Source organism: Ixodes scapularis, unplaced genomic scaffold (assembly GCF_016920785.2).
Source record: "Ixodes scapularis isolate PalLabHiFi unplaced genomic scaffold, ASM1692078v2 PGA_scaffold0__279_contigs__length_252992795, whole genome shotgun sequence".
Classification (NCBI taxonomy): Eukaryota; Metazoa; Arthropoda; class Arachnida; order Ixodida; family Ixodidae; genus Ixodes; species Ixodes scapularis.
In genome coordinates this window covers 153,071,180-153,215,358 of record NW_024609835.1, presented here as the reverse complement: position 1 = coordinate 153,215,358, position 144,179 = coordinate 153,071,180, and the positions used below count along the sequence as shown (strand labels likewise).

At 48.5% G+C, this 144,179-nt stretch overlaps 1 protein-coding gene and 2 pseudogenes across 1 annotated transcript; 2 read left to right on the top strand and 1 right to left on the bottom strand.

Moving 5' to 3' along the window:
• The first annotated feature begins 27,838 nt into the window (after positions 1 to 27,838).
• LOC115331445 lies at positions 27,839 to 30,340 on the top strand (annotated as a pseudogene).
• A 24,184-nt stretch (positions 30,341 to 54,524) lies between these two features.
• On the top strand, positions 54,525 to 121,361 carry LOC8041583 (MKI67 FHA domain-interacting nucleolar phosphoprotein-like). The gene is made up of 5 exons (XM_029987943.4): positions 54,525 to 54,696; positions 54,826 to 54,957; positions 56,716 to 56,824; positions 71,796 to 72,007; positions 121,076 to 121,361. Exons 1-5 carry the CDS (start codon positions 54,652 to 54,654, stop codon positions 121,343 to 121,345), a joined length of 768 nt encoding a protein of 255 aa, XP_029843803.2. The 5' UTR covers positions 54,525 to 54,651; the 3' UTR covers positions 121,346 to 121,361.
• Positions 121,362 to 132,695: 11,334 nt separating this feature from the next.
• On the bottom strand, positions 132,696 to 133,173 carry LOC115316917 (annotated as a pseudogene).
• Positions 133,174 to 144,179: the final 11,006 nt, after the last annotated feature.

The window sequence follows — 144,179 nt, the reverse complement described above, 5'->3', positions numbered from 1 at the left end:
TTTATTTTTCTTGCACTATTTAGACACAATTACGCGTTATAAACGTGTTTTGATGCATTTAAATCTCGTTAAGAATACTAATGCACTTTCTGAAACAGTTTATTTCCAAAAAAAACGATCGATTTCAAACCAGAACCAAGTGTTCGGCGTCATCATCACCGGCACGAGGTATCACGTGAAAATTTTGCGTCCCTGATTGGATGCAGCCGCTTCAAACGCATTCGAACTGCTCCGAGTTGCTTGCTTATTTCGAGCCGGACCCGATCTCAGCAATTCGTATCGATCTAGGGAAAGCTAGAGAACAACCCGCCATTAACACCAAAATTGCTGAGAAAGATGCTCGATCTGAAGGGGTCCTCACGCCCTCACCGCCTTTACGCACTCATGGCCCTCACCACCTCATGCACTCACCGCCCTCACGGCCCTCACGGCCCTCACGCCTCTCATGCCACTCACTGCCCTCACGCACTCATGGCCCTCACACCCCTCACGCACTCACCGCCCTCACACCACTCACGCACTCATGGCCCTCACGCCACTCACCGCCCCCACGCCCCTCACGCACTCATGGCACTCATACTCCTTACCGCCCTCACCGCCCTCATGGCCCTCATGGCCCTCACGGCCCTCGCGGCCCTCACCGCCCTCACGGCCCTCACCGCCCTCACAGCCCTCACGGCCCTCACCGCCCTCACAGCCCTCACGGCCCTCACTCGCCCTCACACTCATGAATTTTCCTGGTTCAGAAACTCACTCACCCTCACCTCACCTGTGAAGATGAGGGTGAGTGAGGGTGAGTGAGGGCCCTCATGAGTGAGGTTTGCCGAGGTATGACTGCCACGTATGAAACAATCTGCCCTAGGTTGCTTGGACCTCGGATTGATTCGGATACCGCTAGGATAAAATTTAAGGCGACGTTTTTGTGCTCTCGTTGACAATCGGAATCTTCGAGGTCTGCAGTGAAGCGTGTGCAATACATTTGGATACACAGTTTAGCGACGGAAATTGTGTGAGTCGTGCTTGGCAGTGTGCAATCGAAGTGCCGCTTCGTTCAAATGACCGAAGGCTCACTTTGGTTGTGCGGCGCACGGGAGAGCTTCCTTGAAGCTGGTAGTTCCCGTGCCGTGCTAAATGATGCTGTGCCGCTTGCCAAATTGTTCCGGCGTAGACGTGCACTTTAACGGAGCACAGGTGTGTGGCGCACCGAAGAGCTGCCTTCAAGCTGGTAGTTCCTGTGCCATGCTTTAGGTGATGCTGTGCTGCTTCCTAAATTGTTCTGGCGTAGACGTGCGCTTTCACGGGGCACAGGTGGTCTATCGCACGTTTCTTCGACACAAAAGTTTCATCAACACTCGTTACGCGAATTTCCAGCTGTATGGACCTTTCAGTGCGCGTGTTACCTACCCAGTCCACCCGTTCACGCCGCTTTGCGACGACAGTCTGCAGCGGCTCATTACGAGAAAAGTGGTTTCACATCCATTTCGGTTCAGTTCTTCCACGGCAGTTGCCAAACCCCGAAGGAGAGGATTTATTTGAACAGAATGCCACTAATGCAATGCAGCTTCTTCAGTGGTCAGGATTGACTCACCTCTGTCAGTTTTGTTATCGTAATAGGTGGGAACAGCGCAGGAAAAACCGACGAAGGACGAGTAGAAGAAGTGCACAGCCGCAGTTTTGTTATATTGTCCCGGATGCTTGCTCCAGTCTTATCTTCTATCAATTCGTAGTATTGAGTAAAGTTCCAGCCCATGCTCAGCTGTCATCGTATGTTCTGGTGGAGGTGCTGGGTACTTTAGCCATAGCCCTACACTCTGTGTGCACCCTGGTGGCTCCTCAGCCGAGTTGCCCGATAACGGGACACGGGTGGCGGACTATCCCACGCATTAAACCACCGGCGAGCGGTAAACCAAGTCCTGTTCCGAGCCCGGCAGAAAAACCGCAAGACGCGCGTCTACCACAAGAACGAACCTCGGAAATGCCCCACAAAGAACCTGAAATCCCAGCCAGTCGCGGCTACCAGCAAGAACCACCGGAATTCGGTCTTTTGTCAGAAAAGTGAAGCTGACTTATCCCCTTGTTACACGGGCGCACTTCACTGCAGTTACGCTAAGCCACAGTTAGCGCACAATACTTGCGGACAACATTCTGCGGCTATGCAGTTAAAGCTATGGGCGAACGTGCACTTGAGCATCTTGAGCACACATCGAAGCAGTGCACGCGCGCTCTTCACTTTTTCTGAAATAGCTGTCCGAGAGTACAGTGCGATAACTGTGGTGCCATGTAACAGCAGTTAAAGCCGAGTTAACCACAGTTAAGTGTGCTCGTGTAACAGGGGTATAAGCCAACAATGACAAACCTGTAGCAGCGAACCGCGTCCGCTCCCACCATTGTTTGCATGGCCGTAGCACCTCATACTCCGACGCCCTTTCACGCAAGGTGTATACGAAGACGTCGAGGGCTGGATTGAACAATATGACCGTGTCGCCCGCCACAGTGGGTGGAAAGACAACCAGCTCTTGCAGAACCTATACTTCTTGTGGAAGAAACTGCCAGGCACTGGTTTGAGAACCACGAATCCTCCTTAACATCGCGAAAAGTTTGCACGATCGAACTGAAGTGCACGTTCATCAGCCAACATTAACGAGAGAACGCCGAATTCCTGATTCTGTCCAGGATCAGGCCGCCCATGCCAACCCTGATGCTACAGAAGACAAGAAGCTAAGAATCCCATGCCCCTCATGTGAGGGACAACACCTTCGGCAGCCTTGTCCACAACCCCACGACAACAGTCAAAGGGTTCATGTCACCGAGGCTTCCAACATTGAATGTACACTGCAGGCCCGAGCCTGTCACTATCAACGACTCCCCAGCGTCTCGACAGTCGAGCCGTCCAGCTGCAACTTCGACGCCAGCCTCCCAGGGCTTCGACGCCAGCCTCCATGACATTGTCCGGGATGAGATCAGGAAGCTTCTTCCTGCCATCAGTTGCCCGACTTTTATTTTGATTGCCGAGATTGTTTCGGAACAAGTTCGACAAGCATTTAAACTGGAGACTTGTTCGAGCGAAGTGGCATCGGACGAACCGAGGGCGATTCATGCCACAAAGTTACGACGACCACCACCGGCTACCCGTTAGTATTCAATGCCAATTCAACGCGACACCTCAACGCCACAGCATTCCCGACATCGGGAAGAACCAGTGTAGGTCCCTGCTGAACAGAGTATACAGAGGAAAACGGAGGTGCTGCATGAGGCTGACCATGTCTACTGGAGGTGCCCATACCAATGAATTGGCCTGCAAGGGTTCGTGCCGAACGACCCTTGACAACGTCTCGAGGAGCGTCCGCGGGACATTGAGGATTACCTTCGGCGGCCTTTGCCCCTGGTTCTGAAATTACCCCGAAGCTCCTCATTCCCATCACCTTGACGGGAGGTAAGCACGACAAAGCAGGTGAGCGGCAAAGCAAGGACAGTTGATTTGGTGTCGGTTTTCGTCCAAGGACAATACCTAACAATTTGCTGACTCCAATTATCAGTGTCCACGCAACGAAGCACACAATTACCAACGTTGAGGGAGAATTCCGCTGAGTGACCGGAAGAAATAGAATGGTTGTTCTCAAAAGTGGACACCAAGCATCACCCGACTTCCCTTTGCCACACAAGACTTACACAAGTTGCAGTGGTCGTGGGATGCAGAAAAAATCGCCACTACGAAATGGAAGTGAAGTGGCTTGGATAGCAAACAAACATTGTTGCCGGCCATCAATCAAGTCAACGGTACCGCAAAAGGCACAGCCACGTAGGCAATACATGCCCGAGCTTGCTGCATTTACGCATAAAACTACCAGGAAAATTTGCGGATTAGAAGCCAGCCCTGCAGCTTCAGTGCATCAGATGTCACTGGCCGCACATAACGTAGGATTACAAGACTGCGTCAGTCGGTGAAATTTGCCGCTCGACCAAACTGAACACCGACGGGCCAGGAGCGTCATCCGACAACAAGGAGCACAGGTACTACGACTGAACGCCTGACACGAGACTGTCGCAGAAACAATCCGTTATGGAACCATTTGCAAAGAGCCAATAGTATGTAATCCAGTGGAAATAAACATATTTGATACACTAACCAAATAAACATATTTCCGCTCGCCTTTACGCCTTCAGAGTCTATACACAAAACATTGTGTTCACCGCACGTGCTGGACGTTTTGATGACACTCGCATCTCTGACCCCTCAATATTAATTGATGGCACATACCAGACTGGCAGACTTGTTGCATGATGCAGCACTCGTTTGAGTTCTCCTGAACATGTGGCGCATCCGAAAACCAACTCCAGTGATGTGAAAATGTTGTTTATTAATTTATTACCTCCAAAGGCCTCTGTAGGCATTACAGAGAGGATGCTTAAAACTACACACATTATAATAACATCAAAGCACACTGACATTAATGAGCACAAAACGGGCCCAGCTACCGAAAATAAATATAACACTCTTAAGAAATAGTTATTGCTGCAACTTGTTGATTGCAAAAACAAACACACCTCCGAACATGTAATTTAATAGTATGTGTTGACGCGTGTTTACATTGCATGACACTTTCTATACATATGACAGAATAGACCTTTTGCGAAACCCAATCAAGCAACACGAATGGGCCCCAGTTCACGTCGAACGCTAATGCAGCATTCGAGTCCAATAGGCGCTTAACCGAGTTCACAGTGATGGCTGACATAACACTCTTGCGGAACAAATTTCCAAAGTATGAAGGCCTTGGGTAATTAAAGTAGTAGCTACTGTAATGAATTTCATCACAATTTCGCAAACAGCGAAGGCTGTTTGCGATCAGTCTTGGTCAGTCAGTATGCACGTTGGAGAGAGGCGCATGACAACATATCATCAGAGTGGTCATCTGCACTGATTTTCCATCTTTCTGACTGGCTCGAGGGGGCCGTGGCAGTTGCCCTTTTCCAAGTTACGGTGAAACAAAGTATATTGCCGCGCCCAGGGCTGAGAAAGCAACGCTCAGTCACGGACCTCCAGAAAGTTCTCGTTTATTCATGTACCGCATGTAACTTCTCTCATTTATTCCTGCTTTTGTTTTCTAGAAAGTGCGTGTTCATTCTCGCCCGATCACGCGACGCTCGAGCCGCTCTCGCCGAATCTTCGGGATAGCGACGCACTCTAGATAAGAGGCCGCCCGCGACCTTGTCGAGTCAGTTTCGCCTCAGCGTTCGACCTTGCTGCTTCGCCGCCTTCGACGCCCGCGACGCTCTGTTGTTATTTTTCTATTTCCTTTTATTTTTGGCACAAGTTCGCCACATTAAACGTCTATTTCTTTCTGTGTATTTATTGTTTCTTTTGGTCACCACCCGTGACATTTTGGTGGAGGTGCTGGGTACCGCATGCCCCTGCCGCGTACCCCTCCGAGGGCCCGCAGTCCAAGTCCGACGCCTAGTCCACGAAGAACCAACGAAAGCACTTCCGAGATCCGGTTCAGTCGTCGCACCCAAGGCCTACACCCGGAATTCGGACCTCTGCCGCCCAAGACTAAGCAGCCAACGAGACCAACGATGGACAGCCAGTCGTCGCAGAACCCGTCCACCGCCAGCGTCGTCGTCCTGCCCGTCGCACCCCGGACTCCGACGCCTTTCCACGGGGAGATCCACGAAGACATCGAAGACTGGCTGCGACACTACGAACGTGTAGCCCGCCACAACGGATGGACGACTGAGCAGTGCCTCCACAACCTTTACTTCTCGCTTGAAGGCACTGCGAGGCACTGGTTTGAAAACCACGAAGCCTCCTTCCCCACATGGGAGTCCTGCGTCGCCGAACTCAAACGAACATTCATCAACCACCATCGTCGCCAGCGAGCAGAGGACCTGCTTCAAACAAGGGTGCAGGGCCCCAATGAAAGCCTGACCAGCTTTGTAGAGGATGTTCTGCGTCTAAGTGCCCGAGCAGACCCGGAGGCCGCTGAGGAAAAGAAACTTCGAATCCTCATGCGAGGCGTCAAGGCAGAAATTTTTGGAGGCCTGGTTCGCAATCCCCCGACGACCGTCGATGCATTTGTGAGTGAAGCCACGAACATCGAGCGCGCACTGACGGCCCGAGCAAGCCACTACCACCGACTCGCCGGCGCGCCTACTTCTCCAACCGTCGCAGCTACACTTCCGGACCTGAGCAGCACCGGTGTCGACAGCCTTCGGGATATCGTCCGGGATATCGTCCGGGAAGAGCTCCGGAAGATTCTACCTGCTGCAGATCGCCCAGCCTCACTCTCACTCGCCGACGTCGTCCGAGAGGAAGTTCACCGAGCTTTCCATCCCGAGGTTGCCGTCACCGCAGCAGCACAGCAGGAGCCAGCCGTAAGCTACGCCGAAATGCTCCGCCGAGCACCATCAGCACTGCGTCCGTACATGGCGCCTCCCGGACGTGTGCTTCCAGAGCCGCAGCATTCCCGACGCCAGGAAGATCGGGCACACGTTCGTCCAGAACAAGTTGCGCCAAGGAAGACCGACGTGTGGAGGACGGCTGATCGACGCCCGTTGTGCTACCACTGCGGGGAAGCCGACCATATCTACCGACGATGCCCCTACCGCCAGCTCGGCCTACGAGGGTTCGCGCCCAACGACCCTCGACCACGTCTTGGAGAGCGACCTCGGGACATCGAGGACTACCTCCGCCGCTCTTCAACTCCTGAGTCGTCTCCCCGCCGAGCATTCCGTTCGCCATCTCCCCGACGCTCGCCATCGCCCTTCCGCCGGTCTCGCCGAGACAGCCTGTCACCCATTGCGTCCCGTCGGGAAAACTAGGCGCGGCAATGCCGGGAGGTGGTGTTGCCGAAGACGAACGATGCCAAGATCCTCCAAGATCGTCGGAGCTCTCCCACTCTAACGCCGCAACGCCCCGAAACGACGTTTCTGTAACAGTGTCGAACAACCTCAACGTTATCATCGACGGCCACGACGCGACAGCACTCGTCGACACCGGAGCGGATTACTCCGTTTTGAGTGGGAGACTCTCTCGTCGCCTTCGGAAAGTTACGACGTCGTGGGATGGACCACAGATACGAACCGCCGGCGGACACCTCATCACGCCTGTCGGCAGGTGCACTGCTCGCGTTGAGATCCATGGTGAAACCTGCCCTGTCAAGTTCGTCGTTCTGCAAGACTGTTCGAGAGACGTCATTCTCGGAATGGACTTTTTGTGTGAATACGGCGCCATCATCGACCTTGGGGAGAACAAGCTGACGCTTCGGAAACCTGTTCCCTCGGCGGAAGATCCCAAAGCGACGTTAGCTGCAGTGCGAGTCCTTACCAGCCACGTAAACCTGCCGCCGCTGTCCAGTGTCTTTGTCCCCGTCGGGACCGACGAAGCCACCTGCGGGATAGCACTGTTGGAAGGAAGCGTCCAACTTCTCCTTGGACGAGGGATTGGTATTGCAAGAGGCGTAACCGAGCTCCAGGACGGGCGTACCGTAGCCCTTGTCACCAACTTCCGGCAAGAGTCGCAGCACCTTACAAAGGGTACAGCTGTGGGCTACGTCGAGGAAATTCAGGACTCGGCCGCCATCGCCGTGATCTCAGAAGACGCCTCTCCGACGCACCACAAGGGAACCACGCCGTCAATGCTCGACATCGACCCATCCCTCCCAGGCCCACAACGACGACAGCTGACTGACGTTCTCGCTGAGTTCAGTGAGTGCTTCGCCACATCGTCAAGGCTACGCCAAACAGCGGTTGCGAAGCATCGAATTGTTACTGACGATGACGTGCCCCCTATTCATCAGTCGCCGTACCGAGTTTCGGTGAAGGAGAGGGAAACCATCCAGAAACAAGTTCAAGAAATGCTCGACGACGATATTATTCAGCCTTCAAGCAGTCCGTGGGCCTCTCCAGTCGTGCTGGTGAAGAAGAAAGACGGAACCCTTAGGTTCTGCGTGGACTACAGGCGGCTGAACGCTGTTACAAAGAAAGATGTCTATCCGCTTCCCCGCATAGATGACACCCTCGACCGTTTACGCCACACCCGGTACTTTTCGTCGATGGACTTGAAGAGTGGCTACTGGCAGATTGAGGTCGATGAACGGGACCGCGAGAAGACTGCCTTTGTCACGCCCGATGGACTTTACGAGTTCAAGGTGATGCCCTTCGGACTCTGTACGGCGCCGGCGACTTTCCAGCGGGTCATGGATACTGTACTAACGGGACTGAAGTGGCAGAGCTGCCTCGTTTACCTGGATGACGTCGTCGTTTTTTCGCACGACTTCGACGAGCACTTGAAACGGCTAAGGGCCGTGCTCCAAGCCATCAAGACCGCAGGGCTCACACTCAAGCCAACGAAGTGCCGCTTCGCCTACGCCGAACTTAAGTTCCTTGGTCATGTCGTTAGTAGCGAAGGAGTACGCCCTGACCCCGCGAAGACATCCGCCGTAGCCGAATTCCCTCGACCATCGGACAAGAAGGCCATCCGCAGATTCCTGGGGCTGTGCGCGTACTACAGGCGCTTCGTTCAAGATTTCGCAAAAATTTCGGCGCCCCTCACACATCTTACGAAAGACGCCGTGAAGTTTCACTGGGCAGAAGAACAAGAACGGGCGTTCGACGAACTGAAACAAAGACTTCAGACACCTCCGATCCTCGGACATTTCGACCAGCACGCCGAAACCGAAATTCACACGGACGCAAGTAACTCCGGCCTTGGTGCGGTATTGGTACAGCTACAGGAAGGCACGGAGCGAGTTATTGCCTACGCAAGTCGGACACTGTCAAAAGCGGAGAAAAATTACTCCACGACGGAAAAAGAATGTCTCGCGGTTGTATGGGCGATCACAAAGTTTCGTCCGTACATATACGGGAACCCGTTCCGGGTGGTCACAGACCACCACTCGCTCTGTTGGCTTGCAAACCTCAAAGACCCTTCAGGACGCCTGGCTCGATGGAGTCTTCGACTGCAAGAATTTGACATGACCGTAGTCTACAAGTCAGGACGGAAACATAGCGACGCCGACTGCTTGTCCAGAGCCCCCGTCGAAACGCCAGACTGTACCGACGTGGATGATGACGAGTGTTTCCTAGGTGCCGTGGACACCAACGACATGGCAGGACTTCAACGAGACGATCCGGAGCTCCGCGCCCTGATTGAGCATCTAGAAGGACGAGGAAGTACCGTTTCTCGTGTCTTTTCACGAGTCCTGCCGACCTTCGCTATTCGAAGAGGTGTACTTTATAAGAAACATTTTGGAACCAGTAATTCGTCGTGGCTTCTGGTAGTCCCCACCAGCCTTCGAGAAGAGATTCTTCAAGCCTGCCACGACGACCCAACTTCAGGACACCTCGGTTACAGCCGAACACTAGCCCGAATACGTGAAAAATACTACTGGCCCAAGCTGCCGAAAACCGTCCATCTCTACACGCGATCGTGCCATGAGTGCCAGCGACGCAAGAAACCGCCGTCAAAGCCAGCAGGTCGCCTTCAGCCGATTCCCCCTCCAACCAAACCGTTCCAGCAAATTGGAATGGATTTGCTGGGCCCTTTTCCACCGTCGACCCTGGGAAACCGCTGGATAATCGTCGCCACAGATTATCTTACGCGTTACGCCGAGGCGAAAGCCCTTCCTTCGGGGACTGCTGTCGAAGTCGCGAAGTTCTTCATCGAGTCCATCGTCCTCCGGCATGGCGCCCCCGAAGTCCTGATCACAGACCGAGGGTCATCGTTCATGGCGCAGTTAACCCAGGAGATCCTTCGTCTAAGCCAGACGGACCACCGTCGGACAACTGCATACCATCCGCAGACAAACGGGTTGACGGAGCGGCTCAACAAGACCATCGCCGACATGATCTCCATGTACGTCGACGTGGAGCACAAGACATGGGACGAGGTATTGCCATACGTCACATTTGCCTACAATACGGCCGTACAAGAGACCACAAGAGTGACGCCCTTCCAGCTGGTGTATGGCCGGAAGGTGACGACTATGCTAGACTCTATGTTGCCGCACGATCCAGTCGACGACGGAAGCGATGACGCCCAGGTGGTTGCTCAACGGGCAGAAGAGGTCCGCCAACTGGCAAGACTACGAATTCAAGACCAGCAACATGTCGACGCCGGCCGATACAATCTTCGCCGGCGTGACGCCCACTATCAACCCGGAGACCGGGTATGGGTGTGGACACCAATACGGCGCCGCGGTCTCAGCGAGAAGCTTCTCAAGCGCTACTTTGGACCCTACAAGGTGCTTCGCCGTCTCGGGGACTTAAACTACGAAGTCCTTCCAGACGGAACCCGCCCATCTGCAAGACGTCAGCCGCGACCCGAGGTAGTGCACGTCGTCCGGCTGAAGCCGTATTACGAACGATAGGACTCTCCACTCTCGTCGACGAGTGAACTGTGGACTGTGAACTCCGGCTAGCAATTCTGCTGTCCTTTTGTTTTTTTGTTTTCCGTTTTTGTGCTGCATCGGGACGATGCACTCTTAAAGGGGGGGATAATGCCGCGCCCAGGGCTGAGAAAGCAACGCTCAGTCACGGACCTCCAGAAAGTTCTCGTTTATTCATGTACCGCATGTAACTTCTCTCATTTATTCCTGCTTTTGTTTTCTAGAAAGTGCGTGTTCATTCTCGCCCGATCACGCGACGCTCGAGCCGCTTTCGCCGAATCTTCGGGATAGCGACGCACTCTAGATAAGAGGCCGCCCGCGACCCTGTCGAGTCAGTTTCGCCTCAGCGTTCGACCTTGCTGCTTCGCCGCCTTCGACGCCCGCTACGCTCTGTTGTTATTTTTCTATTTCCTTTTATTTTTGGCACAAGTTCGCCACATTAAACGTCTATTTCTTTCTGTGTATTTATTGTTTCTTTTGGTCACCACCCGTGACAATATGCAGCCCACACTTCTGACAAAAATATATTGAAGAGACTGAAAGGGATGGTAGTCAACATTTTTCAACAAAACTGCTCTTTGGGCAAGGGATGAACACAAATATGAGTCATCTTGTTCAGGTAATTACAACAAGTAAATAATTGACCGACTAGTACAATGCATTCTTGATAAGAACATTATTGCTGCAATAAATCCTACAAAAAAGAAAAATGTGCAGTTAATCTTTTATTTCCGAGTTGCATTACATCTAACGAATTGCTGTATGTGTGGTTCAATCTCTGGACCTCTAAGAGTGGGGCTGCATTTTTTCTAAAGATTCTAAATGTTAGAATGATGGATTAGACTGTTAGGAGAGGCATGCAGTTGCATGCCTCACCACAAGATGGCGCCACGGCGCATCGCGAGGACGCCTTCCGCGGGACTCTAGAGATGGCGCACGGGATGCGTGGCTCTGGGGGAGAGCGGGGAGAAAACGGGGGACGCGGGATGGCGAGCGGAGCGCGCGGTGCAGCCCGAGTGCTCCGGAATAAAGCAGTTCCGGTTATGAGAGTGCCTTTGTTCTGAACCCGAAAGCGGAGCTAGCGTGGAAGCTCGCTGGGCCCTGACAAGTGGGGCTCGTCCTCTGAACTTGAAATACCCTGCTAGACCAACGGCAAGTTCTGCGAGGCAGTTTTACGTCCTCATCTCGCCAGCACGCCGACATGAGCACGAACAACGTGGTCAGCGAACTGCTGGCCCAGACGGACGGCAGTGCCATGGACCGGGAGCGATTGTCTTCGTGTGTGCGGGACGTGCTCCTGAACACACCGTTACAACAGGACACCGATGCGCGCACGCAGGAGCCGACGCCTTGGAAGTGCGGTAACATCCAGTTGCCGAAATTCATCGGCTATGAGGACAGGCAGAGCCCGACGGACTTCCTCGACAAGTTCGAGAATTTCTGCCTGGTTACGGGCGTTCCGGACAGCAAGCGCGTCCGGCAGGTCCTCCCGGCCGCACTGGAGGGCACAGCGAAGCTTTGGTGGCGCTTTGCGGGAGGCTTCGAAGACTGGGAGACCTTCGTGAAGGAGTTCCACGCCGAGTTTGCGTCTGTCGATTACAAGCATCGGCTGAAGGAGGAACTCGACCGACGCACACAACACCCGCAGGAAAACTTGCGCCACTTCATCCACGTCATTGCCGAATTTTACGACAGGATCGGCGAGACGGTGTCCGACGAAGAGAAGGTGAGCGTGTCAGGCGTCAGATGCACCCAAAATTTCAAGACTTGTGCGAAGGGCTTACGTTCGCGAATCTGCGCGAGTTTGCGAAGGAAGCCGGCGGCGTCATGGAGCGTGCATGGCACCGCCTCAAGTACGTTCCGCCGCCGCCAAGAACGGACCAAGTTGCCAAGGACCTCGCTTTTGCGGAGCTGCACCCCACAGTGCCCAACCAGTTCCCTCCATCCACGCTCGCTGCCGTGAATGCTGGGGTGGCCCCTCAGCCATGGTGGCCCCTGCATCCAGCAGCAGTGCAGTCATCCTACTGCAAGGACCAGATGTGGGTTCCAACCACAATGCCCTGCCAGCCAGCACCGCAACTGCCACCACAGTGGGCAGTGCAGCAGCCCCAAACATTGGCTACCTCATTTCAACCCATACCCCAGCCAACACCACAGTGGGCAGCACTGCAGCATCCAGCCTGGGCACCACCTCTGCCACAACAGGGTCAACAGTGGCTTCAAACTGCACAGCAGGCTCCAAACCTGCAGCCTGCCTCCAACAGAGGACAACTGTGTCAACGCTGTGGGGGGGTTGGACACTCTGCCCGATACTGCGCAACTGGCAGACAACGCAACCAACAACGCTGCTACAGGTGCAACGAACGTGGACATCTGCAGGCTAACTGCCCGGGAAACGGGCGAGCGTAGAGGCTGACCCGGCCAGCATCTACGAGACTGCCTTGCAAGTTGCAGCAACAGCCGGAGGGAGGGAGCCCTTGCTCGAGCTCACCGTGGGGAACCAGGTATTCCTTGCCCTGTTGGACACTGGGTCCAGTGTTAGTTTAATGGGGGACCCAGCTGTGGTGGCTGCTCAGGCTACTGGTGCAGGACTCAAGCAGGAAACCCATTCCCTCAGGTTGGCAACAGGATGGTCAACCACAACTCAGTCCATCAGATGCCGTATCCGTTGGTCGGGTGGATGCCGCAAACAACGATTCATCCACATGCCAGGACTGTGCCGTGACATTATTTTGGGCAGAGACTTTTTGATCGCAGCGGGTCTATCAATACATGTGGCCCTCGGAGGTTGGACTTTGGGGACGGAGATTCAGGAGCTGGTCCGCTTCGGCAAATCCTCGGAAGTTCCACCGGTCGCCCTGTCCGAGGAAGTGTACTCATTGGAGGAGCTGTTTGCAGCGCCCAGAGAAGTTGAGACCTGCCCAGAGGAAGCCATGGTCAGGGGGACTCCCGGAGAAAAGGCAGAAGGCGACCGGCGGATAGTGACAGTACTCAATGACTACAAAGACACTTTCACAGTACGACCTGGACGCACCTCGCTGATCGAACACAGCATCGACACTGGTGATAGCCGACCCATCCGTTGCAAGATGCGACCAGTAAATGCAGAGAAACGAGCCATAATAGATGAATGCATCAAAGATCTTCTGGATCAGGACTTAATAGAGCCAAGCACAAGCTCCTGGGCCAGTGCCCCTGTCCTGGTGGCAAAGAAAACTGGCGGCTACCGACTTGCAGTGGATTATAGACCACTCAATGCAAAGACTGATGTCCCAGTGCATCCAATGCCCCGAACTGACTGGATCCTGGCGCAACTTGGCAAAGCAAGCTGGTTTACTAGCCTCGACCTTTCCCAAGGCTTCTTCCAAATTCCAGTGGCAACACGGGACATTCCGAAGACTGCGTTTCTGTGTCACCAGGGAACGTTCCAGTTCAAACGCATGCCGTTTGGTGTAGCCGGAGGCCCAGCCACATTTCAGGCTTTAATGGACAAAGTGCTTGATGGAGTGAAACACAGGTACTGCATGGCGTTCCTAGACGATGTCTTGGTCTTTTCGGAGTCGTTTGAAGACCATGTGGTGCACTTACGAGATGTACTACACAGGATCACAGAAGCGGGACTCACCGTCAACCCCAGCAAAGTGCAGCTCTGCAAGCAGTCACTTAAATTCCTAGGCCATGTCATCTCTCCGGGTAAATGCCAGCCGGATCCAGAAAAGGTTCGAGCAGTTGAAGAGTACCCCCCCCCCCCCCCCCCCAACATCAGTCAAACAGCTGCAGGCGTTCTTGGGACTGGTGGGATACTACCGCACATTCATCCCACGATTTTCCGACATCGCAAAACCTCTCACGACACTGCTGAAGAAGAACACACCTTGGAGGTGGGACCAGCCACAGCAGAAAGCTTTCAAATCCCTAAAGTCTTGGCTTACAGAGGAGGCAGTGGTGGCCTTGCCCGACCTCAACCGCCCCTTCATCATTGAGACAGATGCCAGTGGCATTGGCATCGCCGCAGTCCTCCTGCAGGAGAATGAGGGACACCTCAGGCCAGTTTCCTTTATAAGCCGAACATTGACGGAAGCAGAGAGCAACTACACCGTACAGGAGTGGGAATGTCTGGCAGTTGTATGGGCGCTGGACAAGTTTCGCCCATACATAGAGTTTGCCCACTTCGAAGTACACTGCGACCATGCATCACTCTCATGGATGTTCCACACGGAGCAAACCTCCAGCAGGGTGAAGAGATGGGTGCTCCGTCTTCAAGGCTTTAAGTGCACCGTCAAGCACAGGCGGGGCAAAGCTAACATCCCTGCTGATGCCCTAAGTCGTTGCCCAGTGTCTGCTCCAGAGCCTCCTTCACCGTCTACTGCCGAAGACTGGTTTCCGATCGACGTGAGTGAACCCATTCCTTCAATTCGATTTGAGGAGGTTGCCGCCTCAGAGTCTGTGGATATATCGCTGCTGAGGGATGGCAAAGAGTTGGCTGCTGAACAACGAAAGGATGAGCTTCTGAGAACAGTAATTGACTTCATGGAAAACAACTCTTTACCCAGTGATATTAGGGAGTCGCGTAGAGTGCAAGACCTAGCAGCAGATAGCGAGATTGACGACACGGGTCTCCTGCTGTACGTGGGCCAGGGCAACAAGGTTCCGTGGCTACCCCTCCAACTGAGATCACTGGTGTTACAGGTGGAGCACGACCATCCGCTTAGTGCCTATGCAGGGTACTTTAAGACGCTCCGACGGACGGAGAGGAGATTCCACTGGCTTGGAATGAGGGCAGATGTCTCTCGTTACGTCCGTGCGTGCAAGACATGCCAGGCCTTCAAGCCACGACGACAAAAACCGAAGGGCCTAATGGATAGTTCTTGGGCTACTGGCCCCATGGAGCACTTGAGTGTAGACCTGATCGGACCACTTCCTGCCACAGCAAAACAGAACAAGTACATCTTAGTCATCCTGGACAAATTCACGAAGTTCATCGAGCTCTGTCCTCTCCGGGCACCAACATTTAGAGCCATCGTGGAGCGTATGGTAGATATCTTCTGCCGACATGGGGTGCCCCAGAGTATCTCCAGTGATAACGGCCAGCCGTTTGTAAGTAGATTATGGAAGGGAGTGCTCAAGCACTGGGGCATTGCAGAGCGCCATACGGTACCGTACAGACCAGCAGGCCAGACAGTCGAGCGGCACAATGCCACAGTCAAGCAGAGTATTGCAGCCTACTGTGACACCCACCGCGACTGGGACAGGCGCCTCCCAGAGGTGGCGTTTGCCATGAGGACGTCCGAGAGTGTGGTGACCGGTTACACGCCCGCCTTCCTCTGCTACGGCCGAGAACTTCGAACCCCGTGGGAGTTTCGCCCACAGGAGCACTCCAAGACCCAGCCCTCTACTTCCCATGTCTACAGTGCAGAGCTGAGCCAACACCTCAAAGACGCCCTCGACTTTGCGAGAGACCACCAACGCAAGGCGCAGGAGACACAGCGACAACACTACAACCGGAGGCGACAACAGTGTGGGTTTGCTGTGGGCGACTTGGTTCTCCGAGACTCACACACGCTGAGCAACGCCAGTCGGGGAATCACTGCCAAACTTGCCCCTCGACGCTCTGGACCCTTTGCCATTGCGGCCCGGGTAGGAGGAAACGTGTACAGACTGAAGGACCCTACTACGGGCCGACGGTGTGGACTGGCCAATGTCGACCAGTTGGTGCGCTATTACGACTCGGAGGTATTATGCACAGATTAAGGAGGGGGGATCTGTTAGGAGAGGCATGCAGTTGCATGCCTCACCACAAGATGGCGCCACGGCGCATCGCGAGAACGCCTTCCGCGGGACTCTAGAGATGGCGCACGGGATGCGTGGCTCTGGGGGAGAGCGGGGAGAAAACGGGGGACGCGGGATGGCGAGCGGAGCGCGCGGTGCAGCGCGAGTGCTCCGGAATAAAGCAGTTCCGGTTATGAGAGTGCCTTTGTTCTGAACCCGAAAGCGGAGCTAGCGTGGAAGCTCGCTGGGCCCTGACAAGACAATCATCTAAGAGGAGCATGATAATACACATGGAAGTTACTGTGGACTATTGATACCGATCGGCAAGGTAAACAGCCTACTAATATTAATTTCTAAGGGACATCGGATGCAACATTTTGTGCACTGATGAATCAAAAATGTGAAGACTGGCTGTGTTCTGAGTTCCAAGGGGACAAATTAACTGTTTTATGAACATAAGTAATGAGCTTGTTTTTCCGAATGGTTGGTTCGAATGCTTTGCAAGAGTTTGCGCGCAACTCAATTAGCAAAAGCCAGCTTTTCACTTTAAAAAAGTATTGCAATCCAATGTAGAATCGTCGATTAGCACAAAAGGTTGAAGCTTGCAAGAGCTTCCTCGCTAAAAGTTGCTATAATTATTCGGTGACGCAGGGCTGAAACAACTTCCCTAGGCCCTAACGCGACGTATACCTTTCGCTTCGATTCTCAGACATTGCAACGTTCAAACGAAGCTAGAAAATACGAATATTTTATGCTGGAAGTTATATCGTAAAATTGTTGATTAGTACGAAACGTAAAGATCGCACGAGCTTCCTCGCTAAAAGTTGTTGTGATTATGCAGTTACCTAGGGCTGAAGCAAATTTCCCTAGGCCCTACGTCCGACGCATACATTTCGCGTCGATTCTTAGACATTCAAACGCTCAAACAAAGCAAAGAAAATGCGAAAATTTCATGATAAAAGCACTCAAAGTTCTATCGATCCTCGAACACATCCGGGAATCCAAGCACCGGGATGGCGAGACGGCTGATGCTGTCTCACAGGTGTTAATATCCAGACGATCCAGAGTGATCTTGGGCAAAAAGGGTATAAAGTCTCATTTCTTTATATTTTCACATTATAACTGCGTCAGCAAGCACGAAGAAGCCCGAAGCCGTCGGAAAGCAGCTGCACATCACGGCTACCGCGCACCGAACAAACTCGCATCCGCCAGCTCTGGGCGCTGCCATCTTGCCGGTGACGTCACGGGTCTTGGGCGGTCACGTGACGAGTGGTCACATTTGCGTACAACATGGCGGCAACCGGGGGGGGGGGGGGGTGCCACTTCCGAACTTCCGGTTTATCACTCTAAGCCCCTCTACTACAGTGGCTCTACCTCGTTGGGGGAGAGGCGGCTTCAGAAGAAGTTGCCTTGCGGAGGCTAGGCTCGTGACGTCATGCCATCCCCCCTGGGCCAATCGAAGCGTTTTTGGTAAAACGCATCGCGTGTAAGTTCATCATCGGCTTATGCAGTATGATGGAGCGAACAAAGACAGCACATGGAATCAAAAGTCAAAATCAGTACCACGGGTAAACGCTTACCCAAGTCGCATATCTTCCCGCGAATCTTTAAAGGGCCGAGGACCGTATTGCGCTGGCACTCGCAATGTGCCTCGTTGCGACGGCCACGAGTCACACCAAACAAATCTTTGTTGGTGAGAGCCATCGTTGAGCATGTGCCATACGCGGCGAAACGTTCGTACCCAAGAAAAAAGAGAGGCTGTGTTCCAAAATCCATTCGATCTCATTCCAGAGTAAAGGTTTTGTGCACTTGCGTTCGAAAACTTACCCGCCTCCAGCGTTTCTCTATAGAACTTGTCACGTGATATGATCTGCCGGAGTAAAGCAGAGATCATACATACTAACTCTAGAGGAAAAGGTCCGCCATTTTTCCATGCATTCTGGCTGCCGCGAGCGGCAGACCACGCAGGCAGACCTTCGGGGTCCCAAACATGGTTAACAACTTCCTTCGATTTCACGAATATAATTATATTATCAGAGCAGTTTCACGACCTCCAACAATCCACGAGCTTACTAGTGGAAAGATATTCGCGTTCCTTTCGAAGCTTTCTTTTTGCATAGCGCACGGATGTAGGGCCTTCCGTCAACACTAAACCAACCTCCGGACACAGAGCGAGTTGCGCGGCCGGAACACGGATGGCGCCACCATAGAGGTGTACAGCAGCGCTCGTGTTGTCAGAGGCGCTCATTAATAAAAACTAAACAAAACAATATTGAATCAAACTTCATTCAACTGTAGTTATGACTGCATATTATTTCACTAAATACAAATTACATATTCCTAAAATATAACATATATTTTTTTTAAAAGTTCATGTCAACATCACGCTCTCGAAATTTTGCTCTTTTTTGTTTTTTGCGTTTCTAAAACGAAACCGCTGCTTGTGCGCATGCGCGCTTGCGCTCTGCGCGTTCTGAAACCGGTGGACCGTTGTAGAGGCGTCCGTGGGTCTGCTCAGTTGGCTCGGTTGGCTCGGTGCTTCGCGCTTTCGCTCGCCTTCGGTGCGTCAAGCGTCGGCGCCTCGATCATCGCATTGCGCGAGCCTCGCACTTTCGGGCAAGTGGAAAGCTTTTCGTGTCTTAGAACCACCTCATTCGTGTGGTTACGCAAGGTCGTGCCCAAGCAGCGTCGGGGACAAGAAGCACCCATTCGTTCGGATCCCAACTAACGACGGTGAGTTTGAAAGTTTTCACCCCAATTGAAACTTTTCCTAAGCTGATCTTCCAGCCACAAATTGCACCATTTGAGGGTTTTGTACTCTTTTAAGTAATTGAATATATCGTTTAATTTTTGAAATTTACAAAATGTCACCGTGATTTCATTGCGACGCACACATTTCGGCGAGCGTTCGCAAGTGGTTTTGTGGATGAAGATCATCCTGCAAATATTTTATGATCTGTAGACTACTGTTGGCGAAATATCACCTCCTCTACCTCTCGTCAATTTCGTGCACAGCAGTGTAGATCCCCGTCGAGTAAATTGTAGTCTATATACAAATATTATTCTCTCAGTTTTATAATATTTCAGAGTTCATCTTTTAATATCTGCCCGTTTTTATAAATGTATTTCGTGTAGATTATTTTACAGCCCTGCGACTAGTTTTGCCACGTTTTATTTCTTTCAGAAATAAATAGAAAGCTGTATAGTAATATAATTTAATTTTTAAAGACACTTTTAAAATCTTGAAAGATTTACGCATATAAGGGCGGAATGCAGACAGCAGAGCTTGATCGCGAGATCTGCTATCCGTCCTTCCATGTGTAATTCTTTCGAAAGTTTTTACACCTCCGAACGCATTCCCCTCAGAACAATTAAAGCTCGCGTTAGGCGTTTTTTTTTTTTTTTTTCGTTTGTTGCACATCAAATGGCATCATTTGCATTATGTGTTCTTTTTTTGTGTATCCATACAGATTCTCAAGGCATGAAGATCACTCCAACAAGCCTCAGGGACAGGAAACCCCAATAGACAAAAGTTAGTGTCCGTGGTAACTTTTCTGTGAAGTGCACTTGATTGCTGGCCAACCTATCAAGCTGAATATGTAACCATCAACATGCTAGGTTCCGCCGTAGTGATCTTTGCAGTCTAATCTACGCTCAACTGTAATGTAAAACGGGAGTGGCTGGGGCAAAGAGGATTATAACAAAAACGAAAGGATAGTAGGAGCAGCCCTATGTAATGTTTCATAGCCCTGTTTCTCTTCTGCAAGTGTATGTGTCGTGACGAGACAAACTAATGTGTTTTTACATTGCCCTGTGCAGATCCTGAGAGGATAGAGAACACACATATAGCAAAAATGAAAAAGAACAATGTAGTGGCTGGTCCATCCCGTGGGCATCATAGGATCTCGGTGGTCACATCAAGAAAACCTGGTTCAATTCGTGGTTCAACTTGACGGCGCAAGGGAGAGGTATCGGAAGCTCATCAAGAGGCCAAGAGAAATGTGAAATACCAAAGTGGTCTACAGAGAGCTAGGTCTACACATTATTAAGTCTCTAAAGATTTTGGTTCAGGTCTTTAAGTAAGCAACGAATAAGCTTGCCCGAATTACAATTCATTGTGTTAACTGTTTATTTGCATGAACTAGTCAGAATGACACGAGCTTTCAACTAGGCATGAAATCTTTTGGCTGTGCTTCTTGAGAGCCTCGAGAAACAATTTTGTCCACTGCGTCAGCAGGTTGCTCCTTGCACGATGTTATGGAGTAAGATCATAGACCAGGGTGGCCAAACCGCGGCTCGCGAGCCGCATGCAGCTCTTCGCTGGTCCAAGTGCGGCCTCGCAGATCCCTCGTAAGAACCCCCCCCCCCCCCCCCACCCACTTCCCCCACCACACCACCCCTTTCGCGCTTTCCGCGTTTCCCAAGGATTTCAGAATAAAGAACAGCTTGCGGTTTGGCAGCCTTGTGCCCCCCTCCGTACAGTCGAACTGCTTTTCACTCGTATGCTTCCACAGATCCTGTTTCTTTCATTGTTCGCGAGAGTTTGCCGGACCCTAGGGGGAAGGGCGTCAACGACAAGGACTGTCAAACCATTCATGCACTTTGGCTTGGGGTCGAGGAAATGTTTAGTCTCGCAGTCTTTGTCACTCACCGGTGATACTTGTCCCCTTTTGATAAAGGATGTTCCCTATCGTTCCTTGTTGAAGGTCGCGGAAGCCCGAGTTGACATCATTCGTAGCCGCCCCCCGTGGCTCTTAGAAGTTTCTTGGTTTTGTTTGCGGCTCATAGACCGGGTCAACCTGGCCACCCCTCTCATAGACTAACAGAAGCCTCTGAGCATCCACTTTGTTTGGACATATTGTTAGCCTGCTGGTGGCCAACAACCTCTAGGCGGTTTTTTTTAGGGTGGGAAGGCGAGGGGGGAAATATCTGTTGCTTCGAACTAGTGATTTCAGGACCTTCGGCAGCTAGGATTCAAACTACATACTTGGAGAATTTCACTTTTTAAGATCTCAAGTTTTGGTGGACAATATGTGACCCACTAAAATTTTGCATTATTGTCTTATTACACAGGTTGAAGAATTGATGTTTATCGTAATATATGTTCAGGTTGGTATTTGAGATTCCACAACCAATAACCATTTAAATATCTTCTTAGACATAGCTCACCGATAGGGCTGTTTGCACACAGTTCTCCGGTAAGGGTGCATATTTACTTCACACTGGGTTTGCTTCTATGTAACACATATCATAAATTATGATTATTGTGTTTTCATATCACGGAAACAGACATTTCTGTTTGCTGTTACAGTATTTTTTCTCAAAGCTGCACCGGGAGGGTTGCGCTCCGTTGATCGAGGACGTCCGGTGCGCACCGGTGCACTTGATCGAAGACTCTGGGGCGAACCTCGCTGCACCGGTGCGCACTGATCGAGGCTGCTATATCTCTTCGGTGCGGTGTGCGTGGATTTGTGACGTAACCTGGACAGAGGGTCCTTCTGAGAAGGCGTACGTGACGAAAATGAGCGAACTACCGCTATTAAGCAGCTCACCTAGCTCACCTAGATCAATACTTATAGCTGCTGCTAGCTGCTGTATAGTCAGAACTCATGGCTCTCCCTGGCATGTTGGCATGTGAATAAAGGAGACTTGTAATTGGCCTTTTCCGGAGTTTCCGATGCGCCTGCGCAGCAGCAGCAGACCGGAGTCCGCCATTTTTGGTGGCGTGGTACGTCCGGCTCGGGGCTGCGGGAGTCAGCGCGGTGGTCACGCGTTTTGAATTTCTCGGACATGCCCAAACGCTGTTCCGTTGTCGGCTGCAGCAACGAGAGCGGTAGTTATAGCTATTTATGTTTCTTTAGGCTTCCTTTTACTAGCTTGCACCCGACGAAGCGGCAGCATTCTGGCGATCCGGGGAAACAATGCAGACGGCTTCCCGTGTTTGCAGTTGCCACCTCAAGGAAGGCTCTTGTCTGTGCTCCTTTATTTGTTATTGGCGTGGAAATACAAGTCAGCGGATTGATTACTAGGTATGCTGTCGGTGTCGCTCATGTGCTGCAGAGCGAGCGCTTCGGAGTTCGCGTTTCTGGGTTGGTGCGTTTGACTGCCGCACGTTTTTCCTTGCTAAAGTGGCGGTCTCGCGTTGCTACGCTAACTGCATGTCTGCCTTTTGGATGCTGTAAACATTTGAATCGCCCACAGTCTCCAAATATTTATAAAGCATTGATGTAAAGTGGCTACGCTGCACAGTTTGTTGCTATGTGCACACCCGGAAAGAGACATGGAACCACGACCGCATCTGCTGGTCCTGGGGTGAAATAAGAAAGAGGAAACAATCGACTTGATGAGTTGTCTTCATTTATCTGTAGAGTAAAAACAACTAGTTTGCAACATTGTCTACAGATGTGAGACTCAAAACAGACAGGTGTGGCAGATTTCGTGTTTTGTCTTCAGGGCCTACAGTTACACACCGCTGTAGCCTGGCTCGCTCACAAATTGGCGGCTGTACGTATACAACTTGAATATTAATTAAAGATGTATTTTAGTGGTGAATTTCATATTCTGAAATTTCAAATTGTCACTTTCTTCCAGTAAAAAACGAGACCACCAAACTTGCAAGGCTCAGCCGCGCTCGCAAACGACTTAGTAGTCCCGAACGCGTCCGCCGTTGACCCGGACAAGTTTGTATGTCTCATTTTTCACAGGAATGAAGCTAGGCTTTGAAATTTCACAAGCTGAAATCCACCACTAAAATACACTTTTGATACAAATTTGACACTGGTACGTGCGGACACCCAGTTTTTCGGACGATTTTAGAGTCAGCCTTCACATTTATGAGAATACATCTTGTCAATCAAACTTTTCGAGCAGGTTAAAGGAATAGCTCGCAATTTATAAAACTATTGCCTTAACTGTAACTTGATCTCGAATATTTTCTGAATTTACTGCCGGTACCGTATATAACATGAATCCTGGATTAATATAACCGACTGTACTTTCTCAATGGTCGAAGAGAGCTTCAACTGTGCCGTCAGTCACTACGGACGCCACGGCGAAGTCCGTTGTCCATTCGGAAAAATGTACAAACGGACGAAGCAGTCCGTAGTCAACACATTCATTAAAAACAAATGTACTACTCGATATTGTTGGATTGAGAAAAAACAAACGCTGAGAGCATTTACCGACCGCGTTCGGACAGCCAACGTAGCTTGCAGCGGGCAGAACGGGAAGCGGGACAGGCCATCAAAAACGTTTCTCCTGCTTACCGATATATGGCGCCCATAATTTGCGGAAAATAGAGAGCCTACATACGGGACTTCTGTCTTAGGGCGGTGTCAGCCTTTAAAGGGGCCCTGTAACAACTTTTTCACTGGTTTCTAATTTGCACCGAATCTGAGCGCGCTGAACGTAGTAACTTAAAGCAACTTTTCTTTCCTCAAATTTTGCTTTACTTTAAAAGTTATAGGCAAATTAGAATTACGAAAACAAGCAAAAACTAACTTCCTTCATGACGTCGTAGGTCCTGGCTTGGGCGGCCGTGAACTAGAAGAGGGGTAGCGAGCTCATCGAGCGCTCACGGCTGCCGCACTCCGTGTCGACGGCTCGAGAGGGCGTCACTAAAGCACTTGTTCGATAGGCTGTATGAAGCGGGCGGCCAGGGCGGCTCGCATTGCATTTGCTGCATGATTAAAGGCTAATTCGGCATAACACTTCATTGGCCACAAACGACAGCAAACACAGGGTAAAAATCAGTTCAGAACGGGAGCCACTTCGCGCTGCCATACCGCCAAATGGCCGAATCGCCAGCTAAGCCTTCGCCGAAAGCCTTCGGAACGCTCGCAACCGGTCGGATCGTCGACCCGGTATACGACCGTAGCGCCGCCGCGTACATCCGGGACCTTTCTACGCTCGCCGTTTGTCAGAGCCTCATCCCACTATCCCTTTCTAGTATGCACCGTTTTTTCCGCCGCTTGGTGGCGGGTTTGTCGACGGGTCTTTTCTTGTTTCCGTACTTTATGAATTGCATTTGTTTCCTTTCTGATCTAAAATACTGAACAACAACTACTTTCATACACAATTGAAACGGTTCGCGACACTTGGATTTTGTATCTCGACTAAAAAAAAAGCTTTTAGCGGCTCTGACCAGTAGTAAGCCCAGGACCAAAGACGTCACATACTGCGCGCTTTCGTCAACGCGGGTCGCCCTCGTAGGTGGAGGAGGTTTCCGCGTCGTCCGGTTAAAATATGACGCACTGATATTTAGTTACTCTCTCCGTGCCCTTCGGCTTGCCCGAACCCCAAGAGACTTGGAAACCACAAAAAAGGGTAGACGCTTAAATATGATTGCAGGGCCCCTCTAACCCAGTGCGGGTTGCCATGGTGACGCGGCGACGCTGCGCCATCTTGGGGCCCTGATAACAGCAACCGTAGTCTACGCCTCCGTGTCTATGTCGCGGTCCTGTCGTGTTTACCGCGGATCCTTTTCGACGATGACGTTCCCGATAGCGCTGGCGCACGCTACGTGCTTTTAAAAGACTTGAGGAGCAGAAATGCCCGGATGTTGCTTTCCGCAATGTACGAGTCACAACAGGCAAGGCGTACGAATGTTTCGCTTCCCGGCTAGCCTTAATCGGAAGTGACGCTGGCTTGCTCAAGTGAAAGGGGACCGCTGGGAGACCACTCCTGCTTCTCGTGTTTGCTCCGTGAGTATATTTTATGCTCTGTTGAGCCCCTTACTCCGTGTGTAATGACTCGTCCGTCATATGCTGTCTTCGTTATCGTGCGTCGTGGGTTCGAGTCATCGCGGCATCAAAATATCTTGAAAGGACACCGACTGTGACTATCTCATGCCTGCGTTCATCTGTTGTGATCTTACGACGCATGCGTTTGTTGTTTTGAGAGCCTACAAGGTACGTTCGACGTGACGCAAAATAAACACTAAAATTACGTTACAAGTTGAAGTGATGGGTGACGTAACCTCAGCCTGCTATTGTGCGTTACGTCCGACGTTACGTAACTACATCCTTCATTTAGAGCTGCGTCTGCTCGGTCAGACTCCTGCCCTCCATATTCGTATAGTCTCCTATATATTCTGTTTCGTTACGTGGCCGAGTGGGTTGGAACTTTGCCGCCGAGCGTGTGGTCACTTTAAGAGTTCGGTACCCGCGATAGTTTATGGGATTCTCCAATTTTCTTTTTTCAATGGTAGCACGTTGGGGGTCACGTCATTGCTGGATACGAGTACAGCTCCGATAATCATATGTGTCTAGGCGCGCTCGCGATGGCTCGCGTTTTTAGCATTGGCTGTCAAGCCAATGCTAAAAACTCGCACACCCACCCACATACCCAGTTTACCCACATAAACTGAAAGTTTATGTGGTTAAACGATTGATGAGAATCCATAGGAGCAGTGGACTATAACCATATACATGCACTCTCAAACCCGGAGCTTGCCACTGATTCCAACCGGATTGCACATTCTATGCCATAGATTATAATACTAAATATTGCATAAAACTCCTATTGGATGCAACCAAGAAGATTCGAAGCAACGCTAAGTTGCTAAGTTACGTATGACTCGGACAGCGCGCCAAACATTAGAGTTACAGAAGAACAACACGAGTTCAGGAATACCATTCACTATCATGATGACTGCAGACCACATGCTCTCTTGTCATGGGGTGTGTCCATGTATACTGTAAACTGTCTACATCCTATACATGTGCATGAACCATAACGATTGTATTTGTTCATCATTGTAAGACGTACTCGTTTTTTTTTATTTCAGATGCATTTTAAGGCCAGAAGCTTCGAGCAAAACAGACAGGATGGTTCGAAGAAATTGAGGCCTGATGCGGTTGCTAAACTTTTTCCGTATCGTAGTAAGTGTGGACATTTTATTTATTTTTCAATTCAATGTTTATTTGGTGAAATGAAGACTGGCCGTTTATATTAGGTCGGCTACTTGAATGCTAGTAGAAAATTTGATGTATGTATGCGTTTTACAGATATATGCACATGATGAACATTGCGCAATACAAATTATTTCTTTTTCAAATGAGAAGGAAGTAGAGGACTTTTATGGAATGCTTAGAAAATATTTTGTTGTGTGCAAAATCTGCCGTGTGTTGTAGCCCGTGTCTGAAGTAAACAACCATGGATATAATCTCTATAGTTTTAGCAGACCCACCAGAAAGCTTGCTTTGGATATAATTTATGCGATAATGCCTCTCATACCCAAATTTGAAATGTCTACTTGTTTCTGCGATACAAAAAGTAGATGAATAAAGCGAGCTCTGACATTACAGTAGTTATTGGTGTATGCTGGAAAGTCTTATCTTGCCTAATAATTTATTTGTTGATCCTTTCTGTACAAAACGCTAAATGTTTTTTTTAACTTGTAGCTTCACAACAGTTTTATGCTGTGCATGCCACATGTAATGTATGTACACACTTTTACTCACAACTTTGTTAGACTGCCCAGCTCAATATGTTGGCTTAGCTCAATATGTTGAAATTATGTATGAGATTTTGGACAACAGATGACGAACAAGAGGACGATAGGAGGTCTCGTGACCTCTTGTTAATCGTCAATTGTCCTAAGTCGTAGGACCATTTCAACATGTTTAACTTTGACCAGCTCGTTTGCGTCCTAACTTTCTCTTTATAGCATAGCAAGGTTTTTACGACATCCAAAGTGTTAAACAAATAGGCCTAATGTACTAGTAACCGAAGATTTAAAAAAAAAAAACTTCCTTAGTTTTTCAATAATTAGTCTTATTTTCTTGTTTTTCCTCTTGGGCGGAAGAGTAAAGGTGGTGGAAAGGGTGATGTGTAGTTATCGAAAAAAGTAGGAGCATATTCAAATACATTTTTGTACTGTATCTAAGTAATACAAACTGAAACAAGGAATTTGTGAATTTCAAGTTGTTGAATATATATGTAAATAAATAGTTACAAGTACCTGTGTTTATTTGTGTTTTGAACTGATCTTTCCAGCCATCCCAAAACACCGAAAGCCGCCAAAAAAGCGTGCTTGTGCATTGACAGCCACACCACTGTCATGCCCAGTGCTCGACGTTGTTGCAAGTGACCCAGACAACACTGCGCCGTCTATGCGTTCCCATGCATCGGTGGCCACTCCAGTGCCTGATGTGGCTCTCGTCAATGTTGCAAGTGAGCCAGGCAGTGCTGCTTCAATCATCTGAGCTCGTGAATCGGCAGCTGCTCTAGTGCCAGAAGTTGCTCTCTCCATACGTGCCCATGCGTCAGCAGCTGCTCCAGTGCCATGTGTTGTTTTGAACAACACTGCAAATGGCCCGGACAACGCTGCTTCGTCCGTGTGTGCCCATGCATCGGTAGTCACTCCAGTGCCTGACGTGGCTTTCGACAACGTTGCAAGTGAGCCAGACAGTGCTCCTTTATCCATCTGTGCCCGCAAATCGACAGCTGCTCCGGTGCCAGATGCCGCTCTGTCCATGCGTGCCCATGCATCAGGATCCGCTCCAGTGCCACATGTTCTGAGCATCATTGCAAATGACGCAGACAACGCTGCTCCGTCTGTGTGTGCTTCAGTGTCAGCAACTGCTCCAATGCGAAAAATTGCTTTTGACATTTCCAATGAACCGGTCAACCGGGCTCTGTACATGCATACCTGTGCACCAGCAGCCACTTTAGTGCAAGATATGGCTCTCGACAATGTTGCAAGTGGGCCAGCCAGGCAGCATATAATCGAAGCACAGGGTAGCCTTCCCATTGGGCAAATGCTCTCATCAACTTCTTTTGCCTTTGGAGGGAGCACAACCTCAACCTTGACATTAATGCGCCGAGAGAACGCCGAGCTACGGAAAAAAATACAGTGATTTGAACCGAAAATAGAAAAACCTGCAAAACCTTCACGAACAAGCAAAGTCAAAACTCCACAGTATTCCGAAGAAGATGGCGTCCGCCCTGCAAGAGACAAGTGCATTGACAACATAATTTTTTCTTAACAACGACCAAAAAAGAAAGCTCTCCCCAGAAAGACCACGAAAGGCAAGAGGTGGTCTGAAAAGACTACTCGGGAGGCTCTGCAGAACAAGCATGCTTGTGGTGCGACTAGATACGAACTGCTGAGGTGTTTGTCGTATTCACTACCTTCCAACAAGACGTAGATTCGTGGACTCCGGAATATTCGTTTCCTGCCTAGTGTCCTTGAAGAGGTACTAGAAGTACTAAAGCGCAAGGTAGAGACAATGGAAGATGTAGAAAAATATTGTGTGCTCTTCATGGACGAAATGGAGATCAGTCAGGGCTTCGACCATGACCGCTCACTTGACTGCCTTTTTGGGGATACAACACTTTCAGAATCTAGCGTTGATGTTGCCAACCATGCACTCGTCTTTATTGTTGGTGGGCTAAACACGAGGTGGAAACAAGTCATTGCCTACCACTTTACTGGGCGGTCAATCAGTGGTAGCATTTTTAAGGATCTTCTCTTCCATTTGATTGAGCTCTGTTCCAGTATTTCCCTGCGAGTGCTCGTTGTCACAAGTGACGTGGGGGCCACCAATCGTGCAGTGTGGCGTCTGCATGGATTATCGAGCCACAGGGACTCCGAAACTGTCTGCTCTGTTGCACACTCGCAGCATGATGGCAGGAAGCTGTTTTTCATGGCTGATCCAGCCCACGTCTTGAAAAATATTCGTGCTCAGCTTCTTTGTGTAGACACCTTTACTCTAGAAGAAGAGACGGTCAGGGAGTACAATCTTCCAGGAAGAACTGTAGACATAGATCACGTTGAAGCTGTGCTGTCTTATGACAGGAGTAATGACCTCAAGATTGCAAACAGGCTTTCTGACGTTCATGTTAGCGGCGGACATTTCACAAAGATGAGGGTAAATATTGCTGTGCAGATGTTTCGTGAAGCTCCTCCTACAATTCGATATTTAATCCAGCAAGGAGTCTTGCCCCCTGAAGCAGAGGTGACAGCATGGTTTTTCGACCTTGTGAGCAGCTGGTATACCCTGATGTCCTCACGACACCCTGTGGATGCTTTGAGCCATTTCGACCCTACAAAGCACAAAGAAGCAGTTGGAACCCTGGAACTTGCATGTACCACCTTCTGTCAAATGAGCATGGGAGCAACTGCACACTGGAAACCATCACAGGCAGGTCTTTTGGTGTCAACCACTGTTGTTCTGAACCTCTCAAATGAACTCTTGAACGAGCACAAATACAAGTACCTCCCAACTGGTAGGTTGAGTCAAGATTGTCTTGAAAACATCTTCTCCGTCCTAAGGCTCAAGAAACCTGTCCCAAGTGCATACGATATGAAGTGTGCTTTAAAGTTGATTTGTGTTGCCCAGTTCTTGCATACGCCCACATCTTCTAGCTACAGCGTCGATGACAGCACGCACCTGGCTTACCTCCTCGACCCTAGTCTCAAGAAACGAGAAGAAGAGGTCGACCAGGATTCTGAAGAATTGGAAACCTTGTTTGTGTGTAGTCTGACTGGAGTCGAATGCGACATTCTTGCCTACGTGGGAGGTTTTCTTCTCAAGTCTCTCATCAAGTCCATTGGCAACTGCAACGACTGCAAGGGAGCCCTAGTTGGAGATAGTACAGACCAATACAGCAGCCTAATCCACCTGAAGGAGTATGTCAAGAATGCTGGTAACCTCATTCAGCCCAGCCAAACCGTGATGAGTTTCTTGATAGAGTGCGAGGTAAACTTCAAGGCCTTTGCACAAATGAATAAAATTATGACGCTCAAAACTCAATTCACCAGCATTTTGAATTCACTGCGCAAGTCTGTGAGAGTACGGCTAGGCTGCTGTGACATGCACCATGCTCGAGCAGAAAAGATGCTGCTTGAGAAGTACGTGAGAATGAGGCTTATGATTTATCTTCGACAGCAACATGCACAGAGAGTAGATGGAGCATCGAGCAAGTCATGTGCTGCGGCAAACCTTGAATAACTTCCGGGTAGATCATTTTAGCTAGCGGCGGGCCGAGCTGCACTCCCGTGTCCCATTTACTGAACTGCCCAAGCCATATGTAAATATCTTTCACGCCATGTTTTTCCACATTATTGTTGGCATTGTTTTAAAATTGTGTTAGCAACAAAGGGTAATAGTGCTATCCAGAGTACACTTCTGCGATTTTTTTGTTTCTCAATTCCCAGCACTGTTCTTTGTTTAGTTTCGTACTTTAAGCCCCATTCAAGATTAAGTTCTCCTTGACAGATGCTTTAGTTTGTTGATTTTTGTACATGCTTGTATCGTCAAATGTGTTTATTGTGATGTCATTCACAGCATGTTTCTGTGAGGACAGCCATGCAGCTTAATAAATCGACTTGTTAAAAATGCACTTCGGCTGTTTTCATTTGTCAAATGCTTAATAAGTAAAAACTATAGTAGTAAGAGTGATTATGGGGTATTGAAAAACCTAAGGAAATCAGACTTCGCAACAACGTAACTGTGCACAACATGAAATGGCTCCCCCAGCCCTCCCATACACGGCTGCAGAACGATTAATGAATTAATCAAACTTTATTGAATAACAGGATAGACAGACCAAGAAATCGTCTACGCTTTACTTCGAGCAGCACAGCGGAATTACAGTGACGTGTTGTGCCAAGGTAAACAAAACGTAATAATCTGAATGGTCCCTGCAAAGTTATAATCATTTCAATTTCTCTAAAACACCCACTAGATCGACATGCCGGATAGTCCAATAAGTAATGCAATTATTTTTGGCACCATGAAGAAATTACCAAAAAAGTGCCTGGAACGATATCTTCAGTATTCAGATAATTGCCTCCGGATTCTACAACCTTCGTCCCCCTGTCAATCAAGTAGTTCATTTCTCGCTTGGAGAACGCTTGGGATTCAGACAAAAAATTGCCGACACTGTACACCGCACGTTCTCCTTGAGCAGCACCTTCTTGTCAATATACTTTCGGAAACTGTGAAACCGATAAACACCTGCAAGCACAACGTCCGGTGAACATGATGGGTGAAGGATATAATCATGAAATGCATGTTATTTGCAATAGGGTCATCCTTCTCGTGATTGGGCGGTCATTTTCTCCATGGATCAACACTCTTTCGATTGATCAATGCAGAACTCCACGTGAAAATCTGATTTGGAAGTAACTGTTCAAACTGAATGATACCACACATATCCCACCAAACACACAGCATCATTTCGTGGGTGGAGGTCTTGTGTTTCAGCTGAGCAGAGGTCGGCATTTTAGGTCACCCTCACTCACCCTCACAGCCACAGTCACCTAAGCCCCTCACTCACCCTCACCCTCACAGCTACACTCACCTTCAGCCCCTCACTCACTCACATCCTCACAGTCACACTCACCTTCAGCCCTTCACTCACCCTCACTGAACCTCACGGTCCTCACGCCCCTCACACACTCATGGCCCTCACGCCCATTACGCACTCACCGCCCTCACGGCCCTCACCGCCCTCACGGCCCTCACGCCCCTCACGCACTCCTGGCCCTCACGCCACTCACCTCCCTCACTCACTCATGGCCCTCACGCCCCTCACCACCCTCACGCACTCATAGCCCTCAGGCCACTCACCGCCCTCACGCCACTCACCGCCCTCACGCCCCTCACGCACTCACCGCCCTCGCGGCCATCACAGCCCTCACGCCCCTCACGCACTCATTACCATCGCGCCACTCAGGCCAGCTTCAGATGGAGCAATTTCGCCCAGAAGCTTGGCGTCGCAACACCAGCAACACGGGCCGCCCGCGATCACACGCAGCAACCAATTGCTGCAATTTGCCATCATCATAAAACTTTTTTTGCACTATTTAGACAGAATTACAAGTTATAAACGTGTTTTTATGCATTTAAATCTCGTTGAGAATATTAATGTACCTTTCCGAAACAGTTTATTTCCAGAAACGATCGATTTCAAACCAGAACCAAGTCTTTCGGTGTCATCATCTCCGGCACGAGGTATCACGTGAAAATATTGCGTCCCTGATTGGATGCAGCGCTTCAAACGTCTTCAAATTGCTCCGAGTTGCTTGATTATTTCGAGCCGGACCCCATCTCAGCAATTCGTGTCGATCTAGGGAAAGCTAGAGAACAACCCGCCATCAACACCAAAATTGCTGATAAAGATGCTCCGTCTGAAGGGGGCCTCACGCACTCACCGCCCTCACGCCCCTCACGCACTCATGGCCCTCATACCCCAATTGCACTCACCGCCCTCATGGCCCTCACGCCTCTCATGCCACTCACTGCCCTCACGCACTTATGTCCCTCACACCCCTCACGCACTCATGGCTTTCACGCCACTCATCGCCCTCACGCCCCTCACGCACTTATGGCCCTCATACCACTCACCGCCCTCACGGCCCTCGCGGCCCTCACCGCCCTCACACCCCTCACGCACTCATGGCCCTCACGCCACTCACCGCCCTCACGCCCCTCACGCACTCATGGTCCTCATACCACTCACCGTACTCACGGCCCTCACGCACTCACGGCCCTCACAGCCCTCACCGCCCTCACTCACCCTCATACTCATGAATTTTCCTGGTTCAGAAACTCACTCCCCCTCACCTCACCTGTGAAGATGAGGGTGAGTGAGGGTGAGTGAGGGCCCTCACGAGTAAGGTTTGCGAGGTATGCAGCTGAGCCCACCACATTGCCTTTGCACAGCCACTGACGTTTACGTTCATATTGCAGTTAAGGATGCATTTTCCGTCTCTTACCACCACTGTGTCCAAAATTAGCTCCTTTCTGTTCTGGTTCAGTAGGGCACTCTAAATATCCAGATGCTTCTGCTAGGGTGTCAACTCATGGGGCACCGATTTTCTCAAATTGGCCGCGTTTCCGAAGTCAGAGAGTTTGTTTTTGGTGCACCCAATTCTATTTTTAGTGGCGAGGGTCGTTGCGCGTAATCGCCGAAGCGGCGGGGGCCCACTGTAGTGTAGAATAAACAGTTATACACTGGAAAAGCACAAAGCGTCCTCTAATTGTCCGGACCAAAGTTCGCTCCTCACCGACCATCGCGGCCCCGCAACGTCATTTCCTTCTGATCTAGCTGCAAGCCGCATGTCTTACGTTTCTCTTACATAATCACCAGCTTGCCTGTGCCTCACTACGCCGTGCGAGCGAACAAACTCAATCTTGTCCCGCAGGTAAGAAGTAACTTCGCTAGCAAATAACGTCGCTCAAATAACATACTTCTTTGCTTTCAGTAGAGAGGCGTGGTGTCGCGGTACAAGCAAAGGGCTTTAGAATGTGCCGGTAGCTACTTGGTCACAAAATATAAAACATTTCTTCATATGTTAGTGAAAACCCCTGCCCGTAGAACGTTCTCCATGCGAACGAAGGGCCCCAAGATGGCGGCCCGTCAAATTTGGCGGCCGTTTCAGCTGGAGCGAGGCAACACTGGCCGAAGATGTCGTCACCCTAAGACAGGAATCTGCATGGAGGCTCCCTAGCGGAAAAGGCCCATTGTGGTCATCGTCGCCTGCTGATATTCCAGCCTGGAGCTCGGCCCAGATTTGAACCCCAGCCGAGCCTGGTCCATCCCGGGGACCCACGTCGGCCGCGACAGTACCAAGATGGTGGCGTTCAGATTGCGTTTTTGATAAAGTGTGTAGATAAAGCGTAGCTAATGATTCTCAGAAAATATCGGGACCGTGCACGAAATGCGAGCTACTCTAGTACATTCTTTTTTTCAGCGTCGTTATGAGCTAGGTTTCCTCCAGGCTTGTGCCCATCTCAAATAGTCTACTCAAGATACTGTATCTTAAATATTTTTTGGAGTATCTTGCCGGTAGCTACTTGGTCACAAAATATAAAACATTTCTTCATATGTTAGTGAAAACCCCTGCCCGTAGAACGTTCTCCATGCGAACGAAGGGCCCCAAGATGGCGGCCCGTCAAATTTGGCGGCCGTTTCAGCTGGAGCGAGGCAACACTGGCCGAAGATGTCGTCACCCTAAGACAGGAATCTGCATGGAGGCTCCCTAGCGGAAAAGGCCCATTGTGGTCATCGTCGTTTGCTGATATTCCAGCCTGGAGCTCCGCCCAGATTTGAACCCCAGCCGAGCCTGGTCCATCCCGGGGACCCACGTCGGCCGCGACAGTACCAAGATGGTGGCGTTCAGATTGCGTTTTTGATAAAGTGTGTAGATAAAGCGTAGCTAATGATTCTCAGAAAATATCGGGACCGTGCACGAAATGCGAGCTACTGTAGTACATTCTTTTTTTCAGCGTCGTTATGAGCTAGGTTTCCTCCAGGCTTGTGCCCATCTCAAATAGTCTACTCAAGATACTGTATCTTAAATATTTTTTGGAGTATCTTGGTATCTTGCAAATACCTTTGATGGAGAGTATTTAATATTCTATTTTAATTACAATACCGAGTATCTTGTACTCATTATCTTATATACATTTTTTACATTCCGCCATTTTCCTTGTTTTTCGGTATGAAGTGGGGTGGCCATGGCACGGGCAAACGTGAACATTCTTTCGAGCAACCGAATCCTGTTGCTAGCTCCGATTAGCTACGGTGACTTTAACTGAGCTCGTGAAAATATCGCTTTTTTGCCGAACGTGACTCATATTTCAGCTCTAAGTTCGTACAATGAAGGTTCTCCCCTCGCCTTCCCAAAGTAGTCTTTTGTTTCTATAAAGTTTCCCCCCAAAGAAATCCTCAAACGAAAGGTGTGGTTTTACGAAAGTGAAGATGCCACCCTGAGGGCGCAAGCAGACCGGGAAACGACCTACGAGAACGATGCAGACTTAAGTGTTAAGAAATAACAAATAAAGAAAATTAGAAGTGGACACACACAAAAAAGTAGACAATTTTGTTTTGCTTTCTGTAAATTTGAGCCCACTAAGGTGAAACGCCGAGGTTTTTTTGGTTTTTTTTTTTTTTGTGTTGTCCGTCCGGCACTTATTGCTCTCGCGAACGCTGTCTGTAAGCGAACATTGATAAGCAGGGAACAGTACAGGAAACGAACTATGAGCTGGGTGACCTCTCAAAATGCCAACAAAGGGTCCCTTAACGTTCAGTGCTTTTCTGAACGCAACCTATTTGAAGAAGGTGCGACCAGAGCCGTGGCTATTATGTGGGTTCTCTTTGTTATCCATTCACTCATATCCTTGTCCCAAGTTAGTTTATAGTGAATTTAGCATGGGAGTTTACAGTATAAGGAATATCGATTGTAGTTAAACGATGCGTCTAAGGTGCGCCGCAGGATGTGATTTTCAGCGATGTCACTATTGGCGAAGTGCTCTGACTCGTTTGTCACCTCCACACCTCGGTGTTTACCCAACACAAGACCTCTGCACATGCCCAGAGGCCTTGTGGGCATGTTTGTGTCATCTTTTTTAATAGAGCGCGGGGCATAGTGTAATGAAAAAATACCAACAATTAGTGAAGTGACGTTAAGCGCCGGATCTCCCCCGAAAGCAGTCGTCAGAGGATGCGAACTTGACCCACTTGGGCTTTTGTGCTGAGCTGGGCAGGGTGCATGCTGCATTGTTCATGCAGGCCGAAGTGGTAAAAAAAGAGCCCTTCCTCCCCCTCACCGGAGAACACAAACTCCAGCCGAACGCTGACGCCGCGTTCGGTTAAGTCAGCCGAGCGCTGAGCCATTGTATTTGTTGTCCCCATCCATCTAGTAATAAAGTTAACCGCTTGGGGCGCCACGGTCTGATCTCCTCCCCAATAGCTAAAGCGACCTCTTTCTTGTTGTCCCAGAAATGGTAAGTTCGAGAATTTTGTCGTCTGATCGAGTTACGAATGTTCTACGCGCCAAACTTCCTACGCCAAATGCTCCAGAAACACACGCGGGTACAAAAGGTGCTCCGAGTGGCGGTCCGGAGTCAGTCTCGCCCCAGCGGTCGATCCTGCTGTTTCGCCGACATCGACGCCTGCGACGCTAGTTTTTCTCTCTTTTATTTTGGAAGCAAGTACGCCCCATTAAAGGTTTAGTTTCTTCAGTTATTTCCCGCCTCATCATTTTTCATTCATGACAATATTTTGCTCTTTATAGTAGGACTGCATAAAATAGCCCTACAATACTATTTTTTCCGTTTTGTGTTGTTGCGTGCTAATAAACTATTCTGGTAACCCAGATTTGCGTAGCTGCAGAATTGTCGTTACCAATGACGTCAATACAAAATTAACCATGCAATGCGGAAGTATTTTCATAAGTATCTGAAATACATTTCTAAGTATTTGTACTCTACTCAAGATACTTTACAGTGAAAGTAACTTGAGTAGTATTTTAAATACTTTATGACGTGGGTATTTAGTAACTTAACTTAAATACTTTTATTGAGTATTTTGTCCAACACTGGTCTTCATTAGATTGCTGTGATTAGTTCGCTTATAGTGCGTCGTGATAAAGCAGACGCTAAGATATGTTTTTTTTAAGTGTCTACGAGTCGCGGTTTATTAACCCTGCTAAGAGATATTTTCCTGCAAAAGTAATAGTTCAGACGTTGTTGTATTCTAACATCTGGTATACCTATTCACTATTTAAAAAAAATTATTTTGGGAATTTAGTGTGTTTTAAGGGGCCTCGTTCTCTTTGCTCTATAATTGTTCTATGCTTAAAACAGAAACGTTAAAGAGAGTTTTATTTATTTGCTTTGTAAACTGAATTATACGTCATATAGCTTCCTTTCGCCGTTTTTTTTTTTTTATCTGACACGTTTTATTTTATTATTTCGCTGAAAAAAACTCAGGTAGGTGGAAAAAAACTGTTCACTCACGAGTTTGTCTGGTACTATGTAGAGACCCCAGTAGTGATACTACCGGGCCATTCTAAGGGCCCTAATATGGAGACTTGGTGAAAAAGTCGGCGAGATATCTGGCGGCAGTGATTGGCCAACGCTGCACTTGACCTTGGCGCCGGCCAATCATGGCCGCAGGATTTCTCGCCGACTTTTTCGCCAAGTGTCCAGATTAGGGCCCCAGGTGAGATAATGCGTGCGCCGGTATTGTTCAATTCAAAAGTTTTTAGATTGTGTCCAACCTTCAATCTATCGACTAGAATGGGTGCAAGATGTCTAGGCTACTTAAAATTTAAAAACGTACTTGAGAGTTTAGCGCTTTATAAATTGTAAGGTATTCAAAGATAAAACTTGAAAATTAATATTCTCAGCTCTAATAAGGGTTCTCCTTATCTGCAGGGACGAACTTGAGAGGTATAATTATGACAAAAAAGTGAGAACAGAATTGCAGGAACCATAAGATACCAAACGCGTCGTAGTCTAATAAATGGTCGGCATTGAGCTCGAAGGCGGTGCACGGGGATCAATAAAAAGCGGGTTTCCAACATGGGTCTAGCATATTGCGCCATCTAGAAGGCTCGACACGCACCTGCTATAGAAAAAAGATTTTTGGCGCGTAAAGCTCTCCTCCGTCCTTTCCAAACGCTTGTTTTCCCAGAAAACGGACCGTATACCACGATTTCTCCAATGCCCCGCAAGACGGTGCTGACACCGAGCCGCTCATGATGCTCATCCTAGCATCAAGGACGACGATGCTGGTTCAAGCACGAGACCTAGTTGCCTTCGGAGTGCCATTTGTATGCTTCGACTCGGGCGACCTACTTAGACTTGAGCAGCCGCACTCCCAGACCACCAAACTGCCAGGGCGTTGCCACCTGAAACCCTCATCAAACAGCCGGCAAGATCACCTCGGCTGCTGGCTGGCTCGCCTAGCTCGACCGTCCCCAATCTGGCGAAACTCGGGCAGCGTTTTTTGTGACGATCACAAGAACGAACGTCGTCCTCATTTTTTATAATATATATCATAACATAATCAATATCTGCTAGATAACCTGCGATCTGCGAGGAAAAAATAAGCATAACCTATCGCCTATTCGGATTCCCAAAGAAAATGGTAGTTTTCGGTCAGAAACTTTATTGAGACTCGTTATTCACTCGGCATTAATTGTTTGATCAAAATGAATGGACGCGCAGTTTGTCTGAAAACAACCAAGCGGGCAACTGTTCTGTATATTTTCTTTTTTTTAAGGAGTTACACTTGCAGTTCACCCCAACGTTACTCGATCAACTAAGTTGGCAAGCTCCCACGGAGAGCCTGATCCCTTCTAAGACCAGCACTGACAACTGCCATTTTCCGCTGATAACCCCTAGATTCGGAAATGCTGTTTGAAGCTCATCCCTTTTGCCCGCTGCGGCCGTGTTTTGAACTGCTGCTGCAAGACCCGCCGCAGCTAGAAAGAAGATATGCGCTTCAAACAGCGTTAGCCCGGCTGAGAGTACGACAATGGATCACGCTCTCCGTGGGAGTTTTCCAACTGAGTTAATTGAGTAACGTTGGTTCAACCTACTGCTTTCTTGAAACAGTAAGGTGTGTTGTGAAAAGAAGCAACAAGCGCCATTTTTCTTCGGGAAGCTAGCCAAGCAAGCTTGATGGTGATGATTTCCTGCCCTGTACCTAGCGTGACCAAGCGGAGGAAGCAGACTCTAACCATTTTTTTTTTATCTATCTTTGTCTTTCCTGTCGAATGGAAAGGCCGGAGGAGAGCTTTGCGTGCCAAGAATCCCGGATGCCATGAACAGGACTTCTCAGTCAACGTTACTCGATCAACTCAGTTGGCAAACTCCACGGAGAGCGTGATCCCTTCTAAGACACGCGCTGACACACGTCAGTTTCCGCTGATAGCCCCTAGATTCGGAAATGCTGTTTGAAGCGTCATCTTTCTTGCCCGAAGCGGCCGTGTTTTGAACCGCTGTTGCAAGACGCGCCGCAACGAGTAAGAAGGTTGGCACTTCGAACAGTGTTAGCACGGCTGAGGGGTACGAGAAGGGACCACGCTTTCCATGGGAGTTCGCCAACTGGGTTGATCGAGTAACGTTGTTTTGTCTCCGTTGCAAGCGCGGAGCGTTAGCACTTACGTCCTGTAGATCTCTGCCTTGGCATGTTTGTGTTTATATAGCACATTTTGAAACTTTGCTGGAGGAGGATGTTAGGTCAAAAATGGCTTATGGAGTCCCCACAGCTAACCCCAATAGAGCCCTGCACCATAGGGTAGGGAGGTACTGGAGATGCATTCCCAAGTTCAGCTCGGATTCATACCAATTTTAATGAACGACACAACCAGTCATGCCAACAAATTTCACGAACGTTTGTCGAAACTGAGTTTCAATATTGAATCTCGAGGTTTGACTGATTCGGGGATCATTCGACTTTCTGGTTGTTGTCTGGTTCTGGTTTGATTTTATGAAAAATATTTGCCCTACTTCTACACCAATATATTGAATTTTTCGAGAAAGTAATTTTTACAATACAATCGTTTAAATATTACAGAATATTTACCAATGTACATAAGATACCAAAGCAACTGTATAAACTTTTTTTTTTATTTGGTATTTTTTTAAGCGAAACAATATACCAAATAAGTGCTCCACGCCTTCCGCCATATGGCGTTGGCTCGTTTTCAATTTTTGGGCACGCGCAGAAAGTCTAACTAAAGTCAAATTTCTGTCGAACTTCGCGTTAAAAGCTCCGGACTGTCGAACCTTTTACTATTCGAAACTCATCAGTTTTGCGACAACCAAGCTCTAAATATCCAGATGCTACCTTATACCCCACGGTATACGAATGAACTGACCATTTAATACTCCCGTTCTCGATTAAATCCCAAGAATAAGGCATTTGAACGGGGGACATACGCACACTTCATAAACAAGAACCTCAAAATTTTCACATCGAATGACTTCCCAAGAGCCTCATCGCGTCCGCATGCCCTGTTGCCCTGCAACAAGCAGGCTTTCTTGGGATGACAAGAAAAAAAACCAGAGCCCTGAACGCTGTTCGAAGCAGCACTCGGAAGAGCTGAAAAGCCTGTCAAGCGCTCGCTTCCGGGACAAGCCGCTTACTTTCGGTGGCTTCATGCTTGTCTACTCGATGCATCCAGCCCCCTATTAGCGGCGAGATGTATCGGTGGCGCCCTCGTTCGGTTACCTTTCGTGACGTCATTACCTTGTGAACAACAAGTTTGATGGTGTTTGTAATGGGCATGGTGGAAGCCTGAAATCATAGCGCTTTCAAAACAACACTGCCAACACCGTCAGAGTGGAAGTTCTTACATTCCTCTTACTTCCGTCGATGAGACACCCTTTGCTGACGTCACAGTCAGCATTCGGCCAATTGTGGTGGGCCGACCACAGCGACGCTTTCGTTCGCTCACGTCGCCAATAGTAGAGATCGGTGGGCGGACGTCACTTTTACTCTTGAGATGCAATCCCCCAGGTTCCCAAAGGTTGCAACCTGCTAGTCAAACTCAGTCACCTCCAGCCCTGCGAGAAATGTCAATTCCACTCTTTTAGACGAAGATACCCACATTTTGTGTGTACCTGAAAGAAGCTCTAACACAGAGGAAACAAACTAAAAAACGTGACATCCAAACTCACTTTATTTCCATCACACACTCATAAACTTGTAAAGCGTGCCGCTTCGGCATAAGCAAAGAGACCGCGCGTCTTTACGACACAGGCAATAACATGGGCAACATACGCGCTTGTAGCGTTTTTCTCGCTCCTGCTTTATGAAACAAATCGGTGGCGAGAGGCTGTTGCGACCACACGTAAGAACTAGCATGACCTGTGATGGCTTGAGCTCCCGTCAGACTGCACTTGAACGCTCCGCAGAAGCGTCGTCGGGCGAGTGTTCGTAGGACGGCGCCCAGAAAAGACCCTCGGCTGGCCCTCTATTCCGCCGCACGCGTATCTTTCTCATTCTGCGGAGAGAGGTTAGGTTTTCAAGAAGATACGCTTTTTTTAAATAACGAAATAACGAAAAAACAGAATCCAGCATAGCTTAGCAAGCACATAGGGGGATCGGTGGCCGAGTGGTCTAGCGCACACCAGCTCGGAGCACGTGGAGCGAAAGCTCGCGCTGCAGAACCCAGGATGCTGGGTTCGAGCCCCACCCCTGCCCGTTTCGATCTGGATGAGCATCGTACCGGCGTGCGGTCGTGTATCACTACTGCGTGGTGCACGTTAAAGACCCCAGGCTAGCGGCTGTACCGCACTGGCTAAATTTCTCATCTACAGCTGGGAGACTCGTCGCCCCTGTGAGGCAGACCAAGTTCTAGGCTGTATAAACACACACACAACCCAATTTTTAGCAAGCACACGGTACACGACGAAGTTTGAAACAGCGGCACACTTCGCAGAAACAAAAGATACTTTCCCACCGGCGCTTGCATCAGTCGTCAATCAGCTGTCCGCCCCTTACTTGTGTTGGTAAGACGCAAGTAAGGGGCGCTCTCAGTCGTCGCTCTCAGTCGTCGCTAAAAGGTAGAAGGGTGATTTCCGATAACATCGACCAAAGGGTTGCTAGTTGACATTTTTAAATCAACTGATGTTTTATATGCTATTGTCTAATGTCTGGTATGAACGAATCCAAACTTGGTTCTGACCAGAAAAAATATTTGGGGACCGGAAAGATCGTAAGGCATGAAGAGGGTGGACAGTTGCATTAACGCACACTGATGGAGGGGGCACGTTTGAGAGTGAATAATTAAAACGATAACATAAGGAAAATCTTAATACGTTTTAGACGCAAACTGCGGGTACAGCTTGCTTGTAATATAAAGAAATATTATTTATTTAAAATTTATTTATTTTTCTAAAAATTGTCAAACATCCCTGCTCGAACGACAAATGGCAAACTTTGGAGGTCTGTATCTCATTAAATAATTTAATCATTATTATATAATTTGCAGATAGTATTCTACTAATATATGGCTATTATTTAAAAAAAATAAGGTATATGAGTGATACGATAGTTACTATATATTTAGGAAACCATGGGAAAAAAATCAAACAAAGAAAAGTTCCGATGCAAATAAAGAAATACACCATCTTTGATTTTTTCTACATTTTGGTACCCTGTTATACTCTATTTCGGCATTTATTTCTATTAAAAACATGTTGAATCATTTTATTGAGAAAGACGAAAAAACTCCCCAAAGTAGGGTCCTTTTTCGGAGCCTACACTTAGCAGTGTCCTATACAAGAAGTGACTCTGAGTTCCAGTTTCATGAAACCAACACACATCTTTTATATGTTTTTATTCAGATGAGGCCATTGATAACTATAGAAATTGTTCACACACTAATATTGAGGAGAAACTACTTTGTACAAAAAGGTATCATATTACGGGCTAGTGATCTGAGAAATCATCATGCAGCGATCGGCCACTAGAAACTTTGTTTACTTTATTCTTCTGCGACATTACATGCTCTTCTCTCTTCCCCTCTATCTCCATCTCTCTCTCTCTCCCATATATATATCCCTGATTTATATCCAGAACAAAAACATATTCAAGCATTCCCTTTCTCCGTGATAGTGTTCTGTGGCTAGCAAAAATCGTTTCCTCGCTAAGCTCACGATTATGGCGCAATAGTTGCCGGAAACCGCAGACGACACTCGTCGCTAGTTCTGGCAAAACGGCCGATACACTCTTTTTTCGCATTTCCCCGCTCGCTGTCAAGGACAAGGGGGTTCGCTTCAACCATCAAAATATGGCCGCCGACGCCTGTTTACTGAACAGTCGTGCCTGTCGCCATCTCACTCGCTGGTGTCACGGGCGACAATATCAGGCACAAAGGGGCACACCAACCGGCAGCATTATCCCCAAATACTCGAGACTCGCGTAAGTACAATAGAGTGTAAACGCTGTCGCCACGTTAACGTAGTAAGACCCCCTCCCCCCTCCTTCTCCAACGGAGGACAGCAGTACGCGACGGCGTACTAACACAATGGCGACGATATCGACATTTGCCTGGCGTATTCGCACCGGAGTAAAGGGTTGTCATGTGCTTAATAGCGGCCAATTCCGGGCCCCGAATTTTTCCATAGTTCTACTCTACGGGCATTTCTCCGTACGCTTTCCGATATTGTATATGCCCGCCTGGAAGAATTTCAGGCGCGTAGTCAAGATAAAACGGTTCTTCGCGGCAAAATAAAGCAATTTCACAAAAACTTAAAGGCGGCGGCGATGAGTGTACGGTGAACGCTTGTAGTTTCGGTGTAGACAGGGTGTGTGTGTTTTTGTTGTTGACACCAGCCGGCGATAAGGCACTGCAGGCTGTAGCTCAGGACAGCAAGGGCTAATCCGCGAGACCATCAACGTAACCCCACCGCCAACCCCTCGCGAACCGGTCGCCGACATGGCTCAGGCTGTGTCATGAACCACGTGGTAGAAGCTAGGGTGCTTTCATATGAGCGCGTCGATAGGGACGACTGTGCAATTCCGGAAAGTCTTTTTCGAAGGCCGCTGACAAGAATTTTCTGTCTGGGTACTTTCCCTCTTTCTTCCTTTGACGTGGATCAAGCTTTGCTGACTGCCTCAGTTGTGACCTCTCTTTTGAAATGTACGTTTCCAGTGAGTGAGCTCCTCAGCCTCGGACTTGTCACTTGTGCACCCTCTTCAGTAGTTGCTTCACTTGGCAATTATATGCATCAGTTTGGGTTTAATTTCGATTATTTATGTGCACGTTATGAATGCGTCCTGGAGCTCCGAACGAGTGTTTTGTGCAGATTACTTTTGCAAGCACAAAAACACTATAACAAAGCAGCGGAATTTTCGAAGTTTTGGCGAGTTGGACCTAAAGTCGTTGAAGCAAATTATTCCACCTGACTATTTCACCAAAGTGAGTGCGACGAACTACCTGTGCTACGATTGCTTCATGTATATCACTAACTAGATCTCGATACAAAGCTCAGAGCTGTGCTCTGGCATGTTGGTGCCAGCTGAAGAAGCAATTGAAGATCTAAATCGCAGCATACTACCTACAGATGTGTCGCCGCTAAGACAACCAAGCGGATTAAGAAGTCGGGACAGGCCAGCCTATATCAAAAGAAAGCAGACAGAACTGGAGCACGTTGCTGTCAAGAATGTACGCTCAAGGCTACGTATTGCGTACGACAGAGACGCACCATCGAGGTCGTCCGAGCCAACATCCTCCCCATGCACTGAGTGGGTAAACAACTTTCGGCAGGCCTTTGAAACCGCCACCTCTCTCCGGGAACGTTGTCAAATGCTTACGCTCCTGCCAGAAGAATGAGGTTCAAAAGATGATTCCACAGGCCTCAAGGTACCTCATCAGTAAATTCCGAAAAATCAAGGAAAATCGTGGCGTGTGGTATGAGCCAGATGCTCAAACGAGGTGCAAGGTGAGCCCTGAGAACGTGTCTGCTGCCCTAGAGTACTTCCCGAAAGACGAGTTACAATGTTCGCGCCAAAGTCCCAACCAGAAGGACGTCATCTCTGTCATGCTCAACGGAGGGAAAACGTTCGTACCAAAGCGCTTCATGAGACTCTCAATCCGAGAGGCCTTCCGTATATACACAGACAAGCATCCCGATTCCGGCGTTGGGCTAACGAAATTTTATTCGTTGCGCCCTAGATGGGTCCAATGTATTCCACACCAGAAAGTGTGCGTTTGTGTGCGCTGCGCCAATTATTATCTTTGTATTGCCGCTCTAGAGAACGTTACAGGCTCAACATTCAACACTGGTGAAATGAACTCGGCATTTCTGTGCGACCCAGCAACAGAACTGTGCCTTCAAGGAGACTGTGATCACTGCCCAAAAGGCCAGTTTCTTACACTCCAGGAACTTGATATCCCGGAGGATGAAGAGATTGTGCTTGCAACATGGGAGTCCGGCGACCTTGTGAAAAAAACTTTGGAACCTGAGACTTTCCTAAAAGTCATCCAAGTGACGGTTGGAAGTTGGGTACTTCACAACCATATCCGGCAAACGCAAGGTAAAGCGATCTACGATGAAAAACAGTGCATGCAACGCGGGAGCATTGTCTTTCATTTTGACTTTGCTGAAAACTGGACCATCGTGCATCCTGACGAAGTGCAAGCATATCACTGGAAAAAAAAAACAAGTTTCGATATTTACATATGTAGTGACGACAAGAAAATCTACAAATAGCTCTCCCATTATCAGTGAGGACCTGTGTCACAACGCCGCCCACGCTTGCTTGGCTCTAGAAAAAGTGAAGGAGTGAGTTGAAGACAACGTTGCGGTATACTCGCACGTGACGTACGTAAGTGACGGGGCCGCCAGTCACTTCAAGAATCGCTACCAGCTTCACCAGTTTGTAAAGGACGATTGCCCACAAGCCCAGTGGTTATTTTCTGCATTTGGACATGGGAAAAACGCATGTGACGGAGTTGGCGGACTCGTGAAGCACCAGGCCACGCTGAACAACCTGAGAGAACGTTCAATAAGCGCAATTCAGACGGCCAGGACAATAGTGAGCGTTCTATCAAAGGAACTAAAACGCGTGCATTTTGTGTATCTGGACGAAAATGAGGCTGTTCGGTATCGTGAACAAAAAAAACAAGAAAAAAAAAGAAGAAGTGGCTGACGGTGCGCGCCTTCCCTGGCATTCAGTCTTGGTACGCCTGGCGGCTCAGCAAGTCATCAACACAAGGGACCTCTGACGTATATGTAGCACGAACAGTCGGATTTGCTTGGAAGCAACTTTATTAATTGGGTACACCGAGGAAAACCTTAGTAAAGTGCCGAATTTGATTTCCCAATGACTGGTCATTTTGAATGCAGGGATATCTTATTTATCACACTTTTCTTCACGGGGTATTTAACCTACTGTTTTAGTGGGTGGTTGCTAATAATTTTTATATGATCACAATAAGAAACTCATAAAATGTTAACCTCGAGCAGGATAAAATAAATGCTTGCCACAATTCATTCATACACCGAGTGCATTGAAGCTGCTCCAGTCAGGCTCAAAGGCATCCCTCACCTGAAATTGTTTGTAATCGGAAATACATAGCCAACCTAAAGAATTTTAGTAATATATCTTTATTTTTGTGTGTGGTAGTAAAGTTTTTTTTTTTTTTTAATTCTAAATATAAAATATACCGGAACGTAAAACTTCACACTGCATCATCTTTTTCGAATCATTAGTCTCAAATATGATACCACTTTCTACGCTTATGTAAGATGCTATATATACACGTTTGCAAGTCCGGCTTCAGGGCGCTGCCATCTTGCTTGGCTGGGGTGCTCTTGGGCGACTGATAATCCGATTACGAAGCCTTGCTAAGGCGTCGTAATCGGATTATGGCCGCGCCCCTAAGCGCACCCCACTGAGGAAGATGGCGGCGCCCTTAGACCAGACTCCGATTGCTCTAGTTATCATTATAGACCTGTGCGCCGGTCAGAAATCGCCGGCGGCGGCGCGCCGGTGTTTGTACCTCCGGCAGCGGCGTGTTGACGGCGCGGGGATCCAAGGATCGGCAGCGGCGTGGCGCGGAATAGGGAGGGGAGGCGGTTGTAAATTAGAGAGTGAAGGGGAGAGGTAAAAAAGTCGTTTGAATTTGGAAAACAGGATGCAAATACCATAAAAAAGAACACACTTTTTTATTTTATTTTTTCTGGAGAGGTATAGACCTTTTCACCCTCCGCCGCATGGGCGCTGCCATCTTGGAATCACGTGATACGGCCGCCATTAGGTTGCTTCAACTTGTTGCTCCGCTCTCCCGTCCGTGCCTTGGCGGATGCGTTGAATTCGTGTTTTTCGTCGCGTTTCACCGCGTCTCTTGCCTTACTCCGTAAAGTGTCGTCCGATACTTACACTTACCATGCAATTCCATTACATCATTATGTGCGCAACTTCTGTAGTTAATTTTGTAACACGTTATGAAAATATTTTTCACCGTCGGCGTGCGGGATACGTGTGAAAATGTTTTATAGGAACAGGAATCAGCGTTAGCACTTGCGCACATTGAATGCATATATGACTTGAAGAAGGCCTTGAGGGTTCAAATACCAATAACTTATGAGAACTGAGGTTTGGTTACTAATAACGGCGGAACATTTGCAGTAGGAAGCCCACTGTTATTATATATATGAGTGCACATGGGTGTCAAGGAAGGAAACAAAAACACTCAGCGTAATTAGCCACTTGTTTTTCCTGGAAGCATGGTGTTTTGTAGTTACGACAGATCGAAAAAGTTTATTTTGATTACACTAGGGAACTTGTGGACAAGACGCGGGAACAAACGTTTAGTTTGAATTATTTTTTATGCTAGAAATAATGGTACCTTAACATTAGGCAACTTGTTTGTTCGCATTATCACACCTATATATGTTTTACGTTCTTAATCGCGTGTGCGATAAAAGCATTCGCTTTATCGGTTTATTTATGAATTCCACGGAATTGTATATCGTGCTTGGTCCCATGTCCATAGTCTTTCAGTTGCTTAAGCCATTTTTTTTATATAACCATGCAGATTCAATTAATCTGTTTCGACACAAATATTTGGACTCCCCGCGTAAGAAACTGTCACAGGCAGCTTGATAGTGCCTACGATTCTCAAAATGTGACGCCGAAAAGAATCTTTCAGCATGAAAATCACCCGAGTGTAGCCGGTTGTCGACGGCGAATAGGGAGTTACTTTCAGTAGCTGGCGACGTCAAAATGTGCAAAGCGCATTGTTTCAAATCAGTGAACCGCTTTCTACACAGGTCCATTGGGTGGCGCCTGGCGTTCAACTTCAGCCAAACTTATCGGAAATCATTTCTTTTGCGCTCTTCAATTTCAATCGGCAAATTTTACGGAAGATGAATATCAGACTTTATTTGAAGTCTGGCATTCACTTATCTCACCATTCTCATACCTGGAGAACGTCGTAAGCAAATGTTCATATAACAACAAGTTTATTTCATAAGGCCAATATTTTGAAGTGCTGTTAATGAGTACTTTCGTTAAAGAAATTTTCTAGTCAGCCTAGGCTGGTCTATCAAAATATCTCTCGAGCGCTTAATTTCTTTAAATAAAACAGACCGAGACAACAAACGTTTTAATATTATCTACGTGATTATATGGAACTTTTCTAATATTTATAATAGACGTTTCCAGTCTCGAAGTTAGAAAAGGTTGGTGTACGGAAACCAAACATCGAACAGTAAACTTGTTAGTTCATCTGTTTTTGGTGATTCAGCAGAATGTTAATCATGTTATCGACCTGCTTTTTCACTAAGCACTCATGAAATATAGTGTGTTGGAAGATAAGGTTAGCACTAGCACCTCTGACTTGAGCGCGAGCTATCTACCTTCCGTACCGCTCGGTTCACGCACAGCCAAAGCCCGCCTGCAGGTATACGAAGCGCGTGCTACTGGAGGCGGAGCGTGTCCTGTTATTTATTTATTTATTCTTCTGGAAACAAGATTCCGCGGATACGGCCGTGGGCGATGGTACTCCTCCCTGTGCACCAAGTTGTTTCACCGCCGGAAACCTGGCCGAAATTAACGATGGACGTAATCAGACGCATCTGGTGTTCGTGAAAGTGCTCGCCGATTTAGGCTGAAACCACTTGGTGGTTCGCCAAGTGGCTCAATACCATTGTTTCATTCGCTGTGTGCTCAAAGAAAGAAATTTATATCGCAAAATCAATCGAAAGTGGCATGAAACAGCATCACACTCGCGTGCACGTTGAAACCGAAACCGAACAAATTGAAGCAACCTAATGGCGGCGAGTGCACCGGCGCCCTCTACCCGTCGGTCAGGGAACTACTGAAATGAAAAGGTCTATAAGGTTGCTTCAACTTGCTGCTCCGCTCTCCCCTCCGCGCCTTGGCGGATGCGTTGTATTCGTGTTTTTCGTCGCGTTCCACCGCGCTTTCTTGCCTTACTTCGGAAACTGTAGTCCGATGCGTCTACTGGACAAGACATCACGAGGGTTCAAAGGTCCTTATGACAACTGAGGTTTGTTTACTAATAGTGGCGGAATATTGTCAGTCAGAAGCGCGTATATTTATATTGCGCATTTAGGATCGGAAGGCGTCAAGAATAGTCAGCGCAATGAGTCTATCTGTATTTCCTGAAACTATAGTTCTTTGTTTTGATAATATATCGAAAACAGATTCTTTTTGATTACGTCAGGAAACTCGAGGAGGAGATAGACAACGAATGTTTAACTTGTATTTTATCTGAGGCTAGAAGTAACGGTACGTCAATATCAGGCGATTTGTTGGTTCATATCACACCTACATCTGTATGAGGTCCTCGATATTTTTTGCGACGTAAACATTCTCGGGCGGTTTACTTATGAAGTTTAAGAAAATGTATACCGTGCTCGCTCCCATATCGACAGTCATTTAAGTGATTTATTGATTATATTTAGATAACCAGTGCCATCCACTTAATTTATTTTAACACAAAGGTTGAGACTTCCCGCGTAAGAAACTGCCACAGGCACTTAACAGTAGCGAGTTTTAGAATAGCGTGCACTAAGTAATAACGTCGTTTCTATTTGCAAATACAAAACGCGGTTTAGGTTCGGCGCATACGCATTAATAACAATGTTTTTTTTCCGTTTTTCTTTTTTTTTTCTTCGAATACGCTGTCTTATTTTTGGCCAGTATCTAAGGTCCGCAATATCTGATGCCAAAAAACAACAACAAAAAACAGCCATCCGCATAACAATCACTTGAGTCCAGGATTGTCGATGGCGAATAGAGATTTACTTTTGGTGGCTGGCGACGCCGAAATTTACAAAGCGAATTTGTTCAAGCAAATAAATATTTGTTCACACAGGTCCGTGAGGTGGTGCCTAGCGCTATAATTTTGCCAAACGTTCGGAAGTATTTCTCCTCCTGCGCCCTTTAACTTTATTTAGCCAATTTTACGGAACACAAATGCCAGATTTAATGTGACGGGCCTGTCACTTAAATTATATTTTGAGTAAACAAATATTATTATAAAAATCATTTATTTTCTAGAGCCAATATCGCGAAATGCTGCTTATGAGTACTTTAACAGGGTTGATAATCTAAGAAATTTCCTACTCGGCCTGTCAAAACATGCTCGAGTACTCAATTAAAAAAAATGAGGCCGAGACGTTACTACTTATTTATATCAATTATACGCGTCATTACACGATACGTTGTTAGTCTGCGAAGTTCATTAAAGGCTGTGTGTCCACAACCAAACAGTGAGTAGTAAACTCGCGAGTTCATCTGTTCTGGCCGATTCAGCAGATTGCTGATCAAGCTGTCGATATGCTCCTTTACATTCACGTGCTAATCTTTTCATTAGTTTTTTTTTTTTTTTTCTGAAAACTGGTGTTATCGGTACGGCTGGTGACGATGGTAACCTTTCCTGTACTCAGTCAGACGTTTCGCAACCGACCATAAAGCCCGTAATTTAGGCTAAAATACACTTCGTAGTCCTCAAAGTGGCTCAATACAACTGTCGCATTGGTTGTGTGCTACAAGAAAAGTATTCATATCACCAAATTAAGCAAAAACAACGTAAAACAGCAACATAGCCGCGTTCACGTTGAAACCGGAACCAACCAAATTGAAGCAACCTAATGGCGCCGGGTGCGTCAGCGCCCTCTATCCGCCGGTGAGGCAACTACTAAAATGAAAAGGTCTATAGAACTCGTACTCTCATTCGGTACGCCGCAAGCCGTCATCACCGACAACGACAGGGTCCTAACCTCTCGTTCGGCTTCGCGGTACTTCGCCGACAGGCACACTAAGAACATCCCTAACAGTACTTTACGCTCCCGAAGCTAACGGCTTTGTCGAACGCGCCAACGGAAAAATCCTTCGGTGTCTTCGCGAAAGAACGTCAAAGGCGACATCGACCATTGGAGCGATTATCTCCAGGCAACCAGCTTTCAAGTGAACCAGCAGCCAGCCGCACGCCGGACTCCAGACATCACCGTTCGAAGTCCTGTTCAACTTTGACCCACGTCGACCAATGGAAGTTTCCCCGCTTCCCGACGAGATCGGCGACGTCCACGCGAATTGCGACGCTGCAAACGCGAACCTCGCTTACCTTCACGGTATGAAGCGATCCTACGATGCAAAACATCGATCAGCTCCGTACAGCGTCAGAGACAGGGTATGGTATATAAACGCCCGTCGTACCTCGAAACGGCCTGCTTCTCCACATACCGTACGTTGTCACTCACCAACGTGACAATCAAACCTACACCACTTCCGGGTTTACCCCGCAAGGCACACCGGATTGCCGCCAAGCTGCCCCACGACCGCTATTTTTTCTTTTTCACGAACAACCTGCAGCGATTGACGTCGATTTCAACCAACTCGCCTTGCACCGCGGCAGATCCTCCGATTACACGCGCATCACACCGACGCCGCCCTCCACGATGGGTAGACGCCTAACAGAGGATCACGACAACATTAACAAAATTTGCGAGGACGCAAAGATTTTGAGCTCGGGAGTGTAAGCGAATACGCTGGGGGCAAAGACCCGTAAGGAGAGCCTCCCCGCCTCGACCGGATGGGAGCTCGGTATTGGACAGTGATATGAAGCGTATTTTGTGCTTGTCTTGTGGGTTTTCCAAGAATTGTAATGGCTGTGCTGGCGCTGGAGTTGCCTGTTATCGCATGTAGCTGATCAGCCCTCAAGCGAGGTCATCAGGGTGGCTGGTTGGCGTGAATCATTTGCATCTGTCTGAATCATGAATCATATGTGTTCTGTCTGAGTGTACGGCTCTCGGTGACCTAGTGAAGAGTAGTTTTTCTGTTTTTTTTTTGTTTTTTTTTGGTGGTGAGGGTCTTGAGGTATGTGTAACAGCGTTCGTTGTTCAAATATACTAGAAACTGTGTTTGAGACTTGGTATTTTGTCAGTTTTTTTTATCGTTCCGTGTCTCCGTTTTCTATGGAACTTCTACATTTATTGATATATTTACAGGAGTAAAAATTAAAGGGAAAAGGCATACAGACACCAGTGTATCTGTTAATTTTTTAAAGCATAATATAGTTGGTAAAACTCATACAGAAGCAGAAAAAAAAAATACTACAAACACATCACCCCCCTCTCCCCCTTCCCCCCCCCCCCCCCCCCCCCCCCCTCCAAAAAAAAAAAAAAAAAAGTTGGCGGCGCCGGCGGTGCGCCGGATTTATTGTGCGGCGGCGGCGGCGGCAGCGTGCTGGCTCTGGGGATTCCGGCGGCGGCGCAGGGCGGCGAGAGCCAGAGGCGAGAGCAAAACAGGCGGCGGCGGCGGCGGCGGCGGCGCGGCGCGGCGCGGCGGCGCACAGGTCTATTCACAAGAAGGTCGAAAAGTCGAACCTGGTCGAACTCGAACCTCAACCGGTTCGCGACATCCCTAGCTTTGACGGCTGTTGGCGCAGAAAGCAGGCGAAGAACATATCACATGACATATTTACTCGATTTAATCCGACGTTACCCCCCGATCGAGGAAGGTAGGGTATACACTCCGTGCGGGAACTATAGGGGGCGCTTTGAAAAACGCGTGCAGCGCCCCTAGCGGAGGAGCTGGCGTTCGACTGTGAGGCGCGTTCAGCAGCCTGCGGCGCCTTTTCGCATGCCAAGCTGTGGCGACGGAAGCGCGCACGGACGAAACTTTCGCTTTTTAAGTCGATAAGTTGAGGGTGACGTTGCATGAGCGCTGGGGCAGAAGGGCATTTAGCTGTTCTCCACTTCTAATATATTGAGTTGGAGTTGTTTTATTAGGGGTAATTTCTCTAGTTGCGGCCGAAAAAGGAGTTGGAGCAATTTTCCGAAAAACACAAGGAGGTTATTGGAAAAACAAGACGGCCGCCACCTTAATTAATTGCTCTGAGTGGGAAATTTACTTAGCTCGTCGCTGTAAACCCAGGACTGCTGGAACGATTATATTTGGGGGCGAGTGAGACGTTCACTAAGTTGGTGCACGAAGAGTGCCAAGTTTCTTTAAGACAGCAGGTGTGAAGGTTATGTTTCTGACGAATAAAGAAATAAAGCTGTACGGGATATCCAATATTGGACCCACAATGTTGTTATAGCGGGCTGTGCATAGTGCAGATTTGGGCACACAGGTGCTCGAACTTGACGGTAACATGACACAGCACTTATTATTAAACGAAAGGTGGCATAGGGAAACCAGGTGAAAATTTGGTTTGGGCGGCGTAACTCAATGGGAACAGGTTTTCACCATGAAAAGGCTGTCAAGAGAATACCACTGGTCGGGGGAGGTGGAGACTTTACAGGTAGGAAGGGACTAGTGGACTGTACTTCCAAGTGAAACAACTTTACAAAAGGTGGTTCCAAAGCCGAGGAAACAAAGTTGTCGGCCAAAACACGGTTTGGCCGCCAAGGGCTTTTGCGGTAAGGTGTTGTGTAATAACCTGTTGTGCGAGGTGCTGATTTTCGGCGCACAGGTACTTTGACATGACCGTCACTTGGCACGACACTTATTATAACAAAGAGTTGGCATAGCGAAACCAGGTGGAAATTTAGTTTGGGCGGCGTAACTAAATGGGAACTGGCTTTGACCGTCAAAGGCTGTCAGATAATACCACTCATCGTGGATGGTGCACATTTTACAGGTAGGAAGGGACCAGTGGACAATACTTGCAGTTCGAACCACTTTGCGATAGTTGGCTCTAAAGCCGAAAAAAAAAATTGTTGTCTGCAGAACTCGGGGTGTCAGCGTTTCCACATCCAAAAGGAGGCTGAACAAGAAAGAAAGCACAACACATAAACTTCCATACTCAAACGTCGATTCTCCAGTGATTCCGAGTTTCATTGTTGTTTTCTTTAGATTCATATTTGTCACTTTTTTTACCGTTTGAATCTTTCTTCATGAAGTACAGATTGCGTGCCATACTTGTCCGGAAATATCATCGACACGTACGATGGGGACGAAACTTCTTTGGAGGGCATTCCTCCAACAAAATTGGCACCGCATACCCGCGAGTGTGGGATGGCATTTCAGTTTGTCCCATCGGCGCTGACACATGTAGGCGTTACTGGTACGAAAACAAACGCAGAGCGCAAAGCGGCAGTGTAGAATATGTCAGCCGTGCCGACACAGTGGCAGACATGATCGGGAGACCGAATTTCTCGCGTCGTACGGCACGGCTCCATCGTTGTCGCTGTCCCACAAAACATCGGCAAGGTGAAAAACTGTGAAACTTTGTCTCCACGAGATACGACGCATAAATATTGAAGCACTTAATGACGCAGCACAGGCAGCACTTCATGCTGTGAACCCAGCGCAAACGCACCGCTCCGACTTCAATGCGTACCAACGTACCCGGCGTGGTTTCGGTTTCGTTTTCTCTGGGGTTCTCACTGCCTACCTTCGGTACCGACCGCGCGGCGGCGCGCCAGTCGCGTCGCACGGAGTGTATAGCGTGAGTAATTACTCCGGACGCGAGTTCTGACGTCATCGAGTAAGCGCGAGTAACTTTTGAAACGCCACGTTACGAAACCTTTAGTCCAGAGTACGGTCCGGAGTCAGATCAAGTAAATTTTGGAACACAGCCTAGTTTCAGTCAACCAAGAAGGTTGGAGTCAAGCCACATTGGGTTTAATGTGAAAGATCCAAGCCAATCCAACTTCCAAGCCACTCGGCCCTTTGCGCATGTAGCATCCGCTGGTCGCGCCACGAGGGATTCGCGCTTGAGACATAGCTTCGTTTCATAATTTGTATATCAAGAATGACGAAAACCACCAAATCTGCTGCAAAAGCAAAGCCACATAAGGTGAGACTGTGTGATATTTGTGTAAATTCCTGGTCCAGTCTTGTCGGCGGTCTTCTCGGGCGACTTTTGAAGTACTGCCACCTCTGTTCAACATCTTGAGCGTCATTTGATCAACATTTGTGTTCGCAGGGCGATGCCATTCTAAAGAAAGGGGTGCTATACATCAAGCATATTCCTCATGGGTTCTACGAAGAAGAAATGAAGAAATATTTTTCGCAGTTCGGTAAAGTCACCAATCTCCGGCTGTCACGGAGTGGAAAGGTAAGACACCCCAGTCCACTTGTTTTCGTACTTTTTCTTCTTGAAGAAAGCCGGTTAATTTTCAGCCCAGTTTGACCTGACACATGAATATCAAAGTTCGTACTTTCGAGGAAGAAGTCTTTATAATCTCAGGTCGGAATATGGATGACTCAAATGACTCGGGAGTGTATTTATTACACTAGTAGCTTTATATCAGTGGTCTCCACTTTTCGGCTAAGGGTCCTTAGCCGAAAAGTGTGGAGACCGCTGATATAAAGCTACAAGTCAGCGACCTCTCGCAGTCTCGGCGGCCTAAAAAAAAAAAAGGGGGGGGGGTAATTTTAAACGAAGAAAATCTAAGTAAATAAACCTACATAGGCATTTAAACATAGAAATGAATGTTTGAGTAAGTATTAAAAAGAAACTAAAGGAGGATGAATACATATATTTCAAGTTGAAGTTTAATATTTAGCTAATTGTGACCTTAAAGAACACTTGTGACCAAGAAAATTTACCGACACAAATCAAAGTGCATAGGACTTTTGGAACATTTGTGCAGTGTGAAAGACTAATAAGAATGATAATATTAATACTGACAGCATGCAATAGTTGTGAAAAAGGACAGATGCGCATTGTGCATTGTGAAAGCACAATGCACATGAGAATGAATTGAAATTTTAACATAGTTGCACCGACACGAAGCAGGGGACTAAGAATTTTAATGCTAGTGATGACAATGTGCAATTAATAATAGGCGAGAGGTCCTGTGTTGTGTTCCGCTTTCTTTCATTCTTTCTGGTTTCTTAGTTTGCATATTTGGAGTGCGTCACCACGCCGTTTCTTTATGCACACTTTTTGCACCTCAAGCAGTGGGTTTGCTGGAAATGGGCCGTGGGCCGGGCTTCACTGGAGATACCGAGGCCAGCCGCGGCTGGTTAGAAGACTTCCGCGGTCCGGGATTCGAAGATCCCTGCTTTATACCTTATGCTCAAATTTACTGGGAGCGGCATTTTATTTTCTGCCCGCAAAAGTTGAAGCCTCACTAGGTCTGACAAATGGTGTTCTGTAGAAGTTCGCCTCGATCGATAAAACTCATGCAAAGTGAGGCTGCCCCAGATACATTACCGTTACAAATGAACATATTTAAAATCCTTTCATTCACCAAAGTAAGTGCGGGTTCATAATGTGATGAGACCAAACACTTCAGTCTGAAAGCTGAGAACTTGTCAAGGGGGAAACCTGTGGCATAATGCTGCAATTCCTATATCTCATGTATGATTATTGTGCAGGCATGCTTAAAAAGCATATATCCCATCGCCTTCATTGACCATGAAACAAATGATTATTCCTCCTCCAAGCCAAAGTACCAGTTCGAGCCCCCAGTTTGGGGGCTCAAACCCCAGCTATGGTTTTTGTTGACAAGTTTGAATCTTAACCGAGACTTCGAAAACTTGCGAGCTGATTTAAACTAATTCTTTGTGCTTTACTGGGATGTGCCAAGATTTGCTTTGCTGCCTTTGTCAAAAAAGTTTTTTCCGCGAGTGTTTGACAATGTAAATAAAGCCTGACCATTCTGGACAATGTTGCATTTTTCTTCCCGAAGGAAATTTTAGTTTCATCTGGTCTGAAACTAGGAAGCCCATACTTATTGAAAAGAATCTGGTGTTGCGATATGTAATAAATACCCATAGTTTAGTAGTTTTCTAGGAACAGTCATAATGCAGTAGCATCAGGAAGTCACGTAAAACTTGATTTTGAATGTCTGGTTCGCTGTCTTAGACAGGTAGGAGCCGTGGCTACGCCTTTGTGGAGTTCCTGTCCGAAGATGTCGCCAAGATTGCGGCCGAGACCATGGATGGGTACTTGCTCTTCAACAAGATTCTCAAGTGTAAGCCTTACTTCAATGCACATTTTAAGGCCATTTCAGTGTTTATTTGCTGCACCTTTTACACAGTGCTCCTCGGTCGTTTAGCTTGAAGCTGGCTGTGCAGCATGCTGATTTATAACACAATAATCTTTACACCTTGGCCTCTGCACACCTACTGTAAGAGACTGGGAAGCGTCCACCTCATTCAAGCACCCACTATTAACATTTCCCAAACTTGGAAATTCTGTGAATTATATGTTAAGTGCCGATTTGACCGGACAATTCCCCAGGTCTAGGTTAGCTTAGTTTTCACTGAAAGTAGGGTGGGTGCTCCCACAGTATTTTACGGTAGGTTTTTAATGATCTATAAAAGATGCCAGTGAGGCAGCTGTAAAGGACCTGGTGACACCCCGCTGGTTTGTCTGCATGGTCAGGCGGCAGGTGTCTTGCCTTGCGAAATGTCTCCAGCTTTCCAGCCAGGTTGTTTTGTCTATTCTGTGGGAAGGTCGACGCGTCTGCCGAATGCACATCTCGCGTATAAGCACCCTTTCCCTGTTGGTGTCACTCCATTGGCTGTGTATTCTTCATTATGTTACGCAGACCTTTGTCACCTTGTTCATTGGATCTAAACCTAGGGACTTCAGTATGGTGGTGCACTGTTGGCAACCCTTGTTGGAGCTACAGAGCTGCCGTGTCATGTTCATTACGAATTTAGTTAAAGTCTGTCTCAACCCCTGGCCGAGCATTGGATGGCAGACATCACGCACCTCCCACACATTTGAAAACAGTTGGCTGATTTTTCTCAGAGGGCAAGGAAGACAGCAGCTTCAAAAGGCCGAGATTGGGCGAGACGGATCAATTTTGACTTGATTCAGATGATTGCTAGGCATATTAATAATTCGAAAGTAAATAAATCATTGGCACTCTAACTCGCCGAGCATCCATTGCCTCCTAGCAACCTCAATAACTACCAGCCCATGCGATATTGCGGGCCCAAGAACATTATTCACAACAGAGGAGCTTTCACTTGCACAGTCGACAGTACAGTCTTGCGACATCCTCGGTGATGAATGAAGATCAAGGAGGAGGCTTAAAAGACACATGCAAAGGGAAAAAAACATTTTTTTTTAAAATAGCTTAGATGGAAAAACGATGTCATAAACAAGATTACAACGAAGAAAAAAAATTTTCAGAGCTATATGTACGACGCTATACGAATTTGTAGTTGGTGCCCGTCGGCGCTGCGGAAAAGTGGCCCTTATCACTTGACTGGCCCTTATTTATCACGTGGTGCTTGCACTCTTTCGGAAACTTCGTATGGCGTCTAAAAGTAACTTATTCATCTTTGTTTGAGGTATCACAAAAAACTAAGATTAATAGGTAACTTTTAGAGCTCAAAGGGAACTCCTGAGAAAGCCAAGCAGACGTGATAAACCAGTGCGCCAATCAGACGACGGCGGCGCCCCGAAGCAGACAAACTTGTGCGGTGGCGGCAACAGCGGCGTGGAGAAATGCGTTGAAGCGGCCTTTGCACAACGCTCGACGTGCGGCGGCAGTGTGACTTGGCGACGGCGACGACCCAGCGCGGCGGCATGTGGGCCTGCCACGTGACTAGCGGCGGCTCCCGCGGGTGCCAACTACAAATTCGTATAGTGCCATAAATATAGCTCTAAAATTTTTTTTTCTTTGTAAAATCGTTTTATGAGATCGTTTTTCCATCTAAGCTGTTTTAAAAACATGTTTTTTTCCTTTGCATGTGTCCTTTAAAGTTGAGTTGAGACAGCAGAGTCAATCACGGCCCTGGGGGCCCGAGCCAGTACAATTGGCAGCCTGGAAAATCAAGTCCTATCTCTGTTCTGAGGCAAGCGACATCCAGGGGACCTCCGAGGACAAGGTGTGCGCACTCCTTGTGCACATGCGGAGTCATACAACTGATGGGATGCTGAAGCTAGGAGCTGAGGCAGTGGAGCTGGGAGTTAGGACCAGCAGAGTCGTGGCCATGTTCTAAGACAGGCCACTCGCCAAGTAAACATCTCGAACAGTGGAGTCAAGCTTGATCTTGACCGAGCCATTCGAGCTGGCGACTGAGACGACCAGCGGGAGAGGCATGTCAGCATAGACCCCACATTGACCAGCAAAACTTGCAAGCTTGGTTTTCTTTTTTAGAGGGGGAGACCAGACCTGGTCGTACGAGTACATCTTCCAGGCAGTTCAATCAGAACAAACGCATCGGATAGGCAATAGGTGTCGACAAAGTGGTGAAGGGATGTGGGAGCAGCTTGCTGTCTTAACTGCTAACAAACAAGTGGGAAAGCAAACTTGCTTTGGAGTTTGAGTTTGCTGGAGAGTGCAGAGAGGCTGCTGGTGCAGAGCTTGAGCTTGCTAGATTGCACGTTCACTCATCACTGTCGGTCTGCCCTCTGCAGCAAGATGCCTCGAGGCATTCTGGCAAAATGCTCTCGGGGGATTATGCAGGGCCGAGGGTCCTGTGTGGTTTGAGACTGTGGAGACCACTTCCAAAACGTACAAAGGACTGAGCTCTATCTGATATTCCCACATGTGCATGGTCATGAGGGTACGGTATTTGGCCACGCGAATGACAGCACGTTGCAGAGGTGCTTACATGGCGACATGAGGATCCTGATGTGGGTTAACAGGCTACAGCTGTCGCTTTTACTTCACACACTATAGGCAGAAAAGCGCCATTTTTACTGTATATATCTGTGGGAGTGATCACACGCTGTTTTCTTTCAATTGCCTGACACAAACTGCGTCTCCATTTAGGTGCCTGTAGACGACGGGGAATGTAAACTGTAAACATTTCATTTTGTTACTTTCCAGGCATGAGGAGCATCCATATAACTTGTTGAGTGTATTGCACAGACTATTTTTGACAACCAGTATATATTTTTTTTTTAATTGTTGGGAGTATTAGGAATGTGACGACCCTAAAGACTTGGTCTTGGTCAATTAATTGTCAGGTGCCCTGTCGGTGGAGTGAGGCACCCAAGACTGCCGATTACAAGCAATTGCAACTTTATACACATCGCGAAAGTATTGCGGTATTCACTGACTACACACACTTGCAAAAATAGGAATGTTCCGGCAGAGTTCTACGCCAGTACGCGTCAAGGAGTTCCAAAGGCAAACACTCACGCACTTGGATGACTTTGCTTGGGTAGAATCTTGATGGGAACTTGGACGTCTCGGTGGTTGCGCCAAAGGTGCGCCGGGTCCATAAACGTCGGACTTCTCGATGTCGGTCTCTCCACGTTGCCCTGCAGCCTCTCCGACTTCCTTGGTTCAGCTTCCCCACCGGCCTCGCCTCGCCTCACACCTTTCATATCCACCGCCTGAGAGAGAGATCCCCGCTGGGCTTTCTTTTTGTTACCTTCTTCCGGCTTGTCCATTTCGCCCATCGGAGGGTAGATGACTAGCAGTTTCGTCCATCTCATCCGTTGGAGGGTAGACGCCCAGCAGTTTCGTTTACAGAGTTTCGGAGGGGCAAATCCGCATTCCTCACCGCTCCTGAAGAACCCCCTGCTTCACTCTTCTTCCCTCTTGCCACCTCTCTCTCTCTCACACATGCACCCATGCCCACGCACACATAGATGACTAACTGTGAGGTGCACCTCATAGTTTAGGAGGGACGAATCCACATTCCTCAACACACTCACACAGAGATGGCTAATTATGAGGAGTCACGAGACGGGAATGTCACACTGTTAGCATATTCAAGAAGGACCAGTACCACTCTTTGCGGCTGGTGTGAAGGACCTGTGGCACACTGCCGGTTTCTGCACGTGGTCTGGCGGTGGATGTCTTGCCTCACAGAATATCTTTGGCTCCCCAGCTCTTGTAATGCGTTCGCATTAGTGCCTTTGTGCATGCATTGACCTCGAACTGGTTTGGAGCGCACATATTCAAAATTTGCAACGTTGCCACAAGATGGTGCCACAGCCCCACTGACTGTGGAAACTGGCTAGGAAACACTGGCAAGCGCCAACAGATAGCGGCGGGGTGCGTCATATTGTCAAGAATGACAAGGTGAAACAAAGAATACTGGGAAAACGGAAACGTTTAATGGGGCGAACTTGTGCCCAAAAATAAAGAGGGAACAGAATAAAGCAGAGCGTCTAGGTCGGCGTGACAGCAGAATCGAGCGCTGGGGCGGAACTGCTTCCGGCTTGCCACGCGGAGCCCCTTTTGTACACGTGTGGGCTTCTGGAACACTCGGCGTAGAAGGTTCGGCGTGTTGAACATTATAACTTCGAATCAGCAACATGGTTCTCGAATTTGCCAGAACATTACGTTAGAATCAACAAAAATATGTCTTCGCGGCCGGGAATCAAACCCTGGCTTTCTGCGTGGAACCTACGCACGATAACCGTTATGCCACGAGCGCGCTGCCTTCTCGGTCAGTTGCGCTCGCGGCAATATTTCGTAAGACTTTGCAATAGGATGTATAGCAACGGAGGCCGCACTGGATTGGCTGGTTACGGGTACTGACACCGTGACGTAACACCCAGAGCCATATATGTAGAGGGTTTGGTCATTATCTGGTAAGAATAGGGCAAAAATAAGGGCTTGTCATTGGCCGAACTTGTTTCAGTGACCTTGGGCGCTAGGATTGACAGCTCTTGTGACCATCCACTCGCCTCAGATATTCCCCTTGTAGAGGCAATGAGCTTAACAAATATCCTCCACTCACAATTTATAGGTTAGGATGTATTCTAGTATTTCATTTCAGCACGCTAGAGTTGAAATTTGCAACTCTTCGTAACTGAAAGGGCAACGCATGTGATGTTATCACGGCGACATTCAGGACGCACTCAAACTTTCGTTTGAGTGCACTTGCGACCACGACGAAGTGGGCACTAAAAAGTGAATTCGGCTCCTTGGAACTTTTGACCCAAACTGTGAGTGTGCACGCCCCATTTGCAGTGTTGTCTCATGTTTCAGAAAATATTTCTCATCGATGTCACCTTTTATGGCTCAGTAAACGCACTCAGCACCTTGAAGCTCCTCTTTTCCACCAGTCTCTTACAATTATACATTAATATACTTTCAGTCTCATTCAGAAACAAAACGTACCTGTGCCACACTATGCAAATCCTTCAAGGCCATCTAGCACATTCTTACTTTGCAAGTTAATCATGCGGGCAATGTGCAGTGCTGGTGGCGCCACTGTATTCGCCGCTCTACCCTGGCTTCTGCCGGCTCCTTCCATTGACCAGACTTTCTATACACAGCTCTGGTAAGATCTAGGAATCAAAGATCACCGGCGACGTCCCCCTTGCCAATTTCGGAGAGGGTACGTCGCACCTGACCGAAATATAAGCATTTTTAACTGAATTATTCTAAGCATATCAGCGGTCGACCGCCCTTATTACGAGGCCAATGGGCTGAAAGCATGCAAGCCTACACGGAGGCGCACGGAGACCCTTGCGTTCCCTCCCCCCTCTCCACCGAGGCAAACTGGGAAAATGGAGTAGACAGGTGACGGAGGGCAGAGCGCACACAGCTGGCAGAGCGCACACAGCTGGCAGAGCGCTGTTTCCAATGTCGACCCGGGCAGGGAGCAGCATTAACGTTTCGACGCTACTCCCGGCGGCTGCGGCTGACGCTGCCCGACTTCTGTCGGAATCAGATCAAGGGAGCGGTGGAGCTCGGAGGAGATCATCCTTTCGGAAGCCCCTAACGCACGCACCTTCACAGGCACCTTTGTGGTATACTTTGTCATAGAGATCAGTAGGCGTACTACATGCATATTGCCACCCGCAGAGCCGAGAAGGCAACGCTCGGTCACGGTCTTCTAGAAGATTCCCGGTCATTCTCGCAGCAGACGTAACTTTCCTTCTGCTTTGTTATTCTCGAAAGTGCCAGTTTATCCTCGCCCCGAGCGCGCGACGCTCGAACCTTCGTTGCCGAACTTTCGAGATAGTGACGCAGGGAAGATAAGCGGCTCCCGCGACCTTGTCGAGTCAGTCCCAGTCTCGCTAGCGCTCTGTAGTGCCGCCGAACCGCCGCCCGCTTTTCCGCTACCTCAACGCTCCTTCGTTATTTACTTTTGGTTGGCACAAGTTCGCCCATTAAATCTTTATTTTCAGTTCACTGTTTGGCTTTTCGTCACCTTCATTCGTGACATTTCTGGTGGAGGTGCGGGGTACAAAACCCGTGCAGCGTACCCCTAGAAGAACTCGGTCAACAAGCCCCATTTCCCGACGATCTTCCGTTGAAGACTCAGAGCATCGTGCCAGCCGCCGTCTTCAAGGGCAAGCTCCTGAACTCGGACCCCCGCCGCGGAAATCAAAGAAGAAGACCGCGACGATGACCGCTCCGCCCGTCGTTGTCCTGCCCGTCGCCCCCCGATCGCCGACAACTTTCCATGGCGAAATTTATGAAGACGTCGAGGACTGGATCCTTCACTATGAGCGCGTCGCCCGCCACAACGGATGGAACGCCGAGCAGCGCCTCCAGAACCTCTACTTCTCGCTGGAAGGCACCGCGAGGCACTGGTTCGAAAACCACGAGGCTTCGCTTACATCGTGGGATATCTGCGCTGCCGAGTTGAGGCGAACATTCTCGAACCAACACCGGCGACAGAATGCGGAGGACCTGCTCCAGACGCGGACACAAGCCCCCGACGAAAGCGTGACAAGCTACGTTGAAGACGTGCTACGACTCTGTACACGCGCCGACCCTCAAGCCACCGAGGAGAAGAAGTTGCGCTTCCTCATGAGGGGCGTCAAGAGTGAAATCTTCGGTGGCCTTGTCCGCAGCCCCCCGACGACGGTAGATGGCTTCGTGGCCGAGGCAACCAACATCGAGCGAGCGCTGTTGGCCAGAGCTGTGCACTATCAACGACGCACCGGTGTGTCAACGGTTCCGGCTGTCTCACCACCTCGCTCCGATGTCAATAGTATCGGCATCGAACACCTGCGGCAGATAATCCGCGACGTCGTTCGAGAAGAAATCAGGAAGGTTCTGCCCACTGCCGATCGCCCTGCCTCGCTTTCTATGGCGGAAGTAGTGCGGGAGGAGGTGCAGCGAGCCTTCCAGCAGGAGGCTCCCGTCGACCTGCCACCACCGGAACAACCAACGGTGAGCTACGCCGCCATGGCTCGACGACCGCCAGTTCCTGCCCGTCAACCTCCTGCGCCGCAACGACGAGACACACCAGCACCGCCGTACCTCCGACGTCTCGACGACCGACCTCAGTGCGTCCGGCGAGAACAACCGGCGCCCAGGAAGACTGACGTGTGGCGGACGGCTGATCGACGCCCCCTGTGCTACCACTGTGGTGAAGCAGACCACATCTACCGACGATGCCCCTACCGACAGCTGGGCTTACGAGGGTTTGCGCCCAACGACCCTCGACCACGTCTTGGAGAGCGACCTCGGGACATCGAAGACTACCTCCGCCGCTCTTCATCTCCTGAGTCGTCTCGCCGCCGAGGATTCCGTTCACCATCTCCCCGACGCTCGCCATCGCCCTTCCGCCGGTCCCGCCGAGAAAGCCTGTCCCCCTTGCCTCGCCGGGAAAACTGAGTGCGGCAATACCGGGAGGTGGTATTGCCGGTGACGAACGACGCCAATATCCTCCACTAACGTCGGAGGGCTCCCACACTAGCGACGAAACGGATAGGAGCGATGCTTCTGTGACGGTGTCGAATAACCTCGACGTTACCATCGACGGCCACGACGCGAAGGCACTCGTCGACACCGGAGCAGACTATTCCGTTTTAAGTGGGAAGCTCTCTCGCCGCCTTCGGAAAGTGATGACGCCGTGGGATGGCCCGAAAATACGAACCGCCGGCGGACATCTCATCACACCAGTGGGAAGGTGTACTGCGCGCGTGGACATCTACGGAGAGTCTTGCCCCGTCAAATTCGTCGTCCTCAAAGACTGTTCGAGAGACGTCATCCTTGGCATGGACTTCCTTTGTGAGTACGGTGCCGTGATCGACCTTGGAGCAAACAGGTTGACGCTGCGAAAGCCCGTGCTACCTCCGGAGGAATCCAAAACGTCGCCAGCCGCCGTCCGAGTCATTGCGGACCACGTGAACCTGCCGCCACGGTCGAGTGTTCTTGTGCCCGTCGTTACCGACGCAGTTGCCAGCGGGAAAGTCCTTTTGGAAGGCAACGTCCAACTGCTTCTCGGAAGAGGAATAGGCGTCGCAAGGGGCGTAGCAGAGCTGCAGGATGGACGTTGTGTGGTCCTCGCGACGAACTTTCGACCGGAGGCGCAGCATCTCACGAAAGGTGCCACTATAGGACACGTCGAGGAACTCCGGGCCGACGCCGAAATCGCCGCGATCTCCGACGAGCCCTCGCCATGTCAGCCGTCCAGTACTGTGCCGCCACAGCTCGACGTTAACCCCAAGCTCAGCGCCACGGAACGACGACAGCTCGGAGACCTCCTCGCCGAGTTCGGCGACTGCTTTGCGACGACGTCGAGGGTGCGCCAGACAACAGTTGCGAAACACCGCATCATTACCAACGAGGACGCGCTCCCTGTGCATCGGCCGCCGTACCGGGTCTCCCCAAAGGAACGAGAGGCCATTCATGAACAAGTACAGGAGATGCTCAACGACGACATCATTCAGCCTTCGAGCAGCCCGTGGGCCTCTCCAGTTGTGCTGGTAAAGAAGAAAGACGGAACGCTTCGATTCTGCGTTGACTACCGGCGGCTCAACGCGGTCACGAAGAAAGATGTGTATCCGCTCCCCCGCATCGACGACACGCTGGACCGGCTGCGCCACTCCCGATACTTTTCGTCGATGGACCTTAAGAGTGGCTACTGGCAGATCGAAGTCGACGAACGGGACCGAGAGAAGACTGCCTTCGTCACGCCCGACGGACTGTTTGAGTTCAAGGTGATGCCCTTCGGACTGTGCACGGCGCCGGCAACGTTCCAACGTGTCATGGACACCGTCCTGGCAGGCCTCAAGTGGCAGAGCTGTCTCGTTTACCTCGATGACGTCGTGGTATTCTCGGCCAACTTCGACGAGCATTTGCGACGCCTTCGGGCCGTTTTAGAGGCAATCAGGACCGCAGGACTCACCCTCAAGCCGACGAAGTGCCGGTTTGCCTACGGCGAACTGAAGTTCCTGGGCCACGTGGTGAGCAACGAAGGTGTAAGTCCTGACCCTGAGAAGACTCGCGCCGTAGCGGCCTTTCCACCGCCCACCGACAAAACTGCCGTCCGAAGATTCCTTGGGCTTTGCGCATACTACCGGCGATTCGTTCAGGATTTCGCCAAGCTTTCTGCGCCACTAACGCACCTTACGAAAGACGCCGTGAACTTCGACTGGGGTGAAGAACAACAACAGGCATTCGACGAACTAAAGCGACGGCTCCAGTCACCACCGATTCTCGGCCACTTCGACCAATCAGCCGAAACGGAGGTCTACACGGACGCCAGTAATACAGGACTCGGAGCGGTACTGGTCCAACGACAAGAAGGTGCGGAGCGCGTGATCGCATACGCTAGCCGGACGCTGTCGAACGCGGAACGCAATTACTCGACGACCGAGAAGGAATGTCTGGCCGTCGTCTGGGCTATCACGAAATTCCGCCCATACCTGTACGGGACTCCGTTTCGGGTGGTCACCGACCACCATTCGCTGTGTTGGTTAGCGGGCCTGAAGGACCCATCGGGACGCCTCGCTCGATGGAGCCTACGACTGCAAGAGTACGACGTAACCGTGGTCTACAAGTCAGGCCGAAAACACAGCGACGCCGACTGCCTGTCCAGAGCCCCTGTCGAGTCAGCTGCCGGATGTGCCAAAGACGACGACGACGACGACCACTTTCTTGGCGCGGTGAGCATTCACGGCATGGCAGCGCTCCAGCGGGACGATCCTGAGCTGCGTGCATTGATCGACCACTTGGAGGGACGAGGGGGTACGATTCTCCGAGCCTTCTCACGTGACCTGCCACGATTCGCCGTCCGGAGAGGTATCCTCTATAAAGAAAACTTCGGGGACAACAACTCGACGTGGCTGCTAGTGATTCCTGCTAGTCTTCGAGAAGAGATCTTCCAAGCCTGCCACGACGACCCAACATCTGGTCACCTTGGCTACAGTAGGACTCTTGCACGGATCCGAGAAAAATACTACTGGCCCAAGCTTCCGAAGACTGTCCACCTCTACGTCCGTTCGTGCCACGAATGCCAACGACGTAAGAAACCACCGACGAAGCCGGCAGGTCTCTTGCAACCGATCGCGCCCCCGACTACACCATTCCAGCAGGTTGGAATGGATCTTCTCGGACCTTTCCCACCGTCGGCGCAGGGAAACCGGTGGATAATCGTGGCAACTGATTATCTCACCAGGTACGCCGAGACAAAAGCACTCCCGTCGGGGACCGCCGTGGAAGTAGCCAAATTCTTCGTGGAGTCTATCGTCCTCCGACACGGCGCTCCCCAAGTCCTGATTACGGATCGAGGATCCTCGTTCATGGCGCAACTGACACAAGAGATACTCCGCCTGAGCCACACCGACCACCGCCGGACCACGGCATACCACCCGCAGACCAACGGGTTGACGGAGCGACTAAACAAGACCATCGCCGACATGATTTCTATGTACGTTGACGTGGAACACAAGACGTGGGATGAAGTGCTGCCCTACGTCACGTTTGCGTACAACACGGCGATTCAAGAAACTACCGGCATTACACCCTTTCAGCTGGTGCACGGCAGAAAGGTGACGACGATGCTCGACGCCATGCTGCCCCACGACCCGACGGATGACGGCACTGACGACGCCCAGCTGGTCACCCAACGAGCAGAAGAAGTACGCCAGCTAGCCCGTCTTCGAATAAAGAACCAGCAACGTGTGGACGCTGGCCGGTACAACCTTCGCCGCCGCGACGTGGAGTTCCAGCCCGGAGACAGGGTATGGGTGTGGACACCCATTCGCCGCCGCGGCCTCAGCGAGAAACTGTTAAAACGCTACTTCGGACCCTACAAGGTCATCCGCCGCCTTGGGGACTTGAACTACGAGGTGCTCCCCGACGGAACTCGCCCATCAGGACGCCGCCAGCCACGACCCGAAGTCGTCCACGTTGTTCGACTCAAGCCGTTCTACGCGCGTTAGGATTGTGAAACTGCATGTTTGTTTTGTTTCGCCGTAATTGTTTTAGCCATTTCCGTTTTCCTTTCGTTTTGCATCGGGGCGATGCACTTTTAAAGGGGGGATAATGCCACCCGCAGAGCCGAGAAGGCAACGCTCGGTCACGGTCTTCTAGAAGATTCCCGGTCATTCTCGCAGCAGACGTAACTTTCCTTCTGCTTTGTTATTCTCGAAAGTGCCAGTTTATCCTCGCCCCGAGCGCGCGACGCTCGAACCTTCGTTGCCGAACTTTCGAGATAGTGACGCAGGGAAGATAAGCGGCTCCCGCGACCTTGTCGAGTCAGTCCCAGTCTCGCTAGCGCTCTGTAGTGCCGCCGAACCGCCGCCCGCTTTTCCGCTACCTCAACGCTCCTTCGTTATTTACTTTTGGTTGGCACAAGTTCGCCCATTAAATCTTTATTTTCAGTTCACTGTTTGGCTTTTCGTCACCTTCATTCGTGACAATATGTGCGTTTTAGGGGAGATGGGAGTGTTTGCCAAAAGTCATTTCTTTAGATCTTCGAGGTTGAGAAAAGTTGCCGGCACATGTTCGAAATTACCAAAAAATTCAACATTCCGGCAGCGGCTGTTCTACGCTGTCCACCATTTTGCAAAACAAGCAAGGCATATTTGGTGGGTTTGAGAAGTTTCTCATGCAGGAGAAAGCATGCCCACGGCTCGAAGATGGAAGATACCCAACTGCTTCGCACACGTTGGATTATCTCTCGTTATCATGCTCGCCGAAACGGCGCACAATTTCCGTAGTTGCAACAATGTCTACAGGAGTGTGTGAAAACATGTTGGCAAAGCCACCGACGATAACTTTGATTTGTTCGTGCTTGTTAATGCGGACGTTCCTGTTGTCGCTCCTGCCATGGATGTTGCGATTGTAGACCTTGCATGCGGCCAGGGTAAACATGAAGCGACATGGCAGAGGCAGCTCAGGAAACGCCGACGACTGCGGAGATGCAAAACATCCTGTGGCTGCTTTGAAACAAAGTGGAGTGCAGCGGTGGTGACAGTGTTCCTGCGATGCCTGGAACAGTTTGAGGAGAACTGATGCCCGGTTAAAATTATCGGCAAACTCCTCCTAATTATTTTTTCACTTGGTAAAGCTGCCGCGAGATGTTCATAACCAAGGTTTGTTTGATGAAATATATGGTAGAGTGTTCCGCCGTGTTCCTGTTTACCTTCAAGGCTGCTGGCACTGTTTTTTTGGCTGTATCGCTTTTATCGAATTACCTCCTGTATTGAATTCATTTTCCGTCCTGTTGACTTCGTTATAACGAGAGATTACTGTAAATTGTTTGTACTCAAACTCGCCCAGCTTTCATTGCCTCATGGAAATCTCAACTGTCGTCAGTTTGGTCAAAATTGCGGGCCCACCAATGTCTGCAACAAAGGAACTTATGCTTTAGTGAAGCTTGCAAGATGGGAAGTTGTATTTTGAACGTGTATGCTTCTAGTGCATTTTATGCCCCAGAACTAGGATTGCATGTTTTGGTGGTGTTTTTTTTTTCTCATAGATTTAGTGTTTTCTGGTGTCGCGACAAAAAATATCCATTTATTGGGGCTGACGTAGAAGAAAATAGGACATGGACATTGGATTTCCCAACCTCTAAGTAACATGCCCGTGGCCCCAATTCCTGGAAAATGTTCCGGTACTGATAAGAGAGGGCAAGTTCAAGTGTATGTGTGCACCTACAATGTGCTGCCGATTAAGACAATGAGTAGTCATGTGCATCTGACTGAGCCGACTGTATATGATGCACTGTCCCAATCATCCTTACCTGTAATTAGGTGTAGATAACAGAAACAAGATAAGTTGTGTGGTTCTTGAAGGGAGAAGCCCATTATGGACAGTTCGGTACCACTGTGTTCACGGTTAAAGGTTTCTTCCCGCCAAGAATAGGCTTTCTTTTTTTTTTTGTTTATTCTAGGGCGGCTGCAATTTGGGGCTTTTCAGTTTTCCCTCTATTTCGCTAAAACCCATTCGGGTATCATTTTCGGGGTTTATCGGTATATACCGATAATGCAGAATTGTACCCGTAACGTACGTAGCAATGCTAAGGAAGTAAAACTCAAGATGTATGTTCCGTCACATGCTGAGAACATATATATGTTAGCATAAATTCCCAAGTTCTGACTTTTGAAACTCTGAAACATAGCTTCCTTCCTTGCCGTGATCCATGGCAGACGATGATACAGACGACTGAGCTAGCAAGGGACGTCCACGGGGTGCCATCTTCCAATAGGCGTAGTGAGCAGACGACCAAGTCGTCTGCTTTTGGCTTAGTGCACTGGTAGAAAATGTTCCCACCCCGTGAGGACAATTTTGAACACACAGGCGGTTATTGTAAAGAAAAAAAACCTAATTGTATAGAAAAGTTGTATGTATTCCGTGCCATAAAAAACGTGTCACATTTATTTGCCTAAGAATTCTTCTTTCAGCAGTGGGCAGACCAACTGTAATAAAATGCAGTCAACAGGATAAAGTAGTGCTTGTTTGCAGAAGTGAAAAGCTTAGAAAACAAATACTACACTACCCTTGCGTAAGGCAAGTCAACAGCGTTGGTTACAGCCTTGGCTTGTTTACAGAAGCATGTGCTAAATAGCGTCCCATTTCGATGGACATCAAAAATTGTGTTTTAAGCTCACAAATATCTTCTTTGTGGTTCATGAGTGCTTACAAGGCAACTCCACTCTTAGTCTCAACCAAAACAAATTTTGCTACTGCTTTAGCGAAACATACCATAAAATACGGGGAGAGCACCCACCCCACTTTCACTTAAAATTGGTTAGTCTAGACATGGGCGCTTGTCTGGTTGATGCAGGAAAAGCCAAGATGATGGCAGCTTGCACGAAAGGTGAGGGAACCGCGGCAGCGTGCACACTTTATCAAGGAATGTCTCACAAAAGCACTGGGACCCCTAGTTCTGTTTTCAAGATCTGTTCATTGTCACACTATATTATCTTCACCCCCATTGGTCCTGACGTGGCTACAACTGGGCTGCTGACCTCCAGCATTGTAGGGACCTTTCACTGCACCCAATGACCTGATAATACAGTTAATGGTTTCCCTTGCCCTCGAAGTTTTTCCCTTTCCATCGCAAGGAAGTGGATATCCCTGTCATCCCCGGTGGTGTTCTCGTAGGTGCCACAGTGTGGCGAATATTTGAGGCACTTTGGGGGGGGGGGGGGGGGGGGGGGGTGTATAACATGTGATCAGAATTCCAAAGTTTTGGAAATGTTAATAGTGGGGCGCTTCCCCGGTATATCGCAGTAGGACATCACCGAATGATGGTTCTGGGGTACATACTGAAACCAACATTGAAAGTGCTGCTATCACATTCTTAGTAGGTGACCAGCTCTTTGGTTACTGCTGAGCCTACATTCGGAAACATTACCTCATTCTTACGCTGCTCATGTGTTTCCAGCATTGTCTCAGCAGATGTATGGGGCTGTGTCTTGGGTGTGCATGTGCACAGCCACACTACTTTGCCTTCAGGCTCTAGCTTCTTCACTCTCTGCGATGAATCTCCTCAAGCAGCAAAGATGGGCTTCTTTCTGCAACCCGCCCTCGGGCATTCTCACAGTTACGGTACAGCGGTTGCTTTTTTGGAAGCTGGATAATTACATCTGTCTCTTGTTCTAATCTTACTGGTTTCCAATGGTACCTATGCATCCAAAAGGTGTTCTATGGTCTAGAGAGGCTTTACCCCACTTTAAGCCTTCAAAGGTGGTGGTTTAGTTACCTACCACGTAAAAACAACAAGGCACGTCCCCAAAGAGCCTCGTTGGATACCTTGAACCTTTGTGCGTCTAAAATGGGATCGCCAATTAATCGTTCAATAAACATCTTCCCACTGCAGGCAGTGTGCTGCCGCGAGATCGGGTGCCAAAAGGCCTGTTCAAAGGTCTCAACTTCCCATTCCCGGTGCGCAAGGAGGTGGTGCGCATTGTGAATAACCGGCGCCGCAGCACAGAAGAGGACAGCCGCAGTGCACAGCGGCGGCTGGCGAGGCTGCAGCGTAGCAATGCCCGGCTCAGCAAGATGGGACTGAAGTACCAATTCCAGCCAGAGGTGGGCACCCTCCTTCACACTCCTTACCTTCAATACCGTTTGCTTTCCTTAGGCTCGCTTTCTTTTTGTACCACAATGGCTGTGCAGCTTTGTGGAAACCTTGAGTGCTAAGTTTGGGCGGTTGCCTTGGGTTTGGTTGTGTCTTTGTAGATCCCAAGCATCATTGTATTGGGTGCATGTTTTAGACCTTGGATACCCATGCTCTGGTGGGTCACTTGTCCAAGTTAAGTTGTTGTTTACTTTTTCTTTAACTTCATGTAGCTTGACATGAAGGTGTGTCTTCATCTAACTTGACATGAAGGCTCAACAGAGAACTGGTTAAAGGTGCCCTGCAATCATATTTAAGCATCTACCTTTTTTGCGGTTTCCACGTATCTTGGGATTCGGGCAAGCCAGTGGGCATGGAGAAAGTAACTAAATATCAGTGTGTCATATTTTGACCGGACGACGTGGAAACCTCCTCTATCGACGAAGGCGACCCACGGTATCGAAAGCGCGCAAAATGTCAGCCACTAAAAGTTTCTTTTTGGTCAAAATACAAAATATAAGTGGCGCAAACCGTTTCAATTATTTATAAAACTAGTTTTTGTTCAGTATTTAAATGAGAAAAGAAACAAATGCAGTTTATAAAGTATGGAAACAAGAAATGTCCCGTCAACATCCCCACCACCAAGCGGTGGGAAAGGCGGCACATACTAGAAAGGAGTAGTGGGATCAGGCGCCGGCCCGGAAAGGTCCCAGATGTACGCGGCGGCGCTGCGGTCGTATGGACAGGAGGATCCGTCCTGCTCCGAGCCCTCCGAAGGCCTTCGGCGAGAAGCTTTGTCTTGTGGTTTGGCCGTTTCGTGGTATGGCAGCGCGAAGTGGCTCCCATTCTGAACTGATCTTTACCCCGTGTTTGCTGTCGTTTGGGGCCAATGAAGTGTCATGCCGAATTAGTGTTTAATCGCGCAGCAAATGCAGTGAGAGCTGCTCTGGCTGCCCGCTGCATACTGCCTATCCAGAACATGCTTTAGTGGCGTCCTCTCGCGCCGTCGACACGGAGTGCAGCAGCTGTGAGCGCTTGATGAGCTCATTAGCCCTCCTCTAGTTCACGGCCACTCAAGCAACCAAGGACGTCATGAGGGACGTTATTTTTTGCTTATTTTTGTAATTCTAATTTGCCTATAACTTTTAAAATAAAATGAATTTTGAGAAAAGAAAAGTTTCACTATGTGACTACGTTCAGTGCGCTCAGGTTCGGTGCAGATTAAAAACCAGTAAAAAAGTCCTTGCAGGGCCCCTTTAACTACCGACGCCTTTTTCCAGGCCTTGAGCTCGGGTGTGCAACTTTTACGGTACGCTGGCCCGAGTCTATTATTGTAGTGCGTGCTAGCTACGGCATAATCCCAAGAAATGCCTGATTTGTCTATTGTGATAAAGCGGGACTGTAGAGGATGTTTGGGAACGCTGCGGCCAGAAGAAGAACGTTGTGATAGGAAATTGTGGTGATCACTATTGTTCACTTGCAGATTAATGAAGCAAATAAGAGCCCACAGTCCACTCTCATTGTGGCAAAGATGATTTGTAAGATCTCTCTCAAAACGTGTCTCGAGGTTCAAGCGACTCCTCACATTTTTTCTTTTTGTTTTTTAAGGGGTATATTACCTAGAAAAAGCAATTTCTGCAAAAAAATGTTGATTTTGAAAACATGCCAGATTTAAATCCACCACCATATAGAGAGTATTCCCAGAAAGTTTCATTAGTTTACACTGCATAGTTAATCTTATATAAATAATTTTTGGTCCACCAATGCTAAAGAAAAGGTAGGGGTTGTGGCACTTTGAATGCATTTTTCTCTGTTTCTCTTTGCGTCGAAAATTTCACTTGGCGACCAATATGTCGTTCCTGGGCCCAGAAATTGAGTCTTTTCTTCGAGATCCATTAACACCCAGCAAACTAGCACACTCAACGAGAGTGTGCTGGTCACGAGTGGAATGCGCATGCAATCCATTCGGATGTACATTCCAATTTAGAGTTGGTCGAGCAAACGCACGGCTTGCTGCATCATTGTTAAGGGGGGACACTACCCAAATTGTGCAATAGGAAAACTATCGTTTTCCTATTGCACAATGGAGAATTATTCTTAGGTGGTTTTCTGGTACAGAATTTTGTGAGGAACATGCCTGGATGGTTAGTTTTTCTACTTAACATTCTTTCAAGCTAAAAAAAACAGACTAAAAAAGTGCAGACATGGAAAAAAAAAGAGAAGAATCTTCTTATGGAGTTATATTTATGAAAAACAATGCAATATAGCAAAATAACTAGCTGGGTGTGCTTGGGTATTCCTATGACTATAGTACATATAAAAATTACATATTTTTATTTTATTTTAAAACAATAGTTTTCATAAGCGAACACACTGATCTCCATATTGTAACATTCGGAACAAGTTTCAGAAGTGACATAGGACAATGAAATTTGGCAGGGATGGTCTTGCCACTCATATAAATTTCCACTGCAAATTTGATTGAAATAAAGCAAGCACTACAGAAGTTGACTTTTCTGGGTAGCGTCTCCCCTTAACAATGATGCCGCGAGCCTTGCGTTTGCTCGACCAACTCCAAATTGGAATGTACATCTGAATGGATTGCATGTGCATTCCACTCGTGATCAGTACACACTCGTTGAGTGTGCTAGTTCGCTGGTGGTTAATGCATCTCGAAGAAGAGACTCAACTTCTGGGCCCAGGAACGACATATTGGTCGCCAAACGGCCACGCCAGGCAAGAATTCATAATTGCTGATTGCAACACTTCACTCTGAAGAACGGTACCAGACCCCAGTTCGATGTGACATTATATGTTGGAAACCTACTCTAAAACTTTGCTCATTTCTAGAATGCCTTTAAAAAAACAATTGTTCATTATGACGAAGGAACTTCATTCTAATATGGATAGTCGAACCGAGGTACTTCATCCGCCCAACGCGGGATGGGCGTTCTCATGCCCGTTCTGCGACCCCTGCAAGAACCTCACCTTTACGACATTCCCTCCCCCCCCCCCCCCCCCCTCCCAGCCAACTGCAACTAGAGCATTAGGGTCCATCTTGAGCACGAAATGGCCACCGAAAAGAAAAACATGCTATTTTTCACAAACACAGAGGCACAGCAACGCCTCCTTCTCTTCTGCAGAGTAGTTACGCTCAGTGCTGGAAAGTATCCGCGATGCGAAAGAGACGGCGCGTATCCCTTCTGGACGTACCTGTTGTAGAACTGCACCTAATCCTTAACTCAATGCGTCAGTTGTGACAATTGTGGGCAGTGTCAATTCGAAAACTGTGAGGGGGACACGGTTCTGAATCAGATCTTTGACAAAAGTGAATGCCTCCTCTTGCGCCTTGGGCCACTAGAAGGGGAAATCCCTCCGTAGGAGCGCATGAAGAGGCTCTGCGATGGTTGCAAAGTTTGGTGTGAACTTCAGTAAGCGGGCCAAGCAATGACTGCAATGACGTTTCATCAGTGAGCATAGACGCCTGCACGATAGCTTCAACATTATCTCGGCAAGGTTTTATTCCCTCGGATGTCAGTACATGTCCAACGAATTGCAACTGTCTCACTGAGACGATGCATTTGCCTCGGTTTAATTTCAAACTTGCATCTTGTAGGCACGTAAAAACTTTCCACAGGCGGGTGTCATGCTCTTTACTTGTCTGTCTGATGATAAGCACATCATCCAGGTAAAACGACGGTTCCTTGAGTGCCTCGAAAGATGCAGTCCATCATTGTTTCAAAAGCAGGGGTGGTGGAAGCCAGCCCGAAGCATGCTCGGGTGAATCTGAGGAGACCTTTGTGAGTTGCGAAGGCAATAAGGTCCCCACTTTTTAAGGCAATGTCCAGCCAGTGGTATGCTAATGAGAGGTCAGGCTTGCTGAAGACGTGGGCACCGGAAAGCTGATGAAACATCTAGACAGTGAAGAGGATGAGAATTAAGAACAAGTGAAGTGTTTGGCTTCCGTAAGTCTATACAGAGCCAAATGTCTCGCTGTCTTTTCCCTAGCTGCCACGATGGGGATATACCCACTCTGACAAGTCAATGTTCTTGATCGCACCAGAGCGTTCTAGCTTTGCTAGCTCTTCAAAAACCTCCTTACGCACTGCCAAAGGTAGCGTCCGCAACTTTTGTTTCTCTGGACTGACGGAAGCTTTAGTCTTCACCTTGTAGTAGAGCCATAGGCCACAACCACACGTGTCGTAGAAAACACCAGACTCGCTGTGTTTCTAAATGAAAACAACCGAAGTTCAACTGCATCGAGCCCATTGAGCACGCAGGCTGGCTCTAGCGCGTGACCTCGTAAGCTGCGAGAATAAAAGTATGAGGTGCCTTTTCTCTAAGCTCCGAGCCGAACGTCTATAGTTCTTCTCCGGGGCTTTCGAACACAGTGCCAACAAATTGGTGACCCGGACGTCCGACTATCATATAACGGAGTGCAAGCAACTCCACCGACGACAGAGCCTTGACCACAACTGTTCAGCTCTGCCTTCCAGACTTCTGGGCAAAAAACCCACGGGCCTGGTTTTCCCGAGTGAAAGCACACTTCTACTTGTGGCACATTACCACCCACACATCACGCTACTATTATGTCATGTTTGCCCTCCCCCTGAAGAACTGGCCGATGAACTGAATGACATACTGGCGTCGCCCCCTCCTAAAGACGCCTACGACCACCTCAAGGGCACAAACCTCGCCAGGAAGACAGAGTCGGAAACATCGTGGCTACGTCAGCTCTTGAACTCCGAAGGTAGCTGCTGGAGGAACAGGCTTCTGATGCAAACAATCCCCTTCTACGGGAATTGTGCCTCCATCGCTTGCCCCAAGGGTTGTGTATGGCCCTCGCTCCAGCTGCAGACACATCTCTTGACCGCCTCGCGGAGAAGGCCGACCGCGTCGCCAAATACACTGCATTTAGCCTGTTGAGCGTCACAAACACTTCCCACCAGTGCTCCTCCACAAGAACCCTCGAGGCCCACATTAACAATTCAATAGCAACCGTCGCGGCCCTTAGCACAAGAAGCCAACCATGTAAACCAAGAAGGTGAAGCTCATCTCGACATCGCAGCTCGTGGCAATGAGAAGGCGATGCCTGTTGTTACCACCAGATATTCGGCAGTAGGGCACGCGAATGCAAATTACCATGACACTTGCAGGAAAACACCCCTGCCCATCACTAGAGTCTGCACGTGATCAAGGCCCAACAGCAAGCCGTCTGTTTTTTATCACAGAACTTCAGGCCACCAATTCTTGGTCGACACCGGAGCAGAAATGTCTGTCTTTCCTCCAATACTGGCAGATAGACGACACCCACAGCCCGGATCCCACCTCATTGCGGCAAACGGATCTCCAACATTCGGAATGCACTCGGTGACCTTAGACTTGGGGCTATGCCGAGTCTTCTGATGGATTTTTGTCATAGCCAATATGACCTACCGACTGTTGAGTTCAAATTCTCTTTCACACTTTGATTTGGACATCTGCATGTACCACCGTCGTCTGATTGACTACAAAACTTGCCTTGCCGTCAATGGAGCGTTGACCTACTTAACGTCATTTGGCATTTGAAACATCATGCCTGCCCTCCTGCTTCCAGTTTTGCCGACGTCATAAAAAAATTTCCAGAAATCACCAAGTCGTCTAACATGTCACAGTTACCACCACACGGGGTGGCACATCACATCGTCACTTCCGTCACACCCACTCTTGTTTGCCCTCGTCGTCCATCGGGCAAACGCATCCTCGTAGCCCGACTAGAGTTCGAGCCTACCATAATATCCCGAGTCATTGCCGCCACCTAAAATTCATAAAAAATGGGGGGCAGGAAGGGGGGGGGTGCCCCCCCCCCCCCCCCCCCCCCCGCCCCCAATTTTTTGCATGTCTTGGTGGGTAAGCTAACAAAGTTTATAAAAAGCTACAAAAACTTCCATTTTTCTGTACATATCTGGCGTGGTTGCACAAGAGATACATTAGACTCAACAATTGACTTACTTTCATTGTTTTATGCAAGAAATACTCATAAAAGAATGTTTTACTTTCGCAAAGTCCATTGCTTGCCTATGCGCGATGAATACTGCGGATCAACATACAGTGCGAATGTTTGTTCTGTGAAAGCATGTTTCTAACACTGCAACATTCTCCTCCTTAGTAAAAAAAAAAAAAAGACAACAAGAAAATGAAAAGCGAACTAGGTGCAATGAGCGAGTGAGCGGGCAAAAGAAGCGACAAAGAGCAATGCTGGGGAAGCGGGAAAGCCATTGATTGAGTTGGCAAATACTTTGGTGTCGGGTCAAGTTAGGTGCCTTGTCAATCACAAGGGTTGTTGTGCAGCTCTCTTGTTTGGTGCACACGCATGCATCCCTGTGTGATGTGCCATCAACGTGGGTTGAGGCGGCGTTGTTGCGTGGCATAGACAGCACTGCGAACACAGAGTTCGAAATTGGACGCTTTACAAACGTCTGTGTATGGTGTTCCAGCAGATCTTTATTTACCCATTGGCTTTGTCTCAAATATTGCACAACCTTACCAACTGCAGTCGCGACGTTCTGGGAGAAGAGTGGCTTCATGTTGACTGTATTTCAGTGTAGACGGACTTTGACCTTGCACTCTGCAGTTACATTCCGGGATATGGGATATTCACTGATCTCACGACCCCTGAATGGGTTACTGCTTGTGTTATCTTTCAGACTTTTTTTTTTCCCCAGACAAAGTTTTTTGTAAGCAAAACAAAGTTTTATTCTGTTACCTCCATCATTTTCCTTTCACATGCATGTACTCGGACCTCAAGGTCGTTGAAAAGGGGGGAGGAAATGTGTAAGCAACGTGAAGTGTCTTTCCCCCCTTCGTTTTGCTCTGCCACATACGTCCTCCAACCGTAAGGTCTGCGCCCGCGTCATTCGGGTAGGATGAATGTTTGCGGATCACGGAGTTTGTGTCGGTGTTTTTTTCCGGGTGGGCAATCACTTGGTGTCTTTTTTACAGCGGAGCTGTTAAGGGCTAGTTTTCCTAATTTCTTGTCAGGTACCAAACAAATGTCGGCACAAAACTACACAAAACTCTGGACAGCTACCGCCATCTATAAGCGACGGCAGCAACCAGACAGCCAATCTGGTTGCTGCCGTTGCTCATAGATGGCGGCAACCTTTCCAGCCTTTTTGTCAAGGTGCGCTGAGGTCCGGTGGTCGCCGTTGCTACACTCAAGGGAGACATTGAAGCATTCATGATGGACGTCTTCAGCTGGGTCATGCTCGGCGACGACACGTCTGCCGTAGTGAGGGGTGACTTTAACGTTAACATTGCACGCCAGGAGGGAAAGTGGTGCACTTTGTTTATGCTCGACCGCTTCGGGCTTGCGTGCGTGAACGACCTACGGTGCCCACAACCAGGCATCGGACGTGTATACCGCAGTGATGTGATTGCTGCGCCAATTGCGCCAAACTGCGCCAAGGGGCTAACCTGCTACATCCTGCTATATTTTGCCAAAATATGGATAATCTGCGCCAAGCCTGCGCCAAAGGACCAGTTTCGGTTGCGTTTTAAAACCGAAACTAAACTGAGTACCGTAATTGAACAAACATGAGCAAGGTGGCGCAAGCAGCCACCCGGCACCAGAGCCGTATATGGGGAGAGTTTGGTCAGTCTGATCTTGCCGTCGTAACGCTCTCCTCCCGAGCGAGCCGATCAGCACGCGGCGCAGAGCGAGAGGCATGAGCGCATGCGCGGGAACTCCCGGCTGCTTGCAGCTGAGTGGGGAGGGCCGCCATCTTCGATCATTCTCCCGGCGGAATGCGTGGGATCGGCATCTAAATCTCGATTATTGCCTTTTATATCGCTGGCTCTGGCAAGAAAATGACATTCTGTTATTCCTCGGTGGGTTAAAAAGCTAATAAATTAAGATTTTTTGGCGTATGGCCACAAACTTTTATTCAGGCGAATAAGAAGCCGGCCCGTAGCAGACGATGCGTAGCCTCTTCTCCGACCAGTCTCCGACAGCGTTGCTAAAAAATGGTGGTCGTCTCCTCTCTGCTCCATTCTTGCTCTCTCGCTCCTTCGGCGCCCTCCTCCCTCTTATTTACTTTTCTCCTCTCCGGCGCCTTCGTCGCCACACCCACTGGCCAAACTCTCCCAATATACGGCTCTGTCCGGCACAAAATACCCTGCATCAATCGTTCATCCGATCTTGCATTGTTTTTCCCACCGTCTCGTCTCGCGTGATTCAATGATGTACGCGAGCGTGTGCGGACGCTCCGACGCTAGCGTGCTGAGTACCAGCCATGCGGTCATGCTGTAAAACGAAACCATGTTTTTGCACGGCAGGAGTTTACTTTATGGGGTGAAGCACTCTCTTCTAAGAGCAACGGCCGTAGCCAAACTATATTTGGTCCCTGCTTGCCGGTCGCCGTGGTCGCGCGACGTCGGGTGTTGCCGTCCCCACGTCACTGAAGTTATGGCGCTTTCTAAACTGAAACGTAAGGGCTGCCGCATGCTTATCAACATTCCTGTTCTTGTTTAATACGCTATACTACAAACATACCTTTAGCTCAAAGACTGCTCTGTCGAAATATTGATTACCTAGGTTTCTCTCGGTAGGCTTTCTTTCAAGACGGAGCCCAGTACGTGAAAAATCAGCCGCGAAAGAAAGTTGGTGAAGAGAAGTGAGCTAAAGCAATTTCTTGACTATAATTGGTTTATTGCGGCGAGCAATGGGTTCTTCATTTGTCCACCACTTGATTTTAATATATATATATATCTTTTTTTCTAAGAATATCTGCCCCAAACGCCAGTTTTACTGCTCCGAAACACTGTTTTAGTTGCTTCGGAAGCCACTTTTGCTGCTCCAAAACACTGTTCTGCTGCGCCAAAGGCCACTTTTGCTGCTCCAAAACGCTGTTTCGGCTGCTCCAAAATGTGCTCCAAAACGGCTTAGGCTGATCACATCACTGATATCGTATTTACTCGAGTAATAGCCGCACCATTTATGAACAAGGCCCTTGCTTCTACTTTCCCGCAAAGCACATATACAGCCAATCATCGCGTTGGGCATAAATAACATAGCGAATAATTAGATTGAGAATGTTTGTATGATTCTCCATACAAACGCAATCTTCACAGATGGTATCTTCGTGCGAAGACGTTATCTCTGTCCTGTAAACCGCTGGAGTCATGCTGTCGATCGCAGTGATTCGCAATCCGTGTGCTCCGCGGAAAAGCGAACCCTCAGGTTTTCTTTATGAACAGTGCAGCTATTACTCAAGTAAATACGGTAGACCTCGTCCTCACGAAGAACGCCCCTGCCATCAGCGTACACCCTATGGCGGTGTACCACTGCGATCGCAAGGCCATGGTCACTGTGGTTACGAAATAAATAACAACCCCGGATTGTGATATATACTTCTGATTTTTTAATCACTCAAATAACAAATTACCCAATCACACCTTAATCCTTACATTTATAATGGAGGGAATGAAATACTTCATTCCCACCATAGAACAGCTTTGCTGGTCTTCCTTCTTCACCAAATTGGAAATGCTGACAGTTTTTTGGAAATCGATCTTCGCCCGAAGTGTGGGGTGGGCGATGATGGGGGATGGGCGATGGCTCGGGATATTAGGGTATGCTGGAACTTGGCATGATTTGACCATTAAAGAGTTCCTGGGCTGCACCCCTTCACATGGTTGCCAAAAAAGATACGGGAGACTAGAGAAGCCCTGTGGGGATGACTAAGCACTAAACAACCACAGCCTGATTGGTACCCATTGCCTCATATCCACAACTTCACCCAACACCTGGCTGGAACATCTACCCACAGCAAGATAGACTTGGTGGAGGGTGTAGAACAAACGTCAGGCGACTACGATGTCTTGGATAGAATGTCTTTAATCACGCGCGCTCGCGACCACATCAGCGTTTGTGCATGGCGATGGTGGTGCGAGCTAAAAGAGGAAATAAAAAACAACGAAGTGGCTAGCACGGGTCCCCTACAGGGCTCCCCCCCTAGCAACATGGAGCAAAGTGTGTCACTCATGGGACAGTCAGATGTTCCATGAGACACGCTTAGTGATGGGTGGCGAATTTGTAGGCGCTTGGGAGTTTGCTTGTATGATCGGAGTCGGAGGTACAGGATTATCATCCAGGAAGGCTGGCTTTATGCGGTCCATGGCAACAATCTCTGTTCGACCGTGCAAATTCGTGCCTTTTGCATTGTGATCCTTCTCAGGTGGAAACGGGCCTCGACCTGGGTAAGCCAGACTTGCGGGTTCTTAGGCCAGAACGTTAGTAGACAAACCTCGATCCTAGCGAGAACGGAGTCACCAGAGGTTGCTGTCACGTCACCATCGGAAGAAGCGTGGCCTTGATCCATGTTTACCTTGGATCCGACGTCCGAGGTTCGAAAGTGACACTGTTCAAGATTCCGGGTCACCAGTTTGTAGAAAAAACATCAGGCGACTCCGATGTCTCGGATGAAATGTCTTTAATCATGTGCACTCGCAACCACATCAGTATTTGAGCATGGCAATGGTCCTGCAAGCTAAAAGAGGAAATGAAAAACAACGAAGTGTCTAGCACGGGGCCCCTACAGAGGGGTATTACCCCATCCCAACAAACCTACGGATATACCGAAGACCGCAATCGCCACCCCAGTGATGTGATTGCTGCGCCAATTGTGCCAAACTGCACCAATGGGCTAACCCTGCTACATCCTGCTACATTTTGCCAAAATATGGGTAATCTGCACCAAGCCTGCGCTAAAAACAATTTCGGTCGCCTTTCAAAACCGAAACTAAACTGACTACCGTAACTGAGCATGCATCTGTTATGTGGCGCAAGCGGCCGGCCGACACAAAGTACCTTGCATCAATTGTCCCTCTGGTCTTCCATGGTTTTCCCGCCGTCTCGCGATTCGCGCTCTCGTCGTCTCGTGGGTCTCGTCCCGCGTCTTTTTTAAAAGTATGTTCAACGATAGACGCGGGTGTGTGCGGGCGTTCCGACGCTAGCGTGCCGGGTACCAGCCATGCTGTCATGCTGTGAAACGAAACCACATTTTTGCGAGGCGAGAGTTACTTTGTGAGCTGAGACACTCGCTCCTGAAAGCAACGGCCGTGGGAAAGCTATATTTGGTCTCTGCCTTCCAGCACCGTGGTCGCGCAACGTCAGGTGTTGCCGTCCCCATGTCGGTGCAGATATGGCGCTTTCTAAAATGAAACTACGTACTGCCGCATGTTCATCAACATTCCTGTTCTTGTTTAAATCAAAAGTTACTACAAAAATCTCTCTTTAACTCAGAGACTGCTCTGACGAAGTATTGATTACCTAGATTTCTCTCGGCGGGCTTTCTTTCGAGAGGGACCCCGGTACGTGAAAAATCTGACATGATAGGAAGTTGGTGAAGGGAAGTGAGCTAAAGCAAAGAAGGCAATATGGACTCCTCTTAAACGGAACTCGAAGGGACAGAAAAATTTGTTCCGTTTTTTTAGAAGTTTCATTGAAGCAAAGCACATAAAATGAGTGAAATATGACTTTATTTCACAAGCATGATGTCCAGCTAATGTAGCTGACTAGAAAAAAGAGGTAATGGTAGTTTGTTTTGCATTTTGTAATCGCTTTTTGACGAAGTAGGTGTGCATGCCTTGGAGGTACAAAGGTTTCTGTTGACTGCTGCACCTTCCCCTGAAATAGTCTTAAAGACTAGGCCGTGGCGCTTTTTAAAACGGCTGAGCCAACCGTCGCTCATTTTGAAGTTATCTATTCCCAACTGAGACGCAATCTCTCCAGCCTTTTCTTCGAGGATGGGGCCGCTGATCGGGAAATTAGCACTTCGCGCGCGCTTAAACCAGAGAAAAAGGACGTTCTCTATTTCCTCAAAAGGCGTCTTTTGCATCCTCCTTCGGTCGGTGGCAAAGCTTCCGCGCTTTACAGCGTCTTGAATCTTTTCTTTGTCCTTTGATATCCTTGAGAGTGTAGACTTCGGGATATCGAACTTCCTTGCGATCTCCATCTTCGAGAGGTCACCACGATCCAGCTCTTGAAGGATCTTCATTTTCGTAGCAAGCGAGATCGCTTGGTGCGGCCGCTTTTTTACCGCTTCCATCACAACACGGCAAGCGGACGCTGGTTTGTGTACTCGATGGTAAACGTGACGCGCAAGAGACGAGGCGCTAACCCTAATGGCGGTAGAAAGACTGGATTGGATTGCCTTAATATAATGGCTTGGATGGATGGATGAATGGCTGTACCGTACCCTTTGTAACGAGCGGCACCTCGCGTCACCTAGCCTAACAACTTTTTTTTTTTTTTTATAATAATATTTGTATAAATTTTGTTCTAACACAACCCCTTTCCCTTTAAAGTGTCCTCAGTCTTGGCTATTGCGTACTCCATGGTTGTGAGACTGCTGTAGCTATTTCCGATGTCCGCGGTCGCCATGGGTAGTTTCGGTTTCGGTCCCGTTTAACCGAAGTAAGCAAAAAGGGGGGTTCCGATTACCCGAAGAATTTATCATTAAATACATAGGAAACCAACCGAAACAACCTTTAGAGTTCCGTTTATCCGAATTTTCCGTTTAAGCGAGTTTCGTTTAATGGGAGTCCACTGTATCTGCACGCTGAACCCGCACAGCGCGCTTGTTTGTCTCGAGTTCAGTCGTTGCACTTATGGTCTTGTCACACTGCGGAAACAGTCGGAGAACTTTGTCCTTCAACACGAGGAAAACATGTTTTCGGGGACCCTGTCACATTGCGGAAACACCAACAGTCCGGAAACATGTTGCTGTCGTCCGAAAACCATGTTTCCCTACTTGTTCTCCGACACTCGGTGAACATCCTGTCACACCGGGAAAGCGTGTCGGAAGAACACAAATTTCCTCCTCTCCTGTGCGCTCCCTCTCTCTCGCCCTCGTCTGCCCGGCCGGCTCGGCTCGGCTATACTTCGTTTCAGCTTCGGTCCAGACGCAGCCAAAGCTACAAGCGCAAGCTCCGGGCTTTCAGCATCCCTGCTGCGCGCTCATGCAGTGCAAGCACTGTTCTGGGCCACATGCTCGCGCTTGTAGCATCGGCTGCGTCTGGACCGAAGCTGAAACGAAGTATAGGCGGCTAGGCTCAGATCCGCTGGCTCCGCTCGCCCCTTGAATCGTTGCCATTTTGGATCGCCGTCGCTTTACCGTAGTTAATTCATCAGCCGCGCGAACCATCTTGTGTTCTCTGGATTTGGCGGTTGCGTTCTGCTACAGGGCTAGACCCTTGCAGGATGGCATACGCGCCGGCCACAGCAGCAGCTTCTGCTTTGGTGCTTCTTTGTGCCATCGATTCAGATGATTCTGACGATCAGCTGCCGCCGCGCAAGAAGCCGCGTTCAAAATGGACCAGCGAGTGGCTCGCAAGAGTGCATCTGTATTGAAAAATATAGATGCTGCCGTGTTGCTGGAAAAAAATTTGCTCAGCCACCGAAATGGGCAACACGTGTCGTCTGACACAAGTTGCCAAGGTTTCCGTTGCCAAAAGCTGTCACACCGAGACAACATTGTCGCTGTCGTCCATGTTGTGTTGCTGTTTCCTCAATGTGACAGGGTTTTCGGGCAACAGAGCCGACAGCCGACATGTTTCCCGACTGTTGAGAAACATGTTTTGTTGATGTTTCATCCATGTTTCCTCAATGTGACAGGGCCAAAAGCGGTCCAAGAACTTTTTGACTCGTAGTGTCTTGCATCGATGCGCTCAGGTTATTTTTTTGTGTGTGTTTAGCTTGTATTTTGTTTGCCGGCTTGGCAAACACGCGCTGCTGGACTGTTTTTGGTCGTACGCTCCACAGTTAAATTAGGCATACGATTTCAGGAATCAGTTGGCGACGGAGCGGAGTGGCATGGTTTCCATTTTGATCGAACAGCCGTTGTCTCCACTTGCGCGATGAAGCACGCGCAACTGCAAGCCTGCAGAAGTTGCCCTCACGTGCATGCAAACATGATTGCACGATAGACGCACCAGCCGGGACGCTTGCAGTCCATTATTTGATGTTTGCTTACTTTTGACGAATATCTGGCACTTCGGGAACCAGTAAAACGGTAGCAAGTTTTTTTTTTAATTGCTTGGCACGCCTACAGGACTGTACAGTGTAGACCGCATATAACGTATGTCTCGGGAGTCGCGAAAATCCGCATTATAAGCGGTACCGCACTATAACCAAAACATCAATTTTTCAGGCCAAAATACATGCCATGAGACAACTTACCTTTGTAAAGGAATTTATTTTATGTTAGATGAAAGATAAAGCTTAGTTTGAGGACAGTCTTTATTTCACCAGACTAGTACAGTTCTGTCTCAAGTGTGTCACACATTTTGAAAGAAATGAGCGGCTTTTGCCTGGCGCAACCTTTTAACGGCGTCGCGGGTTGCGGACGGACATTGCGAGCGTTCAGGATTGCTAACCCTAATCACTTTTCTCCGGAGATGAAAACGCGTGAAAATTCGCGTCCTTCATACGATACGCGCCAGTAATACCTTGAATTTGAGCACACACATGAAATGTGCCAAATAAGAAATCCGGGCGATGTTTGAAAACACAAATGCTTAGAAAGCACCACTGTAGTCGAAGTAAACAAACACAACGACACGGGCGTCTCTGCCGTCTTGAGAGCGCCGCCACGACATGGCCGCACGAGTAGGTGGATCTTCCCTTCTAGTGCGTGCTGGGTTATCATAGCGACACACAACGAAAATTCACAGTCAAGGATAGCGCTTTTACGCAGAACGATGAGATGAACGCCTTCTACGACGACGATCACAACCGACGCCATGTTTGCGGATAGCAGCAGCCGGCCCGCAACCGGCATGCAACGCGCGCGAACACTTTTAGACCTGCGATTGGTCTGTCATTGCGGTTGTTTGTTTCTTTGTTTGCAACGCAGCAAAGGGACGCACGCACGTGAACAACACGTGCATGCGTCCCTCTGTCGCTACGGCAACTGCAGCCTCTCTCACCGCTTCCCCCCGCGAGTGCCCCTTGCGGCTCGCGCTGGCTTGCGCCGTCAGCGCCATTATCTACTGTCGCACAGGGAAGCGTGCTCGCTGCTCCGGTCGTCGGCGCGGTCGGCGGGCTGTGCCAAAAACCGCACTATAACCGGTATCTCCCTTCGCGCGCCTGCATTTTAAGCGGTATGTAATTACATGGAGTTCTATGGGAGGCGAACCGGTGGTTTAAAAAAACCGCGTTATACCCGGTCCTGCACTATAAGCGGTTACGTTGTAAGTGGTCTATACTGTATACACTTGCGGGATGTCTCAGCAGTAAAAGCACGAGCAGTGAGTTCCGTCACAACACGTATCATCAGAACACAACACAACACAAATTCCTTCGTTTGTACAGCACTTAGAACGAATATATACATATTTTTTTCCTAAGGATATCTGCTCCAAAAGCCACTTTTGCTGCTCTAAAACACTGTTTTGGTTGCTCAAAGGGCCATATTTGCTTCTCCAAAACACTCTTTTGGCTGCTCCAAAAGGTGCTCCAAAACAGCTTAGGCCAATCACATCACTTCCACCCCCTTTGGCCTTTTTGAGTATATCCATATGCCTTTTGAGCTATGCAACTTTGAGCAGACCTTTCAGAAGTTTATCCACAAAGTCCTTTATGGACCGCCTTTCATCTTCGCCCACATGGGTGACCTCTTGGTTGCGAGCGCATCACCCAAAAAGCATGCCAAACATCTACGCCTTACCTTCAGACGGCTTCGCCACTATGGTCTCACCATCAATGTGGCAAAATGCACCTTTGGTGCGATGGCCTTTAAATTTCTCGGACACTGCATCACACCTGCTGGCATTGAACCTCTTCACTCTAAGGTACAAGTGATCTGAGACTTCCCCCAGCTGAAATCTTTACGCAAGCTGCGAGAGTTTTGTCAATTTACATTGACGATTTATCCTGGATTGTGCACAAGCTATGAAACCTCTTACAGACTTGCTACGTGGTCAACAGAAATTCTCCATGAAAATTCCATGGACAGATAGCGCAGTGGAGGCCTTCACGACTGTGTAAAGCATGCCCTTGCTCATGCCATACTTCTGGTGCACCGTCTAAATGATGCTCCAACGTGCATGATGGTTGATGCATCTGAAGTTGCAGTAGGAGCAGTGTTGCAACAGCACAACAACAATGAGTGGCTCCCACTGGGATATTTCTCTCAGAAGCTTACGCCAGCGGATGCATGGTACGGCACATTCAAATGCAAACTCTGCTATTTATGTAACAGTTCGCCACTTCCACTACTTCTTGCAAGGCCGAGTGTTCCACATGCTAACTGATCGTAAGCCTCTCACCTACTCATTTTCCAGGAGCCTCAAGTCTCACTTAGCAAGTTAAATTTGCCACCTTGCCTACATCGCAGAATTTAGCACAGATCTACGCCATGTCGCCGGAACCGCCAACACGCCAGCAGATGCACTATCCCGCATAGGAAGTCCCCAGTTGTAAATTTTTCGCAATTGGCCTTAGCCCAACAGGAAGACACAGAACTGCAGAGACTATGCACGTCTTCAACATCTCTCAAGCTGCAGTCCATTACACTGCCACTCGCCACTTGCGAAATTATTTGTGATATGTTGCTGGCCACACCCAGACTCTACATTCTTAAAAATTTGGACAGGCCATCTTTCATGCTGTGCATGATCTTAGTCATCCAGGCATTTGCGCCACACAACGCCTAGTTGCGTCAAGATGCATCTGGCCCCGGAGCAATGCAGACATCCGTCTGTGCACAAAGACCTGTTGCAAATGCCAGTGCTCAAAGGTACTTCGACATACCAAGACGCCACCCCATGCATTTTGACCGCTGGATGCCAGATTCTATCATGTACATATAGACATTGGGGGCCAGCTACCATCATCATATGGATTTTGCTACATTTTGACATGTGGACAGATTCACACGATGGCCTGCAGCTGTTCCACTCACCAACATCACAGCAAAGGCCATTGGTTACACCTTCATTTCCACTTAAATCTCACGGTTTGGTTGCCCATCTACCATCACAACTGGTAGATGGGCTACCATCAGAACTGACCTTGGCCAACATTTTCAATGCCTGTTTTTCACGGCTCTCACCCACATCTTGAGCACGTGCCACATATATACGGCATCATACCATCCTTCAGCAAATGGTACGGTAGAGCGCCTACATCGCCAGCTCAAGACTGTGCTCATGTCAAGAGGAGATAGAACCTATTTGGTCAACCATCCCCGTCTTGTGCTCCTTAGAATTTGTGCCACCTTCAAGACGGATTTAACCTGCACCTCAGCCGAACTGGTTTACGGCACTATGCTTCGGTTACCAGGATATCACACTCGATCGAGTGAAACCTGCTTACTTGGCCCCTTCTCCGACAGACCCTGTGCTCCTGCATCTCCCATCACCCGTCACACCTACCCAAGTCAAAGTTTCCCTCAAATCACTGCTCTCCCAAAGGACCGTGACGTGGGCCACAACCGCACCAATTGCTCCACAACACTGGAGGGGGAGGGAGATTAAACTTTATTTAAGGGGGGATTCTGTAGGAGAGCCTTTGGCCACAACTGTGGTAGTATTTATCTGATTGTACCGGTCGTACCGGGTAACAAGCAACACTACGTGTAGAACGTTTTGAGATCCCCTGGGCGCTGTCCTCTTCTTCCTCTTTTGTCCCCCTACTTGCCCCGTTTATTCGGACTTACAAAACAATATTATTACATCTCTTTTTCCCACGCAAAAGTCATTCGCCAAATCTTTTTGGTTTTCTTACGGTCCGTCCGGACCGGGTCGTTGGGATGTTTTCTTCTGTAGGAGGAACACTGAATTCTGGTGTGCTTGCTTCAGGATGTGTTTGGTCGGTTGGTTTGGGTTTGGTCGGAACCAGGTGATGTGTATTCCGGCGGAGATATCCTGACCTTGTCCTGATAGTGTAGGATCGAGGTTCTGGTCTCTTGCCCGTAATTGTTCCAGTTGCTTTGCTGTCTCTTACCCATACCTCGCTGCCGATATCTAACTCCTGTTTTCGGCACACTCCGTGTCTCTTGTCGTAGTTTTCCGCTTGCTTATTTTTTTCTTCTCGATCCTTCTTCCGGAACTCCTCATGGTTGGGCAGTCTTGGCAAGAGTGTAGAAGCCAATACTGGCAGTGTGGTTCGCAACTGCCTTCCCATCAGAAGCTGTGCCGGACTGTATCCAGAAGGTCCTGGTGTTGTTCTGTAGACCAGTAATCCAAGCTCGGGATCTTCAGACTTCTTGATGATGTCTTTGGCTATCTTGACCATTCTTTCAGCTTCCCCGTTACTTTGCGGATAACGTGGACTGCTTGTAACGTGCTCGATCTTGTAATCCTTACAGAAGCCTTCGAATGGCTTGGAGCTGAATTGTGGACCGTTGTCTGACCGCAGAACCTCAGGTATTCCGTGACGTGAAAATAGAGCCTTAAGATGTGATATGACTGCTTCTGAAGTGGTTTGTCTCAGTCTGGTTATTTCCACGTACCTCGAGTAGTAGTCTACGACGAGCAAGTATTGGGCTCCTTTCAACTCGAACAAATCGGTCCCAACTCGTTGCCATGGTCTCTCTGGTAGCTCAGACGCGATCATCGGCTGTGTTTTTGGTACCCGCTCGTGTGCGCAGCTGAGACAGTTTGTGACAACATCAGCCATCTGAGAGCTTAGTCCTGGCCACCAAACTGACATTTTGGCTCGTTGCCGGCATCTCGAGATACCCTGATGGCCATCGTGCAGTCGGTGCAAGACTTGCTTCCTCATTTGACTTGGTATCACAAGGCGGTTGCCTCTCACGAGTAGGTTTTCTTGTACCGTGAGGTTGTGTCTTTCTTGGAAATATGGGGTGATCTCGATTGGCACTTGCTGTTTGCTAGTTGGCCACCCTTTTTCACAGTACTCCCTCACTTTAGTACAGACGGGGTCGTCCTCTTGCATCTTCTTTACCTCGATCAGGTACTCTCGGGATGCAGGGACTGACTGAAGGACGACTTGCACAAAAGCCTCGGTTTCTTCTTCCATATTGTCTGGAGGTTCAACAGGTGACCTTGACAGGGCATCGGCCGTCCAGAGTTCTTTTCCAGGCACGTGTGAGATTGTGTAGCAGAATCTCATCAGCCGCAGTTTGAATCGCTGAACTCTGGCTGGAATCGCATCCAGTTCTTTGGACCCAAGAAGAGGTACGAGTGGACGATGATCTGTTTGGATGTGAAACTGCGTTCCTAGCAGGAACTTCTCGAATCGTTCACATGCCCATGTCACGGCGTACGCTTCTTTCTCAATCTGTGCGTATTTTGTTTCTGTGGTACTCAGTCCTTTCGAAGCGAAGGCTACTGGTCGAATGTTTCCGTTCTTGTCCTTTTGTAGTAGCACTGCCCCCAAACCGTAAGACGAAGCATCTGCTGAAACAATAATTTCTTGTTGCGGATCATACAGTGTTAGGGCTGTTGCCTCCTGGATGTCCTTCTTCACTGCATTGAATGCTATTTTCTGTGCAGTGTCCCACGTCCACTCGCTTGCCTTCTTGAGAAGGTCACGCAGAGGCTTCAATTTTTCGGAAAGATGGGGGATGAAGCGTCCTACTTGGTTTGCCATCCCGATGAATTGTCTCACCTCGGTCACTGTCGTTGGCGCTGGCATATTGGAGATGGCTGTGACCCTTTGTGGGTCTGGCTTGATCCCTTCCTGGCTGACGATGTGTCCCAAGAACTTTATGGACTTTTGCTTGAACTCGCATTTGTCGTTGAGTCGGACACCTGCTGCTTTCAACCTCTTAAGGACTTCCTCTAGCCTCTCATCATGCTCTTTCTCGTTGGCACCAGTGATTAGGATGTCGTCCATATGGCATAGGACTCCTGGGATTCCTTCCAGGATCTCGTTCATCCTTCGTTGAAAATACTCTGGGGCACATGAGTTGTAGGAAACACCAGACTCACTGAGCTTCTAAACTAAAACAACCGAAGTTCTGCTGTGCCGAGCACCGTGAGCGCGCGCCTGCTCATGCTTACGTGTGACCTTCGGAGCCACGAGAATAAGAGAATGAGAGGCATTTAGCCTAAGCTCCGAGCCGGATGTCTAATTTTTCTTCGGTGCTTTCGAAAAGACTGTTGACAACCTTGTGGACGAGTCCTTTGGCATGGCCTAGACCTTTCGAGAACATACCGTGAAATACTTTGACAAACCTTGGAAGGGTTCTCACAGAGGCAGTGCTTGTCGACAATTTGGAGAAGCGAAGTCCAGTTGAATGTCCAGAGCATGTAAGCGTTTGGTCCCATTACGGCTGCCCCCTGTCGTATGATGTGGAATGTGCAAGTGCCGTGTCTTCGGGCAAACTGTACAGGAGAGTCAAATATTTCCAGAATGGGACTTCTTGTCCAGAGTAGGCAATGAACTTTATGCTCGAAGGTTATAGGTTGCAGGAGTGGAAGTGCCTTTGGTAGACCTCTTCCTGAAGAATCAAAACCAAGGAACCCGTGTCAGCCATATGTTTGATGTGGACGTGAGACAAAAGTATCTCGCGGGTAATTGACTGTTTCGTGAAGTTAGTGGTAAGCACTTGAATTTGCTAAATGCTTCGCACATGAGATTTTGCACAAGTAAGTTTCTGTTTGCATACAGAGGTGAAGTTTCCCGTCTTTTTGCATTTCCTGCAAATCTGGGTTTTCGCAGGGCATTTGGGTGGTCCGTCATCTGATGTGAGGGACCACATCTGTAGCAAGCGCCAAACAGTCTTTGCTCGGGTCTTTAACCCGATGCTTCTGTTTTTCTTTTTAATTTTTACTACTTCAGAACTAGATCTTGCCTCAGCGAAGAGCTTGGCCTCGATCATCACCTGCTTAGTCTGAGATGCAATAGCAAGAGCTGATTTGAGGGTAAGCTTGGACTCTAGTAGGCATTTTCGAACCTCGGGATGAATCGTTTTCTCAACAAGTTGACCTCAGATCATTTCACCTGTCATCATTCCGAATGGGCAGTTGATTGTAAGGGCCCGGAGGAGAGCAATACTCTTGTACTGTCTCACAAAAACAAATTTCTTGGCTGTTTCGTTGATGGCAGGCAGAAAGAATTTTCGCAACTTCCTTACCGTTGCATCATAGGCTGTTGAAACGGGCGATGCAGTAGTGCCCGATTCATGAGCAGCCCTTGGCATACTTGTAGATGCTCCAGGGATGGCTGATAAAGGGGGTGGAGGCTCTTGCTGTATACAATAGGTCTCTTTACCCTCAGCTCCAAGAGAGCCGACTAGAATGGCAGTTCTGCCGTCGTTCATCGTCGACCCGCCGGAAGCAATCGTGTATGTTTCAAATCTGGCGTACCATTTGTCCCAGGGAATTGCAGACTTGCCTGGTGACAATAGGAAAGGCAGGGGCGGATTGATTTTCATTCTAAAGTCGAAGCCTTGTCAAGTGTGCCAATTGTTGTGTTTTAATACTGGAGCCTATGCTAGGTTCAGCGAAAAAGAAACTTCCCATTCTTGCACTCCATCCTTCCTTGCCTGTCCTTCGTCATCTCTTGGTGGCAAAGAACCGCTTGCTGACACAACATTTACTATATCACGAGCAACTAAAAATTCGTTATTGAAGCTACGAAAGGGGAGTGGAAATAAATAAAATGCTTATTAGTCCAAAATAAAAGTACCAGAACTATAAAAATATCACTTACATTGCAGTAAAATACTCAGCTATATCATTTCGTTTTTTAGGTGCTTTGAACTTCACAAGGAAGTTCTTGAGGCTTGTCATGTGGGTATAGTGTTGCCTAGTAGCATCTGCAGCATTTATTGCCCTCCTGACTGTCCAGAGCTAACAAGAGTTCACGTCTTGAAGGGGTGGGCTCGGGCTTTTCCTCTTTCTTCGGGCGGCACCTGCATCGTCCGAAACGATGCCTTCGTCGCCCACCATTTGACGCACAGCAGCACAGTTTCTCTCCTTGTGACATTTAAACCAGTCATTTGATGCCTTGAAGACTTTCTCAAGTCCACTGGCACATTTGCAGTGTGCACTTGTCGAAACTATTCAAAAAGTGCCATGTTAGCGTTTTTCATGGAGCTTCAAAGTTTTTTGCAGTTTTCAGTTTCCATTGGCGATTGTGTCTTTAATATGCTGCTTGCTTTCCACCAAGACCGACGTCATTGCCACAGAAACTCCAAATGAATTTGCAATTTGCTTTTGTGTCCAGTTATTACTTGCTTTTTAAGTGAGCGTAGTGTGCTTACGATTCCAGTGGTGGAACTGGTGCGCCGTTTCTGCCAAACTGTGCCAGAACGAATAACCTGCTACATGCTGCTTTAAAGGTTGTGTCCAAGCACAGTTTGCGCCATGTCTGCGCCAAAAGGGAGCTATTCTCAAATAGGAAACTGAAAGTATCTGGCACGTGGCATTTTTGGCAATGCCACTGAAAGTTAAGAAAGTACAGTTTTTTTGTTTTTTTTTCGCATGCCTAATTACTGTGTGCAGAGGGTAGGGCTGCGCGAATATTCGAATTATCAAATAGTAGCTTTATATAATACGCTCTTTGATATTCGCTTCAAAATGAACTGCGATATTCATACTTTTCGAAGTTTCGCGACTCCAGTAACTTATAGGGGTCACCACCACCAAACAAACATGGCGGCTGGGAACAGGTCGCGTCGGCTGTGCCAGGCCACCTGAACGGGCGGCGCATTCAATTTAATAGATTTTCTTTTGTTTAATGCCCTATTTTATAGGTATTCGAACTGTGACGGTTAAGTGTAGCCGGTGTACATAAACTTGCAGAGAATAGTTTTGTCTTCCCGATGCTCTTTGTTCTTTTCATGTCAAACTTTTGTTTCAGAGATTTCGTTCAAAACCAAAACTATGGGTTCCGGAGAGACGGTAGTAGACTCTAATCAGCTTTGATCAGCTAAGGAAAGCAGTGATGATTACAGAATTGTGCCACCGAGAGTAATTTTCAGCTAACTTGCATGCCTCGACCATGCGACTTATCTGTCCCCGAAATCGAGCTTTTGTGCGTGTCCGCATTTAAGAAACAGCTCCAGTCGTCTGCTCGGTCAACAATACAGGCTGCGGGAAAATTACAAAAATTGAGCAAGCCTTCTTGAGCCCAGGAGCATGTTAACTCACTGGCGCCCTCTAAGCAGCTGATACTCGTATTTCAATTCAGGTTCTAGTAACAATCGAGAAGTCATTTTGATGAATATGCAGGTTAAGTATTATATTACATACTATGTCCCACTAAAGCAATCTTAATATATTCTTCGGGTTGAAATGTGAGCTTAGTCGACTAGCTTTAGGTGAACTGCTGAATAAAAGTATATTTGACAGACAGAGAGATACTACTTAAACTCAGCGAAATGGTTCTAGCCGGCGGCACGAAGACAAACGCGGACAGACTGAAAAGAGTCTTTATCAGAGATTCACGTAGAACCTCTCTGCATTTAACTTGACTTCGAATCCTGAACGGAGGAATTGAGTATTTTTTGTGGCCGGACAACCTGGCTACTGGCTTCGAGGGGGGTATGATATAAATATTGGAGGCGCGATAAATCACAATGTCGACACAGCTTCTAACTTTGCGAGGAGCGTCTTCCATCTTTTGAAAGCAGACAATTTCCCTCATTAATCGTATGCAGCGAGCAGGTTTTCCGGAATCAAGTAATTGCGAAATCAGCCCAACTCCTTCAGTGTAGTCCAGAGGCTTTTTCAATGAAAAGCAGCCAGGATGAATAGCCAATGCACCGACCGGCATGAGTGGCTCAATCTTGAAGCTAATTGAACACAACCAAACTCAAGAAAAGTAGCAATCGAACGTTTCCATTCACTTGACTGCAACATTGATGTTCCCTCCAGTGAAACACCTTGCCTGTCGTCCTTAGTCCACTGCTCTACGTCCTTATGAAGAAACCGCTTATCAGTTACCAAGTAGTCGTCACTTTGAATGTGATTCGATACAGATAAGAAATGAAAACGTTTCTCCGTGATTCCTCCCCATCCAAGAAATCGAAAGCATGCGACCGTGTGTTGTGGAGTAAACGGGCTCTCAAACACGTGATGGAAGGAAACAACTACTGAGGCTTCACCACACTAATGAACACTCAGTCAAACTTAAGAAATATTCGGACCTTCGTCAAATTACATTGTTCGCCACCGCGCCGACAACACCTGTCCGCGAAAGCCGCCAGAGATGCGGAGAGGCACAAAGCGACCTGTTCCGGCTGGTTCCCGGTTTTCCCGCGTGGTGGCGTCCGTTTTGCTGGAGTTGCGAATTGGGCGGGTTAGCCCCCTTGAGTGCGCCTCAAGCACCAGTGGACTGCGGAGAAGCAATACCCCCGGAGCTGACATTGCAATCTCACGACTCACTTCGTTGCAGCGCAATTGCGCGCTTAGGCGAAAAACACACCTTCAAAGTGGCATGGCGCACGCCATGCCACTTTGCAGCAGCGAGGATGTGTCCTGGCCGCAGCAAGAGGACAGCCCACTGCTTTTCTTCCTCAATGTTGTTTGTGATGAGGTATTGTTCCACTTTCTCCTGATACTCCTCCCAGTCCGAATCCGTGTAGAAAATCTCGAGTTTTCTCACCTCTGGCATCGCGGAACAGCCTTGCGGTTAGACGGCAGCACTCGACAGTGACTCGACGCTTCAACCGCCTTGTTGCCACTGTAACATTCGTTAAATTAACCAGTACGCAGAGGAATGCACGTCGCATTGTTCTCGCAGAAACTCTGTGTTTATTCCTGGGAAATATTCTTTATATATCATGACCATGATCCATCAGCAGGACTGATATGATGGCGACAATGATGAGTACATTCCGAGCGCCAGCTAGCTGCCTTCACAACGGCACATTACGTCAAGGAGCCATCGCGAATGTTTGCTTGGAGAGTTACACACTTCTTTGTTTTATACACGACCTCTAATGGGATGTTGCCCGAGACTTAGATGGCGTGATGCGGCGTTACCGTTACTGCGGCCATCTAGCGAGTGCTGCACGAGACTCGAGGCACAGCTGTCTTCAACACATACAGTTGAACAAATGGAAATACCGTATAATCGCGTGTTAGGGCCGCACCCGTGTAAGGGCCGCACCCCCGTATTTAGGACAAAGTATTCCAAAAAAAAAAATTGCAGAAATTAGTTGCGTATGCGCCACACCCCCTTGTTTTTGAGGCGCGCCGACTGTAATGCCATGTTTCTATGAATATGTGTTGCTAGGTGGTGCTAGCCACCGCTCGAGCATGTAGCGGCACGTGTTCGCATCCTTGTTATTTGCTCTTCACTCATCCGTATCACCGTATGGCATAATGGCTGTTGACCTCGATCATGGTTAGCCTCACTGTCGGGATGCATTTATGTTGCGGCGGGGCATTAAGAAAAGATAAAGGATGTGTCAGGTTCCGTGGCAAGTGCGAGGAATGGAGATTCAGTGGGCTTGGCTCGTGCGTGCACTCAAGTTTCCGAATGCCACTGTACGCTCCGGGGAGGTTTCCTTTTGTTCTTCGATTCGTGTCAAAGCGTCATGATTTGTCTGCCTTTTCACGCAATCTGAGAGCTACGGGCAAGTACCACCTCAATAGTCATACGCGATTTAAGCCGAAAGTTGCCGCGCATGCTATCAAGTACGGCAAAAAAAAAAAGTGTGTTGTGCAGTATGTAAATTAATTAAATCCGACTGACAATTGAGTCCGGATTCCTGAATGGAGGCTTTTCCGACCAGTGCAGCCGAGCGCGCTCATATACATTCATTTAGGAATGTGGATACAGATATTTTCTTTTAATCCGTGTATGGGCCACACCTCGAAAATTTGCCTCCATATCGGGAAGAAATAGTGCAGCCCTTACACGAGTTTATACGGTACCTCAACATCCAAGTGATTAGAAACCCTGGACATGGAGGAGGTAAACATGAATGCTAGGGGTAACCTATTTATTGTGCTCAGATGATAGAATCATAAAAATTTGCACCTTGTGGACACAGCTCTAAAAACAATATGCACCATTGATAGCTTGAACTTGGGCATGACAATGCGAACAAAATAAAAAATTGAAAGCCGTTTACAACGCCCTGTAACGCCGAATTGGAGCGCAGCTCTTGAGGAGGAGGAGTGAAGGGTACTGAGGGGAGGGTAGACCCCTCCTCCTTCTCCTCCTCCTCCCCTCATTCTTTAATATGCTCCGGGGGGGGGGGGGGTGTCACGTGACTTCGGGGAGGGGGGTCACGTGACCTCCGGGAGGCGTGACCTGGGGGTCACGTGACCTTGGGTGTCACATGGGGGTCACCTCAAGGTCACGTGACCACAAAGGTGACCCCCACGTGATCTCAGGGGGTCACGTGACCTCGGGGGGTCACGTGAACTCAGAGGGGTCACGTGGGGACCTTGGGGTCACGTGACCTTGAGATGACCTTGGGAGCGGTCACGTGACCTTGGGGAGGAGACCACGTGACCTCAGAGGGGTCACGTGGGGTCATGTGACCTTGAGATGACCTTGGGAGAGGTCACGTGACCTTGGGGGTCACATGATCCCAAGATGACCCCACGTGACCCCCAAGGTCACGTGACCTTGGGGGTCACGTGACCTTGAGATGACCTTGGGAGGGGTCACGTGACCTTGGGATGACCTTGGTTACGCCGACGGCGACGTTGACGCCATTAAAGCCGGGAATGGGCCCCTAAGAGCTGCGCTCTAAAAAATGTGCAACGTTCAGGGCCAGAAATGCTCCAAAAGGATCAGTGTCAATAAGTTAAACGATGGTGAAATTGCAAGTTCTTGTGCTGTCTTTAGGCCTTACGTTGTGACTACACAAGTTGATTAGTTTTCTCTTCTTTGGCTTCGGGGTTTACCATTGCGACATGCAAGTACAGTGCCATAGCCAAGAATATCACTCGACACTTGAAATGAACTTTCACCAATCGTGCCGGCACCAATCGTGCTGCCTTCTTCAATGCCATGTTTGTTGGTGCGCAATCGAAGATTCACAAGCAGCATGCAACATGTGCCAAGAAATGTTTTAGTACTACAGTTCTTCCATAAAAAATCCGCATTTATTCGTGAATATCAAATAGGATTTTGTAGGCATGGGCTAATAGAGGATTTTGGGTCTGAATCGAATTCGAAGCGAATAGTGATTTCGGCCGAATACAACAAATACCACAAGATACTATGTTTAAACTATAGTTTTATATTTGCCATTATTTGGTATTCAAAGTACTGTAATTTCAAGTGTACTGAGTTTGGGAGCACGAAATGGGTCTAAATGGTCGGAAGCCTGCGCCACGTGGCCGGAAATCTAAGCCAGAGTATCCGGTAAGGTCGAATAATTCAATATTGTTGAATAATTCAATATTGTTGAATACTTAAATTAGATTCGAAGTGAATGTCGAACAGAACAAAATTCGATGGGGCTATTCGGAAAGGCCTTGTCACACTGAGGCAACAGTTGGACAACTCTATCCGGCAACACGGGAAAGTTGTGTTGCCGGCGACCCTGTCACATCGCGGCAACAACAACAGTCGGGCAACATGTTGCTGCCGCCCGGCAACCGTGTTGCCCGATCTGTTGTCCGACAACCCTGTCACACCGCACTGATGGCGAGGACAACACGGTGAACACTCCGCCATCTTGATTGTTTATCTTCGTTCGTGTGCGGCGCGGAATCGCTGGAAATGTGACTCTACAAAGTGCTAGTGCGTTTGAAGGGCCGGGAATTACCACGGTACGACATCAACCAGTGACTGCGATTAGAAAACTTGACACGGGGAGTATTTTCCGCTCTTTATTTTATAGAAACGCTCTTCATTCGCTGACAAAGCAGATAGTCCTAACCGAGGAAAGTGACATCGCTTATATTTGTTCAGGATTTATGCCTCCGTATGAAGTGTTTGTCCGGTTCTTTCATACAATTCCCATGTCTACTGTAAAATTGAGCTAGCACCGGCAGTACCCTAAAGCATCTTTTGTAGCGTGGTGTTGAGATGAACTGACAGTGCTTCAAAACTGCGACACCGACACAATCGGCCTTCGTAACAATCGGTAAAATAAATATTTTTCAACGCTGTCTACTTCCCCACCGCCTGCTATATGATCTCTTCATTCCCCCAAAACATCCTGAGTATTTTGAAGACAAATCAGGTGTCTGGTAGTGGCTGTTTCCAAGTTCCAAGCATCAACAATCATGATCAGAATGGTCGTTTTAATGCTTCAATTTTTTTATTCCTTGGTTTTCTGGATTATCTTTATCATACTTCATCAGCGGGTGAGTAGGCATGCTATTTTATTTTACTATCAGTAATGTGAGCTGGTCTCTCGGCAGTTCTAATTTCAAAACCAGTCTGAACGTTCACGACCGTATAGCTGTGACCATTTCGAAAATCCCTTTTCCGTAACTACGCAGCAAAAACATTAATCGAAAATATTTTAGCTGCACGCCAGCCCTAATTATTGTTAAATAACGTCTTCAAAGCCTTTATTTGAGTAACACGTTATTGATAGGGGACTAACTCTACCATCGAAGCTATCTATGTTGTCGTGTTGCCGGCCCGAAATTCGCTCAGCTAGCGATCAGGGCAACACACGTTGTCCAACACAAGTTGCTGCTGGTATTGTCGCCGAAAGCTGTCATACCGAGGCAACATTTTAGTTGTTGTCCATGTTGTCATGCTGTTGCCACGATGTGACAGGTTTGTCGGACAACATGGGGAGCGAGCAACAAGTAGCCCGACTGTTGGACAACGTGTTATGTTGCTGTTGCCGTCGTGTTGCCTCAGTGTGACAGTGCGGTACCTCTATTTATTCGTCCGTTTCAGCCACCAGATGGCGCGCGGCTCGAAACGTGGTTGAACGCGCAACTTCTAGATGGCGCCAGTATCGAGGTGTGAAAAGGCCCGCGTTATCCGCTGCGTGAAATAGATCCCGAAATGTGCCGTGTTCTCCCGGCGGAGGAAGTTTCTCCCTCCCTCGTGCGCGCTTGGTATGTACGCGCGGTGGCCGAGTCCGGCCTCTGCGCTGTGTGATGCACTGGGTGGCGCTCGTTTCTGTTCGGAGGTAGGAATAAAAATGCCAGTCCCCTTTTTTACGACGCTCGTTTCTATAGCTTGTTTTTCTTTTTTTTATTTCAAGTGACCTACAGTACCGCCTGTTCGAAATCGTCCTTTGCGGTGAGCGATTGAGAGTCAGGTTAGCATTTTATTTGGGTCAGCACTACACGTTCAATGGAGACCTCGGGCGGCGATGTAATTATGCATTGCTCCCCAAAGTGTGTCCAAGGTGCGCAATGACAATTGGAAAGGGTATTGAAGGCGCGCGACCGTCGGTTGGTAAAATACGTGCGTTAGATTCACTTATTCACTCTAATCATTTTTGCCAACGTCTTTTATCTGTTTCGACAAATGACATGGTCGAGTCTATTGATAACCTTAGCTAGATTGGACGTACGGAGTGTCCGGGCTTTAAATAAATTTGCTTCGTTTATGTGAATGAATAACTGTTTTCTCTTTTCCGTGCTCGGTGCTATGCAAAAATCGCTGAGATGTTATGGTAGCTCAGTGTGGCGGCGTTTTGCACGCTGACTCGCTATTGCATTCGCTGTGCACAATATGTGTTCAGATGGAATGTGCCAAATCGTATTTCCGATCGATATGATAGATTTACTTTGCTACAGTGTTAATTATATTTTTCTGATTTAAACTGGTTCGTCCCTGATCTGAGCCTAGGTTCAAATTCGAAGGGCAGACAGACCTAGCGTCGTAACAGCCGTAATGCGCAGAAAGAAATTAGTACCATGAAAGAAAAACAAAAGGATACAAAATGGCTCGGTGTAATAGAAGTAATGAGTGTGCAAAGGATGCCATCATACGTTTTTTTTTTAACTCTCTGCATTGCTGGGAAACGCTCAAGGTACCAGCAAAGACAGCGAGCTGGCGTGAAATTTCCATCGAGCGGAAAACGAGTGTCATTTTTATTTCATCATGCGCTTTCATTTTGATATGGCTCAAAATGGGCGCGAAATAGTAACAGGTAAGGCAACAAAATTTAGGTGTTAGATCTGGAGCACCGCCATACTCAGCCGTGTTGGGGGCATCTCTCGCGAGTCAATACGGCAAAGGTATTGCGCGTCGGAACTGTACGTGAGAGTTATCCATTTCAGCGAAACCTTGATTTCGCAAAACTATTGTGGCTCGAGTCGTGGCTTCTAGTACTTGGAAGCCACGAGCGAGAAATAAATGACAGTTGATTTTGAAGGACAATCGCGACGTGGAAACCCATATGAATCATGCGTATCCAGTATAATTTTAACATGTCAAATGTCGCAAACACGCTCGAAGTAGACATCTTTTTGCGGGAAAGTTTTAGTTTGCGGTCTCTGCTAGTGCTTTTATAATGTGACGCCCTCTTGTATCAGTCTTTTTGGCAAACAGTGTTGTTTTCAACTTTATCCACTTTTCTCATTTACATTTATATTTCACGTTTTTGTTTGTTCAAATTATGTATGCGTTTGCGTGCATCTTTTTTATGCAAACTGCATGTAGGTGTCAACGGTGCACCCTTATGTAGGCCTATGGGCTGTTTAGGGGCACCGGAAAAGTACAATAAATAAATAAAAGAGAGTTCCAATAAGACGAGAGCTTCCCCTTCTCTTCAAGTGCGTGGGTTACGCTCTCAATCCTGCACCTGTGGTAACACTGCAGGCTCCTAAAATCGCTTTAAAAACGTTCCTGATCGCAACAACTTTTTTTTTTTTGTCGAGGCGCTATTTCATTTTTTTTATGTCTACCTTGATACCCCTACAGCGCAAAAACTACCATAAACTAAAAAAAACAAATAGTGGGCGTACAACGACAACGCACCCACTGGGACCCGAGTCAAGGCAAGAACAACTAACTACTAAAAGGGGAAAAAAATCATGTTCGCATACACAGACAGAACGCCTCCATCGAAAGAAATGAATCATGCGTTTGTTCTGCCAGTCTCGTTGTGCGTCTGTCAAAAGCCACAAAGGAAAAAGACAATCAGCGCCTACACCACTCCCCCCCCCCCCCTCACCCCCACCACCACCCTAAAAAGAAAAAAAGAAAGGTTTCTTGGGCGCGCCCGCGGTCGCCCAAGCGATGACCTTGGAAGGGTATGTGATTCTAGCGCGTTTGTCCCCCGGTTGTGCCCCTGTCTCAAATGCCACGGTCCGTTTCTCCCAAGTGCCCGTCTTATCTTCCCGAGTATCAACTCCGCAGTGATTCTGAATCATTCCGATGCTTTCCAACGTTGCAAAACTGTTAGACGAATATTTGCACAGAAGTATACACTGTTCGCAGAACTATCTACGGCGCTAAAATTCAAAAGCGCCGAGTTGGATTCGGGAACTCGTGTAGGTTTAGCTCATCGTTGGAACATTCTTATTCGCTCGATGAACTCCACAAAACGTGTAAATATTAGAATGAACTTTCCAGAGAACGATAGTTGTTGTCGGGGTTCCAGGCGACCGGACAGGTCGCATTATTGGCTGATTAAAAATTTTATTTCATAATCACAATCGTATCATCAAGGGCACGCCATCTCCTCATCACTTCTTCTACGAAAAGAGTTGCTGTATTCGTAGCACATACAGACGGAAACGGTTGAGACTGTGCCCAAATACTATCTTCTTTTGGCAGGTACTGCGCAGCGATTACACACAATGCCTCTAACATAAACATGCTGCTCCACATGTCTATTCACAAGATGCAATACATCGTTCTCCCAACTTTGTTGAAATGGGCATGAAAGCGCGTAACCGTCACTTTTTTTAAAGGGATACTACAACGAAATTTCGGCGCTCATTTTTTGGTGTATATGTGTTCAAAAGAGCAGTATCACATGGAACATACCAATATCTTCTTAAAAAAGTCTCGAAAAGGAATTTTAAAACGAATTAAACGATTAGCAAAGAGCACCTGGTGGATGTCGCTAACGCCTCGTTTGTAATGCTCGTCTAGGAACCTTGACAGCTAGTGACGGAGGTTGTCTCGTCTCCGGCCACGACGAGAGAAGGGGGGAAGGAGGAACTCCCCTCTTCCCGAGAATCCCTTTTGTGTGTCGCAGAAGTCGCTATTGTCCCCCTAGAAGATTATAGGAGATTAACCCGTCACTCACAATTCGTACAAAAGCAGCCGCTTCGGTGGCTGGAACGACTAGGCCATCGTCTCGACGTCAGCCTCGCCGTAGCTTTGCTCGTCTTGAGACGACCTACGTCACGATTGCGTTGGATTTCACGTGCTCTGAGCTGGGCCTTCTCCAAGCGCTCGCCAAAGTGGGCTGTTTAGAACGAAAAATACAGCCACCAGGATCAAAATACAAACGTGCGATTGTCATTTACGGATATTATGGATCATATTCAACCTATTTTTAAACACGACGGGAATATTTCAAATTTCGTTGAAGTATCCCTTTAAGTTCTACTTAGAGGTGAAGTGTTTACCGTAAAAAGTCGTTAATTATTTATTTTTTTCCGTTCCACTACAAAGCTCGATCCACTTAAATATTTGTTTTTATATCGTCTCTACAGTGCTTTTACGTCGGTACTTTCGTGTTAGAGGACATCACATAATGTGCGAAAAAAAACAAAAAAAAACGGTAGGATCGATGCTGCATAGCCTTTTTTTTTTTGTGGACATCAAGAAAAAAAAAAAGATAGTAGTTGTCTTCACTTCGCACTGCATGTTTTAGCACGGAAGTTCCTATTTGGTTATGATGTCTTTATTTTCTTAAAAATTGTATACAGTAATTTAAATTACCGAATTACAAAAACGTCGAAATTGTATAATTGCTTTTCGTTGGGACGCCATGACGACAGGGACACTCGTGTTCCCTCGTGGTTTTCGCCAGCATTTCTACGATGACTTGCCAGGATCGCGAGATGCAACAGCGTGACACTCCGTCTTCTGTGACGTCATTTGTTGCACTTTGGGACCACTTTTGATGTATGGCCAGCATAAGACGCTAAACACACCGGTCGTAGACGCGCTGCAGGTGCCATAGTACTGCTCCTAAAAGTAGCTGTCACGTGCTTTGCTCTGCGACTGTGATTCCCTCACAGCAGCTCTGACTGAGGGTTGCCAAATAACGGTGAAACGGAGTATAGACAAAACAGACCGGAAACGAGCTGCCAGCATACGATAGTCAAACTCCAACAAAAAGGATTAGTTTCTTCCCCAAGCTGGGCGACATTTACCGGGCATCTTTAGAGCTGCGAAGCTCAAAATCACGCATACTCATAAGATTTTTTTTTTCTCGCGTGTTTGTGATTTTTATGATGTCCTGCAAGCAAGGAAAAAATATATATGATGAAGTCACTCCGAGGGGGTACCGATAACTGCGAGCCACGAACATGAAGGATTCGCTAACATCCGTCAGGAGTGTGAACGGTAAATCGTCACGCAAACAGATTCTCACAAGCTGCAAATATTTATTCGGCTTAGCAAGTAGAATACTAGTATACTAACGACATGTGATTATTGAACACAAGATACCATTTCTCGGTTCTTCAAAACCATTTCCCTTGTCTGAACGGTCGTGCTACGGGCAGCGGCTAGCCGTGCCCTCGATAGACTACGGAGCTGCGTTGTGTCGTCTGCTACTGTACCGCCAACAGGAGAGCGATAGCTCTGTGTGCTCCACAGATGCGTGTTGCGGTATAACCCTGTACGTCTGTCCTAGAGGAAGACAAAAGGATAGGCTCTGTGACCCCCTCCTAAGCTAACAAAAACAAACAGAAGTATACTCGTTTGGACTAAAAGGTTTACAAAATAGTGACCAGACATTGGAAAAGCATATGTCACAGAACTTGGTTTATGAAATGGCATCATTGTTTCGAGCAAAAAATCACCTGCTCACCACTGGGACGATGAAATCGTCACTATTTATTGCGTCAGGTATATTTGCGCTCATGAAGAAAAATCTGAACACATCCTTCTCCCAAAGTCCTATGTCGAATAATAAACACTTTTTTAAACATCTATGCACAAATAACTCATTTTTTTCTACACTTGTATATACACATTAAATAAACGACGTCAAACCACATTTTTGATTAGATCTTGATGTCTACACCAACTACATTCATATTTTTTAGGGCTTTATTGAACGATAACTTCAACTATAGTTAATGGAACACGATGGCTCGATCTCAACAAAAACCTCAACGTGCGAAGCTTCCACAGACGGTCGCTTGCAAGTATTCTCAATGTGAGACTTCAGAAGCTTTCGCTTGCCATAGGGAGCTTGCTTTCGACTACAGCACTGCATGGGCCCGGAAAGCGCGGAGCGCGCTCCTGTGGGGAGAGGTTGACTTACACGATGACGTGTTACGTGGTCACGTAAGATGGCATCATTTCGTGCAGCGTGATCACGTAAGATGACGTCATTTCGTGTAACGAGATCATGTAAGATGACGTGTATGTGTCATGTGATCACGTAAGATGACTTCAGTTTGTATGAACTGACGTCATCTTACGACAACGCCAACAACATTAGTGCCGTCCGGAACCATTGACCTTAGAAATGCGCCTCTTCGCTTGAAGAGCTGATATGCGTTGATTGTTATTTGTTTCTTTTGCCTACTACAGACTATTCAAAAACTCGCCTTCTGGGTGCCACCAACTTCGTCTACTGGGCTGTGAAGCGCGTTCGAGCGTGCGCAATACCTCTCTAGGCCGAAAGATTGTACACTGAGTATGCGTTCACAGCTCAATGGCTTAGGCATTTTTCGTCAGGATAGATGCTCCCACGAGAAGAGCGTAATGGATATGTGAATAGAATTGGAAATTGGAAATGTTCTTGTCCAATCGCATTTTTCTTTGGTTATCAACGCTTTTTAGCATCATCACAAGACGTTCAACCCATAATACACTGGTGATTAAAAAATAAGCACCGAAAAACATGCACCGATTTTCGCTCAAAAACAAACACCGGAAAAAACATACCGTAATCATTACCCATGTCACCTTTTTGGGTGATATGTGAATTTCCAGAAGAACAGCGAGTTATCACCCTCCCCTAGGAATACCCTGACTACAGAGCAGGCAACGCGTTTTTCCCCGCGTTAGATTGCGGTGACCACGAACCATACGGAGGTCACAGGACATCCGTGAAAAATAAAAAGGAGGCAAACAACGATCTACTCTGTGCACGCTTCATCCTTGATTTCCACGACCCCAAGGCCGAAGGACGTTTGTGTGAAGGATAACAATAAAATAAAACTTTGCGTCAAAAAAAAAAAAAAGCCCGTTTTTAAAAGAAAAAAAGAAAGTAGCAAGAAGCACAACGCGTTGACGGACCGCGAGGTTGTGGAACACCTCGCGGTCCGCTTGCCACAGGACGGTTGTCTTCGACCCATAGCTCCAAGGTGAATTTGCCACTTGTGAAAACACGGAGACCTACCCAGCGAGAACCAGGAAAGCAAGACACGCACACTGACGCCTCGGCGTGCAGAATGAAACAGGATACGGGCGTGGAATACGGCCGCGGAGGAACACCTCGCACAGTGCCGATCCGGCCGATCTCCGAGCGGACGATTTCGCATTTCGTGGACAGCGAGCGCCACCGCACGGGAGAGAGAGGTACCTTAAAAACGACGAAAACAAGCACCGACACCTTGGTTCTTTATATTTGCTGTAGTGACGGAACAAATCGACTTACATGAATAATTTGAATATTATTCGATTCCGTAATAAATTTAGAAGCCATTAAGCGCAATACTTCTTATGTTTGAATTTAGATAATTTTGTAAATTCGCTCCGAACGCAAGAGTGCCGAATTAGCCGATTTTGACCATTTTCATGATTTTTTAAAGAATATAATTAAATTTATGATGAAACATTTGTTGTGCTTAGTGTCTCGATAATGACTCAATGTCTTTAAAGCCGAAATTTTCAAGAAGATCCGCGCAGCCGTTATTATGTGAGAATTTTTTTAATTTGGTGAAAAACCTCATGTATTCTCTATGGGGCTCTGAGGTGCGCCCCCTCTTAATAACCGAATATTCGCCCATCCCTAGAATTTTGACCACTGCTCACGGCATAAAAGCTTATGGCAAGCTTCGTGTTCGGTGAACATCAATGCATATGAATTTACCCCTTCTGAGTTAGTGATCAGTACATAGCCTTTCAAATGTGCTGGTTGCTTGATGCTGGGACCATATCTAGTTCAGCCATAGTTTATTGGGACATCCACCGTGTTGTCTATGGAGGTTGTTTTCTTCACCGTGTTTCAGTTCTCCTTGAAGTTGGCGTTCATTACTTTATGAAGGGAGGTGTTTCCTCCACATTACCAGCTTCTCTGTTTTCTTGTCGGCGGTTCACCGAGGTGTCCATTGAGTTGTCCCTGGAACACTTGCTTGGGAGTTGCGAAAAGGTCTTAAGCGTTTTCGATAATACCAAGTATACTCCTTCTCTTTCCCATAGCCGAATCGACTTCTTTTCTTTCCTATAACTAGATAGATGTCCGGACAAGCCTCTCTGCCTTTGAACTGTATGTTGACAGGAAACATTCCAGCCAGCTGCATCCTCTCTCCAGCCCAGATGTGCAAGAAAAGGTTGCAATGTTTGAGCTAAAGAGGCTGTCCCTGTTAAAGGTGTTCAGAAATCTCGGAGCTGATGATTGAACAAGACGCTTTGGAGCTAACTCTTACTTGAGATGTCGTCCATTCACTTGTAGACCCGTCGTTCTCTGCAAATTGTCTCCCTGGGTAACGCAGTTGACAGCAGAGAGGTCACCAGGTGCTGCATGTTCCATCACTGTGGAATGTTGTGTGTGACTTTTCAATTCCTCTTGGTACTTGTGCTAAGCTTTACATTCGAAGCACGCTTCTTCCTGTCATATAAAGCGCCTCATGGTCTGCGATGCGTGTGGGAAGAAAAAGAAGACAAGTGGTGTGCATGAGCGAGAGATAAACCCGACGGTGTTCTAGTTCCTCTGGCCTTGGCTCTTCTTTACATACCACTCGGTAACATGGCATGGTGGCAGCGGTGAGATTCGGCAACCGGGCAATATTGTCTCCGAGGAAGCTAGAAGCAGCACAGTTGGAGGAGGCCTAACGATGCTCTGCTACTCACCAAAATAGCAATAAATAAACAGGAAGAAATAAACGTTTAATGTGGCGAAGTTGTGCCCAAAACAAAAGGGAATAGAAGTTAATGACAAAGCGTCGCAAGCGTCGAAGTCGACGATACAGCAGAGTCGAACGCTGGGGTGAAACTGACTCCGCTCGCCTTGCGGAGTCCCTTATGTACACTCGTAGGTTTCTGGATCATTCTTTGCAGAATTTTCGGTGCGTAGAACATTCGGAACTTGGTCAGACGAGAATGTTCTTGAACTTACGAGAACGCCAGGTTGAAAGATTAAATAAAAGGGCAGTCCGCTGACTGGAATCGAACCCATACACCTTCCGTGCGACAGTGAAGCGCGGAAGCCACTCGGCCACGCACGCGCTTGCTTGCCGACGCGCATGGCAAGATCCCCGACGGTGTTCTAGTTCCTCTGGCCTCGGCTCTTCTTTACATACCACTCGGTAACAGGACATGGTGACAGCGGTGGGATTCGGCAACCGGGCAATATTGTCTCCGAGGAAGCTAGAAGCAGCACAGTTGGAGGAGGCCTAACGAGAACAGCGGAAGCTTCCACCTGGTTGGCTTTTGAAATCCAACTTTTTTGTCACTTCTACCGCCCAAGCGAGCAGCGATCCTTCTTTCTTCAACCCCTTCGTGGTCGAGCCCCCGCAAAAGTTGGATTTCAGGGATCCCCACGACTGGAAAAGATGGAGCACCCACTGGGAAAGATACCAAATCATTTCTGAACTCCATCATTGAGACGCCACGACACTGGTAAACACATTCCTTTACGCCATGGGGAAAGATGCGGAAGACATTCTCACGTCACTATATCTGTTAGAGGCAGAGCTAAATGACTACGGCATAGTGAAGACCAAGCTTGAACTTAACTCATTCCGCACGTAAACGTCATCTTTGAAAGAGCGAAATTTAACATGAAGCAAGAACCAGACAAGACAGTAAAAGCTTTCATCACGGCCTTACACTGTTTAGCGGACTCCTGTGACTATGGACTACTTCACGAGAAGCTGATCTCTGAGTGCATCATCGTAGGTCTCCAGGGCAGGAAGCTGAGCGAAAAGCTCCAGCTCGACACAAAGCTCACGCTTCAAAGTGCGACAGCATCAGCACAATCTTTCGAGACAGTGAAACAACAGGAAGCGGAGCTTCACAGCGATAAGACGGAGTCCAGGGAAATCGAGGAGCTCCGAAACAGATACCCAAAAGAGAATGGCAAGAAAAAAATGAAAGCCGTTTACAACTCCCTGTAACGCCGAATTAGAGCGCAGCTCTTGAGGAGGAGGAGGGAAGGGTACTGGGGGGTGGGTCAAGTGACCTCGGGGGGCGGGGGGGTCACGTGACCTTGGGGGTCACGTGACCTTGTGGGTCACGTGACCTTGTCGGAGTCACGTGACCTTGTCGGAGTCACGTGACCTTGGGGCGTCACGTGACGTCGGGGGGTCACGTGACCTGGGGCCACGTGACGATACCGATGACGTCATCAGTAGCGTCACTGATGATGCCATCAGTGATGATGATGACGATGCGGATGCCGGTGACGTCATCAGTGACGTCACTAATGACGTCATCAGTGATGATGACGATGCGGATGCCGGTGACGTCATCAGTGACGTCACTGACGACGTCATCAGTGCCTATGACGTCAACGGGGGGTCACGTGACCTCGGGGGGTATCCCCAGGTCACGGACCCCAGGGGGGGTCACGACCTGGGTAACCATCGTGACCCTCGTGAGAGTAACCCTAGTAACCCTTGTGAGGGCAACTCTCGTGACCCTCGTGAGGGTAACTCTCGTGACCCTCGTGAGGGTAACTCTCATAACCCTCGTGACCCTCGTGAGGGTAACCCTCGTGAAGGTTACCCTCACGAGGGTTACTAACCCTCGTAACCCTCAAAAGGGTTACCTTCACGAGGGTTACCCTCACGAGGGTTACTAACCCTCGTACCCCTCGTGAGGGTAACCCTCATGAGATTAACCCTCGTAACCCTCACGAGGGTTACAAGGGTTGCGGTTACGCCGACGCCGACGGCGACGCCGACGTTGACGGCGACGCCGCTCAAGCCGGGAACGGGCCCCTAAGAGCTGCGCTCTAAAAGACTCAAGTGCTCGGGGTGCATCTAATCGTCAAGGAGATTCTAACAGTGCGGCGTGGAAATGCCGATAGTGTGGCAGTTTGTGTAAACATGAGAAAACACAATGTCCCTCAAGAGTCAAGAAATGCAACACCTGCAAGAAGGTAGGAGACTTTGAAAGCGCATGCTTCTCCAAGCTTGCAGCAGGGTCTTGCAGGTCACAAGTGCACAAACCATGTCTAAATGAAGTGTTCCTGGGTGCACTGGTATACGCAGATAGCGGAGATCCCTGGTACATCAAGGCGAAAGTCAACAACCAGGAGATCACATTCAAAGTGGACACTGGGGCGGGCATTACCACCATTCCTCATAGCGAGTACTAGGTCAGAGAGATTATAGCAAAGCTAGAGCCAGCCGGAGAAGATCTTCGGGGGGCAGGAGACTTGCCGTTGACAACACGTGACGTTTCATGCGACGATAACTTGGAACGGCAGAACAACGAGAGAGACTGTCTACGTATCAGAAAGACTCCGACATGCTTTACTCGGTCTCCCGGCGATTCAAGCTTTGCAAGTACTGCCAAGCCTGAACGAAATCAAGGCTGACAACTATCTGGAGCATGATCGCGTACTTACCAAATACCCATCTCTATTTCAGGGACTGGGGTAGATGAAGGTACTTCATACAATCTCACTTCACCTGGATGCTAAGCCTTTTACCATCACGCCCCCCGACGAGTACCCATTGCACTTCTGCCCAGAGTAGAGCTGAGATTGAGAAAAATGCAAGAGATGGACGTGATCGAGAAAGTGGAACACGCCTCAGTCTGGTGCTCACCCATGGTGGTGGCCAAGAAGCAAGATGAAGCTCTCCGGATCTTTGTGGACTATATGCAGTTAAACTAACCGATTGTGCGGGAACAAATCATCATGCCGACAGTGGAGGAAAACCTAGCCAAACTCGCAGGAGCGACTGTCTTCAGCAAGCTGGACACGAATGCAGGATATTGGCAGGCACCACTGGCTCCAGAGTCAAGAGAGCTGACGACATTCATTACACCAGTGGGACGCTTTCAGTTCAAGCGACTCCCATTTGGGATAGCAACAGCGCCAGAATTCTTTCAGCATGAAATGCTGTGGATCCTCGAAGGAATCCAGTGCCTAGTGTGTCACATGGATGACATTTTAATTTTTGGACGATACAAGCCTCAACTTGACTGAAATCTTGAATTGACATTCCGCCGCCGCCGTGATGCAGGGGTGTCCTTACACACAAACAAGTGCGAGTTCGGCAAAAGCAGCATCAAGTTTCTAGGGCACATCATAGACAGAAAAGCTTGGCTCTCCTGCAAAACCACAGTTTTTTTTTTGTTTTTTTTTTGGTACTCTTTGATGCATACTTTAGCTATTTAATATTTTATATTGCACCGTCATCAAGCCTCTTATAAAAGTTGGGGCCGTCAGTTTGACGTCAGTGGTCTGCACGGCGAACTGAAGTTTTGGAGTGTCGTATATGTGACAAGGGGTGTAAGGACTACAACATTTTGTTTTTTAGAGTGATGAGCACGGCAACGCTCCTGGCGCACACTGAAAATTGTGCTTCAAAGGCGCAGCGCGAGCTTGCGGTTGTAATGCTACACTGCACGGTAGCCTGCGGTAACAAACTTTCTATCAATAACCATAGAGCAGTTTGATTACTTACGTCTTGCAATACACTAAACCCGAGACGGTCAGCAGCGAGTTGTGAGGCTGTGACACGAAGACACCAATACTGTGAACGCTGCTCTTCCGAAGCTTGACGGTCACCGTTCGCAGCTCTCATTCTAGAGCACTAATGGCCAAAGCGCAAACATATCTGTGATGTTGTCGAAGGACGGACGGAAAACAACCCTTATTCTGCACGATACATCAAATATATACACAAAGGAAGGACGCGCCCCCTGGGGGTGAAAGAACACAAATGAATACCGAAACTGAATATAACATACTCCCTCCCTTATTCGTAGTGATTAGTTGCTAGTAAGTGTTAGATATCCCTAAGCATGCACTGTACATATTTACACACTACATAACCACTGCTATACACATAGACAACTAGTCGGTCTGATAGTCTTTGAGCCAGGCCGGTCGTCGGCGCTCTCGGGACGGGCGATGGGGACGCTGCACGGCTGGGGATGGTAGTGAGCTTGTGGAGCGCTGCGGTACCCCAGGGGACCGCGGTTGCGGCCCAGGGGAAGGCGGCTGCAGCATGGCAGGCTCCAGTCCAGGCAGCTGCGGATCAGGAACGGGCGACTGCGGTGCGGCAGACTGCAGTCCGCCAGGAGGCGGCGGCTGCGACCCGGGAGAAGGCGGCGGCGGCAGGTCAGGCTGCGGCACTAGAACCGGAAGCTGCGGCGCAGGTGGTTCTGAACGTTGGGACCGTGGACTCGTGCCCCTCTCTGGAACCCTGGAAAGCTTGGAGGCATTCCATGTGCGGCCATCTCCAAGTCTGAAAGAGACAGGTCCCCTCTTCGCCAACACTTCAGTTGACGCGGAAAAGGCGCGATCTCCCTTGAAGCGAACTGACGGCTTCTTGACACGAACGAAATCGCCCACTGCTATTTTCGGCTCCTTAGCAGCTCTCCTCCGGTCCGTGTACTCCTTGCTACTTTGCTGTTGAAGCCGGACCCTTTGACGCAGTCGCGCCAGTTCCTTTACTGGGTCTTTTGCGAACGCTGGTGCCGAAAACCCTACAACATCCAACCTGGTTCGAGGCATCCGCCCATGCAGCAGAACTGCTGGGGCAACTCCAGTGGTAGCCTGTGGAGTACAACGGTAAATAGCAAGGTAGTCAGTGACTGCTTGTCGGATAGGTCGCCTTTCGAGGAGTGAAACTTGGATGAAGTTCTTCAAAGTTCGATTAAGCCTTTCGACTTGCCCGTTCGCCTGGGGGTAGTATACCGATGAGTGTGACAGCTTGATGGCTCGGTTTTGAAGAAAGGTTATAAATTCACGTGAAGTGAACTGCGGCCCATTGTCGCAAACAATCTCCTCCGGGTATCCTTCACGGGCAAAGACACTGGTTAAGAATTCTTTTACGGTGCTTGTGGTCACTTCGCTGCAAAAATATACCTCTGGCCACTTGGAATGGTAATCGACCAATGTTACAGCAAATCGGCTATTGCGAGGTGCATGCTCCAATGGGCCAACAATGTCTAGGCCCAGTTTCTGCCAGGGTCTTTCAGGCCACTCAACAGGCTGCAATGGCACTGGCGATGTTTTGGCAGACTTATCTGCCTCAAGGCAGATGTGGCAGTTTTTCACGGCCGATTCCACTTGCTTGTCCATTCGTGGCCACCAGAATAGCTCACGAAGTCGCGCCTTTGTGCGCGTGATGCCCGGATGTGTCTCATGGGCAACTGCGATGAACTGAGCTGTGAGGGAGGACGGAACAACGAGGCGCTCTGCGCGCAGCAGCAGGTCATCAACAATAGAAAGCTCTTCGCGCACTGAGTAGAAAGGTTTTGCCTCCTCTGGTACGGACTTTTGTGGTGGCCAAGAGCCGCACACGATTGACTTGACGGTTTGCAGGCAATCGTCGTTGAGGACGGCTTGCTTGAATTCTTCCTTCGTCATGGAGGCCGGCTCGACCAACGAGACGTTTTCTTCTTCTTTGGAAAGTTCTACCTCCGACGTAGGAGCTGGCAACCGAGAAAGAGCATCGGCCACAGTGTTGGTGGACCCCTTGCGGTACTCGACCGTGAAATTGTAACACAGGAGTCGTGCACTCCAGCGTGCAATCCGGAGTGGCCTTCTTCCACGCCCCTGCGACGATAGCAATGATACCAACGCCTGATGGTCCGTACGAATCTTGAAATGGCGACCCCACAGGTAAGTGTGCCATCGCTCGCACGCCCAAATACATGCCAATGCTTCACGTTCACCAACCGAGTACTTTCTTTCAGCTGGTGACAAGTTGCGAGACGCGAAAGCAACTGTGCGGAGCTCGTGGCCATTTTGCTGCTGCAGGACAGCTCCCAAACCGCAGTCGGAAGCGTCGGTCGACACGATGACTGGAAGTGATGGATCGAACATGTGGAGAACTGTACTCGAAGAAAGCATTTCCTTGACTCTCCGAAAACTGCTGTCTGTTTCAGCTGACCAGATGAAAGGCTCATTCTTGCGAAGCAGAACGCGCATAGGCTCGACCACTTCGGCCAAACGTGGAACGAATTTGGAATAGTACTCGACAAGACCTAGGAACGACCGGAGGGCCGCAACATCTGTTGGCACTGGAGTGTTAATTATCGAGTCCACTTTCTCTGGAAGCGGTGCGATACCTTGTGCCGTGACCTTATGGCCTAGGAAGGAAAGTTCTGGAACGTCGAAGAGGCATTTGTTGTTCAACTTCAGGCCGGCGTCCTTGACCTTCTGCAAGACCGTTTTTAGATTCAAAAGATGTTCTTCAGCACTTTTCCCAAAGACTATCACATCGTCAATGTAGAACAACACTCCAGAGCAGCCATCAAGAATTTTGGCCATCATCTTCTGAAATGCCGCTGGGGCAGAAGCTAACCCAAAACAAACTCTTTTGAATCGGAAGAGTCCTTCATGCGTAATGAAGGCTGTCAGATCCCTGCTGTCAGGGTGCAAAAGAACCTGATGGTAGGCGCAAGCCAAGTCAAGCTTTGAGAAGTGTGTCGCGCCTACTAAGGCATGAAGAAGTTCCTCTGTGTGAGGCAATGGGAAGCTGTCTGGTACAATAGCCTTGTTAGGCTCCCGAAGGTCAACACAGATTCTGAAGCTGCCATCTTTCTTGTCAACGACAACAATGGGGGAAACCCATTCAGAAGCATCGATAGGTTCGATGATGTCAAGGCTCAGCAACCTGCGAAGTTCATCTGCTACTGGTTCCCGGAATGAATATGGGAGACGACGAAGCTTCGAAATTACCGGCTGCACGCCTTGCCGAGTTCTGACACGATGCGTGAATCGCTTAGCAAGGCCCAACTCAGGACTGAAAAGTGAAACGAAGTCGGGTGCCAAGGCTGGCGGAACGTTTGCTTGCCTCGGTTGCTCTCTTGACTGCGTTGGAATGTGAGAAGGTGTCGGGTCATTGACACGCGGCGGCGGGGCGACGGACGTGTGCAGGCACTCGAGAGTGGAACCCTGAATTCGAAGATTTAGAGCCTTAATGCCGTCGAGGCCAATCAGACAGGTGCCTTGGCGAACGATGTAAAAAAGAAGTGGTGCAGAGCGCCCTTTAAATTGAACGTCTGCCTGAAAACACCCTAGCACGGAAATTGGACGCTTAGAAAAATCAAGCAAGGTGACGTGCGGAGCTGGAAGGAGCAAAACGCTTTCAAAATGTCGACGAAATGCGTGTTCAGACAGAATCGAAACAGACGACCCCGAGTCAACAAGAAATGTCAAGCTGACATTCGCTACGCCCACTTTTATGTATATTGCTCTGCGAGCAAAATGCTGCACGGTCAAAACTTGCTCAGAACTTCCACTTGACAAAACATTGTCATCAAAATCAACTTCACGAACCCTGCCTTGCGTTTGTCGCTTGCGGTTGCATACTTTCTGAAAGTGGCCCTTGACGCCGCAAGACGAACATTTCTTTCCTTGCGCTGGGCACTGTGACGCTGATGCGCGGTGGTTCCGCGAGCCGCACCGAAAACAGTGAGGTGAAACGGACCGGCTATCTCTGTCTCGCCGAGTGGGGCGGTGCCCCTGCGACGCACGTGAACCGCTCGCTTTCCTTGAAAAGTTCTGCTGACAATGCTCTCTTGGCTGTGAACTGGTTTTTCACGAAGAATGCGGACGACGCACAGAAACAGGCTCGACTGAAGCAGAGAATTCCTTTAGTTCTTCAGCTGCTTGCTCAAACTGAAGAGCGATTCGTACTGTGCTCTCGAACGACAGGGAGGAACCCTCGAGTAGGAGCCGTTCACGTACGCGATTCGAAGCAACGCCGGCAACAAATTGGTCACGGAGGGCCTCATCTTGTGAATTGAACGAACAATGCGAAACGAGCTGCCGTAAAGCAGCAACAAAGTCATGAACGGACTCGCCTGCGTGTTGGTTGCGGCGGTGGAAACGATGACGCTCGACGACTACGTTGCACGACGTCGAAAACTGCTTCCGTAAGGCGGCGAGTGCAGACGCGTACACGTCAGTAGTGGCCGCGGTAGGCTTATCTTGAACTGCCGGTGCTGCGGCGCTTGACCCTGCAGGTAAAGTCCGGAAAACACGCTGCCCTTCCGCCCCCAAACAATGCAGAAGAATGGCCTTGCGTCGCTCTGGTGGGCACTCAGCTGCTCCGGACGCTAGAAGGTAGACTGTAAAAGTCTGCTCCCACTCCTCCCATGGCAGGGACGGACGGCCGGGCGTCTGGAGGAACGGCGGCGGCGGAGCGAGGCCGGGGAAGCTCATGGCGGGGCGGGCGTAGCCGGACGGTACGGGATGCCGAAGGTAGCTTGGAACGGGCTACATCCTCGTCGCCAATGTGATGTTGTCGAAGGACGGACGGAAAACAACCCTTATTCTGCACGATACATCAAATATATACACAAAGGAAGGACGCGCCCCCTGGGGGTGAAAGAACACAAATGAATACCGAAACTGAATATAACAATATCTTCATCACCCTCAAAAATATTCTGCCACAAACAGTAACATGGCCGGTGCCTAAAACACGCTCGCTCACCGCAAAGCTTCGCACTTTGAGGTTTCTGCAACTTTTAAATAACAGCATGCTCGTTTTCCTAACGTGCATCAGCACCTCCGTCACCTGTACTATGATCCCTCCCTAACTGCTTCGCATTTGTAGACAAATAAATCATTTTTAGCGTGCTGAACAGCATCAGCGAGCAGGTGCACGGGATATCCTGGAGAATCTATCCCCGTCTCTTCCGCCATCTTGGAACTACCGCCCTGCCACCTATACACGAACTCAACTCTCCTACGTCACGCCGCGGTGGTGGCGCGCCGGATGCACTTCCGGTCTGGGGTGGTGGACAGAAGTCGCCGTGCCAGACATGCATGCCTCTGTTCCTTTGGAAAAAACGAGACAAAAAACCTGCCTTCTCGTCAAAATGCTGCGACGGGGGTTGTACCAAGAGAGTCTGGAAAGGTTTGAAGATCAGTTTTCATGTGTTTCTGCCCCCTCCGTTCGTCCGAGAACGTGGATAGTAGCCGTGAAAAGGGCAAACCAGACGCTGTCGAACTACGATTGCGTATGCGGGCAACACTTTGTGGTCGCCAGATGTATTTGCTTTGTTCCAACATAAACGAGAGAAAACCGCCAAGTTGTCCGAACCACCCACGGGTTCAGTGCGTCTTCAAATTCACACGGCCGCCTGATCGTTTGAACTTTCGTCTGCTCTTTCAAACATTCGCTTTTTGTCGTCTGCTCGTTCAAACAAAAGCGGCCCGTATACCAAGCCTTGACCCGGTGATTGCAATCAGAAGTAATTGTAGGCCTCAAAAGACTTAAGTAGGCTCGGTGTAAACAGTAGATACAAGATGCTGATCATTGGTACCAATGGCCATCACTGATTTGTTACGCTTGGTCTGTTCCCGCTTCCGATTTTCAGTATCGACGTCGATCATCGCCGCTACCTTTTACACTTTTGCAACACGAGCGACGTCGCTACCGAAAATAGCTGGAAGAATCTCATCATGGTTTTGGCGTCCATTCTGTGGCGTTCATGCGAATGAATTGCCGCACGTCAAGTTATTTACGGAAAGTTTAGCGGCGGAACGAGCCTTGATAATTTCGCTTAGGCGATTAAAGTGGTAAGACATTGCGATGGACGTAGAATCGACAATTCCAACGCAAAAAAGAGTAGGCAGACTCACACAGACGAAGACAATGTGACATTCGAGTGGTTTGTTGACGCAGGACGCGGTGCTTCTTGCCCGTACCCTATTACGCATGCGTTCAAACTGTCGTCTGCTCTTTCAAACTTGTCTGCTTTCTGTCGTCAGCTCGTTCAAACGACAGCGGCCCGTAAACCAGACGTTGACCCGGTAATTGTGATAAGAACTGAGTGCAGGCCTCGAAACAGTTGAAGGTTGGTTGGGGTAAGTAGGCTAAGTGTAAACGGACACGAGATGTTGATCATTATTGTTACCAGTGGCCATCACCGACTTGTAATGCCCGATTCTGCTTGCGGTTTTCAGTATCGACGGTCCACGCTTTTGCAGTCCGAGCAACGTCGCGTCTGAAAACAGCGAGCAGAATCTCATCGTGGGAGTCAGGCTTTAGCACCCATTCTGCGGCGTCCACGTGAAATGAATCGCCGCACGTCGCATTATTCACGCATAGTTTTGCCTCGTTAGTTTTGCTGAAGCCGCTCAAGTAGTCGGACATTCTTAGGAGGACGTAGAATCAACAATTCCAATGTGAAAAAGAGCACGGGGTCTCCCACCGACACCGATAACAATGCAATTCAAGGGTTTGTTTATGGGCGACGGCGGGCTTCTTGCCCACCATCCACTGCGCATGCACGGCGCCGGTGGCGTCCGCTAGGGGCGCTCCGGTTTGTTTGTAAACATGAGTTGGTGTATAGGGCGTTGGAGTTGCGAATTGCTCATGAGTGAACTGTGGGCGGTATTTTTTCGTAGTGTATGAAGCTTGAAGTAAACTATCACTTGCAAGTAATAGTTTTTTGATGCTTCTGTTTTCTCCTAATTTTTTTGCACACTTTTTAAAGATCATGAATTAATACCATCTAGAACAACTTTCAATCCCTCCCCTAAATCTTTAGCTCATCATCTCCTTTGCTGGGGTTGATGCATCAAACAACTTGAGAGTGGTGCTGCTGCATATCATATGGAGTGCTCATAGGTCATTAAAGGGTAGCTTTTGAAAGCCCTTTAATTTATGTTATTGCAAAATATATTTTGGACTTAAAAGCTTCAGTTGAATGCACTAATACTTTTGTGTCTTCTTTGTGCTTGGCTAAATGATACACCCTTTATAAATGATGTGTGCTAGTTGGTAACCGCTGCTTGAAGTATGTGGACAGCATTGTTTGATAGGGTTTCGAAAACTCCTTTCATTATGAGACTACTCCCATTTAAATTCCAAAGTTATTTTGAGAATTATTTAAAAAAAAGTAATTCCCAACATAAATTTTAATGCGATATTTTGGTAGTGACCATGTTTTGTTTCACTTGGGTGACATCAGGTGAGTGGAGTTGTTCTTTTGCCCGTCCACTCTGCAAGGGACCTAATGGACGAAGCTACAAGTTCGAGCTCACAATTCCCACGAGAATGTTCTGTGTCACATTTTTAGGTGCCAGGTAAACTCAAGTGGGCACGTTAAAAAAAACCCAAAAGCATCAATTGATCCTAGATTTGTGGTTGTGTACCGACTCGTCCACAGCAGATTCCTGTGCAGCATCACATTCTGCTTTATGCATCTGAAATCGAAAACATGTAAACAAAAAATATTGTGTTATCATTGTTTATGTTTTAATTCTTTGAGGATGCTTCAGTGAGTGAAAGCTTCAGCACTCATTGATTATAGAAACAACGTTCGTCCCTTTTCAGGTGCCTGAAGAACTGCTGCGGCCGACGGAGGCTGACGCTTCCGGCTCACAATTCCCACGAGAATGTTCTGTGTCACATTTTTAGGTGCCAGGTAAACTCAAGTGGGCACGTTAAAAAAAACCCAAAAGCATCAATTGATCCTAGATTTGTGGTTGTGTACCGACTCGTCCACAGCAGATTCCTGTGCAGCATCACATTCTGCTTTATGCATCTGAAATCGAAAACATGTAAACAAAAAATATTGTGTTATCATTGTTTATGTTTTAATTCTTTGAGGATGCTTCAGTGAGTGAAAGCTTCAGCACTCATTGATTATAGAAACAACGTTCGTCCCTTTTCAGGTGCCTGAAGAACTGCTGCGGCCGACGGAGGCTGACGCTTCCGGCTCGTCGGGGTACAACCTAGTGGTGGACAGCAGCGACACCAGCCTCACCTTCAAGACCCCCCCAGGAGCCAAGAGGGTGTTGAGAAAGAGGTCGCTCATTGACATCACCCCCCAGCAGGGCAAGAAGACCCCTCGGCAGGACAAGAAGACCCTTCAACAGGGCAAGAAGACCCCCCTCCTCACGTCCACACCAGCAACGGCAACCAAACGCAAGAAGCCACAGTAAATGCACTCGTCTGATCTGTGTGGGGTTTCATTCTGGAGTAGTATAAAAAAACCACCTTGCGGTAGTTGTGAGCTTTGGTCATGCAGAGTGAGGCCCTTTCGATACATGCAGTTGTACGAGCTTGATTTCACCTGTAGTTTGGTGGGTTTGCTCTGTGTATTTTAATATGTGCATACGTGTGACATGCATGCCAAGTCTCTGCATTTATGTTCGAGACGACCCTCAGCCACGTGAAGTGCTATCAAGCTGAGCAGAATTTTAACTGAGCCACTTTGAGGAGTTCTATAAGAAAAAGTCAGCTACAATGAAACTTCTGCAAATATAGATGTCTCCCTGAACTTTTTTTAGACCTCTGAACCAGAGTTGGTATTCAAGGTGAACAACTGACCTTAGACATGTCTTTAATAGGTCATGCACAAGTTTACACTGTTTCTGGACAATTTCAAACTTGTATGAAAATAGGTTGTTATATTTTTCAATCAGACTACTCTTAGATTGCTACATTTTTTAATCAGATTACTTTCTGCCATTTTTGCCACCTTTCTTCCAAGAGTATGGCAGCAAGCAGTTCCCATGTTAATAGAGAGACGGCGGTTTTGAGACAAAGAAGTTGCCTCACCATTTCTGTATGCCACTGAAATTGGCTGTTTGCTCACTGCACAAGCCACGGTTGCATTGAGCATAATGATTGATAATTTAAAGGGGCAAGGTAGGGTGACCACCTTGCTGCTAGTGAAATGTGAGACACGTGGGGCGAGGGGGGGAGTAGAGAAAATTTATTAATATGCACACCACGAACCAAGGCTCTGTTAACACATTTAGTATCCTGTGCTGTTTATACACCTGCAAATTGTATAGCAGCAATTAAGCTCAAATAATTTTCACCCCCAGTGATATATTTTTTTTATACTAAATATGTTATTAAATGTGTCGTAAGTTGAAACATAAAAATCGACTGCAGCAGCGCTCGGTCCATCAAATGGAAATAAGAAACAGTAAATCTTTTTCGGGTTATTGTTTCCTGTCAACGCTTACTTTTATCAGCATCGTCCTACACAAATTTTTAGCATCATGTTCTTTTTCAGCCGTAGTGACCTGTAGGCTTTTTTTTTGCCTTGTGTGAGAAAACTTTTCACAACAACCCTTTCACATTGACACAGCGATTTGAAAATAATTACAATAATTTGAGTTTAAAGTCTTTTGGCGAGCAATTTTGTCTTAAAATATTTTGTCACCAAGGAAAAAGGCACAACGGCGCATGCACATTGATTCTCCTGCAAGAACGATGGTAACTTCCTGCAATGCTTGTATAGAAAATGTTGTACCATTGGCGATTCACACGCTTACCAGTAACCTCTGCACTTCCCCAAGCCTCGTTGTTTAGCAGCACCTTGAGTTGCAGAGTGACTTTTACGGCAGTGTGGAACGCGACACACTTCAAAGATTCGGGAATTCCTCGCGAGACTTGGGACACGAGCCCTCAACGTGGGACAGTCATGTGAGTCGCGGGATGGGTGGTTACCCTAGGGAAATATCTGGTGAGTACCTAAGTTGAGTGTAGTTAAACTTCCCAGCCATTCCCCGGGATGGCATTTTTTGTCGCTGTCGAGACATGGGCTGCGCTCTGTCACGGCTGGAGGACGACCTGCCGTCGATTTAGCGCACGTTTCGGCCACTTTTCCTACAGACCGTGGGCCAATTTTAATTGCCTACGAGAGCATTCGAATCGGTTGCAGTAGTTAGTTGTAGGTTATGCCTTCTCGGTGTGGCTATATGCATTTGCAGGCAGAACATCTTGCCACCACCATGTTTGGTCCCGTGCAGTCGTGAGCCTGCCAAAGTTGCCTTAATAAGCGTGCTGCATATGCTTGCTTGCATGCGTGGGGCACCAGCCAGGGTGCCATGCACTTGACACTTTTTCAAAAGTCCCTCGAGCAACAGAGGCAGCTGCCATCCCCTGGGCATCGATCGCTTCTTGCCCAAGGTATGGTGCCGGGAACTTGTCTCCCACTGGTCCGTCGATTTCCACTTGATGATGTCGTAGAAGTCCCGTGCTATTGCCGGCCGTGAGCCCGGTGGTGTCGGAGCGCCAGTGGTGCGTGTGACAGACACCTGTTCTGCTACAGGTCACTCTCCAGCTTGACAGTACACAAAAGCTTTGGCAGCCAGGAGTTTGGTTGCTGTGACAACAGCGATGCTCGCATTTTCTCGTGCTTTTTTCTTCAGAACTTCTACGCCCAACTGTCGGGAATGCGACGTCCGACAGCGTGCTATTTCAACTTTTGTGATGTCATTTGTTGCCACTTCGAGACCACCTTTGATGCACGGGTGGAATATTGCGCTAAGCACGCCAGTCGGAGATGCATTTCAGGCACCGTACCCGAGGTGCGTGGAGCCCCCGTGTCGAATAGATTTGCTCTCGAGTACATGCTAAACACTGACGCAGCACTCGTGTCCAGTGCTTGCTCATAAAGTGCATGCCCGAAATAAGATGACCTCTAAACGGCTACTGGATTGAGTGCTTTTTGAAAAGGATTTGTTGCATGTACTTGGGAACAATGTTTTCTGACATTATAAAAGCAAAGAGTGCATGTGCACAGCTTGAGGTGTTCTCACTATCTGGCAGAGTGTAGTCTTGAGGTGTGAAGCGCTCAGTAGCAGAAGTCGAAGCACGTGGCTTTGACTTTATTGCCACATTCTCGAGTACAGTCGAACCCGTTTATAACGAACCCGGTTAGAACGAATTATGGTCTATATCGAACACACGAAATTTTAAGATCAATATTCATGAGAAATATACTTTCTATAACGAACCACACATCGGATATATCGAACTGCAAGCGCCCGCTACCGCCCCCGTGGAGACGCGCGGGCTTCCCTGCAATGCACAGAGTGACAGAGGACAAGAGAAAACCAAGAAAAACACGATGGCCCTTGAGAAGATGAGTCACAAAACCGACTGCGAACGCCCGCAACCGACCCCCGCGGAAGCGCGCTGTCTTCCCTGCCATGCACGGAGCGACAGAGGACAAGAGAAAACCAAGAAAAACACGGTGACCCTTGAGAAGATGAGTCACAACACCGACTGCGAACGCCCGCGACCGGCCCCCGCGGAAGCGCGCTGGCCAATGATAGGGCAAGCATGCAATGACGTTCTGATGACATCATCCTGCAGCCGTACCAGGCCGGACATGGCTCTCTTGTTTCTAGCGTTTTGCCGAGGAGGCTCGTTGTTCTTTGTGTCCTTCCTGTTCCCGCAAGAGATGGCGACCAAGGTGCGTTCATCGTTACCGTTCTCTACCAAGGTGGAAATAATCCGGCGCGTTGAACGCGGCGAGAAGAAGTCAGAAGTCGCCGCATCCTTCAAGATCGCCAGAAGCACGCTGAGTACGATACTGAAAAACAAGCCAGCGATCCTGCAAAAGGCCCGAGATCGACCGAACGCCAACGGAAAGCGCATTCGGGCGCCTGCCTTTGACAGAGTGGAAAAGGCGCTGTACGCGTGGTTTTTGAATATTCGCGCTCGAAACCTTCCACTTTCGGGCCCCATGTTACAGCAGAAAGCAAAAGACTTTGCCTTTTTTCTCGACGTTCAAGATTTTAGTGGCGGATCCGGATGGCTTCAACGGTTCAAGGAACGTTACGACATCGTCAGCAAAGTTGTCGCCGGCGAGAGTCGAGCAGTCGACAATGAAAGCGTCAAGAAGTGGATCGCCGAAAACTGACCAGCAATTACGGAGCAGTACAGGCCTGCGATATTTATAATACCGACGAAACTGCACTGTTTTGGCAGCTCCTACCCAGTCTGACCTTGGCACGACAAGGTGAGAAGTGCCATGGCGGCAAGCTGAACAAAGCTAGAATTACTGTTCTCCTCACCACGAATATGGACGGGAGCTCCAAGCTTACGCCACTGATCATCGGCAAGAGCAAGGCCCCTATGTGCCTACGGGGGTGTCAGTCTCTTCCAGTGAAAGACACTTCAAATGGAAAGGCCTGGATGACAAGGGTGTTGTTCGAGGACTGGCTGCGCGACTGGGATGAGAAGTTGTCCGAGAGTGGCCGCAAGATTTGCCTCTTGCTCGACAATTGCTCCGCGCATCACTGTAGTGCCACGCTAAAAAACATTCAGCTTCGTTTCCTGCCCCCTAATGCGACATCGGTGCTGCAGCCGCTAGATCAAGGCATCATCCGTGCCTTCAAGCAAGGTTACATACAGGAAGCGTGTAGTGGAGCAGCTGCTCACCAAGCTGCGTGTGGGAAAAGAACCGAAGATTGATTTGTTGGGTGCTATTAAAATGCTTAGCCGTGCTTGGAGCGACATCGCGCCTAACACAATTAAGAATTGTTTTCGCCACGCGGGACTGTACCTGGATAACGACAGAGCAAGTACCGAAGAGGCAATCGAGGTTACGGATGACGACTTAAACGAGATGTGGAGAGACCTCGGCCGTCTTCCCGACGCGGTCCCGGATGGCGTGGAGCTGGAAGATTTTCTCGGAGTGGATGATGATGTCGCAGTGACCAGCAGTCCTTCAGATAACGAAATTGTCGCCGAGGTCGTGGCGGCTTCAGCAAACGACGACGACGACGAGGAGGCAGAGGACCCAGAGGCACCTTGCCCGACGCTTCACGAGGCGCTTGCAGCGACGGAAGTGCTCCGTCGCTACTGTTCCGAGATTCAGGGAAGTGGACTAAGTCTGGTAAACCAGCTATCTCGCGTCGAGGACGAAATATTGAAGGACGCAGTAAAAGCAAAGACGCAGGCAAAAATTACCAGCTTCTGTCGGTAATATCAAAAGAACAGGTAATAAAGACTTCTCTCTGTCGTAAGTGCCACGACTTTTTTTTCCTTCTCAATTTTACGGAATTATTGTGTTCATTTATTGTCTGTTACCTAGAAATTTTCGGGCTTTCTTAGATGATATGTTTCAATATTGAAATTTATTGATAGAAATATGAATACATATGTTCCATCATGAAAGCTGCCTCGCGATAACACGGCTCTGAGCGCCGGCGTGAGGCTCGCTACGCTCGGCAGCCTTCGCTGCTATTCCGCGCGGTTTCCTTTCATCTCTCTCGCTTTTGCTGTCCTCACGAAATAGCGATATTTGCTATAACGAACTACTTGATATATCGAACTAAAATGCGTGTCGGATGGAGTTCGTTATAAACGGGTTCGACTGTATAGACACCAAGGACACTTCTCTACATTGATAGTATTTGCATTGGTATTGATGTGATTTCTTGTTCTTTGGGTTATTGCCCTTGGGGTTGTTGAACAAGATTCATTTTTTGTCACCTGTGACAAAAGATTCCTTTCTGTTACGGGAAACTTCCGTTTTTGTTTCTACAACTACGAAAGGCAAACACTGATGTGGGTGGTCATAGCAGATATTGACAACTAGTGTTGGACCCTTTTTTGTACTTTTTACTGCATTGATCCTGTGCCTTGCAGTCGATGGGTTCACACCTAGCTGTTTTGCAAATTTGTGCGTTGTCATACAGGGTTTATGTGAAGCTGGACCTGCACCTCTCGATTTCCAGCTTCATTGCGCTCTTGATTGATTTTCAAGGCCGAAATCATTGCACCACAAGCACCTGTTCTACTTTTAAGCCGGCTTTCACAGGCATAACTTCATCACTCTATGTGTCCTACAAAATAATTATTGCTTCTGCTCCCGTCTTCGTGTAGTTAAAAAAAAAAAAAAAAAAAAAAGAATTCCGCAGTGGCAAAGGTGGAATCTGCCCGAATTTATCTTGGAATGTTAGCAAAATGGTTGAAAAAAGAAAAAAAGAACTAAAAAAATTACACAGATGACAAAAGGAGGGATTCCAAAGTTTGAAGAATATTGACATGAACTTATTCAAGCAACTAATGTATGAATTATGCATGTCAGGAGTCGTGACTGTGTTCTTATTCACTAGATCATATTTTCTGTAATATTTAAGGAAAGCTCCATAGTAACTGTACTTCCAAACTCCTTTTTTAAATTTTTTGGTAGACAGCCAAAACTGATAACGAGATTGTTGCAAGCGGTGGAGTAACCGGCGCCGTCTTTAAGGCTGCCAAGCTCTCCACGACCTTGTTTATGAAATCTCTTTCATTGCAAAAGCTTTTGCTTCTCAAATCAGACTATACTCTGTGGCTCGTGTGCAGTGCAGGCGAAGGCAGCGGCAGTCGAAAAAAGAAAGGGTAAGCACTAGGAACGTTAGAGAGGAGAGGAGGTTTCTTTCCTCCCCAGCCTTCCTAGTGCTTGCCTCTCCATTTCCCATTTCCAGTGGAGCTTTACCAATGGAGCTAATCATGGAGTTGGACGTCAGTAGAGCAAACGGGTTTTATGAGCTGCCACCAGTCTGTCACCAACAAGGGTGAACGGCTTGAATTTTAAGGTAATGATGATAATGCAATTATTGCAAAAGTGCAAGCGAGCTAGGCATGAATGACGAAAATAATCCCTGGAGAAAGGGAACAAGGGGCCAGGTGGATCTTTTCTGTTGCACACCAGTCACCTAGCTGTGTGTGGAGATGTGTGTTTGTCCCCCTTCTCTAGGGATTATTTTCGTCATTCTCGTCCAACTCACTTGCACCTTTGTATTAATTGCATTATCGTCATTATCTCAATAAGCTTACTTTATATTAAAATACATCGGCCACCAAAGCGAAAATCGCCGAGTGCACGAATATGTAGTTGAATTTGTGAGGCTTTCTGAGCACACGAGCAGGCGCGGAGGATTCCAAGAAACGGGCCCCGTGTCGGTTCGTTATCTGTTGTGTTTCTCCCCGTGCCTGTTCGTCGGCGACTTGTCAATGGAAATGGGGACGAGAGCGGGATGCGTCCCCTGCACTTCGGAATGTGCGCCCGTTCGTAACCTCGGACAGGGACTGCTCGGGCGACTGTACTTCCGACACGCTTAGTACGTTTTGTGTTTTGTTTGGCGTCCCCTTCCCAGATGTGGAGAGCCACTGACCAGGGGTCTCTTGGTGCTGCCTTTGGGAGTCGGGTTCACGGCCCGGGTGGTCTGACTTTCCCGTCGTTGACGGAGACCGCGGGGCTGCTGACGTGCGTGCGTGCACGTGTGTGCAGAGGTCGGCATTTTAGGTCGCCCTCACTCACCCTCACAGCCACACTCACCTAAGCCCCTCACTCACCCTCACCCTCACAGCTACACTCACCTTCAGCCCCTCACTCACCCTCACCCTCACAGTCACACTCACCTTCACCCTCACTGAACCTCACGGCCCTCACGCACTCACCACCCTCACGGCCCTCACGCCCCTCACCGCCCTCACAGCCCTCACGCCCCTCACTCACTCATGGCCCTCACGCCACTCACCGCCCTCACGGCCCTCACCGCCATCACGGCCCTCACCGCCCTCACGGCCCTCACGCACTTATAGCCCTCACGCCACTCACCGCCCTCACCGCCCTCACGACCCTCGCGCCACTCACCGCCCTCACGCCACTCACCGCCCTCACGCCACTCACCGCCCTCATGCCACTCACCGCCCTCACGCCCCTCACGCACTGATGGCCCTCACGCCACTCAGGCCAGCTTCAGATGGGGCAATCTCGCCCAGAAACTTTACGTCGCAACATCAGCAACACGGGCCGCCCGCGATCACACGCGGCAACCAATTGCTGCAATTTGCCATCGTCATCATAAAATTTTATTTTTCTTGCACTATTTAGACACAATTACGCGTTATAAACGTGTGTTTATGCATTTAAATCTCGTTAAGAATACTAATGCACCTTTCTGAAACAGTTTATTTCCAAAAAACAATCGATTTCAAACCAGAACCAAGTCTTTCGGTGTCATCATCACCGGCAGGAGGTATCACGTGAAAATTTTGCGTCCCTGATTGGATGCAGCCGCTTCAAACGTATTCAAATTGCTCCGAGTTGCTTCCTTATTTCGAGCCGGACCCGATCTCAGCAATTCGTGTCGATCTAGAGAAAGCGAGAGAACAACCCGCAATAAACACCAAAATTGCTGAGAAAGATGCTCGATCTGAAGGGGGCCTCACGCACTCATGACCCTCACACCACCTCATGCACTCACGGCCCTCACGCCTTTCATGCCACTCACACCCCTCACGCACTCATGGCCCTCACACCCCTCACGCACTCACCGCCCTCACACCACTCACGCACTCATGGCCCTCACGCCACTCACCGCCCTCACGCACTCATGGCCCTCATACCCCTTACCGCCCTCATGGCCCTCACAGCCCTCACAGCCCTCACAGCCCTCACGGCCCTCACAGCCCTCACCGCCCTCACCGCCCTCACGACCCTCACCGCCCTCACAGCCCTCACAGCCCTCACGGCCCTCACTCACCCTCACACTCATGAATTTTCCTGGTTCAGAAACTCACTCACCCTCACCTCACCTGTGAAGATGAGGGTGAGTGAGGGTGAGTGAGGGCCCTCATGAGTGAGGTTTGCCGAGGTATGCGTGTGTGTGTGTGTGTTTGTGTCTTGGGGGGGGGGGGGTTGTGTGAGTCTTTTTGGAGTGTTTTTGTTGTTTAGCAGTGTTCTCCCTGATTGGCTGCGAAAAGACCTTTGAGGATTGGTCGTTGAGCAAGCGGTAGAATGAAGGGAACTTATATAAGCGACCGGAGAAGGGGCTGGAGGGCTTCTTGGTCCTTGGAAAGCATGTAACTTTCTACTGTTTTGTTTTGTAAATATATTCATCCTTCTCATCACCAACTGTTGAGTCCAGTCTTGGAATCCTTCGTCTCTACGATCTGACGACCCGCCGCATCTGCCTTTGGGAATCATCACCGACGCAATCCTCACGAAAGAGAAATGAACAAACTTCACTGGCGCAGTCGACAGGATTGCATCGGTGGGTCGTTGCGGCGGGTGTAGCTCCACGGATTCGGCGGACAGCGACAACACTGGCGGAGAAGAAGAGCAGCATGTTCCCGAAATGCGGTGGCGTCTTCCGCGGAGAGGCCTGGACCACCGAGATTCTTCCCGTTGACACAGCAACGCCGGAACGGCTGGTACCCCAAGACGACAAGGAGTGGGTCCACGGCTCGGACAGCATCGTGCCTGACTGGCTGCGTGTGTTCCTCAGCGGAAGTCATCGATCTCTTCAAGGTGAGGTAATTCTTTCGACTTGTGCCCGCCATGGATGAGGAAAGAGTGGGTCGGCAAATGCCGGTCCTCACGTTGGGTCAGGATGAGGCTGGGGATGGGAATGTGGACGGGCGAGGTGCAGCCTCGTCTCAGGGTGGATTGGCTACTAGCTTGGGGATGCAAGGAAACGGGGACCAAGAAGACAGCTCGGGTAGTTCGTCGACCCGGGTTTGCGGCCCGGGTGTCGAGCAAGAAATGGAACTCATCTGAGTGAAGGCGAAGTTGGTGCGACTCGAGCTGGAGCTAGAGCGGCTACGCGTAGAGTACAGACCTAGAAGTAGCGCATGCGGCGCGGAGCTCAGCTGTCGAGAGGAGGTGGTGAGTTTCTCGAGGCTCATGAAGGGTGTTCTGACGCAAATGCCTTCGTCGGAACTATTGGTGCCTAGCTGGTTCGACGGTGTTGAAAACATATTTCAGACGTATGAGGTGCCCCAGCGTCTGAGAGGATCTCTCATCCGACCCTATTTTACGGAGCACATGCGGGTGCTGGTGAATAGGCTCCCTGTAGGCGAGGCAAGTGAATATGGCGCGGTTAAGAAGTGCGTCTTACTTGAGGAGACTCCTTCTGAACACCGCCAGAGTGGAGAGGGAATCCTGGACTCAGTTCGCGACACGCGTTGAGAGCTGCGTCAAGCATTACGCTCAGAACCGTGGCGTTGAGTCCCTTGAGGACTTGCTGGCACTAATAGTGTCTGACCGCGTCGGGACTCCATGCCGGCTGACATGCAATAGTATGTGGCCTTGAACAAGGGCGAAAAATGGCTGAGGCCATTAGAGGTGGCCGCGCTGGCCGACCGCTTTGACGAGGGCCGGTGATGCCAGAAGAAAGGGGGGCTTTCATCGGTTCCCAAGGACCACTCACTGGAAAAGAAAATGTTGACTCCCGCCAAGTCAAAATTCGAAGGGACAGGAATCGAACACCTTCAGGGTGAGGTGCTTCAACTGCCAGGCATTGGGTCATTTTTCCCACGATTTTCCCCGAAAACGCGCGCAAGAGGGAGACCGAGGCAGTAACCCCGTGGTGGGTACGGTCGCGACCAACCTGCAATGGCTCCAAGAGACTATAACACAGCTAGGTGCAACTGCGCCCCCTTTTGAGCAGATTGTGGGACATGCTGGGTTGAGCAGGGTTGATATCGGTTGTGGTACGACGACCATTAGTGCTATCATTGTTTCTGGCATCGAAGTTAGCGTAGTCCGTGAAGGGGTTGAGCGCCATGGGGACGCAACCCTGATAACACGGGCAATGGTGTAACAGTGGCGCCATCTGGCGAGAAATACTTAAATGAAAAAATTGAAATACTACAGTATTCTTGTGCATGGGCGTGCCCGAAACGATATGCTCAGCCCAAGGCAGCAATTTCATCACGCAGGTGACGACACCGCTTCTAGAGAAGATGGGTGCGACGCCATACTTTTCAACCCCTGACCACCTGCAAAGCAACGGGTTAGTCGAAAGGGGGAACGGCACCTTTAAAAAAATGCTCCACCTTGTCGTTCATGAGCGCGGGCGGGAATGGGACAAACCAAAGCCAAACACGTCCCTTTTCTCCTATGGGCCTGTCGAGAGGTGCCGAACGAGACAACGGGAGTGACCCCATTTGAGCTAATGTATGGCAGGAAACCAGTCAGGCCGCTGGCGATTCTTTCCAAAACCTGGACGGGGGAGTGGACGGCCCTCTGCGGGCTGACGTCGTCGGCAGAATATATCTTCGCACTGAGGCAGCGGTCAGGGTTACCAGATTGGGCCATTAATAGCCAAATTGGGCTACCTATTGATAGATTTGGCATCAAAATTTTGCGGTTCACTATGTGGCTACATGTGACTATTTTTGGGCTATGTCCAATTTTTGCGTGATTGCCACGAAATTGTCTCTTTTTCCCCCCCGAATACTGGCCCAGGCAGAACCCCGAGGGGGGGGGGGGGGGGGGGGGGGGGGGGGGGGCGGTTGCGTGGAGGCGAATCACTGGGAGGCTTTGTTGTGCGCACTTGGGGTCGTAGGGATCCGGACATTTCAATGCAGGACGTTTCGGTGTAGGACTTTTCGGTGCGGACTTTTTGGTGCACGGACTTTTCGGTGCACGGACTTTTCGGTGCACTGGCCTTTCGGTGTAGGAAGCAAGCATAACATCTGAGGCCAGACCCAAGACTTTAACTTGAAACATTGTTTATTCACAAAACACATGCAATAAAAAATTTAGAAGGATACGTTACGAGCAACACCTCTCAGAAATCGAAGAGCATGGTTGCGGTCATATTCTCTAGCGAGTGTCTGCAGGCGCTCGGAAACCTTCACATACTTTGTTGCCGGCTTGAATCGCTGCCCCATCTCAAGTTGTGTGAGCCGGTGAAGCTGCATGCAGTCCTCTCTTTGTAGAACCTCCAGGAACCTCCAAAGAGACGGGTGAGAGCACTGCACATGAGCCTGGAAGCCCCTGTGCCATGCTTCCACCGAGTTGGTGGTCTTGGAGTCGCACTGGAGCACAGTGTCATGGTGATTCCAGAGTTCCACTGGAAACTGTGCGTCTCGCCTTCCCCCAGCCGTTGGCCGTCCTATGAAGGTATCTTCAAAGTAATCCATCACTGGTTGCCGAGCTGAGTGTACGCTGGACGCCAGTTCGGTGAAGATATCCTCCACATCACTCCGGGGGTACCATGGAAAGAGCAGGTATCATGCAGGCTTCCAAGTTGATTTGAGGATCACAGGCGTATAGTTCTTGCAGTCCTTCAGATTGAACCTTGCTATAAACGCACTGCGATAGATGAAAGAAGCACCCGCGCACGTCGGATGTTGGCAAGACCGGCTTGAAAGCGTTAATGGCTGCAAGTTCGTAGTCCACTATTATGGTACTTGGCTCGCAGACCCCTCCATACTCGCTAATAAAGGCGCTCAGAGCTCGCGTGTACGTACAACAGTTTTTACGGGTTAGCAGCATATAAGCCGCGGGCAGAACAGATCCACCAACTTCACAATGTAGGCTGCAGACTTGAAAGAACAGTTCTGGTGCAACCTTAAATGTACCGTCAGCAAACCATTTCTTGGATGTTTGAAGAACTGCAATCATCTGCGGACTGCAGAAAATAAGGAAGCGGTCCTGATCTTGCACACCGGAGTCGAATACAAGAAACTTCGAGCCGTCTTTCTTCGACGCGTAGTTAGCTGGAATGGCAACGTCTTCTAACCTCAAGGGTAGGGGTATGGGCCTTTGCTCCTTTGCACGAACTCTCCTGCACGTAAAAAAGTTGAGATATCGTTGGCATCACGGTTCAAAACAGTGACACATGTGAATAAGAAAGGCTTGCAATGTACGATTTTAAACACTACGAGGGGCTACGCCCTAGACACCTCTAGACTGTGAAATAAAAATAGCAGACGACTAAAGAAGTAAGAGGGGGACAAGACTGCTCATAGTCGTGAACTGTAGCGCGCGCCTTGTTATTTATTCTGTTTTTATGCAGAGTGCCGTCCTGTTCCCTTCTTATTTTCCTAGTCGTTTGCACTTTTTTTTTTTTATTTGACAGTCTAGATGTTTGACCGACTAGCCCATCAGAGGTACGCGTTTTAACACTTTTTTTAACTAAAAATAACGAAAGTATAGTAAGTATTTTCCCACTGCCATTTTCCATACCTCTTCTAAACTTTCACCTCCCAAAATATATGATTGAGGTCTATATTTGCTAACTGGGTAGCAATTGTAGTAGCCTATAAATGCTTACCTCAATGTTCTCTTGATGGTATCTTGAGGTGGCAGGTAGCTACATGCTTCCGGCGTCATCTCGGTGATGAGGCGTCCGACAACGGCTTGGTTGCTTTCTTCCGTTGTTTTGGCTCTCTCCTTCATCGAGGAGTAAGCCAACTTGGCTTCTTGATCCATTTGGCAGGTGGCACGAGTATGTTCGTTGATGAGTTGCACGACTTCCCCATCAATGGTATGTGCTCTTGCCTTGCATTCGAGCTTCCTGCTGCATGTCCAATATGTCTGCGAGGAATAAAAGGTGAATTAAATCGAAGTCATTTAGAGCTTGATCATTAAGGACTGTCCACACTGCCCCATTTTCTTACGTTAAGTTACGTTACGAAATATTACTTTGAAGTCACCGGGATTTCTGTGCTTCATATTAAGTGAGGCTACCAGTTCAAGGAAAAAGCATGACACGCGACATTCGGGGCAGGAATGTTTCGGTCGTAACGTAACTTAACGTAAAAAAATGGGGCAGTGTGAATCAGCCTTTTGTCTGGTATTAAAGAGACGCTGAAACACTTCCTAAGGAAAAAAAAAAAAAAGGAGTGAGAGGTGAAGTTTGGCGTATTTTTATCTCTTGAATCTGAATATCAGGTTCGTTTGTTTCCGAAGATGCAACTAAACACGAGAAAACACGAAAAACCTCCGACCAGTCGTGACGTCATACTAGGATCTTTTGGCAGCCAAACGCGTGTCGCGCGTGTGGGCAGCGCGTGCAATTGCAAGCTGCGCGTACATAGCTTTGACAGGCGCTGTAGATACGTGAGAGCGGAGGTTCCGAAAACTCCTAATATGACGCCCCGCCCCGGGAAGGGGGGCTTCAGTCGTACTTTAAAAATTAATTTCTGCAGGCTCCATGAACCATATTGAAAAATAATCTCGATATTTGTGATCCTGGAGGACAAATGAAGACGATTTAGGAGTTTTCCCTCAAATACAAAACCGCTCCAGTTTTCTTCAATAATAATTAACTAAGAGTTGTATCCCATCATAGTGATATTATTCTATTCCATATACGATTAGGCCACAAAATACGCTAAAAATAAGCTAAACAAATTGATTGACTTTGCAGTCTTTTTTTACAAATTTGAAAACATATCGCTATTTAAAGGAGCTGTGCAACGATTTTAACGTTGAAGGAATTGGCATTTTCTGCTTTTGATATTGTTCACTGTGTCACAAATGGCAGAAAACACACCTCTTTTCATCGCAATGTTGCGATTCCGCCGCGTAATAGCGAGGCAAAACTTGGAATATTTCCCGACCTGCAGCCACGAGCGGCGGCCATGAGAAACAAGCGGCGTGACGTCACTTGGGTCGTTGTAAGAAAGATAGCAAGTTGTGCGAATACCTGCTCGATAAAAGGTAACTCTTTTTACAAATCTTGTCGTTCCAACATATATATAAATGCGTCAACACCCTGGTATCATCGACAAAACTTTTATTATACGGAGTTTTAGTGGCGCCATCTATCCTAGGTCCACAAAACCGCGAACAGCCGCCAGAAGCCGGAGGGGGAGGGGGACAGCGCCACACTGGCAAGGACGGGTGGTCACGCGGTCGGCAGCGGATGAGTTCTCGCTGCTCGCTGATGGCTCTAAAGAGAGAACTTTTCCGGAACTCCGCGCCTACTCTAGTGACGTCACTGTGCACGTGACCCGGAAGACGATGCACGAGTTGAGAGGCGGAAAAAACCTGGATCTTTTTCATTTTTTTAAGTAAAAACTAGGGTATCCAGGCAAAATCTGTTTTCTGTAGTTCACTGCAGAAGTGTCAGGCATCAACTTCCACAATTATTTAAGCAAAGCCCTGAAATTGTTGCACAGCTCCTTTAATGCTTTAGGCAAACAGCACTCACCGTCTCTTTGAAGCAGCGCTCCTTTCGTATTCGAACCCTTCGTGCAGAGGTTTGGACCCTCCACGTTTACTTCGCAAGTAGACCGTCATCCTAAAGCTACCACCTCTAGCCAATCAACATCAAATGAAATAGGACGATGACATGCAGATGCTGTGCTTTTATCCTCGTTTTTGTACAGTAGTTAGCGCTGTACCAACGTTCCTGGGGCACCAGTAGGTTTTGTTTCTAAGCGAACGTTGTAGATAACGAAGTCTGTGGTTTGGGGTTGGTTTGAGGTTCTTGGAAGGGAACAAAAGATTGTGCTCCGGGTGTACTTTTCGTTTATGGCTTTAGTGCTATTCCTAAAGGTTTTTGTGAAGGCTACTTTTTCTAAGCGGACCTTGTAGATAACGAAGTGTGTAGTTCGGGGTTGGTGTGAGGTACTTGAAAGTGAACAAAAGATTCGTGCTTATCACACTGTTGCTGTAACTGCATAATGTTCGGAAAAAACAAACGAGGTAGCTGGGTTCGACACGTCACTGTTTTCGTACCTTATCTTCTCGGCTTTAATTTCAACCCACTCTATTTCACATTATACTCTGTTCCACCTTCAGTCCGAGCGCACTGGACGCCACGAGCTATCCCAGCCGATCCAGCGTCGGGAGAAAATCGCGTGACCATTCGGTTGGCCTGAGCGACGCACGGAGCTCAAGGTCACATGACACTCTCTCAACGCTGGATTGGCTGGGATAGCTCCTAGCGTCTGCCGTGCTCGGACTGAAGGTGAAAACGGATAGTTTAGAAAAATGATCCTCATTGTCCTTTGCGTGTCCCCGTTGCCCTTCTTTTTTTGTTTCCTAGTTTAATTCTTGGAAGGGTTTTGCCCTTTTGTGTCCCCTAGTGTAAGGGTTCAAAGTTGCTAATGGCTTGAAAGGATTTTGACCAATTCACTGTTGGTGCCTTCGAAAAGGTGTGCACGCTTCATTTAGGTGTTATAAAAAATATGTTTCAGAAAAGACCGTGCACCGAAAAGTCCGTGCACCGAAACGTGCGTGCACCGAAACGTCCGTGCACCGAAACGTCCGTGCACCGAAACGTCCGTGCACCGAAACGTCCGTGCACCGAAACGTCCGTACACCGAAACGTCCGTACACCGAAAAGTCCGTGCACCGAAAAGTCTGTGCACCGAAAAGTCCGCACCGAAAAGTCCGCACCGAAAAGTCCTACACCAAAACGTCCTAGACCCGGGGTTGTAAAACCTAAAACCTCGAGTTCGCACAATTTTGAGGGAAATGGTAATTCATGGTGCACACAATAGCGACGTTTATTTCTGGGTCAGATATGCAGAAGCATCTTTCACAAACCTCATTACCGTTTACGGCTTCGACTGACAAGACTCTACTCCTCGAGAAATGCTGCAAGTTTTTAATAGCATGCATCAAAAGCGTCTTGAAACGACTTCCATCAAACATGCAGCTCTTCAGTGATTTACGGCTACTGCAGCTGAGCAGCATTTCCCAATTTCATTTCAGTGTTCTTCAGAGAGCATTTTCACCTTTTATACAGATATCATCTGTCTCAAACATGGAATCAGAGTACAGGCCCCTCCAGACGAATGTGAAGAGCTGTTATGATGAGTGCGTAATGACATTTTGGATGAACATTCAAGCTGCGAAAAACGGTGCAGGAGCGAGAATGTTTCCGCTGTTGTTGCAAGTCGTCATCTCTTTTATGACCCTTCCAATGTCAAATGTCGCTGTGGAGCGTCTCTTCAGTCAGGTGTCTCTGACAGAAACAGACCTCCGCGACAGGATGTCTCAAGAAGTCCTGGAGAAAATCCTTTGTGGAAAGTTTTTTTTTTTGTTTTTTTTTTTTGGGAGGAAAGAGTGGTGCAAAGATTTTAAGCCTTCAGAAGAATATTTCGCTCTGTTCAGTGGAAGAAGTCCAGATGTGTCCAACTGAGCTTTTAGTTTTATTACTTGAAATGAAACTATTTTCTCTATTTTATAATACTTTGATTTTGTATGCTATATCTCTCGCCTAAACACATTCAGAAGCAGAGCTTTCGCCTTCAGCTTGTAAACACAATATCGAAATTTTGGCTACTTTTGGGCTATGCAAATATTTTGCTTTTGGCAACTTTTGGGCTACACTGACTAGCCATTTGGCTATATCAGCTGGGATTTATCTGGCAACCCTGGAAGCGGTTCGCCGCCGCTAGAGCACTATATAGACCAACTCAACTATCTGACGTCACGCTGCTGCGGTGGCGCTGCTGTCGGCACTGGGCATGCGCAGGTGATTCGCCTAGGCCGAATCTGGTTTCTGCGCGCGCGCAGTGCCCTCGCCTGGTGGGCAAACGCGGGCTTGTTTGTAAACAATGTGTTGGTCGATAGCTCCTTCGGAGCAGAGTACCCGCAATCTAGAACGCCATCTCTCAGCGACTAGCGGCGAACTCCTGGAGGTTCGAACTCCGGTCAGAAATGATGGGGAACGTGGGAAAATCGCTGTTTCTTCAATATTGTGGGGACGTACGGAACGACAATACTTTTTGACATAACATTGGGACATTTTAGAATAATTTACGCTAAGTTCTGTGCCACGTAAGGACGTAACTTTTTTTAAAAATTGCCTGAGCGGCATCATGCAGCAGACGACGCGGCGACGTCACACCGTTCACGTGACCCGCTCCGGCCAATCCATGAAGTCCATCTCCGCTGCGCAAAACAATCGTCTGCTTCAAACGCCATTGCTTTGAAAATTGCCTTCGCAAAATTTTCACACGGATCCAATATTATTAAAACTTTGATAAAGTGTTTATTGTTTTACCAACTTCACGACAGACTAGTTTCGAAAAGTGTAAACTTTGCGTTTATTGTTTAATCAGCCGTGTTGAGTCAATCTCCATGTATTCTCCCATAGGGCGGGCCGCCTCCTGGAACCCTGAGTACCACGTGACTCGCGCCGAGTTGCTCTGTCGGCCATGTTGTCGGCGAAACACGCGGATCAAAGGATTGCGCTACTCTGCTCGCCCAATCTGCAGTATTAACAGCTATATAGTGCTCTAGCCGCCGCAGCGGAAGCTGCCTGTGAGCACCGTGAGCACTCCGGCACGGCCCAATCTTCATACGCCAGCTACTGTATTTGGAACGCGAGGCCGAAGGCCTTCCAAGGCAGCGACGTTTGTGCTCGTTCTCGAACCCGACTCCACCAATGCTCTCCTGAGGAGGTGGAGGGCTCCGATGGTCGTTGTTGAGCAGAGGAGGTCATGCTGCTACCTCGTCCGGTTCGACGACGGCTCTCGGAGGGTTGTACACGCCAACAAATTGCGAGCGTACCACGAACGAGTATGCACAGTGGGCGTGATTTTTAAAGGGAGATGAAGAGTTCAAAGGGCATTCCTGACCTCCAGTTGGAATCGCGTCCGACGTCTCAACCCCTAGATCTGGCCGGGGCTAGCGAGCACCTGGGCGGCAGCCGGTGTCGGCAGTTGGAACACTTGCTGCGCGCTTTCCCGGGCGTGTTCAGTTCCGAGATAGGACGCTGTGAGACCGGAACGCACAAAATCGGGCTAGTGCAGGGTGGGCAGCCTGGACAGAGCTTTTCTTACAAGGGGTCGATGGCCTATCGCGGGGAAGTGGACTGCCTTTCGGTCTTATGCCAACTTAGTGGTCCGCTATTTAGATGTCGTGCCTTGTCTTCCTGCTGTGTGGGCGTGCATTTTTGTCTGTGTCTTCCACAGGCAAATGTTCGCGTGGTGTTTAAATGCATGTGTTGATGTGGCTTACTGTAGCGAGAACCCGCGTTTAGGGCCGGTTTACGGTGCATGTACCGAGTGTGCGTGCCTTCGATGTTTTCTTCACGTTTTGTGTACTTTGCTTGGATATGCAAAAATAGATTTTCGTAATTGCTGTCTTGCGCTTAGTGTGTCTTTAATGACGGTTGCTGTTGTTTGTTTGTTTGTTTTTGTTCACGTGTGCAGTTCCGTATATAGAGCTTTGGCGGGCACAGTCAGGATCACCTCTTGGTGCGCGGTTTGTGTGCCTGCGTTGTGTCCGTGTTTTTTTTTATGTTTAAATATTGTTTCTGACATTTAGGTCGGAAAAATATACTTGTTGGGGAGGTGTGAGGTTTCCTGAGCACTCGAGCAGGCGCGGAGGATTTCAGGAAGCGGGTCCCGCCGCCCGCGTGGGTTCAATTTCTGTTGTGTTTCTCTCCACACTTCGGAATGTGCGCCCGTTTGTAACCTTGGACAGGGACCGCTCGGGCGGCTGTGCTTCCGACCCGCTTAGTACGTTTTGTGTTTTGTTTGGCGTCCCCTTCCCAGATGTGGAGAGTCACTGACCAGGGGTCTCTTGGTGCTGCCTTCGGGAGTCGGGTTCGCGACCCGGGTGGTCTGATTTTCCCGTCGTTGACGGAGACTGCGGGGCTGCCAACGTGTGTCTGTGTGTGGGTGGGTGGGTGTTTTTGTGTGAGTCTTTTTAGAGTGTTTTTGTTGTTTAGCAGTGTTCTCCCTGATTGTTGAGGATTGGTCGTTGAACACGCGGGAGAATGAAGGGAACTGATATAAGCGACCGGAGAAAGGGCTGGAGGGCTTCTTGGTCCATGGAAAGCATCATGTAACTTTCTATTGTTTTGTCTTGTAAATATATTCATTCTTCTCATCACCAACTGTTGAGTCCCGTCTTGGAATCCTTCGTCTCCACGATCTGACGACCCGCCGCTTTGCCTTTGGGAATCATCACCGACGCAATAATCATGGAAGAGAAACGAACAAACCTCACTGAATTGGTGTAATGAAGCCAAAGCAGTGTACCCACGCGCGCGCGTACCTTGAACGCCATATAAAGATGTGCTGGCGCGGTTGTCCCCGTCCCAGTCAGCAGAAGAGCCTAGACGACGATCGCACGTGAGCGTGCTTCGTGCTCACGCTCTTAATCGTGCTCATAGTGTGGCACCACTTAAAAGGCGCAACCCCACCCTTGGTTAGTGTGATTCTGAACCAACAGATGGTGGTGGGATCGCCTTCCAGGCCTGTACATCAATGCGAGCAATCGTATGTGGCGGCGCTTCGATACAGTGGGGTATTTTTTTTTTATATCCTGAATTTGACATTCCTGGACCTTCGCTTATTTTTCTCTGCACGAGCTTTCTTTAGAACGTGCACGGTTGCGCCAGTGGCTTACGCTTCGAGCTCACGTCTCCAGGAAGTGCTGTCAGAACAAGACGCACATATCGTCCTGAGCCAAATGGCGAGACACAGGCAAAACAATACCGACGCGTTGAAAAATACAAAATTGCCTGTGCGCCGTTAGCACCCCGCGGGGATTTCGAAGGCCAATTACACAAATTGCAATGTGATCAGATATATGTGACGGGCCGGGACTTTTGTCGAGCATGCTTTTGGCTCTTTGTGGATGTCCAGGAAAACGTGATGACGTGATAGACTTGGGTTTTCGAAATTCTAGCTTGAGGAGTTAAATACCCCAAAAATTAGAACAAATGAACTATTTTTTGTTCGGTCAGGTGTTTCATTTAGGTAGCTGGGTATTTATTTTGACCAAAACCACAAGACTGGAAAACAGAAAAAATGCCACTCAGGTTTAGATATTGATGGCTAGTTGGGCTATTAACATTGAGATTGGTAAACCCAAAGTAGGACTGGTGCGAAAGTCACAGTAAAAAAATGCCCCAAAAAAAAAAATTAACTCAGCAATATTTGATAAGAATTAATTTTAATACGAGTTCAGTGATAATTGCAATGACTGACCTGGCAAAGATTCTGTGTGTGGATAGATTTTGCAGAGAGTTTAAGCAATGTACCAGTCTTAATCCGGAGATCTTAAGCGCCAATAGTGGTGTGCAAAAATGAAATGTTGCAAAGGGGTAGAGTTTGACGTTGTAGAAAAGTGTAAGTACGCAGAGGATACACTGATTCGGACTGAAACAGCACTACATTTTACGCTAGCGTTGAGCGTATCGAAAGTTAAGGGTGCATTGAATTCAGCTAAAGCTTGTACATATATGCTGCTCAGGCCGCAATGTTTGACTGTTCATTCTACTTTATTACCCCTAGATTCGGTGTAAGTTGTCCCGTGACAGCTTACAACAGAAAGAAGGAAACATTTTAATTCTGGCAGCATTTTAACCTGCTGGCAGCTACCAATAATCTCGGCGCCGATTTTGAGTATTCACTGCAAGTCAACGGTCGTGTACTTAGCACAATTATCTCCCACATGATTTCATGCAATCATAATTGTTCTTGACAAACAACATTGTTTGCTCACGCAAGCGGCCACATGTGAAGTTTAGAATATCTGTATTGATTGTGGCACACGTGGCAAAAAGCATAGTTTTTTTTTTGTTTTTTTTTACAATCCGCGAGATAGAATGTTCCTGGGATATACCCTTGGTCTCAATGCATGTCGCACACACTAGAGCACGAGCTGAATCGTAGTGGGAAACGAAAGCAATAATCATAAACAAGTGTTTAATCACGTGAAAACTGAGGGCATTGCTCAAATGCAGAAGGTAGGCTTTGTTTCACTAAAGTATTTGATTTTATTGTGCGAGCGAAGCGGAACAGACAAGCGCAAGCATGCTGCCCTGAAGTGAACACGCGCACCTTTCAAACCATGGAACTCGTTTTTATAGCTTTTGGCGCCCTCAAACCTTTCAAAAGGCAATTATATTCGATTTTATTATTCATTTCTTTTTATAAAACGCGCCTAAGTTGTTTGTTCTTTGTCTTTTGCGTTTATGTGTAATTTTCTTAATTATATTTTTCCAGAAGTCCGACAACTATAGTCTGTTTTATCATAAGTAAAAACCGCATAATCAAAGATGTAGACAAAGAAAAAAAAAAACGCGAACAGATTAAAAATGCAATGTAACGGCGCATCCAAAATCAGTCGTTAGTTTTTTTTAGAGAACAGGAGTTTCGTAGGGCGACATTGTTACCCGTTGTAGATTATAAAAAGTGCAGTACAACTGTTAGCTCGAGGTCTTTAACGTGCATCACGCAGTATATGTGATACACGATCGCCCGACGGTAGGATGCAGCTGGGCGACAGAACCCAGGGTCCCTTCTAAAACCCGTAGATAAAATTGTTTTTTTTTTTTCTTTTTTACAAGTACCGCCAATTATTGGGATGGAAACGCGCAAGACACGTGCCACGAGCGGGTGCTCCGCCGCCACTCACTTTCAACGGCCAGTCATTTTAATGCTGCGCCGCCATTTACCACCAAGGGCCGCTCGAGAGACGGGCCTCGTGCACTGGCAACCGTCTGACGTTACTTGAAAGACCAACGCAAACATATCGAGGGGCTTGAGTCTAAAGTCCCTCTATCCTCTCTATACTTCGTTTCAGCTTCGGTCCAGACACAGCCAAAGCTACAAGCGCGAGCTCCGGGCTTTCAGCATCCCTGCCAAGCACGCGCGCTCGTGCAGTGCAAGCACTGTTCTGGGTTACATGCTCGTGCTTGTAGCATCGGCTGCGTCTGGACCGAAGCTGAAACGAAGTATAGTCCTCTCGGGCTCTGCAGCGTGAGCTCCGTTCCTTAAACGGAGCTTGCACTCGCGAATTTCTCCACGTGCTCTGATCTGCGGTGCCACAACACACTCGACCCCAACGATCCCCCACTGCACTTGGTTTAACCTGTGAACTAAACCAAATGAGCTGCGCCTAGAGTATCGGCACTCTTTTCACCGATGTGGGCGCCGCCATTTTGGTGGTTAGTACAAATCAAACGCAACTGCCGATCGTCATGATTCAAAAGTGTGACTTCCTCGGCATTAGTTTCGGTGTTAGGAGGCTCACGTAATTTTGGTTTTCTTTGCCGCAAACTGTTTAAACATTTCTGAAGGACGGAAAGGCGTTTCTTGTGATTTCAGATAAAGCTTCAGATAGCGGATAACCATCGTTTTAAGCACCAAGATGTGTAGGAAGCGTAGCTTATTTAGTGGCTCTAGTTTGGCCCGACCGCACAGGCACAGAAAGAGAACGAACTGCTTGACCTCGCTCTCTTGGCGCTGCTTCAGTAGCTTCATTAGCCCGTAGCGTTGGCTGCGCTCCGAACAAAGGTAAAGCATAGCAGATAT

What these genes read in the sequence shown, in the direction of transcription:
- LOC8041583 (XM_029987943.4), top strand. Translation starts at nt 54,652, where the DNA reads ATGACGAAAACCACCAAATCTGCTGCAAAAGCAAAGCCACATAAG. An exon ending in CAAAAGCAAAGCCACATAAG is followed by an intron (nt 54,697 to 54,825) that starts GTGAGACTGTGT and finishes TTGTGTTCGCAG; the next exon opens with GGCGATGCCATTCTAAAGAA. An exon ending in GGCTGTCACGGAGTGGAAAG is followed by an intron (nt 54,958 to 56,715) that starts GTAAGACACCCC and finishes TCGCTGTCTTAG; the next exon opens with ACAGGTAGGAGCCGTGGCTA.